Source organism: Prinia subflava, chromosome 6, assembly GCF_021018805.1.
Source record: "Prinia subflava isolate CZ2003 ecotype Zambia chromosome 6, Cam_Psub_1.2, whole genome shotgun sequence".
Taxonomy (NCBI): domain Eukaryota; kingdom Metazoa; phylum Chordata; class Aves; order Passeriformes; family Cisticolidae; genus Prinia; species Prinia subflava.
This window is the reverse complement of record NC_086252.1, coordinates 18,180,194-18,323,786: the sequence shown is the minus strand read 5'-3', so window position 1 is coordinate 18,323,786 and position 143,593 is coordinate 18,180,194. Positions and strand designations below refer to the sequence as shown.

Below are 143,593 nucleotides of genomic sequence, written 5' to 3'. Positions count from 1 at the left end.
GTTTAAACATTTTTTTAAAATCTGTATATTTCAGTATTAAAAGATACTAAAAGTACACAAATAAAAGTTGCTGCTTAGAGAAGAACTCAAGGTAAGGCAAAAATCCTTGCTAAGAATATTTTTGAGTGACCAGTGAAATATAAGCATAAAAGGAGACTAATAGTGCAAAATGATAGCCAGGCACAAGGTCTGCTATTGAAGAGAAAAGGACTCCTTTTTAGTTAATCAGCTCTCTTAATTTCAGCTGAAATTAGCAAGTGAAAAGAAGGGAACCTGAGCTTCTTGTTGGTGGCATTGAATGAGTGGTTGAAACACCAGCTGAACCTGCCCATTTAAACACTGTCCCCACAGCCAAGACACCACTGTCTCAACTCTCACAGCAGCACTGAATCTCATTACTGGAGCTACCTTATAGAAAAATAGTGCAAGTCACTAATTATAAAGTGTCACAGCATTATTTTAGTATTACAACCATAATTTCATTTTGATGTTTGATATAAAAAAAAAAAGTTATTTACTTTAGTAAGATATGTTACAACAGTCTGGATGTGCGAAGTTTGCATCCATAATTAATTACCTGTGATTACACACACGTGAGCAGCCATACTGGGCCAGAGGAAGGATTCAGTCAGATCAGGAGGTGGTCAGCAGAAGCACCTGATGAGAATAAAACCAACACAAGAACATTTATTCCTCTCCTAATACTCTCATAGTTTCTGAATATTTTCAGCTTGGGAGATTTTCTGAGTGGGTTGTGCTTTATCTACTCACAGAAGGAAGCACCCTCCCAGTTACAACTCTGGTCTCCCCTTGATTGCATGAAAACCTGTGTTCATTAAAGCCTTTGCAAAGGAGTTGCAAAGGTCCTTTAGCCACTGCATGAAATCCCTCATTTTAAACTTCTCTCTCCCATTCTTTCACTGTTCCTGCACTGTAAGAGACAGCACTGAGTCTGTACAAACCTTCTGGCTAGCAGTTGTGGTTTTGTAGATCTTTAACACAGCTGCTCACGTTGCCTTCTTTCAGTGCTATCAGGCCTCCCAGCTTCTGCACAGAAGCTGTTGGTTAAGTCATCTTTGCTGCCCTTCTCTGGACTTTTTCCAGTTCTAAAACAGGAAATTTTTGCAATGACATGTCTAGAACTGCACATAATTTTCAATGTCCTGGTACATCATGGCTTTATATAGTGGGATAATTATATTTCTGTTTGTTCTCTGTTCTCTAGTAACTTCTAACTATTCATTTAATTTTTTAACTACTGCCAAGCACTGAGATGATCTTTTCATGGGCCTATTTATCATACCCCCACATCTCACTCTTCAGTGGTAATCACCAGTTCAGAGCCCATCATCTTCTGGTATGAAAAAGGTTTTTTCCCCAGTGTACATGTACTTTACATTTATCTACTCTAAATTTCATCTGGGTAATTTTATTACCCAATCACTTTAGCAATTTTTCACAACTGATCCTCATCATTACTACCTGGAAGAACTTCACACTGTCACCAAACTTCTCATGTATTTTTAAATAGCATAGGTCTCCCTTTCAATACTGTTAATCCTTCCTCAGACCTATGCTGATATCCCACAGTCTCCTTAGAAAAAAACCAAAGTTTTCCATATGAGATTAGCTCCAGTTTTACTCACAGCAATTATCAGTGCAAAAAAAAGTGTGGCTATTTTGATATTTCATGAGCTGGTCATCATCTGTTTCTGCTGAAGTGATCAAAAAATGTTCAGGGAAAATTCTGATCCCTGAAGCTGGTTAGCCCTTAAACTCTTTTGGCTAGTTTGATTATAGTTTTATTTTATTTTTACTCTTTAGTATGCAGCCCTTCTTACTTAGTTTAGACACAAGCCTTGGTTTTCTGAATTATCTTACTTCTATTAGCTTTTTCTCCTTTGCTGATTAGCCATGCCAGGCTCTTTTCACCCTTTCTGAAGCCTTTCCCAAAGGATGGGGCATGCTCTGCTGCTGTGTCCCTATTTCAGAGATCTTCTTGCTGCCTGCAAGAATTTAATTCTTTTAGTGGCCCATTTTAGCTTCCTTGGAGTGGGCTTCCCTGTTTTCACAGAGTTGTTCTTTTGAAGTTGGGAATACTTGTGGTGATTTTTTGGCCTTTGTTGCTCCTGTGGGGACTGAATTGAAGTACATTACGGTCACTGTCACAGAGCAGCGATTCATTGTGAGAGTCCAAACCAAATCCTGCACATCACCCGGACACAAACAAGCTGTCACTCAGTGAGCTCTGGTTGTTGGGGGAGCTGATCTCAGGCCCCCTCTCTGCTTTGCTGCTCCATCAGCTCAGTCACAGGTGCGTGGCTCTCTCAGAAGATTTACACGTGGATCTGTCAGAAATGGGATGAAGGGAACTGAATTGTTGTTTCCTTTAGTAGTCCATGCATTTAATAAATACAGCACAGAAACAAGCTTTCAGAAAGGTGCGATTGTTGAGGTTATTGTTACATGCACATCCTAACAGACATATTTTGCTAATCTTTGGAATCAAACCCTAAGCACCTTCCTTGAAAATGGAAACTTGTGATCCTGAGCAGAGGTACAGGCAGTGGCAACCAGGACTTGGCCCAAGGCAAGAAAAAAATGCCATGCAACTGCCACAAACAGCTCATTTGAGCTGACAGACAAAACACAGCCAACATATCCTCCCAAAACTCTGAAACAAACTATTCACAAATCAATTTTAACATGAAATGAAGTTAATTATTAAAAAAAAAAAAAAAAAGGACTGCTCAGGCAGAGTTTTGCTTCCATCTCTTCATCTTTCATGAAAGACAGAACTCTAAAATTCACCAGATACTTCCATCTCTCTCTCTTTTTTGTGTGCTGGTTTCCATGCCCTGCCAAGAACAGTAGCACCATAAATCCTTAAGACACAAAGGAAAACACATAATCTTGCTGGTGTGTGAAGGTTTGGAGACTTCTATGTACTTTCTCACTGTACTCCTTAGAGAGTCAAGGACTTTTGAGGACACCTGGGGTGTCTTACACATGATTATTGTTTACAATACAGCACTTATTTGCTTGTGTGTGCTCCCATTGCCATGCCTTGGTTTCCCTATGTACTCTGTCCCCTCGGCACCTTTTATCTGTGCTTAAAGCTGTTCAGTTCCTTGTTTGCTCTGTGCAAGACAGAGCACCATCTGTCTGCTGTGCACTACAGTAACAAAACCTCAGGTTGTTCATTCTCCTTAAATTAAGAGCTTGAGTGTTACTGTGAGCAAAAACATTTTGTTAAAATATGGCATTTGGTGTACCTACCCAAAGATGCTGATTTACTGAAAAACTTCCAGCAGTGGGATTCATGCATGTGACACACTGACAATTGTGGATTTCTTTTAACATCAGTTTCTGTCTGTCATACCTATGTAGTTAAAAAATAACAAAGGGATAATAAAGTGCAATTGTATATTCACAGTTTGAGATTTCTATTGACAGATCTTCACACTGAATGCTTCTACAAGAAAGTGTGATTATATAGCTCTCTGTTAAAAGAGCTGAAAATCTCTCCTTTGTTACAACTCTCTTACACACCATTGCTATAATTTGGAATATTTTAAGGGATGTGTCAAAGTTGACAGGTCCAAATTTGGCCTCCTTTCTACCAAATTATATTTGTAGATTTGGAATATCTTCCATGAGGGAAAAAATTCTGGCCGTGACCTCCAAGACAAGGGCTAACTCCTCTGTCTAAATGCTGGTCAGCCAATAAGCCAGCAACAACCTCTTCTTGTCCCACAAAATGTGGTTTATGTTCTACACTATCCCTCCTCTTCTGGCCTGTGTGTTAAGCTGATACTGGGCTGAAAAATCACTCTGCTTACTTGTTTACCTATGGGAAAAGACGGTTTTATTAGTTCAGCTTGTCGCCTCTAACTTTCCACAGCACCCTTGAAAGCTCTATTTTATTACCACCACGTGAGTGCTCTGCCAGAACTTTACTTACAACTTACACAGTAATCCTCTGATTTCTCCTCTGTTCCATATCACATTGCATGGGATTAACAATGACAGGTAGTTAACTTCTTGGATCATTGTTTTCTAGCCTGCAAATTAGCTCAATAAATTTTTCTAAATATATGAGAAAGCCAGGTGTTTCTCTTTGTCTGAAGGAATCCTGAATGTGAAGAGAAGAGAGAGAAGAGAAGAGAAGAGAAGAGAAGAGAAGAGAAGAAGAGAAGAGAAGAGAAGAGAAGAGAAGAGAAGAGAAGAGAAGAGAAGAGAAGAGAAGAGAAGAGAAGAGAAGAGAAGAGAAGAGAGAAGAGAAGAGAAGAGAAGAGAAGAGAAGAGAGAGAGAGAGAGAAGAGAAGAGAAGAGAAGAGAAGAGAAGAGAAGAGAAGAGAAGAGAAGAGAAGAGAAGAAGAGAAGAGAAGAGAAGAGAAGAGAAGAGAAGAAATTTGATGCATATATAATTAAATGATATCTGTTGGATTTTGCTTTACTGAGAATCCAAAAGGATTCCAGGAATGAACATTTGCATCAGTAAAAAATTACTTAGAGATATTAAAATTTTTACTGCAATAGCATAGGACCACAAATTTGGCTGTTGGATTGTAAAAGACAATCGAAAAAATATAATTTTAGGTCAGAAAAAGGTTAATTCCTTAGATATTTTAGGAAAAAAAAAAGAAGAGAATGTAAATTCATAGAGTTGGAATGTTTGTCTTCTCTTCCTCACATTAACAATCCAGTAGAAATACAAAAAAGATTTATTTCAATACACGTGCCTAACTTAGACCATTAAATTATAATGTTCCTGGTCTAGATTTATTAGATAGCTGTATGCAGAATACTAACATTTGGATCCAAGCATCCTAAAGTATTTACTCTCAACTCCTACCCCATCTTCGCCACTTTTTCTGTGGACACATATGTGTACTTTAAAGTGAAATAACTGCAAGCAACAAAGGCCATCTTCCTTGATCCATCTCCTATCTCCCCCATCCTTTTGGAAATTTAACAGGGTACACAGTGGTGATTTGGAGCTCCTGACCATAATATGCTTCAAAGCCTTTCAAGCAAAAAGGCAACCAGTCCAGAAGCATACCTTAGTAGCCTATTTGGCTTCTGGGGAAAAAAGAACAGCAACATCTCTTTTTGCCCTTCTGTTCATCCAGCTCTAAAATATTTGCCACAACCAAAACTATAGCAAAACAATAACAACAAAATACTTTACTGCAGGTGAGCAAATAGAGCATGTATTCCCTCTAAACTGACTGGAAATACATTGCTTGATTTGACAACAGATGGTTATAGAAAATCAGGAACAATATCTGAAAATATATTTCCCATCCCAAGGCTTTGCATCCATTGCTTGCTTCTTTTGCTCGCCATGCAGTAATTTTGTGTCTTGACTGCACTAGTTATTTCCTAGCATTTCTTTGAACCTTTCAGCACATCAGGGAGGCTTTCTAAAGCAAAGCTTAAAGTACAACTTATATGTTAAAAAAATATTTTTCCCAAACTGCAGGAAGAAGTCAACATTAATCAAAATGATTGTGTTTTTAATGTCCCAATGTTTACCTAAGTTAAATTTTCTTTAGGTTTTCTTTCTTTGTCTCCAACAACTCTATTTTGTAGTGCCAAATGAAACTGTAAAATAAGATAGAACTCTTAGGAATCTACATTTCCCTCTTAGCCCATGTGTCTAGGTCTGTGCATTTAAACTCCAGTAATAGCTTTTTCCTCAGCTATGCTGGTCACTATTTGGACATTCAAGAATGCATAAACACCTCTGTAAGTGATCAGAGAACATTTCTCTAGAAGAGTTCACTTGTTTATTTTGGCAAGTACGAAGCATCTCCTTTGTACCCTTGTGGAGATTCCCCTTTTGTACATAGGTCTTCCTCTTTCAAAAGACAAGTATGAGTCAGCTTCACAGCTTTGTGACTCTGTCCACATCAGGTGGGAACTCTCCAAGGACTATGAAGAAAGACCATAATGGAAATATCCACAGGTAGCAACAGGGAAGCAATAGAAACCTTACAATACTCCAAGGTTGTATTCATTTTTCCACACATTCCTTTTATGCTGAAATTCACCAGTGAAGTTTCCTCATAAAAGAATTTTCACTGCAAATAGCAGTTGTGGAACTGGACACCTAGAGCTGGTGCACAAGCTAAAGCCCCCACAGTCTACCTCCAGCTTTAAAGGAAACAATGGCTTTTATGGTGGCTTTTCTTTAATTTCTTCTCCCATTCTGCAGTCCAGGGCAAAGACACATATCCTTCCTTTCTCTGAAATATCAAGTATTCAATCTTTCAATGAATGCTGCAGACTCATTCAAAGTTGGGTTCTTAGAGCTCTAAACATCCAAAGCAAATAACAAAAGTAGAGGCAAACACTACAATATAATCATCTTAAATAAATAGCATCAAATGAAAACTACTAAAACTTTTACCAATCTCTACAGTCAAGGCACTGCTGGATTAGAGAATGAAAGTAAATGGAAGAACAGGGAGTAATAAGATCATCAATGAAATTAATTACCTTTAACAGCTGAAAGGAGCATAATTTCTCTGTTTTCTCTTCCAAGGGCTTTTGAGAACACAGCCAACAGAGTAGATGCTTTTGTAGGAAATGTTAAAACCATACTTCACGCCTAGAAGTATCCAAGCAGGATAAGCACCAGTCCTCACAGGAGACAACCCATAGGATCTACCTGACCCAAACTTCTCCACTACCAACTGCTTCAGGGCCTAAATGGTTTGTGGGTGTGGTTTTTGTTTTGGGAGGTTTTTGTTTGTTTATTTTTTGTTTTGGTTTGGTTTTTTGGTTGGGTTTTTGTTGTTGTTGGTTTTTGTTTGTTTGTTTGTTTGTTTGTTTTAAATTAATTTTAATTGCATCTCCTCTTCCAGTTCAGGATGAATGATAAAATTACTGAAGTCATATGTGATATTACTCATTAGTCATCTCATGATTAATAATCAGAAGAGGTTATCACAGATCAAACTTAAAATACCTTTACAGATTTTAGTATATTTATAGTTTCCATTGTTTCAAACATTGAAAAAACCAAATATTCCTTTTGTATGTTTGGCACAACCTCCCTTTATTGTTTTGCCTTTAAGTGCATTTAAAGAAGAGATGCCACTACAATGCTGAAAAGGAGATCTTTTCTTTTTTTCACAGTGCTGAACTGTGCAGTACAAGAAGTAGGAGTATAAGTTTCACCATTATGATGTGGAAGCAGAGTGATTGAAAGTCTAACTCCATCCAGAAAACATCCTGTAACTTTTTGCCTTTTCTGCCACATTTGCTCTGCAGGTACTGAAGGTTCTCCAAACCTCATAAAGTTAAGAGAGTCTTCAAATCATTTCTCACTGATAACAAGGAGGATGCCAAGCCATGACTTGAAGATTCTGGGAGTTCCCTGTTTCTTTGCCACTGACAGTTGTTCTCTTTGTCCACTCCCTTTTCACTTATTTTTGGTTGATTCTTTGCTCCAGTAAATCCTATACAGGAATCCCTGAAATTCATTTTACCTGGCTCAACTAGACAGAATTGAAGGATGTACAGAAATAATAGCTCTTATTGAGGTTGTCTTCAGCATAAAGGCATCAAAAATAAACCTGTATATCACAGTATTCACTGTTCATGTCCAACAACTTGAAACTGAATAACCAGTGTGCCAAAATCCCTATAATTGCAATTATCTCTAACTTCCTCTTGAAGGGTAGGTTATAAAACTAATAGTTTATACCATAAAAATAGTCATTTAACTTTTCACATTTATGACAATGAGTGATAGCTATACTGCATTAAATAAGCATTTTGTTCCTCTAAAAAACATTTGATAGAGAATAGATAAAAAGGATGTCAAAAATTCTATCAAAATTGACAGGATTCCTATTGAAGAGTTACCATTCATCATTGATTGAGCTTATTGAGTTACTCAGAGGCTGTGCACGTGTTAATAGGGATTCTAATCCTTTCTTTGTTCCACAGTTCTACTCAAAAGAGACTTCACTGATTCTACTACAGCAGAAGTGGTGCACAAAACAGTTCTGTGAAAGAACCAGGCTCATTGAAGCACAAGGATTGTTACAGCTACAGACAGTGAAGCACAGGAGATAACAGGTAGTAACTGCAGGGTACTTGGACCACTGTATATTGTCCTGGTACTTTGATAACCTTGGCAGACAGAACAGCCCATTTCCCAACTTCAGCCTTTCTAACCAACGTAAGTGGTTTCCCTTTCTCCAGGAAGACAGTTACAAAATATTGCAATCAAGCTGTGTCAGCAATAAGAATGAAGACAGCTTATTTGCAAAGACAGGCTGTAGAAATACCTTTACACTAGCAGCAAAATTAAACTGCTAGGAGAGTTCACACACTAATATCAATCACTATACTTGTGTGTTTTTAATACACTAAGTTAATGTGATGAAGAGTCACTTAACAGACAAAATAAAAATGTGGCAATAAATAGCACTCAAAAATACACAGACTCAAAACTGATCTTAATTTTTTGGTAGTACAGAAGGATTATTAACACTGCAAAACTAAACTGCAAACAGGTAATTCAGCAGGATTACATTGTATAGCATTTGTAACTCAGTGTAGTAGAACAGTGCATTCTCCTGTCACTGAAAAGGTAGTGAAATGCAATATTAGAATTATTGTGGTATCTATATGCACATTTTCTAATATGAATTGTGTGTCACAAACATAACTCATTCTATTACAGCATGATTATGTTGAAATAATATAACATGTTCACAAATGAAGAGAAATTATGTTGAATTGCTTGGTCTATTGAAATACTCTTCAAGAAGATCGGAATTAAAATAGGGACACTTAGTAAATACTGCAGCAATGGTTTTATTCTTCTAAAAGTGTCAATTGTATGTGAAAATGAAACTGCAGATACACTTCAATATTTATCACGCCAGGTATTTCATTCACATTGTAGAAAATAGCCATATCAGTGGCAGAAATGAGGTATGATGTTAGCTTGTGTAGTGGATAAGCTGGCGAGGAAAGAAAAAAATTGCAGTCTATAAATCTCCAAATGAAAAATACAATATAGGGCTTCATAATGCCTTATCATTGAGAGGAAACTATGAACTGGAGGAGTTAGACAGAAAATGAATATGTTTAATGGGCTCTTTGTATTGAAAAACATGCTACATAATTCACACACATTACAGTTTTCTGGTTATTTATATAAAACATGTTAAGGTAAACTGTGAGTGAAATAGTTGTGGATAAGCAAGCAGAATGTCTCAAGATTAAAACAGATTCTGAAAGATGGGGTCAATTAGTTAATTTCTTTTTCTTGCCAGTAGCAGATAGTTATTTCTTGGGCAAGTCATTTAACTCGGGTTTATGTCCTTGATCTCTATAGCAGATATGCTGTTATTAGGTCTCTCACTGGGATGTTATGTGGTTTAATAGTCTTAACATTGAGGTCCTTGGGTGTAGGGTTCTGTACAAACACAACTATTTCATTTTGACAGATGGCAGCACCTTTGAGCTTAGGCTACAACTCACTTCCACCTACAAATTATTTTTCTTTATAGTTCTGGACTGGTAAATGGCATGGCTTTAAAATGGCTGCATTGTTGGGTTTTTTTTCCTGAATACATGCAACATTGCATCTTTGTTTTATTAATCTAATTGACAACGGAAGAAAAAATGAGGACAAAAGTAAGGTGCTAGAGAGCATGCTTATAACATACAACTTAGTGGGATGCAGAGATTACAGAATTAACACTACCTAAGCTCATTACAGAACTAGGACAACCCAGCTAGCCAGTATAGTTATCCAGCCTTCACAGCCTTTTCTGAAGACTCACTGGGCACTCTAAGGATTCACTGTTTCATACCAGCTTAGCTGGTACTACCTTGAGAAATTGAACTACTTACCATGGCATGGGCTTACCCAGCACAAATTCATCTGGAAAATACTAGAAGCAGACCTTTAAATAACCAGTCCACTTCTAAAGTGAAAGAAATTGGTTGGAAATTTTCTCTACCAAAAGCTACAAAACATAGACACTCACTTTCCAGATGAGACAACACAGAAATAAAAAAAGACAACTTGCCAAAGGCCCTCTTATCATGATCTTCTTTGCACACCTTATAGAGGCAAATTATCCTCTCAGATGAAGAAATCAGTCTGATATCACCAAAAATAAAGTATCTGAAAGATGCTTTAAGCTATCAGATTATTAAAATAAAGCAAGTGAAAGGTTCTAAAATATGACAATACCTCGTGCAAAACCGAAGTAGTTCAGCAGCATCAGAAGAAGAAAGAAATCCATCAATCCATCAATCTTATACAGCCAACATAATAAATATTTTTATTAAGAATTAAAAATGTTATTTACCACATGAGTTATATAGATGCTGGCCTGGTTATATAAATGCTGGCCTGGAGCCAGCTGGATCTTTCAGAGCAAAGCATTCATCCAGCAACAAGTGTATCCTATTTATCAAGTAAAGAGACAAATGTAGTGTTACAGCCCAATTTTCCATGCCAAAGAACTTCACACTCATCACACCCTGCAACACTGTCACCCTCCTTCCAGAGTGCTGTCAGGTCCAGCAGCAAGGCTGTGCAGGAGAGCTGCTTCAAGTGCAAATGAAGGGAAACAGGAGGTGGGCAACTGGAGAAGCTCATGTTATGTTTGAAAAGAAAGTGAATGAATTCTCACTTCCCCCCCTTCTCTACAGAATGTAAGAATGTGCTGCTGAGAGGCCTGCAAGGTCATTACCAAGTTCAGCATTGGTAAACATGGGCTTAGACTGTAAACTGCAAAATCTTTCAGAAACAACTCTTGGAGCTCCACCTGTTCAGGGAAAATTATTTATTGGGAAATAATAAAATGAAAGAATGAAAGAAACAGCAAGAGAGGGAAACACTGAGAAATAATAATTATAGTAAAATCAAAATAGATAAAGGCAGATAGATAAAGGGAGACATTCAGTCATGGTATTTTATTTAAAAAAACCCCAAGCATCCGATGTGAATTAATCCTTGTTAACACCACAAGTTAGCTTGCTTCTAATGTAAGCCCTTTGGTAGTAAAGATGACAATGCAACACTGCTCCTAAGAAGCACTAAAGTTTATGACCTAGCCTTAGTTGTAAAAGAGGGATCTGGATTGCAGCCTAATACCATCACGTGCCCACAGGTGAGAGCAGCAGTGCCTGGATGCCTACTGCAAGACGAAATAGATAAAATGGAGATGGTGGGGGCCTCTCTCTCCTGCCTTGAGGCTACACCAGCAGTTTTCTCATTGCAGCATAAATTTAGCAGCACAGCACAGATGCTCAGCAAGGCCTCCAAAGCTTACAGCCATTTAAGGGCATCAGACTTGATGGAAAACACCACATGTATGTGCAGTGGCACATATGCATCACACATGCTGGTGTCTGTAACATCTGTCATCTAACTCATTTGGTCCAGGGCTTTGTACACAGGATTTTGGTCTCTGGCCCCAGGTAACAGGAATTTCAGCTTTCTCTGGCAGTTTCACAGCCTCTCAGCAGAAGGAAAGTTGCCTTGGGAATGACACAAGAAGGACATGGTAAATCAATGGCAAAACCTGTAACCAGGCCACACTGGAAAGCACCCTGAGATTGATGTGTAAATAATTTGGTTGGTGATCCCTGCTCACTTCTAGGCCAAGCCTGGTGAGTCAACATGTGTCTGGGACAAGCCTGGTGAAGAAAAGCAGAGTGGAGCAGGATGCAGGAACACACACACTGCATGTGAGGGCAGCTTGCCCACACTCCTCCCCCTTCTACTTGTCACATGCATCCCTTCAAAGAATGAGCGTTTCCTGTTTGCTTTTTCATCTTCCTGGGCATGGAAGAGGAAAGAAGGAAAGGAAGCAGCCTTCCTCCAATGCTGACTGACTCTGATAATTGTTGTAGCTTGCTATTGCACTGCCCAGGAGGCAGAGAGTTTTTCCACAAAAGCACACTTTACTGACAATCTAGAAAGTGTTCAGTCTGGAAAGGGCTAAGCAGGTGGAGGAGACTGCTTTTTCCAGCAGTCAGCAAAACAGATACGAGAAAAAAGGGGGAGATTTCTCGTCTAAGGGGGATGAGAGGAAAGATTTGGAGAGTGAAGAGAAATCCAGAAGCACAAATCAAAGTCACAGAATGCCTTAGAGGCACTGATTTCCCTGGTGTGGGAACAGGCCTCCACTTGCACGTGTAAACTGTGCTGAGGCTATTGCAGATTAATGTTGGGATGACTAAAGGTCCCCTGTCACATTGTAAAAGGTATTCCTCCTGCAAGCTCTGAATTCTAGATGGTTCCTTGTGACCTTACAGGGGGATCCTGTGGCATTTTTTACATTGATGTCAACCCGAACTCACAGACAGACTTGAGGATAGTGATTATTCAACAAGAATGCAGAACAGCACCAGGACCTCTGTGCATGTTCTGGTTGTCAGAGCACTTGTCAAAACAGATCCTGCTAAAAAACCCCTCATACCTACCAGGCTAGAGCAGTCCTTAGATAGAGACTCTGCAGCAATGCCAGAGTAGGGCAGCTTAGTTTACATTTGGTAGGCTCCAAACACCAGTGGATGGCACAATGAAAACTGCACCAAAATCCAAATGCTAAATAAAGTTAATTCCCACTAGCAAACACAAATTCAAAAATATCAACATGCATTTTGAAAAACACAAGTAATTAAAGTCTAAGAAAAAGCAGACACGGTGAGAAGGAGCAGCATGGAAAGTAATTACAACAGAAAGGCCCCACAGTGGAGACAAGAAACACAAAGTCAGATTTCAGCATACGCTGCAGTTTGGAAATGTTGCTTTAGAGCCAGAACATCACTTTTCTGAAGCTTCATCTCATTATGATTCTTCCCCCAAACAAGGGCACTGCTTGGATTTCACCTTCCATTGGAGTGAATTTAGCATGGCAGCACATGGTAGAAATTAGCAAAGAACCACTAAAGAGAAAAAGGCACCCCACCTACAAGTACTCTGGCAACAATTTGAAATGTAAACAACTTAATTTTCTACCAAAGTATTTGGGGTGGTGTTGCTTTGTTGCCTTTTTTAAAATGAAAGTCAAAAATCTTGCAGAACCTTTGGATGGTTTCATCAGTCAGAAAAGAATTTTTCACCAAAAGCTGTTTCATTCTTGGCCTTAGCAGCTGACATATTTGGACGCAAAATTAAATAGGGCTTTGAGACGTGAGATTCTCAACACATTTGAGATTTTACTTAGATGTTTGTTGAACAGTTTACATTTTATTGATTCACTGGTCACTTCGCTTTCTCTTTTTAAAAACAACAGTCATAATTTTACTAACAGTGAAAAAACTGCCAATAGCACTGAGCAGAATTTTAGAAAGGAAAATACAGACAAAATACCAGAGAAAAGAGATGCATCTGACTGTGCTGTGTCATATTAAGTAAAACAGTGAAACTTACAGTTCTCTTATTTGAAACTATAAGCACTAGAAAATGTACTTATCCTACCACAAGAGTGTAACAGGGTCATCAGGAATAGCTCTTCTCTAATTAGGATTTTCTCTGACCAAAGAGATCAAATGCATTAAAGCAGAGCAGCTTAATATTTGAAAGCACCTTTCAGTCTCAGTCAGTCTGTAAAAACTGTGTAAGCCTGTGGCTCATCGACAGCACTGCAGGGGCTCACACAGTGCATGACACTGATTTCTCTGGAGAAGGAAAATGAAGTACAGCCAGGTGATGCATTATGCCTTTCTCTTGAAGAAAATATCACAAATTAAGTTATTTTCATTTGCTGAACAAATGTTTTCATATCAGCTGGGTAAGAGAATATTTAGTGAAGTACAGCATTCAAATCTGAGTTTTCATGTGCTCACTGCAATTTGTGCTTGGCTTTCTGACACTTTCAGCAAGATGTTAAGCTTGTTTCAACTGCAAAAAATGCAAATTTTCCATTTGCCTCCTCCAGTTCAGATTTTAGAAACATATAAATAACTTTGAGTATTTGGGCACAGTGCCCATTTTTCACTGCTTATTTTATTTTAAGTATATGATTGCTACAGCCTAAATAATGAAAACCAATTATATTACCTTGTAAATTACAGTAGTTAAAAAATAAAATTATTAAGAAAATGTAACTAAATAAGGAGTGGTAAAAGATAAACAACCTACTGTAAATATTTTGGCCACTGCATTCTAAACTGTATTTAAATGTAAACATGATTTTAGAGTGAAAATTTTCTTTTTGTATTGCTTTTTTATTTTATTTTGTATTGTGTCCTAAGTTGTAGAATCCTGTTTTCCAGACGTTCTGAGGTGAAAGATGTGGAGAGCAGAAGGATACACTCTTGCCCTGAGAAACGTGGCTTAGAGACTTTGGTACAGGGCTTGGATTGTTCCATGATTTGTGCCCTTTTCTTTCATCGTTTTCCCTGGCCTGAAAAGAGCTGGCAAAGCTTAGGCCAAATTTTGTCTTTAATGTGCAATTGCCCATGTGACTTTAGAGGAGATATGATTAGTCTAGAATTTTATACAGAAATGAAACTACAGCTTTGAAAATGGGAACAATGACTTAAAAGAGCAGCTGAACCTCATGCTGAGACACTTAACTAATGCATGGAAAGTCATAATAACAGCAATGAAAGATCTCCAGTATAGATATATTTCTGGGAGTGGTACTTACATTAAATTAACTGTTGTGGAAAGTTTTGCTTCAGAATGTGGAAAAATCTGGTCCACACCATTTAGAAGGGATTTCTACACCTCCTTAAGAGGAGCGACAGGTGAGAACCACCTCACTTGCATGTTGGCATGACATTTCTTAAAGTTACATATAAGTCTACTGACATTAGGCAATGAGCTCCAATTTAAGTGTCCTCAGGAGAAAATGTTCCAACTCACATTGCGAAGCAGCGACAGAACAAAGAACTTTATCGCCCTGGGAACTCTGCTGCTCTCCAGAGAAGGAAGGCATGGCAGGAACAGTGAGCTCTGCTCCACCTGTACTGAGCAGCTTGGGTCCAGCAGACGAACAACACTGGGACCTTGGGACTATGTTATAGTCACTGCTATCACTACCCATGTTCACCAGATTACCTTGCACATGTTTCACCATTGTTTAGCCATGCACTTCACATTCTTTTACAAAGCTGAAGCCTAATCCTGCTTGCTTTGTAGCAATTTACTCATGTTAAACTGTCTTTTTCTTTGCAGAACTTCTGGAACAGAATTCCTCACACAGCACCGAGAACTTTTAGGTTCTCCTACAGAATTTTAACAATTGCATCACTTCCTTTCCCTTTCTGAGGGATGGAAAAATGCAAAATGTCCAAATCCCAAAATGTTCCCCATTTAGCATGAAGAAGAGAAAGTTTTCATGCATTTACTATCTCCCATCTTCCTACCTCCAAAATAATAATTTACTTTTTTTTACCTCCACTCAGCAGCTTCACATGCTGTGTTAACAACACTGAAGTTGCTAATAAATACCTACTGCCTTCTCTGAGAAGAAGTGCACAGTATCAAGCTCAGCCTCATACATCAGTCACTACTGTGTGTAAGTGTAAAGATGCATGTATGTACAGGTGGATGTGCCATTCATGTATTCATATTCTAATTTACAGGAAGAAATTTACACAATAAAATCCTCCCCAGTTAATTGCACTTAGAAATTTATCACAAAGCTACAATGAAATATCCAGAGTTCTGCCAGCAATGCAATAATAATCACATATTTGCAAGGCTGCTGCAAAACAACAATTCATACCAGTCCAGAATGTTCAATATTGCGACAAAAAGCACAAACTGTAGTTCAAATATGTCTTCACTATGAATGCATTGGATCATTTACCTTAACAATGTGAACGTGCTCTCATTATTATGTTCAACTTGATTAGTGTGTAGTCTAACATTTAAAAGTGCACTTCAGATGAAGGAAGGTGTGAATGCATGATTGGTCCTAATAAATTGAGCAACGCCATAATGAACTGCGAGGGGCCTATAAGAAACTGATAGACACTGGACAGAGACACTCATAACTAGGAAAAAAAAATGACAATTGCAAGGGGAGGATGGAGCGTTCTCGCCTATGAAACAAAGAAATAGACCCCGTCAGCCCACCTCAAATTTGCAAAGGGCAAGCAGGAATAGATGGCATCCCCTTCAGCGTTAACAGTGATAATAAAAATAGCAAGAGTAGGTTTAGTATTGATGCTCTGCAGCAGCATCTGCTGGTTAGTACAAGGAGAGCCAGCACCTCCAAAAATTGAGATACCACTGGTATAGAGACATGATTTCCCTCATGCTGGAATGGTCCACTGGACAGGATGCAGGATTAAGCTCAAGGAAATAAGAATATTGCTTTGGGTAAATTGTGCCATGCCTCAGTCTTCTTGCCTGTAACTTGAAATTATTGAAGAACCTCAGCTGAAAGCACTTAGCATTTTATGGTACTGTTAAATCTTAACCACTGACACTGTTACAAAGAAAGGTAAAACAGAGAAGAGGGTATTTGATTCAAGGGAGAAGCCAACGTTTGCAGATGCTACTCAAACAAGGAGGAAATAGATTTGTTTGGTCAAGAAACAACAATTTTCCCTCTGGAGGAAAAATGAATAGAAACCACAAACTATCTGAATGTTCACATGGTATGTCATGGGTACACAAAGCTGGAGAATGGACAGCATGGCTACCTCTGTGTGTTGATGAACCAGCACTAGTAATTCCATCCTTATTATATTCCAAGCAGTTCACGTAGTTTCCTATATGAACAATCTCCTTCTGCCCTGAGGGGTGACCCTTTTGTTTAGTCCACTTGGAATTGGACTGCAGCAAGGAATTTAAGGGGGTGAAATAGAAGAAGAAAAGTCCATTGTGACAGTGTGGAAGAGCTATTTCAGTTTAAACCCTCTTCTCTTTCACAAAAGCTTCCTCTGCCAGGTGAAACCCCCAGTGCTGGTGGAGCCGCACAGTAGAGTGCAGCTCCTTCTGAAGAGGTTAGATTAGATACAACAAGCAGTTATGGTTAATGCCTCAGCCCTCCAAAAACCCTTGCACTGTAATATTCTGCTTCAGTATTGTCATATTGCTTTCAGTACCTGGCCCAGTCTGAGCCATTTCCTTTGGCATGTCACATTTGAAGAAAGAGGATAAAACCATCGTTCATCAGCCTGACAACAAAATCTACTCTTTATACACTGCCCATGTGTTTCTGGCTGAATATACCTGCAAACTGCCTAAATAGCTGAAAACATCCCAACTTAACAGAATATTTTTTAACAGTTGAAAGTAAGCAAGAAGTCCTCAAAAATCCTATTAGCATCCTTTCTGACACTCTTTATAAATGGGTGTGGCTTTCTCTATTGAAGAGAGGAATGCAAAAGCCCTCACAGGCACATGATGATTCTTAAGATATCCTGTGCAAGGCCAGGGGTTGGACTGGAGGATTCTGATGGGTCCCTTCCAACTGAGCATATTCTGCTCCTATGAATATGGTACAGGTCTAAAGAGATGGTGGAAAGTACTCTGCAGCAAATTTGGCATATGATATTGGAGAAAATGTTCAATGCTTCAGTCTTCTTTTCTATAAAACAAGGCTGATAATGCATTTGATAATGATAAACTAAAACAATAGTTATTGCTTCTTCCCAAATTATCGTAATATGTTGGATATGTCATCAATTCCTTGGGGAGAAAAACTCCACTATCAAACCAGACAAACGGGGACACAGGTATTCTTCCTGCCACAGAATTGGTGGAGTTTTGGGTTGAGTCAGCCTTCTGTTTTGCTATGCACAACTAGAGCTTCACACTTCCTTGTGGCCCTACATTTTTGCATAGTTGTTGGATAGAGGCAAGCTCAGGTGGTCAAGCAACCATGACTGCAGGATGTAACTATGCCTCTGTGCCCACTACACTACTGTGGCTCTTGGGATCTTTCAGCTACAATGCTCTGGGGTCTGTGGCTGCAGCTCCATTGTGTCTGCTCTTACCAAGCCCAGTTTTTATGACTCACAGAAACTCGCGTGTGTGTGTGAATTATTGGCTTTTCAATTGATGGCGAGGGAGCAAAAAATCATCTACAAAATAAAAGCTTAGCTACTTACATTATAGTCTCACACATTTTACCATGTGTTTACTGTCAGAACGTGTTGTAGTTAATATCTGAATTTCTGCCAGACTGCTGACAGACAGAATATGATCTATTTTAAGATTTTTTTTTGTGAAATTACAACTGCTAGTCTGTAAATACTGTGTGCAGTAATAGAAGCATTAATTTGACATAGCTTTATGTTTCAAAAATGTTTGTAGTTTCCTTACATTTTTCATTCTCTTTGCAATTCCAATTAGAAAATGAGTGATCACTGATGCCTGGAGTTGCTACAGCATATTTTAAGATACAAAAATTATAGGAAACGTTTAGTTCATTGCTGCTGTTCAAATGGTGCTTTGTTGTCTAGTAACTTTAGATTTACCTATAGTTCCTCTTGAAATCAAACACAAACCTGAAATCTCTACACACACCATGAGAAAGGACACCAAAGAAAAAGAGAGCAAGGGAGCACAGTGGAAACCTGATAAACTTTTCCAGCTAGTTACAGGCTTATCTCTCTATAAAGCAAACAAAAGTAAATGAAAGAACTCTAGATTCAAACCACAGTAGATATTTTTTCCCTAAGTTTCGTGGTACAATTTCTTCACCCCCCAGGTTTTACACAGCATGTTTATACTTTTAAAACTTCAAAATGATCCCTATACTGCAGGGGATTTAAATAGTGTGCACAAGGCATCCTGCACCTTATTTCTTGTTTGTATCTCCAGGAGCCAAATTCTTTAAATGACAACATTAAAATCATTACATTCTACTGCCTTTCAAAGCTGTTGCAGTTTTCTTGTATTCCCCTGTCTGTTTTAGAGCATACTGTGAGACGGCTTTGGGTTATGTAATGAACATTCTTAAACCAAAAAAACACCACTCAAAAAGGACTCTTTATCTTCATTGTCTCTGCTAGGGCACCAATCATACATCCATCCCATTTAAAAACAATGAACATTATTAATTTTTATTGTTTTTAGTAGAGCTGCATATGGAAGACTCATTTTCTGCCTTGATCCCTTTAAACTTGCATGTGCTAAAGGAGAATGCATGTACTTTTCTAGGATGGCAAAACACAGCCATGAGAAATCTTAGTCTCTAGTCAGCCCTATTCAAGCCTTTTTTCTTTTCCCCTTCACTGAGCTTTGCATAAAGCTAACCCAAACCCACATGGATTTCTATAATATCCAAAAAGAATGACAATGACTGATGTGATGTAGGTGGAAACTGCCTGAAGAAACCTAAATTGTAACAGGAAAAAAAAAATTGACATTTTAGATTTTAAATGTTACACAGTTTTTATAAAGCCTCAGTCAATTTATTTTATTTATTCTAATGAAGAGCATTACAACTGCTTTACTGCACTGAAGCAAGCATCGATCACACCATTAATCACACCTTGTGAATAGTCACAAATCAAGTTCTAACAGCAAGCACTGAATCAGGAGCAATGAAGCATAAACTCCTTCACAATTTATGATCTCTCCAATTGCATCTTTTCAACCATTAAATTGCAAGATACCATAAATTTTTATCTTCTTCACTTCAGTCACATTATTGATTCTGCCTTGTGAAATATCGAATAGCTGTAAATCTAGGCTATTGAATTAAATTTAAAGTCTTGACTTCAGAAAAGAAACCCAACACACTGCCATGGCTGTTAATTTACACTGAGGAACAAATGATAGAAACATTAAAATTTAAATGGACAACAGGGATTTCAAAGAGCCACAGTTCTGTCAATCCTAGTCCTTGTCAACCTTGAGGGTTTTCTTTTAGCCAAATTTTAGATCACAAAGTGTAATAAAATAAAAGCTCCAGGTGGATGCAGAACAGATAATTCTTGCAAACAAGTAAATTATTAAGAGGGTAAATCAAAGACACTGAATAAACATTTAGGTTTTAATAACTTCACTGAATTCAGCACAATCTACCTAATTACAAGGCTGAGGTGCTATAATACAAATAAAATTGGCATACTGGTGAGAGCACATTTTCACTTTACTTCCCTTTGCTAGTGAAAAGATCAGATCCCTTAATACGCCCGCAAGATTCTCTCTAGAACATCGTAGGCAGGTCCTGCCAAGAATGGTGCATCCATCAGAAATTAAAGGGAAGACCCACCAAAGTGGAAGCCTTTATTAATTAGTGGGGAAAATACATGCAGCTAGAAATAGAAGCTCCCAAGGGACTGGAAGGATATAAAAGTAGAGCTGGAAAATATGTTTAGGAAGAAAACTAAATTTCACCTAAATTTCTAGGGTAATGGTGGAGAAGGAGGAGTTCCATGAAGTTGTTGTGGGTTGTTCCTGTGAAAGGGATATCTAGCCAAGGACAAATGCCAGGTGCTGGCTGCTGTTGCCCTACATGCCCCAGTTTTCTGGGTGCCTGGACAAAGATCACAGTCCTCTCCCAGACTCTCAGGTATTTCTCTCTCCTGCCCCAGGGATAAAGGGTTGGTCCCCTACAGGCCCATTGCCTTCAAGGTGAAGGCCTTATGCCAGCATGAGAAAACTCTCTTCCACCATTTCCAGCCCCAGCAAAGGAGCCCCAGCGTGACAGTGGATGTGCTCCTGGGTGCCCAGCTTACTGTCCTCCAAGGCCCTCCTGCATGGGACCACAAAGCTCACCACAGCCTCAGAAACACATCATCTGTTACACAGTTTAGAGGATTCAAAACTGAAACTGGTGTTCTGGCACGGGGCTTAAGTAAATCCTCACCCCTTAGAAAAAGGACAAAAGGCATTTGCCACTGGGAGGAACAGAAGCAGAGCAGACAGAGGTCAGGTCTCATCTATGTCCAGGGCTTCCAAATCACCCTAACCAGCCATAGTCTTGGTTCCCATATGGCAGAAATGGAACAAAGGAATTTTTCCCTTCCAGGGAGCCAACAGCAGGAAGGCCCCACAGTCACCCACCACAGCTGTACTGGAGAAAGGACAAGGGACTGGGTGGTGAAGGAAACAGAACAGAGAACACAGGCAAAGTGAGAACTGGCAAAGCAGGTAGGCCTCTCCCCTCTTCAGGAGTGCAGGGTGTGCAATGGGGAACTTCATCTCTGTCCTAGGGTGACTTTGTGATGCTTGTATCCCCAGTGGTCTGCTCTGTTTGTGCTGTATATTGTGTTCTGTACCTCTAAGTACAGGCATCATAATTGTGGAGTGGGATAATCATGGGACCAGCATGTACCTACTTGGCAGGAACTTTCCTTTCTTTCCCCCATCAGCTTTTCCAGACCATGACTATAGCTATCTCCCATTATTTTCCACATAGAAAAAACTTGCCAGATATAAATTTTGTAACTGGTTTTATGATTTCATTTCAGCCCACCAACACAAGAGTCAAGAACACAATCCTTTTAAGAAGATGAAAAGTAATAATTGCATATCTGGAAAGGAGTATCCTCTTCCCTTTTAACATCTGGAACTTTTTCAGAACAAAGAGTAAACTTTGGATATTAGGTCAAGGAAGTAAACATGAAGGAAACTCTTGCTCTTTTTTTCTTTGATCAATCAGTTACAAAATTCCATAAAATAATCAATTAGCTAAAAACCAGAACAAAAGCTGAACACAAAAGACATGCTTCTATCTATAAACATTTTTGGCACATAGCCACAGAAATGACCAAATCTAAAATGGCCATAGGCTCAGACTCATATCCAGAAGTTTAAGTACTCTTTTCAGACTTACCTCAAAATTCTTTGACTTGCTTTGGTCTGATTTTTTTTTTCTTTTATATTGGAGAGAAGACATGCGTGTCAGAAGCCCCTGGGCATATTGTTTCTGCTGCTGGCAAAAACTTCCATGATCATAATTTCTTTAATTTAATTTCCTATTTCAAGTGAAAAGTGAAAAACATTAATCAACCAAAATGCCAGATTCCAACTATGAAAAAGCACAAGCCTGCAGGAACAAATAATGCTTGCTTGTAAAGTCGTTTTAGTTTTTGACTATTAATCAAAACTGAATCCAGGTCAGTAATGCTTCCTTCCCCTGCCACTATGGACAAAACTAAATAAAAAGAAAGAATTGAAGAAAATAGGAGATTGACCTTAAAATTTGGGATCCCCCAAGGAAAAGAAAGAAAAGGAAAATGAAGGGGAAAAAAGGGGGCAGGGATAGTAAGAGCTGTCTAGGAACAATGCTCCTGTTGGTTGATCATAATGTCTGCTCAGAAATCTTGGGTATCCCAGAAATAGTATGGCTTGTGGAAACCAAAAACTTATAACAATGGAGAACTGAGAGGTGGCCAGAATGTGGGTACAGTATGGGGAAATACAGTGCAAATGTGTTGTGAAAGCTGGTGTCCCTGCATGAGGAATTAACTGCAGGGCCTAAGGCACTCTGCTAAGAAAAGGCATGGCACATAGGGAAGAGTTAGCCCTTTCCAGGTTTCAAAATTTACAATATAGATACAATATTTATGGATAACTCAACTGAACTTAAACATAATAAATCAACACTCTTTCTTCTTGTGGAAAAACAGAATTGAGGAGCTTTCCTTCATACAATGTCTATTATATCATGTGTTTCCTGTTAACATGTTTAAACTCAGACACTTGCATGTGCAAATGAAATCTACTTCACAGAACTGAGACTGGCATCAGCAGGAAATCCAGCAGAGCAGAAACCCTTGAACAGGAAAACAATAACAGAGAAGCTTTAATGAAGACCTCACAAACATTTTATTAATAATAATACAATAAACGTCAAGCACTACAGTCCCATTTTTGAACTTTCACAAGTAACATATTTTACAACACTTTCTGAAGTCAGGCAAAATATTTTACTGTGTGACAATGGAAAAATGTTATGTTCCGAAACTCAGAGTTGGCTTGTGTATGCCCAAGGACTATGAGATACAGTCTTTGAATTAGTAATTTTTCCTATCAGGACTACATGCAAGCTCGCTGTAGACAAAAAGAACGGTCTTCCAGTAATTACTTCAGTAAATTCATAGCCCTGTTCCTCAGATATCCACTCTTTCTAGGTCTGGACACCAAAGCAGAATATTGTCTCTGTGCATGCTCTCTCCTTATATGCTGTGAAGAGTGTTAGTGCTGAGTACACCTGTCCATTGGTGTAAACAAAGCATCTAAAGCTTTGGTTTGCCCCACAGAACATAGGATTTTCTTATAAAATAAATAGAGAAAAAAAATCAACTGAATATTCTTCTTTCATAAAGAAATTATGCTCCTAATTAGGCCCACAAAAAACTGCTAGAACTACTTTGTGCCCCTAAACCAAAAGCCTGGATTCAAAGAGACTTTCAGGAATTCAAAAGTTGGACCCAGATCTGAATTTGAAGCTAAAGACCATTGTACACTGTTCACAAAGCTTTGGTTTTACTTCTGCCTTCTCTTTTTCACAGCTGAACCATTTGATCAAAAAAGTTTTCAGAAAACTCAGTGAGTTGCTCTGAAACTCACTACAAAGTATAATACTAGCAACTTTGCACAAAAATTTCTGATTTAAAAATGATGGCAGATTTGGTCTAATTATCAATATGTTCCAGAACCTTCTAGGTTGTATTTCCTACCATTTTCCATTAACTTTTCTGATCAGGCAGGATGTGATCAGAACTGTTACCTTCCCCACTTTTAAACAGTGCCAGCAAGTTGCTTTAAACTCCTGCAGATTATATTTTTAGTTCAATGAAAATTTAATAATCAGTAATTCTCTTTGAGAATTCACCTTTGCCCTTCCCTTTAAAATAGAAGGAGTTGGTACAGGAAGATGGTGTAGTGCTCAACATCGGGAACAAATGGCTGCTGTCCTTGAAGTGATCCAAGCTTCTAAGGAGCCAAGAGCCACCTGACAACCTAAACCATGAAATTATGTGTTAGCTGTCCTTTCCTGACTATGTTAGGAGGAAGTACTCGTATACTGGAATGAGCCCTCTAGCATGACAGAGCTCTATAGAGACAGCTCTGTCATTTGGAAGGGTGAATGCTGCAGCACCCTTTAAATGTTCTTTCTGCAGGAAACAATGGTATTTGTTTGAAGGTGTGAGAAGGAAGACTGTTAAGCAATGAAAAGGACAGACCCATTGTGCAACAAGAAAAGTACTCACTGTGCAGCAGCAGCAGGTGCCAAGGATACTACAGGGTTTCCAGTAAAGGCTGTAATTAGGCCTTTTATGGCTATGACCAGAATCAGCAGTCTGTGAAGAGCTGTGAACTGCTCTCTTCCAGAAAACATAGGATTTCCCAAAGTTTTCCTAGGTCTTCAGAAGGATTCAGCCTTGCACAAAACGGTTTAGAGAAAGATGACTGCAGTGTGGCCATATGCAGTCCTATCAGATAGTAATAAGCAACAAAAGCAGATAATTTTTTAATATATAGTTATTTTCTAAATAGTTACAAGATGCCTAAAAAAGGTTTTTCTAAAGTGACCTATAAATCAACATTTGGTAAGCAATAAATTAATTAGCAAAATTCTTTTGAGAAACTGGGTATCTTGGCACAGCAATATTTTAGTCAGAATTAGGGAGGATCTGTAGCAGTCTGCAATAAAATCCTAACAAATTAAAATATAATTTTTAAGAACTGATGTCAGTACAGAGATAATAATATTCAAGGAAGGAAAACAACACTGAATATAAAACAGAAAAATGTATGAGAATAAAGACGTAAGTTATACCAGGTCACATAACAACCATCTGTTGTATTTCTTGCTCATCAGAGAGTCAGTTTTAACCAACTATCTCTGGATATCCAGTCCATTTCCATCTCTGTAGATCTTCCAGGACAGACTTCAGACTATGACTAACATGAAAAAAAAACAGAAAAAAATTTTCCTTCCCAAAGGAAGTATCTTGGCTCAAATTAATTTGTGACTTAAGCACTGGCTACAGATGGCAGTAGAATCTTAGAGAGTGAATGTATAATAGGATATGGGCAACAGAAATGAGATGGGATTGATGTTTGCCTTAAAAGCCTATATAAGCTAAGTCTGAGGTTGATGAATGGTTTCTGCGTATATGACATTTTAGTGACTGCTGCATGTAGCAATTCTTGGCAGGGTGGTGATGGTGAAGTGATGCTGGGAGCCAGAGACAGTGCTGGAAAGCCAGAAATTATGGGATCTGCTCAGCTCTGTAATTTTGGCTGAATATACCAGTGAGCACGAGTCACACCCTTCACTTTGCATTTTTTTTCTGGTTGATCGATATGAGAACACCAAGGGACCTCATGAAGATAGATCTCAAAGTAAGATATTAAAAAATTCACCATGAATGTTCATCTTCGTAATTATAAAATGTTCACTGTCTTTGTTCTGGATTGCTTTGAATATCTATTTTGTCATTCAGTAAATGTTTTTGGGCTCAAAACAAATAGCCTTTCTCCATCATGACTAAGAGAAGATTAGAGTCATTAATTAGATAGTCTTAGACTGAACGTGTACATTGCAGGAACATTTTACTTCTCAGCAGGGGTATTTCAGAGAGTGTTAAGGAAATACAGTGCATTTAGTAATTGCTATTTGAGGAATATGTATTATCTAAAAACATTTATTGATCATTGGGTTCAATTATTGCAGTTCTGAATGATGTCAACATCGCAGTCAACTCTACCAGCTAAGCACAGATCTAGTCAGTGTAAAGGAGATAGCATGGCAAAAGCAGGTGTAAAAAACCCAGACAGTTGACTGTACAGTAAAAATGTGTAAATGCGAGTATTGAACTGGGCACTGAGCAAAATATGGAAAGAACAAACCTACCACAATCTTACTCTGTAGCATTTGGCGTGAAAGGGATATGAATGCCTGTACTTCACAGTGCAAGTAAATTAATAAATAGCAGAATCCATTTAAGATGCAATAACTCCTGCTTATTGCTTAGATTTTCTCCATAGATAACAAGAATTGCTCTCTGATTATCATTTGAGATAATATTTTATTGTGTTTCCCATTTCTCTACATTTGCTTGCCTGCCTAGACTTCAACAACTGAGTAGAGCGAAAGTATTGTTAGTCTCGGGCAGAACTGTCAAGTGAAAAAAAGAATTTTGTTATAGGGCATGTGGGAGGGCAAGGAAACTCTTCTATCACTGAAACATGCCCTCAAGCCAGGACCATGTTTGTAAACTGCCTGCCTCACACCCCCAGCACACAGCGAGGGTCCAGGCTCTGTTTAGATTTAGCCAGCAGTGAACTTTCCCATGTGCCAGAATTAGACTAGCAGTAGCTGCAGAACAGCATCTCTCTGCTGTCTTCTACATTGCAGTCGATTTAAAACTGATTCAGGAATTCTGCACAACCTTCAAACCAAAACTAACTAAATAAGCTTGAAATCAGACCTTACAATACCTACTGAAGGTTCAGAACTTAGGTTTCTCTGTAACAACCTGCATACATGTTGCAAACCCCCAAGTCTGCAGAAGGGAAGTAAGTGTATATACTTCTTGTGGTTTAACCCCAGCCAGCAGCGAAACCCCACACAACAGCAGAATTGGGGAGACAATTGGAAGGGTGAAAGATAGAGAACTCATGTATAAAGATACAGATGTTTCAATAGAGAAAGCAAAAGCCATGCATACAAGCAAAGCAAAACATGGGATTAGTTCACTGCTTCCCATGGGCAGGTAGGTGTTCAGCCACCTTCAGGAGACCAGGGCCCCACCACATATAACACTGACTTGGGAATACAGATGCTGTCACTCCAAATGCCCCCATAACTTCTTCCCCCCACTTTATATACTGAGCATGATGCTGTGTGGTCTGGAACATCCCTTTGGTCAGTTGGGGTCACCTGCCCTGGCTGTGTCTCCTCCCAGCCTCCCACGAACCCCCAACATCCTCATCACTGTGGCAGTAAAAAAGCAGAAAACACCTTGGTCCTGTGTAAACCCTGCTCAGCAACAACAAAAACCCCACTCTATTATCAACCCAATGTTCAGCACAACTCTAAAATATAACCATGTACCAGCTACTGTGATGAAAATTAACTCCACCCCAGCTGAAACAATCACAATACTTGATTAGGAATGGGTATGATCAGATGTTTAGCACACCATGATTTTTATGATTTCATACATGAAATGTGCCTGACTGCCAAAGACTGCTTTTCTATTTAACGGCATGACATGCAGATACCATGTTTTCCATAGCACTGTACATTTAGTTTCTTGGGAGCAAACTTGCAGCACTGTATAATTAGACAGTTATATTTAAATGCACCTGCTGTGTCAATGACTCTTCTCCGTGTCTTGACATGTCAAATCTGAAATTAGCCTGCACCTTCTAGAAATGTCTTTAGTAAAGGATGAGGAGATGAGGGTTAAATCCTGCAGGTGTTGCACCTGAAACAGTGAACTTGTTCTCAGATGCACTGACCCACCTACTCAGGCTTTGTGGCCTCCAGTGGGGCATGTATTGCATTCTTTTCTATGCCAGCTCAACTTCAATAACCACAGAAAGACAAAACTGTGTTGAGTTCATATTGTCAGAGCAAACAACTGCAAATCCTCCACACGCGAGCATGCTCCCTTTACCTTTCTCTTCTCTCATCCATAACTAGCATGTTTGGAAACCAGGCTGGACAGTAAGGAGCAGAATGGAAACTCTGTTCTTACTGTTACCCACACTGCGCCATCTGGGGGAATCAGTACAATGGTTTTAAAGTTGCACTATCGAAACAGAAGGAACATACATATTAGAAAGTATGATCAGATGTGCTCTTCACAAGTGTCAGTCCAGATCAACACAGAAAAGCAAAACTTTAAAAACACTGCCAATATCATCTTTGTCATAACAACAAAAGTAGTAATGACAAATAGTGGGAATTTATATTTATGCTGGCATCAATAACCCTGCTGGCAGAACCTCACCTAGCATATTTACTTACTTCATCTTTTGGTTTAACATATTTAACTACATATGGCATTCCTGAATTACATGAAGCTGAAAGTGCTGAGTGTTCCTAATTCCCTCTGACTTTCCAGTGAAATGAAAGGGATACCTAGCACCTTGCAGGGCAAGAATGCAGCATTTTCCTATGTCTACTTCTGCTCCTAACTCTCCTGTAGCAGAATCTTGTCATGTGTATTCCAGATGGCTTTTGTTTCAAGCACTATTCCCCTTAAACCCAGCTGCTTATAAACTCCCTATAGATTACAATCTGGAGGCTGGGAATTTCTGCTTCAGTCTACAGCAAGGAATAAGTAGGCACTTTAATCTGTATACTGGTAGTTGCCATGTTGTAACATAGACCCACTTAAGGCTGCACTATACTGAATAGAATTTGCAGATATTAGAAAAGCCACCGATTCAAATCAGTGTATTTATTATGGATTAGATTTCTTAAATTTCCCAGCGCCAACTATTTTATTAGCAACAAAACAAACACACCGAAAGGATACAATACAATTTTCATGTCCTATCTGCTGCAAGAACTAGTCTCAAAATCAAGTACAAATGAAACCACCTGACTGTGTTGGCTCACTTTCAACACGCCAGTCTCCCTGACTTTGCCAAAGAAATGTTCCGAGTCTCACACTGAGAATGACAGAATATATGACTCCAGTGGCCCATAAAAAGAAGCAGAGAAAATGTAAAGCTGGCAGACAATGTCATCTACTGGCAACAACTGTATGACTTTATAAATCTTTTCTGTTGTTTCTGCTCCAAAGGTGCAGCTTCAGGACGAGAAATATTTGTAACTGCACACATGCATTGTAGTTAAAATACACTCTCATACATTTTATTTTACTAATGAAAAAAATGGACAGCTAATTTCACACCTGACATACAAGCATGACTCAACAGAAATCAATGAAACTGCATCACTTGAGGCAATAATAAATTTGACCCAGAGTTCTTGTTTCATTTTAACTTATCAAGAGAAATCCAGAGCTAAAATTAGCTTACAGTAGAAGTCACATGGTAACATGAATAAATATCTTCCCACTAGTTCTGTGAAGATGCCTCTGGCTGTGAACCACAGCCATCTGTGGGCAATAATCCTGTCTATCTAATAAATATCAGGCAAAGTCTTAAATTACGTGAGACTGCACTGTACATTCGGAACAATGACAGATGGCAGAAAGCCCATGAGGTCACTGCAGGGGTGAATAGAAGTGTGCAAAATGCAGTGAAGGAACTGCTGGGAAATGTAGATACATATAGTCTTAAAAATATTTTGCAAAGAACAAACAAACTATAAGTAAACTGCTAAATATAGAATCATCCTGTCTGTGCTGCCGTTTCACAGAAATGGAAATGCAGCCTTATCTTTACACCCTTACCAGGACAACTATTAAGTCTTTGCCGCTTAATGGGAAGTGGAAAGGCATAAAGTTTGAAAGAGGTTTTGGAGAGAAATTATGTTCAGGAATTATACAATGCTCCATGTATTTTTTCTACCTGGAAACTGAAAGTGGCACAAAACAAAGCTGGATGATGCTGTAGATGGAAAATGCCTCTTAGGAATAGCTCTAAAATTCATCTGATTTTTTGGAAGATGTACTCTTCTGTGGTTACTCCCAGGCACCACAGCCATCAAACTGTAATATGTGAAATCACATTCTGAAACTATTAAAAAGCCAGACAACAGCTAATTAAACTGACAAAGAACTTTAGATATTTAAATCTGGCTTCTTACCTTAAGTCTGTCTGTAGCTTTAAAATGGAAAATACCTTAGCATCTAAAATTAAACATTTCTTTTGTGGCAAGCTAGCCTGATGCTTCAATTAATCTGGTAATTTTACTTATGAACTCCAGCCTGAGACAAATATATTCACATAGGTAGTGTGACCTCTGGATACTGCAGATAAATACCCTGCCCAAAAATGGCTCATTTCAATCCCTGGAAGTTTTACCGAAATACTTTCATTACTTCGTGCTGACAGAAATTCACCAAAAAAAGCAAGAACTCATTGTGATGGCCACCTGCATGTTGTTAAGTAGCTGCAACGTTTGTTTGAACAGGATTCACAGTGTCCAACTGAAAACAAATTTTTTTGTACAAAACACTACAATGGTTTATCAACTGAACAATTATGTTTTGTATATCTTGAAAAACACGCACTAATGAAAGCATTTTGATAATTTCTCAGGTCCACCACATATTATGAGATCAAGGAAATGGGCCACTTTCCATTTTAAGTGGCTTTTCATCTGCTCCTATCCCTTTTACTTCTTCTACTAATAAAGTTTTCTCTGCCTTTAAAGATTTTCTTTGCTAGTCTTTTGTTAGAGACATTTTCTTCCCCCACTTAAGAATGTGCAGACAAGTAGAACTTTAAAAACTACTTTTGAAAGTGGAAAAACCCTTTTAAATTGTTTGCTAAACATTAACCTCTAATCACTTGGCTTAAAAGCTTCATATTATTTCATAAACTGATTTTCAAAGAACAATGGTACATACAATAACAGAAATTTAACCTTCGTGGTGCCTTCAGGGTTTTCTATGACTGTTACAGTCACTACTGACAGATTTTGTACAACACTGACTTCCCACGTTTCCCTACAGAACAGTCCTATTTACACTACTTATTACATTAATCCAAAGACATTCGAGACTTCATAGGCACTACCTGACATGTAAATACAAGATACTTCAGCATTAATATGTTTAGCCCATGGATTCATCAAGCTCTGAGTTGATATTTATAAATCTGACAGTATTGCTCATGTACAACAGTGTTAAATGCAAGATATTTTTTGCAGGATTGGAAGATTAGATTTGAATAACTTCCAAAATTCAGGGTCTGCTTTCCAACGGCACTTACAAAAGTGTTGTAAAATATCTGATAATTGAAATCTCTCAAAATCCTTCTGGAAGATGGGTATATCAACACTGAAGACTGAAGAATGCACTATTATTATTCTCCAAAAAGGAAATAATACAAGAGAGTTTTATCAGCCTTTAAACAGTAAACAAAATGCACTGGAACATTCAAGCCAATTTCACTGGTTGGGAGAGTAATCACCACCCAGAAAATTAGGACAACATTTTCTGACTGAAACACAAATTAACTGCACCACATTACAGAACAGAGCAATTACACTTTAGATCACACTTTACAAAATCTGAGACATTCATTAAAGGACAGGTGATGGTTTAAGGCAGTTCCAAATCTCCTCCTAGGGCACAGGGATCACGTGGTACTTTTAAGTCATCCGGAGACAGTAAAGAGAAATGTCGTATCCATCTGCCCCCTATTCACACCAGCCAGCAGGCAGAAGCCAGTCCAAAGTACACACAGATATATATTAAAAGACATGGTCATGGCTGCTGCTGTGTCCTCCTACTTCTGAGGGAAAAAAGGAGGCAAAAATTTTCCAAGCAAAGCTTTGGAAACTCCCAGAGTTGAGACTTTTACATTGAACAATACATTAAGAATATCTGGGAGGGAAAATCCTGTGCTGGCAGATAGGAGGACTGGATGATCTACAATGGTCTGTTCCATTTTTAAATTCTATCATCAGATTTGTCCTCAAGTACAAACCCTCTAGGAGTTTCTTGGGGGCGGTGCATCCCTCCACAACCCCTACTGTGGGCTCTGGCTTAAAAGCCACAATAGAGTCCTTAGAATCTAACAACAAGAGCTATTCTAGGCGCTGGTTAGGAAAATGGGATTTAAAGGAAGTTTCTACTATTGTGCAAAATTAGGGCAAAAAATCTCCTTTCAGATAAGCAACAAAGTATATCAATTCCAACAGTTTGCTCTCCTGCTGTTGTATCCATCATAAAGAAAGAAGTCTTTCTGTGGTGAATAAAGGTGATCGTCTAATCAATTAAGATTTCATAGAAAATACGGAACAATTCATCTGTCTGCCCCACCCTCTTCCCAGGTTGAAACAGGACCTTTCCACTTTACTCTGCATGTCACTTTTGTTAAAATGACAGGCACCTCACAGACAACACCAAACATACATGTAGAGAGAGAAGAATTCCCATTTTGAGATCCACCATACAAGTGAAGGTTTTTGAGCTATGAATTTGATTGCTCTGTATTGGACAATTGCTTATATAGCATGAGATGTATCATTTTTGTATGTGTGGTTATTCATGTATTACAGCCTGATCATGATTACATTTATTTTGATTACACCAATATTATCAAAGACATTTCTGAAAGTGATGTAAAGTGTACACTGCACAGGAATAATAGTAATAGAGAAGTAATAGCAATAATTCACTGACCTCATTATTGTCCATGACAGTTCACTGATTCAGTTGAATATCCCCACAATCTATTTTGGGCTATCATGGACTGTGGCAGACTTAGGTTTTTTGGTACTTGATGAAAACAAGTTTGTTTGCTCTATGTTGTAAACTTTCAGCTGAACTTTCAAAGTTGATTTCCTTTAGCCATAGCTATGTAATATGTTAGTCATTCATTTATCCTATTGTACTTGAAGATATCAGAGACTTCCAACTCCTCCACTGAAGGATGAAGAAACACCAAATGTTCACAGTATTCAGAGTCTGAAGGCTAATGTTGCTTCACAATGACATTAACTTCAAGTTGTTGTACTTCTTATGCTGCAGCTTTAGCCTCTAAAAACAAGGACAATGCCAGAGCATAGCTACATTTTCTCTTTATCTGGCTATAAGTTGGAAATAAGTTCCTGGCTTCATATCATTTCATATGCAGAAAATGTAAGTAGAAAAAGAAGCATTAAAAAATTTAGAAGGTAAGCACTGAACTTGCAATACCTGAAATACTTGCAATACCTGAAATTCTAATAGAATTTCTCTGTTGCTGGTATTGTTTTAAAAGGGTTTGGCTTAACAAACAAAGGAGTAAAATAAGGAGAACAATAAATTAAACAAAGCATGGACAGCTGCCTATATGAAATGCAGAGAAAATGTATAGAAACAAGGAAGGAAAACATACCCTCTAAAATAAATTATAAGGTAAGACATTAAAATATAGATAACCTTACACCTTATCTAATCTACAAAAAAACTCCCAAAAACCAAACCAAACAACAACAATAACCAAAATACCCAAACAAAAGGATCTGCGAAGTGCAGTAATTTCACTCAGCTTACCTGGCATTCACACTAGGATTCATAAAATCTGATTTTCTACTCATTATGCTGCACAAACATTTTGAAGTATTGAACTTAAACACACAGATTATTTTACAAAAATATTTCCATTAAAATCGTAAGCAAGCAAAGCAGGTGTTTATGAAGTGTATTTGAAAATATAATTTCTTTTACCTGACTTTTCCCCATTTCAGCATTTTGGGCATAGGTGATGATTCTTGGGGATGGTCCTGTGCAGAGCTAGGAGTTGGATTCAATGATCCTTGTGGGTCTCTTCCAACTCAACATATTCTGTGATTCTGTGAAAGATGGTGTCACAGTTGGCAGTGCTTCTAGTTGTAAGAAATTAGAGTCACAAGATTTTAAAATTAAAGTTAACCTGACACAGGCACATATTTTATAAACATCTCTGTGGCACTGAAAAACCTTTAATAAATCCCCAGATACATATAAAGAGTTTCCCATTCCAAATAACTATTTTGGAATATTTATTTAAGAGAAAGAGAAGGAATAGGAAGACAAATAAGAATTATCTTCTTGGGAAATGTTTAAATTAGGTTACTTCAGAAAAAACTGATAATATAGAAGAGGAAATTCTCAAATGATAGCTTTATTACTCTAGACAAGGTTGGGCTAGTGTTATATGTCGTTTTCAGATGTTTCTAACCTCTGAAGTGTACACAGTCCCCTCAAAGAAGTTTTTGCCCAACCTTGCTCCATGCAGCAGTGCTCTTTTTGTATCCAAGAGATGAGCTAAAAAGGAATCTAGGTGTTTTAAGCACACAGAAAGACAGAACTTAACTACTCTAATACTTATATCTTCCTGACATAAGACAGACATCCCTACTGCAATTTCAATAAAACACTATGATCTTAAAACATAGCACAGGCATGCATGCTAATAGGACTCAGTATAGTAAACCTATGCACCAGAGGGGCTCTGCAATCATACTCCAAGATGTGGCTTAGAAGAACTGATGAATACCCTATGAAGATGAGCTTGGCTCAGACCTCAGTTGATCCTTAGAGCTCTTTCATCCTAGGCCAAATGAAAACCCTCAGAAACATATCCATTTTTTTCCCAGGAAGTACCTGCAAAATAAAATATACCTTAGTGTTTCTACAATTGGGAACATGAATAAGCAAGACAGGATTGCAGACAGAAGGGTGAGCTGTATGCCTGGTGGGGAGCAGGCCTCATATGCCTTTCAGATGTTAGAGTAACGAAGCAGTGGCAAAAAAAGTAAGAAAAAACAAAGAAGAGTAAGCAGTCAATAGGTCAAGGAGTATGAAACCCCTACTAAACCCTACCATGCTGCAAATTGCTATCTTCTTGTCTTTCCCCATCTGCTCTGGTACTGGATCATCAGACACTAGGAGCTGTCTAGCATGGCCTTGTTCTGCAACTTGGCCAGGTATTTTGAGAATACACTTTTGAGAATGGTGTACCAAACAGATGATTAGCTGATCTAGCTACTCAAAGCAGTGCTGGCTGCTGTTTCATTCGTATTTGTAGCCCTGGCCATCTCTCAGTACTTTTGACACTCTTCTTCTTTGATTACTTTCCATCCCATTGAGAAGCTCGGAGAGCTAAGTCCAATTTGCCAATTACTTAGGATTCTCTAAAACTGATATAAAGTAATTAGAAACATTTGCAACTCTGCTGATTATCTCTGTCATTGCAGCCACCATGTGAGACAAAGCAGCCATGTTGAGGAAGGCACAAAGGCATAACTAACCAGCACTGCAGAAAAGCGTTGAACAGAAAGGCCACTCACCAAAGCACAGATGCCTTACTATGTATTGATTTATATTTTATGTGTCTTGGTGATCGTTCCAGCAATACATATAAATCACATTAAAGTCTGTTTAGGGAGCTTAACATGTTGAAAGAGGTGAAGTGTCTTTATTTTATTGAAGAATGGGCATTTGATGCCACTATTAATGGTTCCCCGCAAAGGAAATAAATACATCAAACCTTACTTTAAGGGTGTTGTTATGAATTTCACTACATCTGTGAGGAAAATAAGAGAAGGAAAAGTATCAGTCCCAATATAGAACTTGATTATACAGAAATTAAATCAATTAATTGATGTATACAGGAAGATGTCTTGCCACCCACACTGTAAGAAGAAAAACAGAAAAAATATTAGCAACTAAAAGGAAACACAGCTCTGTGATCATGGATTATTTTGTTTTGTCAACGGCATTGTCCTTTGATCACCAAGCTACTGTCAACCTCCTCCTATTCCATCTGATCACGTAGATAAATCACTTGCATATATCTTTATATGCTCTTGTGGCTGACACAAGCCAGCATTAGTTACAAATACATGGCCAGTTTGAAAAGAATGAAGAAATATAGAAAAATAATTTTAAATTCCCCCATAGTTATTTCAAAATCTTAATGATTTGACCACTCTTTTTATCAGCAGGTACTTTATAAGCCTGGCCTGAATAATTAATTAACTGAATAATTAATTGACTAGAGAACTGTTGCAGAAATCTACAAAGCATCACACCTTCAGGGTCAAAACCCAATAACAATGTTAAATAGTGACCAGATCACTAGATTTTGTTTGCATTTTGTTAAGTGTTTCAGCCTAAATTCAGAATAATATCTTAAGCCTGTGATTAAGGTTCCAATGAATTCAAAGCATTCACAGCATGTGCCTAGAGTTCAGTAAGTCTTTTCACTTTTTTTAAAAAATATAGCTAGACTGACCAAAACAACAAAATGAAATGTTTCCCCAGGAATACATTATTTTTTAATCACAATTCCAGTTAACAATATTCCATCAAGCCAATTATAACGCAATGACAGAACAGACTAGTGGCTATGGTGATTTAGTGAATCACCTGCTGAAAAGTCAAGTATGACAAATGCTGGGGCAACGAGGTCCATCACTTTGAAGAAAGTGATGTTCAGCCTCCTTTACAAAGACTATCTCTGTCAGTACCACTAATGCTTTCTTCTTGGAACCTACATGAAAGCAAAGATATATTTGCTAATTTACTTTGGGTCTATGGCTTGGATCTGTAAGTAAGAGTAGATGAGGAGGTCAACTCAATTCCAATTGTTAAAGTAGAAATCAAATTGGGATATTAAAAATAGAAAGCCTGGTGTTGGCATTGAAATGTTATTATGTAATATTCCATTTTATTGTTATGCACATCAGATCTTAATATAGACAGTGATTTACATACATGAAGTGTATATATACACACACTTGCATATGCATGCTTATGTATTTGTGTATGCACAAACATATATATATATACACACACTATAATCTGCTTAAGAGAAAGAAGCAGAAAATTCTACAGTGCCTTTTCTTACTGTTATGGCTAGTAAAGGCATTAGCCAGATGTTGAAACTCATAGGCATCAAACAGCAGTGATCATTATAGTCTTCAATCACCCCATTTAGAATTTACAATAAGCTAAGCAGAAAACCATTATTTCCACCTTCGGTATAAAGTTTTCCTCTGGCTGAAAACAGAGTTCTGCAATGGACTGATGCACCATCTGTTCTAACTTCAGAACCCTGTTCCATGAAACTTCCAGCAAGGGGAACAAGCAACCTATGAGACCCCAGAATATAAGGACATCATTAGTGATTGTCATAATAAGATTAAAATCCCTTGAGGGCTCTCATCAAAACCTAGATTAAAAAGAAACAAAAAAGAAGAGACAATACTGACATTATAGTAACAAACCATAATACAAGGCATAAAATTAACAAACATTATGAATTAATCATACTCAGACAATTACAATCCATATGGCTAGTTAAACTCAATCTGCTACCTGTAGTGGCATAGTCTGGATACTGTACATTCAATGCCAGTGCATTTCTCCCAGGATGTAATTACTTAATTTTGTGAATGAGAAAATGATGTGTAAAAGCCAATGTTTCCATGGATTCAATGTCCCAAGTCAGATAAAATGTATGAATGCTTATCAAATCTCATGACACTTTTTAGCCCTATTTCATCGCACTCATATTACCTTTAGGTATGTAAGAACAGTGAATCACCTTCACACTCACTACTAAGGTTAATACAAGAAAAGAAACAAACTGTGTTCAAAGTCTAATTTTCTGCAAACAGAATCCCTAGTATTTAGATGATAACAAATGGCAAAAGATTGACTCAAGCAGTAGTTCTTGAGGTTTTTTGTCACTTGATGCACGTACATTTGGATTCCCAGAGCAATTGCTTTCTCCTTACCATTTCACTTATATTCAGAGAGGAGATTTCAATCTTTCAGAGGACTTGGCATTGAGATTCTGGCTCACTTTCCTGTTTTGTCATATACAGCATATCACATCTGGTGATATACAATTTGAAGATGTGGGAAGTTGCAACTGCTCAAAAAAACCCAAACCCAAACCAACAAAACACCAGACCAAGCCGACGCTAATATTTTAGTCCTTTGTAGACTCTGTAAGGAATTTCAAGCTAATGCTTGGTCCTTTCTCATACCATGCTCTGGAGCCCAACCTGTTCTTTTACAACATCTGGAAGATTGTCCTATAACAGTTTATATCCACCACAAGCAAATCAGTTGGGCAATAAAACAATATACCTCATCACTTTGCTTGTTCTCTGAACAGACCTGAATTTAAACAATATGAACATTTTAATGAATGACAGATACATTAAAAAAAGGAAGTTGTTACGTGGAAAAAGAACAATAGATACCTCAGGACTATCTCAAGATTTATTCCATTCAGTTATTCAGATCAGGCTGCTAGAAGGAGGAAGACTGTATTCTTGTATCATAGAATCACATGCCTACCAGAGGACTCATTTTGAAGGGAGGAGAAGACATCATCTTTCATCTACCTCATTAAATGGTTATTAAAAATAGGTGGGACTAGTGAACAACAACAAAAATTAAACATTTTATGAACTTGTGAGGATTTACATGCTCATAGGTCCAGAAGTTATCATTTGCACTTTCATATTTAAGTATCACAAAGTAATATCAAAACCCAACACAGGTCTACAAGCTCCAGGTTTACTTCAGTCCTTTTGTGTCAAGAACAACAATCACAAAAAAGACCCTGGCCATAGAAATCCATTCCATCTTTAAGTGAAAGTGCAAAAAAATTGTAGTGACTGTTTCAAATAAACAGACAATTGTTAACCCCAGCATTTTATTACTTTATATCTCTGATATAAAGTCTGATGCAATCAGGAACAAAGTTACATACAAAGCATTTCTGGTTCAAGATTCTTCTTTGGTTTCCAGTGGATAGATACAAAGAAATTAAAGATTTACAATGTCCCAATCTCTGACTGGCAGGCCCTATTTAGAAAATATGTACTTTCTTTGGGTCCATAATCTCATTTATCTTCATCATTTCTGACATGGGCCACCTACTACATTGTCCAATTCTAGACAGATAATTCGGCTTCCTTCATAGTCATTATGACGTGCTCCTAATCTATTCAAAAGTTACAGTGTGGTTTCATAAGCCAACTAATTCCAGAGGCAGCACAGCAGACTTTAGAACACAAATGGACCTTCCTCACTGTCCAGGAGCAGAGTCTGGATCCTGGCGACTAAGACCAGTAAACGCTTTTCTTGTTCAATAATATACACTTAATTAAAGATACCAAAGGGCACTCTAGTCAGTCTTGTGGAATCATTAATGCACATTTCGAATGGTTACAATCATTCAGCTTTCAGCCACATGCTTTATAATACCTTGTTAGGAGCACTATGCTCACCATGAAATCCTGTACTTGTCACGACTTATAGCTTAATTAAAATAATATAATCAAAAATCTCACAGAACAAATGTTGACTGAAAAAATTATGCTAATCTAACACATATCTACTATTCATATATTACTTTCAACAGAATAAGTTGACTAATGTGTTAATAAAATGAAACATACCCAACTATCTTGTCAAATGCTATTTTTATCTCAGCATTTACATACATTTGTCATGAAGGGGGTACATTCTGAGTAAAAGGAATAAACACTGTTATGATTAAACATGTCTGACATAATGTTCTCATCTGAGCATCAGGCAATGCCACATGCATAGGAAACTTGCACTCGTGCAGTCATAAAGCCAATGGCTTCGTATCAAAATCAAACTTACAGAGAGCAGGATAGCTGTATTTAGCAAGGAGATGCATCTGATTAGATTTGTTCTGAATTTGGCCCTGAGCACTCAGATTAAAAATGTGACACAAAGTTTGAACCAAGTATAGCCTGGTAGGATTGAACACTGCATTTCACTGAGATCAGCTTTCTTCTACAGAAGGAAGAAACTGAGAATAATCTTCTCACTATCCACAATTAGTTCAGGATGTTATCAATGTCAGGAAGCAAGGGAGACCCAGTCTCCTCACAGTTGAGATACATGCTTGACTCTCTGCACCAGGAAGGACTTAAAGTATTGCACTTACAAAAACAGTTGAGAAAAAAGTGAAGAGCAGAAAGACTAGTAAGGAGAGGGACTGGAGAAGTGGTGCCATTTTTCCCTTTGGAAAGGCCAGGTAAATCTATATAATTATGCACCCAAGCTGTCTCAAAAAGGACAGGTCTCTTAGTAGCCTTCTTTCCCCTACTCTCTGAAGGTACTGGAAAGAGATAATCAAGACCTGAGCTTATACAGGAGTGTACACTAATGACTTGCCTGCTTTCTCTCTTAGTGCTGCTGGCATTCAAGTACAATGCCAAGAGTATTTCACACATTTTTGGTGCTGAATATGCTGGGAATCCTCTATAGTCCATTTCTAATGAATACTGCCCTGCCCCCCAAATTCTTTAGTATGCTTGCTTAGCAGCAGCATTACCAAAAAGTTTAATTTTTTTCCTCCAGCACCCATGTAGATACAATAAAATGTGCAGAGATAGATTAATTTTCTCATGACTCTCCTTGAATTTGTGTCTCTTCTAATGTCAACACTATTTCACACAAAAGTCTGAAATCATCACTGTATAAGCTCTGCAGAGAGAAAAGAAAATATGGACATGTGAGACAGAGTTGTGCTGGCACCATCCTCTTACTATGTTGTTGATGATGAGAATTTATGCCTAATCCACAGATCGGTCAACATCAGTGGCTCAATGTCAGTGGCAAATTAATAACATATCTATAAACAAGAGAGGAATGTTTTATAGCAGTCTTTGGACTTGGACATTTTCAGACTTAAAAATGCACGGGAAACAAATTGTTAATGCTAGCAATAAACAAGATAAGATTAAGAAAACCCCATTAGTAGTTCACAGATCAATAAACATTTTCTTGCCTGAGATTAAAAAACCATAAACATTTCAGAATTTGATCAACACCAAAGACTGAGTTTATACCAAGCAATTTTCAAAATAGGAGGCCTATATGCTTTCCTAGAATGGTGATTAAATAAAATGAGAAAGGTATTGAAACTTAAATTTAGCATATACACATAGGAAATTTGGTAAATTGTGGTAAATCTCTCTTGGGATAATCAGAAAAAAACCAGCTATCTTTCACCTATATATTTCAGGTACTTTCAGGGGAAGAAAATATCCAGGGTTTTTTAAGTTAAAAAATTTGTCTCTGCCACACAGGCTCATATAGCTTAAATTCTTAATTATTTTAGCTCCCTTACAGTCTTCTGTAGCCTGTTTTGCAATGGAATACGCCATTACATCTTAAAGCTTTATATATCTTTATATCTTTAAGTTTTAATTATCTCAGATCTATCTGCCAAGCTGTCTTCATGACAGTTTCTTGACCTTCAGCTCTAGCCTTTATCCGTTTCTTATTGGGAGTACCTTAAGGTCCAGTGCTATAATCTTTTAAAAAAAATTAAAAAAAAAAGAGGGGAAAGAAGAATCGGTGTTTTTGTAGCCACCAAAACCAGTTTTGATATTTTCTGGAAGACTTTTTTTTCTTTTTCTCTCTCTTTTTTTTTTCCTTTTTTCCCCCTGGATTTACTACTATGAAAACCTTCCATTTCCAATTCAGCAGTTTCCCTCAAAAATCAAAAGAAGGTTACTGTGCCATAGGATAACACAAAAATAAGCTTGAAAAATCACTTTATTTGCTAATTTAACTTTATTCTTTGGCCAAACCCCATCCTGCAGTGTCTTAACTCAAAGTATCACAACAGAAAGCAAATCTACAGAGATGCAACTGAGCTCATAAAAGCATTCCTGTACTCCAGTTTGCTATAAACCTTTATAGATACTTCAAACTAGCAATAGTAAAAGAGAAAAAGAGCCAGCTGCAGTGCTGAGGGCCCAGAACAACGAGATAGACTTTTCCGAGGAGTGTTTTAAACATAGTTCATTTGATTCACAAAGATTTCAGGAAGTACTATAGGCACTTTTGTTGGTGCATATGTTAGAAGGACAACCCTATCAGCAGAGAAACTCCAATGGCACATCTCATCTTTTCTGATCAACAATGGACAAAGGGATGTCTTTTCATTCACTGAGGTGAAAAGTGAGAAGTCTACCTCTCTAAAGAGGGCTCTGCTGTGTCTTTCAAGGGACTTATTTACTTTAGAAACAGGCTATTCTAGAGAGATTGGAAAGTAGTCTGCCTTTGTGAGGCTAACCCCCAGAGATCCACACAAGCATAGAATCACAGAAATGTTTTGGTTGGAAAAGACCCTTCATGGCTGTTACATGTAGTATATTGAAATATCCTAGACAAGTGGACCTGATCACAGAAGAGCACACAACAGGAGAGACTAAAGGGCACAAGAGCAATGTCTTGTACAAACAAAAATAATTCAGGTACCAAAAATATTGGTAAAATTAATCACTCACCCTTCCCTAGAGAAAACATTTTGTTTTAAAAAATTATCAAAATTAAAATCAGGATGAATTATGTGAAGTGCATCACTAGCAAAAAGAGAAATATAATGTTATTGGGCCTTCTGCCCTTGCCTGTGGATTTCTCTTTATGTAATTAATTTGGGAATGTGTACTCTTAAATTACATATCCACTGTTGCTGATGAGATTTTGTATGTTGTCTTACTGTAAAAAAGGAGTTGCGTTTCTTCTGAATTTAAGACAATGCATTAAATGATTTCCCTGTTTTACTGGCCTTGATGTAAGTCATGACACTAGAACTGCTTTTTTTACTGTTTTCATTTCAAAAATTCTTTAACAAAATTAAACAACGCACTTGATGGACTATTATGTGTTTTTCTTAACCAAGGGGATTAACTGTTGTAATTTGTAAATTATGAAGTCTCGTGTCCATTAAATAAAAATGCAGAGCAAATTTAAGCAGAGAACACGTAGTCACATATAGAAGTTAGAGTGAATATTTATATGGTAAATAAATCTTATAGCACTAGAAGTATACAGAGGTATAAGACAATAGTAAATGAAGTGAGATGAAGACAGGAGGACGATGTTCTTGTTCTGAGCTCTGCAGTATAAAGAAGAGATGGAGTTATTGGATGGAGCAAATCCACTGAAGTCATAATTTAGTATTTATCTGCCTTTCCTTCTGGTGCTAATGACACCTAGCCAGCTCACACCAGGTGTACTTTCGGGTTTTTTCTTGCTGTAGAATAAAATTCTTCAGTTGATTTATGAAAGTCAAGGAATGCCAATTAATGCTCAGTTCTTGAAGAATTCATACCTGTGAGTTATTCTCCCCAGACATTTTCCTCTTTTCTCCTGCTGACCATCTCTGATCAACAAGATACTCAAGTATTTGCAGGGCCAGTCTAGTGACTCTAGAAGGTAAAAAACTGCAACTGACTTAGTAAACTCAAGTAGGGTCTGTTAATAAAACAATACATGTAAAGAAAGAAAATATCTATTATGGTCATCTTACCTTTTACTATAACAAGATTTTAAAGCACATTATAACTTGGAAGTAGAGAATCTCTTTCATGTCTGTGGAATAGCAATATTTCATCTCAAAAGAGAGGTTTATGAAGGAAAGTATACTGCTACAGTCCAATTTTATGACTTCATTATCAAAGGATACCAATCTTGTATTTCCTGAACACTGCTGTCATTGGCTTCATGTTTCTTGTTACACTGAATAAATAAAATCAAGAGAAAACAAAATTTTAAGCAGTCATTCATATATAGCACATGGATTCTGTGTGCTTCTGTCTCACTTTTCTGGTTGTTTAGCTTGAGAAAGAGAGCAAAAAAGGATAAAGGCTTTTGAGATATGTCAACCTCTACGACTCAAATATTTTTTTCTGTCACAGCCTAATCTTTTCAATAGTTTGTTATTTTAGATGATGAATTTGGAGTAACAATTATGACTGACACTGTACCAGTAGTAAGGAGTAAAATAACAAACAATGAGAAAATTCTTCTCAGTTTCTTCTTTCTATACAAAAATTCTTCTGGACTCGGTGAAATGCAGTGTTCAATCCTACCAGGTTATACTTGGTTCAAGCTTTGTGCCACATTTTTAATCTGACTGCTCAGGGCCAAATTTTCTTTGGAATTACTCTAGTAAGACTGACTTCAGCACAAGTACAGTCAACATTTCTGAGATTTCTGCAGAAAAATATTTTGATCAACTCAAAAACATTATGTCAGCCAAAATCATGTTCTACATATCCTTTGTGCCTAGGAATTACTGTGCCTATCATTTCTGCAAGTTCTACTCAAAAATTACTACTGAAAGACAAAGCAGCACTAGGGAAGGGTGAGCAGCTGACACCTTTGATCTTCTACCTCATATGCCCTGGCAGGAAACATGAAGGGTACGTGAGGAAACACTGACACACTTTGGTAGTTTGAACCCAAAGAAAGCACAGTAGCTACTCACAGAGCATGTTTCATTCCAAAACACATAGTTTCATTAAAAAAACCCCGAAAAACCAAAAAAGCAACAATAAATTACCTTGGTTGGATTTGCAAGGTTTTTGTTGATTTGGTTGGTTGTTCAGGTTTTTTTTTTTACACTAAGCTGTTATTTCCCAAAGTCAATAAAACTGAACATAGGCAATCAGAACTGTATAATTTTGATTGTGATGCTCCATGAGTAAATTCCATCATATGCCCATCTTCTTTCATTTGATGTTTCCATAATTCCATCCATAGTTCTGCTTCCCCAACTCTCCAACCACAAAACCATCTTACCCTGAAACAGTATATGCCAGCATTAGCTCAAAAATTAAGTAGTAATTTCTTCTGTTTCCTTACTGTATATAAATGCTCTTGAAGAACTCTCGCCTATTACTATCTTTTCATTTTGCCTCACCAAATTTTTCTGGCCTCAATCAAGGCAGATTTCTTCACTTCCTACCCAGTGATATTTTTCACCTGCTTGAAGAAATCCCTTCTCCGATTTATCAATCTCTCTTCTTTCATCTCCTGTGCAGCAGGCACCAGTGCTTCTCCTTGCTTGTCCTAAATCTCCCAGGCTCATTAGTCCTCTTCTCCACCCTTGATCTTCATCTTCTTCACCTTTGTGATTGTCTTCCCTGCGCTTTCTGATATCTGTGACTTTGTGAAAACCTTTTCCCTTAGCACTGCAGTACTTCTGCTTTTTTCTGTGACCATCTCTGCATGATCCTCTAACCCTGCAGTATTTCTTGTTATTGCTGTAAACTGCTCACCTTGTACTTTGCTTGCAGGTCTGCCTCCATTGGCTTCTGAGAAATCAGACTATTTCTTTTGTCCTTTCCTGATCAAGATGCTCTGTCTTTCCACCTTCCACTCCATGAGTCATCCTCTTTTTTTGTTCTTGTACATCTCTCTGACACATTGATCCCAGAGCTTTACTAATTGCTATATCCCTCTTCCCATTTGGTGAAATTGAAGTGATCAAACTTCCCTGCTTTTCTCAGCAGCTGTTTTTATCACGTGCAAGGAAATTATTGTTCTTATAACTATTTCCCAACTTTCAAAATTATATTTGGAAAGTGATAGCATTGCATTAAGCTGAAGAAACAAAAATGTTTCACAATGTCATGTTGTATTTGTTCATGCTTTTAGGGCTGCAGCTCTTTAGATACAACTGCAGAATATGATTTTATTTGGTTGTTTGTTCTGCCATTAAGAACAAGCTTTGTTGTAAGCTTTGAAGTTGGACAGTTTTGCTTTCACACAGTAGTGGTCAGCAGAAGCACTACTGAGGTGACATTGCCCAGTCTGTATCTCAAGTAGTTTCAGCGCTTAACTCAGGACTAAAATGAAGAACCAATCTCCATGTCTGCTCAATACCTTGACATCTGTCTTTAGCAAATAAAGGTTAGCAATGGGATTTCTGAAAAACCAACATTTAGGCACATCAATCCAATGGGCCCCTGATTATTATTACTTTTTTTAAATTTTGTTACAAGAAGGAGATACTTTATGGAACATAAACTCCCCTAACAAGGTACAGAAAAGATACAATAATTCCATATTTCTGGCTAAAATATTTTCAGCTGAGCTATGTGAAGAGACAAACAATAACAAGGACAAGCATTCTCAGACAACCTCTTCTACCACCAACTGATGCCAACAAGAGTCTTTGCATTGACTTGGATCAGGTCCCAATTAGTTGGAAACAGTATGTGCATGCTCCAGCACTCAGGTGATGAAATGGTTTGTTAGCAGAGCACATGGTTTTGATTAGTGGCCTAATGAACTAATGCCTTAAATCAACAGGAAATACAGCATCTGGTCAGCACTTCATGGCTTCCTTAAGCCCCAGACACATCTTACTATTGCCTCCAGCTCTCTTATGCTTCCCCAGCACACAAGAATGACAAGGAAGTAGTTCTTTTGAAGAAAAAAGTAGATATTGATATATTAATTACTACGAGCAAGACACGAGAAAGGAAGTGTTGCTGGTTCCAATATTCTATGGATTAGGTTTCTGACAACTGAGACAAAAATCTTAGGCCTACTCTAGTTTTCACAGTTCACTATTTTCTACAACACGTTCTTTGAGTAACTGACCAGAGTTAATGATGTAAAACGTATTTATTCATTCATAAACATATTTGTCTCTAGTAGATACTGAAGCACTTTATACTGATATAAACATGCTATATCATTATGAGATGTTTGTGTCTGTGGCAAATAATTTCACTTGGTTTTTAGAGTCCCCTGATCCCTACCCAAAATTCTCATTAATAGGGATTCCATATTTCCACACAGCTTGTCAGTTTGATTATTTAAGTACTTATTCAGTGTACTAAAGACCCTAATCACCCCTTCAAAGTATGCAGCTCTATATAAGGCCTCCAGTGTCTGCAATACATAAGGATCATCATCATCATAATAGCGTGGCAGCTGTGCTTCCTATAAGCCAGAAAAGTTGATCCTGTACACAACAGTCACACCTCAGCTACTGTGTGCCATCTGCCTAGTTAGTGGTTAGAGAGCCACAGCAGATAGAAACAGCTGCTCCTGACAATATGAAAAACATCAGTACTTCCTTAAAGGCTTTGGCAATGTGGATAAACAATTTCAGTGAAAAGAATATTTTAAATTGCTGCAAATTTTCGATGCAACTGCTATTATGCATCACACTACAACAAAGTGATTATGCTCAGTAGAATGGATTTTGTTCAGCAACTGTAAGAGTGTTGAGGGATTTTTTTGTTGTTCGTGTTGCTTTTGGTTTTGCTTTTTTCCCTCAGTTTTACAGAATACCAGTTTAAAAGGCTAAGAGACCATTTTGTCCTGGAAAAGGTTTCATGGCAAACTAAAATAATTTACTGTGTTTTTTTTCTATTTCATTCTTTCAAGTAAGACAATTTTTACTTTCACAAATTCACTGTGGTCTTCATCTTGAACTACTTATTTAGGCCATTTATGTAATGACTGGATTTCTGAGAAACTTAAATATTATGTCTGGTCTGCAGCAAAATTATGACCTATAATAAAGCAAAACAATAAACTACTTACCATTGTGGGGATGGGAGGGTGTTTGGAAATGCAGAGAAACAGCACAATCCTTGATCTTGGGAGCTATGTGTTGCCAAAAGGTGGATTTTACAGTGAGTAAATGCTAGAATGCAACAGATGGATAGAAAGATTACAGGCTATAGAGGATGGGTGAATAGATGTGCACTACACACACACACACTCGAGACCTACACAGTTCTTCTCTTCTTTGTTACTCCTCATGAACAAACAGAAAAGCTTTAGGTGTCTGACTCTGGAATGAAGCTGCTTAGTCAAACTGGGGACTGTGTCCCCTTTGGAGAGCAGCTGGTTGCAGGCAGGAGGAATGGAAGATAGAACTGCTCTCTCTCACCTGCCTAACCATGCATGAGGGAGCAGACACTGCATGGTGCCCCTCACCACCTCCTTCCTCTCTGAGTGCTCACAGTCTGGAGATGGAGTAGCAAATTACTATTAATAGGCACCAGCAGTGCAGAACTCAGGCATGGAAAGGGTTAACAGTACAGACTCCACCTCAGAAACTGATAGGGAAATAAAACCTATTTATAGAAAAAACCCACAAGCTATCTGGAAACATAATGCAATCGCTGTCTTATATTTTGTATATATTAAACATTCTAGCTATCTCCAATAAGTGTGAGATTTATATTCGTGGTGAAAAGATCAGTAATGGGAAGCAAATTAATGAGAAGCCTGCTGTCACATTACAGCATATATTTTTAACAAAGTTTTTAAATATTTGGACAAAATTTCTATATATTTTTAAATGTGACTTCTTTAACTGGTAAATGTAATTATCTAACTCTAAAGCAAAAAATATAAAAGGACAAAAATGGATTTAATCAAAATGTTCTGTCATTGCCATACATAAGCCACCAGAATATCTTTTCAACAAATGAAATTATTCTTTATTTTCTGCTTTTAAAAATGCATTAGTGTAATTGCTCTGCAACAAATTACCTTCTGTGCTATAAGCGTGGCTACAACATCCCTTGCATGTACATCAATTGTGCATATTGTCATGATGTTCTGATGATCACCAGGGGTGAGTTCCCCTAACAGCATGTTTATAAGGGCATTCAGTTGAGCAATCTGCAAAATAATTATATTTCAATGGAGATATTACACTGTGGAGAAAAAAACCTATTATATGTCAAGTGCTAAATGGAGCAGTTATAGAACCAAGACACATTTATTGGTGCTTTTAATCAAAGCAAATAACTTTTGCAAACTAATAATGGTGTTATTTTCTTACAATTTTAATTTTACTCCTTAATAACAAAAATACACTTTTCTGCTGGTTTCCAGAACGTAATTTCAGAACAGATAAATACTAGTCTGATACTGCACTTGGAATGCTAGTCTGTAACTGCACATGTGATAAAGCTACTTTAAAGATGTTTAAAGTATCACACAAACACTTTAAAACTCTGCTTCCAAACCAGTCACAACACACTTCATGTTTGCTACAGGAAAAGCAGGGGCTGGGGAGGGGCGGGAAACGACTCTTTGAGGCCTGATCGCCTTGATCATGGTGACTTCTTTGTGTCAGAGGAACCTGAAAAGCAGGATCCCTGAACAGCTTCCTCCATCACACTGCTGTGTAATTCCCTATCCTGATGGGAATGGTGACACAGAGGAGGTGGCACAGAGTGCCTGTCTTCGTGGCCCTGGGAGCCACTGGCAGTCACTATGAATCAGATTTATTCCCAGGAATCTGGACATCTTAATTCAAAAAGTGATGCTTCTAAACAAAACCAATAAAGTATTTTCAGATTTGGGCAGGTGGGAGGGTGAGAAGGGGATGGGGTTCCCATAACAGTCCTTCTAAATTACACTTGCTATGAAATAACAGCAAGCACATATATGCTTTTTAAATGGTTGCAAGAAAAATCTTTCTGACAGAGCCTGACAAAAGTATTAAGGAACTGATTTTAAAAAGCTGATTCATGCAAAATCCTAGCTTTGCAACAGAAATATTTGCACTGATGAAAGAAATAAGATTTTAAACACACACATCCTTAGTAGATTCAGTGGAAAGTAAATTTTTATGGAGATCACTAGATTTCGGCATTTAAATTTTATAAAACACTAAGGTTTCACAGATTGGACTTATACCATAAGACTAATACCTTTGTTTAAAATTACCATTTTTATACATTTTGTGCATAACAGGTTTGCATACCTACTCGTGATCGCGGACTTTCAGATGACTTGCAGCCATTCTTCTATATCCTTGAAGATTTCAACATCCTCAGCACACTCTCAATATCTAACAAATCCATTGTTTTAACTGATTTGGTAGTTTATTTTCACATGCTGCTGCAGCTTCAATTATTTTTTCTGCAAAAAAGTTGCAGTTCCTTCTAAATTCACTGTTATTCTAATGTAAATACTATTTCCTCTAACATCTTAGGGAAGCAATTTATATAAAAATCGTTACTAAGTGTGAATAACATCACAGACTTTGTCATGGTGGTTCTGAAGATTTCTTGCTAAACCTGTTTCCTGGCAAAATGCAAAACATGCAGACCCGAAACCTGGGCAGGCCAGGTGACTACAGCTCAGCACCCTGGAGGACAGAACAAGCTCTATCCTAACCCAGGCCCTGAGCTACACGAGTTACACTGTGAAAGGCCTCAGTCCTGTAAAAGACACTGTGATCTGCCTGCTCAGAGCACAGGTTTGTTATGAATAAAACCTTTGGTGTTCTGCTCTTTTCACCCAGTCTCCTTTGACTAAAAAGCCCTACTTCACACCTTATGTGAATTTGCAGAGACAGATGAAAATAACTCATTTTTTATGCTTGTCTTCAATTGTGCCTTTCTCCCCAAGCTCTAACAATAGGATATAAAAGCTTGTGAATCCAAGAGAGAGAATTTAATGGTGGTTTCCCTTAAATTGAACCCATAGAGTTCCCTCAAAAGAGAAAAGAGCTATAGAACAAAAAATTGGGGAAAAATCACCAAACTTCATTTTCTCCCAGTATACTGTTTATGCAGTAACATAGCTCATACACTCCACGATGTGCAGCACTGGATGAATTTTTAGCCTGCTTCCTGCCAGTATGAAGAGAATGATTTTGGTGGGCTACATCCAAAGACACAGCAGTGGTTCACTGTTCATATTACTCAGTGATTGCATATAATTTGGCATCACTGAAACAATCGAGCTCTGAAAAGGTTGAGCTCTGGGTATTACGAAGGCTAAATTAACTCTCATCACTTGAGTGAATGATCCATTCATGCCAAGGTCAAAATCACTAGTTGAGCAGCACGGGCAAGATGACACTATAGCTGACTGACCTGCAGCTGCATGTGGATAAGACTTTATTATTCTCAACCTGAATATTACTGAAAACATTAGTTACTTACTTCAGAAAAAATTAAAATCTCTGTGGAAAAAGTAAAATCCAACCTGTCTTTCCCCTGCTCATTTTGCTCCTTGGGTTCAACCAAAAGTATGAGTGCTGTGAGTAAATGACTGAATTTGCTGAGGCAGGAATGAAAGTTCAGGAGGAAAACGAGGTGAGACTTTTCTTAGTTTCCTCTTGAAAACTCTTAAACTAGCCTGTAGAGCAGGCACTTGAGTGCACTAGTAAAACGAGAGAATAGAGAAGAAAGGAGGTTAGCAGGGAAACTAGAGTCCCCCAAAGAATACAATTTTCTTATTCTCAAGGAAAAACAGTTGTCTTTTTACTAATTTTTCTTTCTTTATCCCTAATTTGAGCAGATCAAATATGAATTCTCCATGTCATAGAATAGTCTCATACTGTTTTTTTCTGAATGAAAATTAATAGTTATAATAAAAATCTTGTTCCAGAACAAAACTTTTTTTTAAAATAGTTGTCCAAAAGGACAAAATCTTTCAGTTAATATTAATCTCCAATTTTGGAGTCAATATTAATCTCTGCATCCGTCTGCACAGTCGTAAGTTAAATTCTGATCCTCCATGGCTCACGTTCTCCAGGCAGCCCATATTTCACATTGCACGTTACTGTGTGGCTGCATTACCTCCCATTATTGGCAGCAGTGGCTGAACTGCAGGAAGGCAGCATGGGGTGTCATGGGATACACAGCCCAGCAGAGACTCAAGGTCCACTGGGGAGGAGTGGGAAATAAAAATAACTGCAATTTCCAGTATAAGCCCAAGGGAATCAACAGCATGAACTGTGGAGCTGCTTGGTTACTGGGACCTCTGCCTTATGCCACATACAGTAATGACTCAGTCAAAAGCAGCTATTTTTGATTGAAAATATATGGTTTCAGTTTCTTTTCTTGACAGGAAATTCACCCAAAGCATCATTTTCCCACAGAAAATATTAATGTCTTTTGGGTTTCTTTCATTTGTTTGTTTGGGGTTTTTTTGAGGGGAAGAAAACTGACTAATTATTTTTGATTATCCAAAGATCCTGCTCCTCAGGAGCCTAGGCTGCATGTCAAGCAATTCTGTCTAAACCTCAGTACACATTTGTTCTGGCTCCTAAACCTAGGTGGCCTTAGTTATGCTGACTTCTCAAATTTACTAAATTATTTCATTTCAAGTGTGTGAGGATACTTTTAATTAGAAACATAAGTATTTGCATAAGTATTCTGAGATTTCTAATTCAGCTTCAAGAACAATCTTTCCATCACCTTTACATAAAATTATACTTCAGTGAACCTCAAAGGGAGACAAAAAAGAATACAGACAATAACCAAGCTTTGTACAAATAGCAAATGGTTCTGGGCTAACTGAACGGACAACAGAGATACCCATTTTCCCTTGAGTTCTCCTCAATGCTGTCTAACTAGCTGTGACCTCAGGATCCAGGGAGCTTCTCCTATTAGATGTAACAGATAACATGGTCTGAACAGGGAGTCTAAGGTCTATAGAATTACTTGCTTCATAGCTTCCAATTCAGCAGAACATCAGGCAAGTAAATACTACTCAATAATCTGACATGTTCTTCACAAAACACAGGGCACTGAAGAGTACATATAACCACTGTTCATATTGCCACATTCGCATTGTCACCAATTTTTAGGCAACATTGGTTCCTAACCTAACTTAAGTACTTTGCAATCTGTTGATAGATGTTGAAGACACCTAAAGTTAGAGTAATTTTCATTTGGCTAAAAGCAGTGAATAAAGAACACAGCAATCTAGGATGAAAAGTTTCCCTGCTCTGAATGGTTACTCTCAGAAATTATTTTCAGTAAAACAACTGCAGAGAGGAAGTAGCATGATGGATAAGAAATGGGACCCCCATCTTCCAGAGGGATCATAGAATCCTTCTGGTAATAGCTCTTTTTAGAACTACTATAGTAGGTGTACAGAAATATTTGTTGTGATTGAAGGAAATTAAACCAAAGAAGAACAAAATTAATGAAGCCAAGCAAAGCCAAGTTTTTCTTCTATTTTCTACACTGCAATCTTTCTACATAATCTTGCTCTCTAAACAGTAAGAGTTTGACAGCATCAGAGGAAAGATGCTGTAAAAATGAAGATATTTCCATTGTTTTAAGGTCATTGTCGTTGGTGTTTCTAAAGTAACATAAGCCTGAAGTTCTAATCTGCAAAACAGCTCTGTGTACCAGAACAATTCATGTTTTGCTGAAGTACAAGTTAAGCCATTTGAGCACATAGACACATCTGGTTACCCTTCAAAATAAGGAACAGTTGCTTCTGTTTGTTATGTGCACATCTGAAGCATACACATAACAAAATGACTGTTGATAAATGATTCACCAGTAAGGACATCTTTTCTCCAGATGCATTCATGTTATTTTAATCACGATATTTTCCAACTCGTTTATGCAAAGTATTTTTGGTCTGTCAATTTCTAAAAAGTTCCTTGAATATTACATTGTCTTTATAAGATACTAAGATTATAAACAGGATTTGAAATTAACTCACTGCACTGGTGACAGCAGACTTGTAATTAGAAATCGAGTGTTTGTTTCCAAGAAGGGCTAGATCAATATGAAGAGCTCTGGCCAGGATTTAGGAGATTTGCTTTCACAAAAGTTCTGAAGGTGTCATTTAAAGAATCACAGAACTTTGAAGTTCTCAGCTGTAAAATGGTAAGTAGCACTTTCTTATCCACAGGGGTTCATATAGGGGCAAGTAAATATACTTCTTATATTTAGAAAGATTAAGAGATATAAAGATATACAGTAGGGAAGCTTTTCCCATGGAAACCAAAACCTATAAAAAGTTTGTGTAAAATTCAGTAGACAGTTTTTGTTCGAACAGTTGGTACTCAAAGAGTTACATTCAATCAAAAGAACATGATAGGCTCCCATTCAGTTTTTCTTCCCTGAGAGATCTCAGCCATTGTCTCACAGGCCTTTAGAAGGTGCCCCAGCTGAGACATTCTTCAATTCCACTTTGATGTTACCCCATATTGTACAAACAGTTTAAATACTCAATCACCTCATCCTTCTGCCCCAAACCAAAGTGAAGTTTTCATCTACCTGGATTGGTTTGCAACATTTGGAGAACTGATCAATGGTATGTTTAAGTTCATAAAAGTCCCCAATACATGCAGAAACTTTTAAGATAGGAAAGAATGAGAATTATTACCTTCTACACTTGTTTCTTCTGAGTTAGCAGTTCCTTCACCTCCTGATCATTCATATCCTCGAAACATTGGGGGTTTATTTCATAATTCAGTTTTTAAAGTAGGGTATGAATAGAGAGACATCTAACAGATTCTGGATTGTTATGTGTCCAGAAGATATTTATTCCTATAAGTCACTCCTAGGATGTTACGTTACATTCACCATTGGGTGCATCTATCTCTTTCTACTGCCATTTCTCCTACTGCTTTAGCTACACATATCTATCTCACAGCTCCTCTGTGCCACTGAACAATGAAAAAGTCCTCCATGTGTTATCCACCTGACAAACTTTGATTTAGAAATAAGGCACAAACATTTCAGGAATAAAGTTACCCCAAATTCTGTAAATCCAGAACACAAAGACTATTGTACCCATAATTGCTGGGTTCTGAATTACAAGAAGTTTTAATTTCTTAAACTTCAGCTCTTTTCAGATGCTTAATCCTTGATTGAAAGGCACATATCCCATGTCCTTGTGCTTTGACAAGTCTTTATTTCTTAAACAACAGACCTTCGTGAGCAAAATTACAGAAGCAGTAAAGAAGCAAGCAGGGTAGTGACTGCATTTTGGAATTTGACTTCTGAATCTTGTGTGAAAGCCAGCTGGGTAATTTGCTGGTTATGGAAGAAAAAATAAACTCAGGGATATTTTCAGAAGTACTTTGAGATTTGGGAGTTCAATCCTGTAATACTTGTTTCCCCAATTTTTTAAATCCTTTGAGTTCAAAAACCCTCTAATGAAGGGAATTTAACAAGCTACAGGCTCCTACATAATGCAGACTACTCAGAACATGAGAGATTATTTCAAGTAGTGAAACACTGTTCATTAGGGAAATGATCACATTTGCAAATCTTCTGAGCTCCATCTCCATGTGCTCATCATTTTTTTGTTTCCATGGGGTTTTCATCCAATCTTTAATACTTGTCTATAACATTTTAAAAATAAACAAACAGCTCCTACTACATTCTAAGCAGTGCCCATGGTTTCCAACTCATCAGCAGGTGAATATTTATGAATATGTATGGTATAAAAATGCAAAAATGTAAGTTTCAACATTTAAAACCTACTGATGCTGAAAAGTAATCTAAGAGGATTTTTATCCTTTGTGCTAGAATTCTATTTGTTATAGAATCAGCTTTATGGCTTGATTTTTTTTTTCGCCTGATTTCAAAGTTAAAACACATTTCTAAAGCATTAGAATACCACAACTAGGAATCAGTTCACTTCTTATTCAATGTCTTTTTGGTAGCATTAATTGATGAGAGGTGTGCAAGTAACAAAAAAAGAAAAAACTAAATTTCAAACCTGAGATAAGCAGGTACCTCTCTTACAGTCATAATGCATTGGCTGAATTTGTCTCAAGATTCTCAAAGAAAATTCACTTAGGTAAATGTTTGATACTCAATGAAACTTAAAGAAAAGTATACATTATTTACCTGCTTTAGTATAAGCAAGGACTCCAAATAAAACTGGATCTTTTAATGGAAATAATATTAGTGGAAAAAAGAAATCCCGAAAGTTCTCTCTTGAACTTCTCCAGAAAAAATCACCTGGAATATGTATTCAGTAAACAAGGTTGCATTACAGCTACTCTCAGCAACCCAGTGTCTGGGTGCTCTACACTGGTATGAAGTGACTATTCCTGAGAAATTACTCCACAATGCAAACAGCTCTAGGAGATACTCAAAGATTATCTATAACCAGAATTGTAAGTATCTTCCACAGGTAAGTCAGTGGACTAGAATGTAAAAAAAAAAAGTCCCCCTAACATGCAGAAACATGTTCTTGCCTTGGGACTAGTGATTCAATTCATTGAATTGAATGAGTATTAAAATTTCTCATCAACAAAAACCAGTTAGCTGCAACACTCCCATTTACAGTAACTGCAATTCCATTGCAGTGGCAAAATCACTATGGTACAAGATACTAAAACAAATAGAAGATATTTAGAAATAAGCTTTACAAAAGATTTGGGTTCCGTAAAATAGGTTCAAGCTTAAATCAACTTCTTTTTAAAAACTGAACAATGTTTTCCTCATGTAAAAATAAATCAATAAATAAACCAGGAAGATCTGTTGCTTCCTAATCTTGTCAGGCACTCTGTTTCATCAGAGCAGAAGGAGCTTTTCCTATTCTTCCACAACAATAACTTCATCTCTGAGGTAACTGTGCACTCATGGACATTAAAATAAATTTTGTCTTCTTTTGGAGACTGAATGGCTTGTGTACTGCTGCAATTACCTCTGAGGAAAAGCTGATGAAAGGAGAAATCTGTGATGACCACTGAAAGGAACTCCTGTCATTCTGAACAAATGCAAGTAAAGCTGGATGCCAGATTAGTGACTTAATCATAAAATATAAGTCAATAGACAGGATTCTGTTATAATCCATCCAAGGCCAGGTTTTCATAGTTCTTATGTTATAAAATAGGACTGCTGCAAAGGTTATTCTTCTAGAGGATTATTAAATGGCCATTTTGAAACCTCCTTTCTTTAGGCTAAAGAAATATAGAAGAAAACGAAAGACAGTTGTGTAATTTCCTGAAAGACACTATGACAAACTTATCCCCACCAGGAACCATCTTATACATCTGAATCCATAATAACGTGCATTTAGGTTTGGAACTCCTCCAGCTTCAAATTGATTTGCCAAATTTCATAAAAAGTAGTGAAAAACCACTTTGTTTCCTCCTTGACGACCTCTGAAACACATTTCAGCCTTTGGCACTTTTTAAAGCCATGCACAACAATTCAGAATAGAAAAAAAATGACAGACCCCATACTCCAGCAGTGCCAGTAAATACCGTTGCAATAATGTTATCATTCACTGTCAGATACTGAAAAGGTACAAATTGAGGCAGACACTGAAGGTTCACATGGTACTGTGTGAGGCTTTTTCTTCTCACTACTCTTCATTCCTTATTTGTCCAGACACCACTAATGCATTTCCATCCAAAGGAGGGTTATGATAATAAACTACTAGTGCTTTTTTATGCAAGTGAGTTAAACTAAGTCAGAAGTCTAAGACTTCAGTTTGTAATGTTCAGTTCACAGACAAAATAATTTCAGATTCTTTCTTAGACCACTTGAGGAAAGTTCATAGGTTCAGACAACTTGAGCAAAAACCCAAACAGCCTTATTTCAAAGTTCCTTCCTCAAATATTCATTCTGCATATGTGCTAAGCATGATGCATACCCACAGCCTGTTTTGTTTATGCCATATCCCCATAACTCTGTGGTGTTTCCTGATTCTGACCATTCAAGAACTGAGCTGGGGAATCAAGCCATACACTTGCAGCAACACATGACAGTAGCATGCCCTGGAAAATGAAATACTCTGCAGTCACTTCAAGCCTGCTACACAATACTGTATCTACACTATTTTGCTTTATTTTTTTTTTAATCACAGCTTATGTCTGTATTACTTCGTTGCTGATAAGCCATGGTTATGTGGCTTTAGTGCCATAAACAAATAAGAGCTCATCTAAAGCTTGCTTAACTAGGTTCATGCAGTCATACAAGCATGGATTCTATTTATTTCTTTGAAATAAAAGATGAAGAGCACAGAGTCAGACCATTAACTTGATTTCCTCATTTTGTCCAAGAAAAAATGGCAATTCTGCTCTGAAAATTTAATTTTAAAGATTTGTCTGTGTGTTGCCCCATGAAGATTTTTATGCTCTCAATCAGTATTAGTGTAAATGAGCTACAGTTCTAATAACATATTTACAAACTTGTGGGAATCTTTCAACAGCCAGGCCACGTCTTCAGGGTTCCACTGTATAAAAAGGTGTCTCTGGGCAGTGCTACAGCCTGTTACCAAACAGAATTGATGCCCAGTGTCCACGGTCATGGTAAGCTGGATTCTACACCTGATGGCCCCCGGTCACCATGAAACCATCCTTAACATACAAAAAAATTTAAAATTTAGAAATCAGCATAATTGCTGTTAGAGAAGTATCAAGAAATTCACTAAGACTCTAGACCTGTTCTATTTTTTTAAATTACCTAGCCAATAGATTTATATTTTAAGATAATCAAAGAATTTTAAACATTAAAAAATTCTCTGGATGCCTATTCAAACTCAAACATTCCCCTCTGCTTCAAGGATTTCCTGTAGTTCCTGTAGTCTAAATCTGGATGTTAAGAAGATATTGACTCCCTTCACTTTACTTTTAGAGGTGTTAATAGATAAGGAAGAGCCTTTTTGTATTCAACACATAAACACACATGCATGAACGAGTATCACACCACTTGTATTAATTATTAATAAATTCTATGCAAACAGGAACTAAGCATATTAAATCCAGCTGTTGGAATGAGACAGGAAGGGGTTCTACTCACATTTCATCACATCTCCAAATCTCGGTTTCATATACACAGACAAACTTGGCATGAACCAATGAGGAAGAATAATGCACACAATTGTGTGTTGATCTGGATGCAGTGGCACCCAGAGAACTCTGACATGATCACAGCTTCACTTGAATTTGAAGTATAGTGTGACATGGACCCAGTGGAACTTGACAGTGCTCTTTACCACTGACCCTTAGATTGAAATAAGAAAAAAATTCTTATGGACCAATAATTTTACCAGAAACAACAGCCAACCCTTATAAGCAAAAATGGTGTAAGACAATGATGAAATACACAGTACTTGCCTGCAAAAGCAGTAACACTTCTGTACCGACCTGCGTCTCTCCCTGCTGTGTTTTCCCCTGCAATGCCTGTGGAGGTCAGTAATGCACAAAGCTAATAGGGGACTGTGAGTGCCAGGCCTCTGCAATGTACTGATGACGGGATTTTTTTCTGTGCAAACAAAGGTCTGCTCACTGTCAACGCTTCACAGAAAATTGCTGGACTTGTCAATTATGCCACTATCAACAAATGTATAAGCATATATGTATTTAGACATATACCTGTAGTCTCACACACACACTTTTAAAATCACGAAGCCTGCAAATTAATATAAAAGTAAGGCAAAGCAGATAATCGCTCATCTGGACAGCTTGTTCTGCAGTCTAACAACAGAAGTGGCAGACAAGTGAGAATATTTCAAATGCATTAAGGAATAAGAGGAGGACATCTTGAGAGAATTATAAACATTAAGCAACTTGTTTGAAACAATTCTGCATTTGGGGGTCCCAAGTGGGCTTTTTATTAGTTCATTTGTTTAATTAGAGGTTAATAGTTCCATTTAGCCCTGTGGAAATGAACTTCTTGGACCTACTTGAATTACACAAGATATTAGGATAAAATTTGAGAAAGTTATTCTTCTTTTGAATTTTTTTCATTTCTATCCACACAGCAAATTGCTAGCCTCAGTATGTCACAGTTAGGTATCCACTTTGCTGTTTAACACTGCAATGAATGAGACCATTGCTGAGCAAACCAGCCAAAATAGCTTTTCCCAGGTAAATAAAGGAGCAAACCAATTTGTATTGTTAGCACTGGAGGACAGATGTAAGGCAGCAACACAAAAAGAGAACTACAGCCATAATATAAATTAATATAATTTTATGCTGTTTTATTATAAATAAAATGCTAAAAACTACCTTTGTTCTCCAAGAATACATATATAATTTTATAACCTGAGTTTGTCATTCAAAAGCACCCAGATTAGGCTGCAAAAGTTATCTATGCACAAATTTGAACAAGCAACTCCTGTTCTCAGTTATTTTTGTTCATGATTGGATCCTCATTAGGTATGCAAATGCATGAATCTTTTGCATAAGTAAAGGGATAAAAGTAAGTTTACAGCAGATAGAGTCTATTATATGACTGTTAATAAATACAGTCAAAAATCAGAGGAAATATCTGACAGCTAAGGAGTCAGGCTCCTGGATTACCAGCTACTGGTATCCTCGTGGCATTTATTTTTCTTATTCAGCATTGCTGTTTTCCACATAAAAGTGTAAAGTCATTCAGAATAATTTGACATTTTCTCATACCATTGCTTTTCAAGGCCAAGTGGTAGTAGTCTTCCTCAAGTGGGATTTAGGATTATTTTTTGGAAATCACAAGAATGATGCTGAAATCGAGATTCTTTCTATAAAGAGTTCCCTTCCATACTTGTGTCCATTACAGCTTTTGTAAGCCTAAGCAAGGTGAAAATTACAATAAAACAACAGGTACAAGACAAGTTGATGATCTGAGACAGCCAGCACGGCTTCAGTAAGGACAAACTGTGCCTGAGCAATATGGCGGCCTTCTCTGAGGGAAGACAAAATGTCACCTACCAACACACAGTCTCACAGCACATCCTCATCTCCTAACTGGAAATGGACGTGGAAGGGAAGGGTGGGCTACTCAGTGGGTAAGGAACGGGCTGCATCGGCACAGCGGGTTATGGTCACTCTACAGCCATGTGGAGGCTGGGGGTGAGGGGTGTCCCTCAGGGCCCTGTCTGGGGACGGGCGGTTTTAGTGTCTTTATCAGTGGCACAGACAGCGAGATTGAGTGCAGCCTCAGCAAGTTAGCAGAGTACACAAAACTGAATGATTGAATGATTGTACCAACTCAAACCTACCTAAAAACCCAAAATAAGTAAGCAAAAAGGGGGATCACACCACACGCATCACCATCTTGCCCCATATTTTTATCAGTTTGGCAGTCACTGAGCCCCACATGCCCAAACAACACTCCATTGACAAATCAAAGGACGAGGAGAAAGCCCAAATAAAGAAATGACTTCTAACTTGAGACCAAAGTTCATAATCAGTCTGCAATCAGAATATATTCTAGAATCATTTCAATGTTTCATCAACTGAATTTTCAAAGAATACAGGTGGATTCTTAATTTAGTTCTTGATCATGGAAGAGAAAAAAATCCTCTTTTACATAATTTATCAGCTGTTTTATTTCAGAGTTGTGAATATTCCTCAGTGTAGAGATCATGAAAAAGGACATTCAAAATGCAATGTTCTCAGATTAGCTACACTTTCTCCAAAATGTATGTCTAGTTGGGAAAGCTCTTTTTGTTACATTTTTTGTTATCACAGTGTGGAATACTTGAGAATATACCTTGATAAATAATGTTGATGCAGTTTTTATTTTGACTGTAAATTCTGATTGGTACTCCAAGATATTGACAGTGACAGCTATATCATAACAGTTCATAAAATCATGGTTATTCCTAACTTACCCATATCCTGGAAAATACTTGAGTAGCAAGCTTAAAGGGCACTTTTGTTTTTATACCTTTTTCTAAACCCATGCTGTTTCACCTGAAAGATACAACTTACTTATTGAATTAGGGTACCTTAGAGATTAAGCAGGTAATCCATGGAGACTGTTCCCTAACTTTTCCTCAGCTGCCATTTATTAAATATGTTCCATCTCATGAACTATGAGACATTTCACTTTTAAGCACTGTTATTTCCTTTAAATTTACCTAAAACTTATATTAGACTCAGTCAGTACTGCCCACATACATTTAAAAGCCCACATAAATCTAAAACATTCCCAATGGAGAGGAATAAAACATTTAAAATCTATATTTGATCTGATAACAGCATTATCATGTTTAAATTAGAAACAGATTAGACATAATTGAAGGTAAAGACGACACAAGCATCACTCCCATTTTGGTGGAGTGGTCTTTAAATTATCAGATTAATTCAGAATACATTATGCAGAAACATTGAATTGTTATCTTTAGACAGCCTTTTCTAGGAGTTTACAATTTCTCAGTTCAGTGAAGCTTGCCACCACCTTGTTGTCAGAACAAAAAATGAAAAATCATTTGGTTCAGAGCACAGAACCGATCTCACCTCCAAAAGTAAACATTTTCTCCTGATAACCAACACTTCCTTGGACTGTAGAGGTACCGCTTCATGCTTTACAGTGAAGTCAATCTTTTTAAGATTCTTCCACGTTTCAGGTAATTCCTAACCACAAACAAAATTTTACAAGCAAATATTGTTTGTCAGTTTGCAGAGCCAACAACCCTCACACACAAACATACATACTTTAATTCTCCTCAATTTTCCCTGCTTTTTCCCTTTTTTTGAAAAATAATAGTTGAGTTTGTGTCACTCCTTTCCTAGTGTTCTTAGTTAGTGACAAAGACGGACTCTTTATGCAGAGTAACTTCTAAGTGCAGTTCATGGGAAAGATTAAAATTCTTTACAACATCCTGCATTTTCTAGTTAGAACATGTTTACGTATATTAAATTTTGAAATAATCCTCAGCAACATAAAAAAATAGCTAATGCAACACATGATAAAATACTTTGAGAAACAGATTATTTTGGCCCACTCATTAGAAAGGCACAAAAATACACATAGTGACAACTGAATGTCTTAGTAAGCCCCAAACATGTCAAGCTGTTTTGCTTAACCTGCTTAGCACTTAACAAGGGTGTACTTGAACCCAGTCTAGTCCAAAAAACAGAGTCATATTCCTTACATTCCTGTTAGACATCCCAAAGGCTCATCTGCTCTACAGGTTATACCTGTTGCTGACAAAAAGTCAGCCACAAGTCTAGTTGAATATGGACATGGACTCACTCACAGCAGTGTAATTAGACACAATAATTTAAAGGCAAAGATACACAAGGATAAATATTTTTTCCCTTGATGTTGTTTAGACAAAAGTTAGATGGGGATTTTGCAAACATCTGTGTTTACTATGAAACTCATTCAGCTAAATTTCACAATCCCGTGACACAGCTGAACCTCATTACCTCCTTGCAAGTTATATTGCTCAGAAAGGTTTCCCATCACTATTTGAAGAAAGTGGCTAGAAGTTTAATAAACACTAGCAATCCTCTGACAATGTGTAAATAAGAACACAATGAAATACCTGTCTATAAATTGTACTTTAAAGTGGATAGTTCCATGCAGGTGAAGTTTATTTTTCAGCTGCATTAAGAGACATGACAGATAAGAAATGAATAGTAAAGAAATTATTGGGAAAGATTCCCCATTTTCATATGCTGTGAAAGCATTTACATTTCCTGCAAATGATGCTAGGGAAAAAGTAACTACTGAAACACATTTAGTCACTTGGAAAAATCAGATGGATAGCAAAACTCTGATTCATAAAGAATCAATATTTTACATGCTGAAAAAAATCAAACATTTATAATGGTGCTGTTGTTACTGCTTCAATTTTTGGTCTGTCAACACTTCTCTAATTAAAGTTACACTAAAGAGCATGGTTCAAGTTTCCAAGAGCATTACCTCCAATTCACATGACCATCTCTGCACCATTTCTGTCCCTCTGTGTGCAAGCAGGCACATACTCATCATGGAGCAGCAAGGGCTAGCTGCTTCCCAAGGGAAGGTGTGTCAGGTGGAGAAAGTTACCCCAGCAGACAACACCCTCATCAAGCAAGGGCCCAGTCCCAGAGGGCCTTTAGCACAGCAGCAGTGCCAGGTGTTTGTAACTGGGGGCATCCATAGCCCCAGACACAGGCAGCAGTGGAACAGACCCTGGGTTCCACCAGCAGGTACAGCCAGGAGTGGTGAGAGAGACACAGAGAAGGGCAAGCAAGAGGACACAGCCATGGGGTCCATCCCATGACACAGCCCCACACCTGGAGCACGGCTCCAGAGCCAGCTCCGAGCACCCAAAGGGGCAGGGCTGAGGAGAGGCCGCAAGGCAGGAACACTCTGTACCTCAGAGAAAGTGAGGCCACAGGGAGGAGCTCCTGTGGAGTCCCCTGCGAGTGCAGAGGAGCAGGCTGGCCATTGTTAGTGCACTCAGGACACTGATAGTTGGCATACCTGCAAAGTGATTAAGTTGCTAGTTACCTGACCTATCTGCACAGAAAAAGGGGATGCCCTAATCCTGCAAGGTTAAGATTACTCTGTAGATTCTTACAGTAAAGGAATTTAAGGAATTAAAGGAATTTACGGGTTATGCACAGAAAAACCTTTTAATTTTGGGCAGAGGTGAATTGAGAAATTTTCAGTACTTGTTTGCCAAATCAAAATCACATGCTACCCATGAGTTTTTTAGCTCAGATCATCTGGAAAAAGAACATTCATTTAACCAGAAATGTTCATGTCTCAAAAATTATTTTTGTCCCAGCAGGGCAGTAGACAGAACCAACCTTTCAACAGGTTTTATATAAAACTTGTTTATATCAAAATGCAACAGTGGATTTCACCATGTTCCATGCATTCATCTGGAATGTGAGTGAGCAGCAAGACCAAGGTTGTGCTGTAAATCAGACAGAGGATTAAGTCCACTATATCTCACATGCTGTGCTGAACCCCCGACCAAGAGTCTTCGGCTGTTTGAGCCATGTGATCCCTCTGTATCCCTCAGCTCTGCTCTTAGCCCCAAGGGTTGGAGAGGAGCAAACGTTACATTTTTGACTGCATTTCATGATTGACTGAAATGAAAGAACAAACATAAAAATAATAGTAAAAACTTTTAGGTGGGCATTCTAGGGCATATTTGTGCAATATGCAAGTCCTATTCTGTGAAAGGCAGGCCATGTAAACTAATGGTCCTGTCTGGCCTTGAAATCTATGTTCCATTAATAAAGGAGATCCATAGTTAAAATCTCACATCAAAAATGCCTTTAGTACATGACTATTTAGGTGAAAACACTGCCTTCCACCAAAAAACAAGTTTTTGCTCTAAACATTTTAATTGATTTCTAGGAGGACAATGCTGGTACAACATTGATAAACACTTCTTATTAAGTCTCTTGAATGAAACTTGAGAACACTAAGAAAAATGTACAATGCTCTTATTTTGGACACAACTAAGTAAACAGAACATTTTCCTTTGAACTGGGAACAGACAGCAAACATCATTATATTTTTAAAAATACATTCAGTCAAAGTGTCCAGGGTAAAGTGTTCTAAAAAACCCCAAAACCAAATGTACTTAAGTTTTTTATACATGTTCTTATATTAAGTATGAACCAAAGTTTTAGAGCTGTTATGTTGAATCCTTACCTGTAGTTTTCCATGGGATTCTCAGCCCCAGTTCTCCCAGCTGCTATCCACAAGTTCTCAAGAGGTCAGTTTTAAGACTTTGAAAATGCAATCCATGGATTCTCTGTCCTGCATAGACATTGGATCACTGAAGGAGTGGCTAAGCATTGAAACAGACTCCCCAGGGAAGTAGTAGAGTCACCATCCCTGAAAATGTTCAAAAAACAAGTAGACATGCACTTCACCATAAGATTTAATGAGCATGGAGGTATTGGGTCAAGGTTGGACTTCATGATCTTGGGGGACTTTCCCAACCTTTACCATTCTATGGGTGTCTCACTTCCCCCAGAGCTGTGTACTCTCCTCCTCACCCTTTCTTAACCAGCCTGTCTCTTGTTTCATAAGTGAGTTTCTCTATTCAGCAACATGTAATGTAAAAAAATGCTGAGGTAGTTATCACAGAACACCCGAAAACTTAAAGCAAACCAAACACAAAAAAATGAACAAGTAAATTCAATCAAATAAAACACAGAACCATGGTGTTAAGGGGGTTAGTTGGTGGGCTCCTTTTCCCCCCTCTTTTTCAGCAAGAGAGAAATGCATTTCACATGAGTGACAAGTTATTCTTGAGAAGTATCATGGAGTCATTTACTCTTGACCATCTCTTCCCTTTCTGCACCCACTGCATGTGGTTCAAGTAATAATCCTATTGAGGTTCTCAGTGCTGCAGATTCAGGGCCAGGGACTTGCTGTCTGACAGCAAGAAATAGTTTGGATGGGGATTTGAGGGGATGGGTACAGCACTGTGACCCACATACGTCTTTTAAAAGAGTCCAGGATTGCTACTAATTTCAAAGAGTTCTTCTCCCAGAGAATGGGTCAAAAATATCCAGAAAACATCTGCAAAATATCTCTGTTGTCTCATGGCTTAAAGGGATGGAAGGGACTTAAAGAGATCATTCCTTGTCATATATATACACATATGTAAAGAGGGGGATTACATATTATGCTTATATATGTTTACTTGTGCTTATGGATGTATAGATAAAATGTATCTATTAACCAGAAACTAGAGAAGCTTGACTAAACCTGAGATGTTTTCCTTAAAGTTTGAGTCCCCTTTTCAATTAAATTCACCAATTAAATTTAAAAAGCTTATGGTCAACTTGATCTGAAACAACTATTAAAAATTCTTCTGATTTGAAGAGTCATTAACTTATGTAGCATATTGGTCCTAAAAAGAAGGCAAAAAGAAGAAAGAAACATGATGAACAATAGATTTTAGACAAGACAACAAAATAGTAGAATTATTTATATTTCATTAATAGGCACAGGAAATGAAAGCAAAGAGACCTCTGCAAGAATGGAAATACCTGTTCTGTAGAATACAGTAAGTCTCATGAACATTTTGGACTCTCAGAACTTTAAGAAAACTCCAGCTTCACTTTACTAAGAAATTATCCACTGATCAGAAACTGCTTCACACATCCAATTTTATCATCAATCCATTGAGTGCCACTTTTTGTGTAAGTGTTGTTCCAGAACATAGACAGTGACCAAGTCCCTCTTCCTCATAGTTACTTGACTTTTTTCTTTCAGGTTATCCATCTGGTATATATCATGCTAAAGGAACATCCTAAAGAGAAAAAGTAGTAGGAGCAAAGATTAAATTCAAGAAAGAAAAGACATCCTTAAAGTTAAGTCACATGCCAAGACCCAATATATTGCACTGATGGCAATGACAATTATAACTTTTCAGTTAGCAGCAGGTTTTCTGTCTGTTCCCTGAAACACCTTAATAGGAAATGACTGCTTGGATACATGTTTCTCAAGTATTATAATTTCTGTTTCATGCCTCACACTAATATCAAAAATCCAGGTACCTACTGTCATCAGCTAGAGGCAAAACAGTGCACTTGTTGTTACTCACATCCTCCAACATGCAGATTTAACTTACAGCACTTGCCAGTGAGATGAACTGGGATTTAGATCCTTATGACCATCAGTGTCACTTTTCAGTAGGGTTCCAAAAATTGCAATACTGTGTCCAACTTTGTCCTTTGTTTCCTTTTGACTATTGGACAGTGTAACCAATTTATATTTAATCTATTTTTGCCTGTGTAAACTGTGGTCCTGTCTAAATATATTTATTGATATTTGTTTCAATCACATATTAAAAAAAATTGCAAAAGAAAGAAATTACACAAACACTTTTGCATGTCCTGCTAGTTTGGCAAAAATACTCTTGCACAAAATCTTGCATTTACATTAAATTTCTAGCAAAATTATTTCACTGTAATTCACTAAGAACTTTTGTCAGCTACCTGTGGACATAACCTCACATCATATACAGAAGAAAATTATTGCAGATACATACCTCAGCTATACTTGCAGATCTGGGAGCAGAAACAGTATCAGGTGTCCTGATGAGAAGTAGTAACTAAGAAAGCAAACATTCAACCTATAGTCACAAAGCAACCAGCATTTCTTGAGAAAAGCCCGGCCTGAAATATGTGGAAGTCATTTGGCACCAAATGCTCAGTACAACAGGCACTGAAAAGCCAGTGACTGCCTGTGCACAATGCACAAGTGAAAGTAAAAGGCCAATCCATGAACCAGCTTTGAAGAGAGTCCATCCAGCTGCAGATTTCAGTATTAGAAAGGCACTCTCAATTGGGCAAGTGAACCAGCAGAAGTTAAAAATAAGTTCACCAATATAATTTTAAAAAGATGTGGAAATGACTGGATACATCCATAAAACAAGAGAAGCAGAGGTTAAGGAGAGTAGAATATGACAGCTCACCAGGAACAGATGGGAAAAGTCCTCACAGCCTCTCTTGAGATATTAGCCTTCCTGGAATAAGCCATTAGATAGAGGTGAGTCAGCTGGGAAAACTGCTACATTCAAATGCCTAGAGGAAAGGTAAATTGTGACATTAAAAAAGAAAAAAAGAAAAAAAAGGAAAAGCGTCAATAGTAAGAATAACTAAAAAGGGTCTTTTCCAAAGTATTTGACAATCTGTCTACAGATGATGCAGCATCATAGCTGGTTTTGATTAGTCTCTCCCATAATATCACAGAAATTGCCATTGACATTAAGTCCAAAGAAGGTTTAAAAGTTATTTCACTGCTATTAAGAAAAAGCTGCACTTCAAATAGAGGAGTGGATTTAAATGTTGCCTCAGTGTTTTCATTCAGATACTGAAGAAAACACTTGATAGCTTTGAACAGCCCATCTACAATCATGTGTTCTATGTATTCAGTGTAGAGTTTCCATTCATCAGAAAGAGGATCTGTCTGAAGCAAATACTGATTGTCCTGGAAAGAGTAATTTAGGGAATCACTAACAGGGGTTTAGAATTGCTCTTCCCAGTGTGTATTTCTCATTCCAGCTAACTGAGTCCAGGAATAAAGAAACTCTCACTTTGATGAAGAAAAGCATTCCCACTATTTACAACATAATTACCTTTTCATTGTAACTTTTACAAGTACATCTGGATCTAGTTACAGAAAACTATTTCCCTTTGGAGTTAGATTTCCATCAGCAAGTGTAAATGTTTAAACTCAGTTCTAGCTTTTACTTAATCCTGGCTTTCCTAGAAGTATTTACACCTATTTAGTGACAACAGCTACTCCCAGAACAAAATATGTACTGCATCTAGTATAATGTAGACTATCTGGCAAATCTTTTCCACTGTTTCTCGACTTGTAATTCATAGGATTTTGGGTTTTTTAATCAATGGATAGAAGAAAGGATTTCTGCCATCTTTTCTTGACAAACAAAGTGTTTATTTCACTCTATACAAGATCCAGTTGCACATTATGCTTGAATATTCTGATCCTCTCATTCATATTTTAAGCAAGTTCTCCCTGCCTGTTCATTATGGTCAGAAAGATCTGCATTCTGCCAAGTCAGAGGCAGATATCAGTTTTTTGTCAAAACTCTCCAAATCATGTATTCATTTTGCTTTGCAGCATGGTCTTCCACAGCCTCTGGCACAGATTTCAAATGCAGTTAAATTTGCAGTATGAGAAGAGTAAGAAAAACTCTTATTCTTTCTAAGGTTATCAGAAATATCTTTAAACAGATTCCTTCCTTCTTTGTTCATAAAAGGAAACCAGGTTTGATAAGTACGATTTTCCCCTCATGAAGCTGTGCTGGCTGTGACCAATGACTGCATTGTCTTTCAGGTGTTTTTCAGTACCTCCCAGAAGAATCTTCTCCATAACTTTACCAGGCACTGAAGTGACACCAACAGGCCTGTAGCTTCCAGGGTCCTATTTCTTGCCCTTCTTGAAAACTGGGACAATATTTGCCAGCTTCCAATCAGCTGGGACCTCTCCAGATTCCCAAGATTGCTCAAAAATCATTGAGAGGGGTTTTGCAATGACATCAGCAAGCTCCTTGAGGATTATTGGATGAATGACATCAGGCCCCATAGATTTGTAAGGATCCAGCTGGAGCATTGTATCCCACAGTTTCAGGGTTTAGTGGGAGTTAGTTGATTCTTCTTGCAGTCATGGTCCTCCAGATCAGGACACTGAGACCCCCTTAGTCCATCATCTGTGTTAAAGACAAAAGCAAACAATACATAAAATACCTCTGCCTTGTCCATGTCCCTGTTTGTGAGGTGACCATCCTCATCCTGTAATGGGCTGATGTTATTTCCACACTGTATTTTGTCATTAATATATTTTTAAAAACTCTTTTTATTGTCCCCCACATTTCTGGCCAGCTTCAATTCCAATTAAACTTTGGCCACACAAATATTGAGCAATACTTACAGATGACTGATGTGCTAAAAATGTGTTCTATGCTTGAGAAGCCTCTTGTAACTCATAAGACCATTTTAAACTGCTTGTCGTTGGCGTGTTTTCATAAGATGTATTACATCCACTTCTTACCTTAAACAAACAAAAATATTTATGGTAAGAGATTTCCATTTTATGATCATATAAATTGCACATAAAATGCGAAGTCCACTCTCAGTGCTACTTCTAAAGAAGTAGCAGCTTCAGATTCAAAATCTCTGTCTCTGGGCAAAACTCCAAAGGCTTTCTGAAACAAGTTACATTGGGTGACAGAGGAGTTTCAGGTGCTGCACAGAGATGCTTTCGTTCCCACCTTTGTGAAACAGCCTAGGAAGCATGGGGCTTATGTGGCTGCAGACAAGTCTAGCTACTGTTTAGGAATCCCAGTGGCTTTTCTGGCAGTACAGAACGGTTCCTTTGGCAAAACACCAGCAGCAAACATGGATGACACTAGAAGAGGTATAAACTGTTATAAACTGGGCTATAAACACAAATGAAGACGTTGTTGTATAGTCATGAGGTTCACGAAGAGGAGAGATTTATCAGACCTCAGTGTGGTTTGTCCCCATGCAGATCTGGACACTAAGAGCATTGTGAAATCTGATTTCTGCTGCAGCTGCCAAGATAGCTGTATGCTCTTTCTTTATATTTTTCTTAAAGAGAAAAAGTTTCTTCAAACTTTGTCCCAGAAATTTTTCTCTTCTTCCTCATGATCCCTGCAGAAATTAGGAGGAAAAAAATTCAATGAGGAGTACACTTACAAGTATGATTCAATGCTCATTGAATTATAAAATCAAAAAGCATCCTATGAGAACTTTATGAGTACATTTCCATATTTTTCACGCACGTCAAAGTATACCTTTAATTGCTTATATAAAGATGTGCAGATCTGAGCTTTTAGAGACAGGAAATAGAACCAAAATGTCACGGGCTACGTCAGCTTTCTTGTACATCTATGCAATCTCTGCTGTAATTATTTTCTATTGGGATTCTAAAGAACTGGATAAAGCCTGTCAACTTTTTGTCTAAAGTTTAAGTGTTTTGCTTTCACTGAATTTCATCAGAAGGTAATTTAGTTGCAAAGGAAAAAAAAAGACTTCTAAGCATCTGCATGTTCATTTTAAAGTGGAAGTTTAATATAATTTGAATTTCAATGAAATGAAAAAGTGTTCAGATTTCAAGTATTTTTACACTTCTCATGAACATTTCAGAGTCTCCAGAAGTTGTGTTTTGGTTCACAAGAGCATCTGCTTTTTAAAAATCTCCCAGTTTCCTGCTACTATTACTGCACTGTCAAGTTCCTTTTTATAGTATCTCCTTTTAAAAATCCTAATTCAGGGAGAAGTGATCTTCCATACTCATGAGTGTCTCATTTCCATACAAGCAATTGATATCATTACAAACTTGATCAGTAAAGAGAGAATTCAGAAATTTCCATGGCCTACATTTTGGCTAGAAGGATTGGCAAAATACAACAAATTCTCTGAATGGTACAGTGAATCTCAGAATGAAATAAATCATTAAATTCCCACGAAATCTGCTTGCAATCAGGCTAAAAATACTGTGGAAAACCTGCTTGTCTCATGGTTTCTTCAATAATTCTAATTTTGGTTTTGTTTGAAAGCAAGAAGTGCCTAACCTGAAAATGTATGGAAATGTTTCAAAAGCCATGGCAGCATTTTGAGAAGATCAGCAAAAACCAGCTGCAGATTTATTTTGATTTCAGTTCAGCTTTCTCCTAAATCGTTTGACTAATTTCAGTTGCATGGAAATATGTTTTCTTACTTTCTGATTACTTTAGAAACACTTATTACTTTAAAAACAGAGAACAGAAAATTTCATCTCTTATATCCTAGCAATTGCAGGCGTAAAAACGAAGACACTGCTCCAAGCATCTTAATATTTCTTTGAAGAAGATATTTACTTTCTATCAAAGAGGTGTGAAAATGAACAGAAAAAATTTGCTCTTCTTGTTATCATATAATACGTAAGTATGTACGTGTAGAACAGTAAGATTACTAAAAACGCTGCACAGCAGAAGAAAAAAAGAGGCCCTTGGAACTAAGTTCCTAGGAAAATACAGCATCTGTCCAATGGGAAGAGAGAACTTATGGTATAATCCAGAAAACAGACAAAGAAAATGACTGTGTTCCTGAGACTGCATATAAAGCTGTAAAGAATATAGAAAACAATTGAAAATTCCTAGCTAATTACTTAAAACTTATTTCAAACCCCAGTTGAAATAAAACATATCTCTTTAGAGAAAAACACATTAAACTGTACTAATTAAGAAATATTAGATTAATTAGTTTAATAAATAATAAAATGTAAGCAAATTAATAATTTAAAAATTAATAATTAAATTAGAAAGACGTTGGAAATTTTTCCTACTCACCGTCAATGATTCTCAAACATGTCTTTGTAGCAGGTAATTTCCTCATCAAACATTGACAGAACAACAGAAAAATTGGGATAAAAGCTAGAACTGGTGTCAGGCTTTTCCAGTAGATTACTAAACATCAGCAAATTTACAGAAAATTCACTGAACAATAAATAAAGAACCGTATATTTATTCTAAAACATTTTACTCTAAGACCTGTATTTTCCTCAGGCATTATTCTGTTAAAATAACAGAATAATCTGCTAACTAATTGTAGGGGGGGTTTGTTTGTTTGTGGGGGCTTTTGTGGTGGTGGTGGTTCAGTTTGGGGTTTTTTTCTTGGAAAGTAAATTAGGAATGGCATTAGGAAATATACATAGAGTCCTGGTTTACAGTTGTCTTTATCGCCTCCTCAAATGCAAGACTAACATTTTGTGTGAATAGTAATGGTGTTGAGGAAGAGATTATTAAGCACTGAATGATGGGAATTAATTTAATAAAGTTATGAAAAATTAAATATAGAAAAATAAAATAATAGAAAAGTCTATGTACTTTAGAATTAATAGAGAACATTATCATAAAAGAAATGCAACTTTATATAAATATATAAATAGATAAGAAAATAATATCTGCCTTATTTCTGTAACTAATTATTAGAATAAATGTTACCTTTGCTCAGTTTATAGGAGGGCGTCTGAGGGGCAGTTGAGAATGGTGACTGGTACAGCTGCTGGAACACCCATATCTTGTGCCACTGGATATCAGACCAGACAACATGCCTAAAAAATACCACTTAAGAAGGCATGAAGTACTTGCATTATCCATTTCCTAAACAACACAAGACACTGGAATAGCAATCATTAGATGTGAGGAATACCCTGGCACAGCACTGTGAGACAGCACTGCAGCCTTGCAAGTGGCACTGGCTGGGAATTGATGTTTCTTTGACATTACTCTCTGTAGCTCTTAAGCTGCAACAATGGACCAAGAAGCCAGGGGTACAAAGCTCTAAGGAAACCATTCTGGCAGAATGTATGAAAACAGCTGTCCTGAAGCACTGGACAGACATCTGTCATAGTTTCTCCACAAACCCAGATAATAGACTGAGATGAGAAAAATATTTGTTTCTCTGATCTGGTTGTACTTTCAGTTAACATCACTTGGGAAAAAAACCCCATGCTATAGGAGGCATTTCTGGAACTATTGTGAACTACCTTGAATCTGAGACAGTCTGGCTTGTCTGTGTCCAAAATAAGTCTTCTTACTATCACAGAATCATAGAATGGCCTGGGGTGAAAGGAACCTTACTAATTATCTAGTTCCAACCCTTGCCATGGATAGGGATACACGGTGTAAACACAGTCATATTTATTTCCATGATACTGGGGGAAATGGCACTGAAGCTACTGCTTCTGCAGATGCCAAGTCTGCAAAAGGCAAACTGTAGATGCTTAGTGGACAAATTCAAGAAATACAACCAAAAAGTTTATTGTGTGATTTTGTATAATTTTTCCCAATAACATATTTGCTGCATTTGAATATGTATTACCAGCAGCAGTCTCAGTTTATGGCAGTTTGTGGTTAAATACACCATAAAAGCTAACTCACTTGTTCTATTTTGAACTCACTACACTCACGCTGACAGCCCATATTACAGTACTTTATTATTTTGCATATGTGTATTTTATTTGTCTCTGTTACACCTTCTAGCGTTTGGCATCTATTCAAAACCTTTACCTGTGTTGTCCTGCTGTTCTGAGGGGGTTTGCAGCTTTTTTTGCTTTGTACTCAGAGCATTATCCTTTACTTTCACACACTACAAAGTTCATTAGTTTGGGGAGTTTATGCAATCCCTCAATGACACCAAATCCCATTTGCTCATCTGATTTGCCACACAGCTGCAAAGATTGCCCATGTATTAAATCACCAATTGTGACCACCTGTAAAGCACTGCTTGTAAATATGCTCTTCAAGGCATAAAGCCAGCTTAATGTAGCAGTTAAATTTTTAAATGAAATGTGTCAAGAAAGGTGTATGTTACCTATAATCAATTCACAATTCAACTGGTTTGCATACAGCCCATTTACTGTTAGAATTCATGTCTTGATTTTTTATGTCTCTTCATATGTTCTTCTATGAGCATCCATAAAAATTGGAACTTTTCATGGGGCTTTTAAATCTAATCCCTGCTGCAGCAGCTACATTGACTTCATTTTTTCTGAATTTCTTTGAAAGAAGATGATTTTCTTGTATCTAAAAAGTTCTGAGTGCCTTCATTTGGCAATACAATCTACAGTGTAGCTCTGCAGAGTAAGTACTTTGTCTTCAATTACTTTGGTTTTCCTCTAGTCTGAAATTATGGCCCAAACTCACCATATGCATAAAGTTACATTCTTCTATTCAACAGTTGCATGGGTATGAACAGTCATTGAGTTTTGTTTAGTGATATTTAACTTTATCATTCTTCCATATCCATTGTAAATCCATTGTAAAACCTTGCCCTCTCCTGAATGCTTCAAAGATGGTTTTTATCAACAACTTTTCATTTATTCCCCTATCTCTGTGGAAGATCATTTTTAAATAGTAGCTTTTGAGGAGAAAGGTTTTCTACGTTTTTATTTGGGTGAGATTTTATAAGGGTCTTAAGCACTTGGATCTCATAGAACTAAAAGGAATATATGTAGTAATGGCCCACTCTTTCTTTTGAAACTTGCTAACATGTTTGAAATCTTAATGAATTAGAGAATCTACAACATTTATATAAGAGTAAGTCGTATGTAATACCGAACACTTTTTACAGAACTAGTGAATTATTTTGTTGAACATAAATGCTGGATAAAAAATCCATACTGTGACGACTTAGTTTCTCCTTGTGCTAATTATTTTGATCAGCATCACCCTCTTCAGCAGAGAGAGAAGATGCTTCCCATGTTTCTCAGGCAGCCATATCCTATCAGCTGTCTGCTTTCTTCCTCCACCACAGTACAATGTCTGTTTTCTCCCTTACTTTCCTTTTCCCCCCACAGTCCTCCCTTTATTCTGTCTCTTCTCCATTACATGTGGTATGTTTGTATGCTTACATAAACTCCTTCTCCTTGTTCTTGGTTTTATGATGCATCTATTTTTGTTTGTTGTACTTGTTGGGATGCATTTGTACAGTGCTGAAAGTAAACCTCTTCTATCTCAGCAGGAAGCTGTTCCTCACAGCAATTCTGCCTGATGGCTTACTTTCATTTTCCCTTAGCTTCACAAGAAATTCTATTTCCCAACACCTTACGAATTCTCCTTTACAGTCTTACATAACTCAATGTATTCAACCATCTCTTTTTCATCCAGCTTCTCTTTTCCATCATGTTTTTCATTTTGCTGGATATTTGGCTCATTTACTCATATATTATCTACTCTGATACTTTATATTTTCCACCACTACTTCGATTGCTATTTCCTTAGAAATTTACTGAGTTTACATGCAGTCATAGCACACAACTCCCACTGACTTTAATGTGAGTTTTGTGGCCAACTCCCTGGCAACTCAGAAAATACAGGGTCTAGTGGGTATAATCTGAGTTTAGAATCACTTATTTAGAAGAATAAGCTTTTAAAAGCTTTTTCTGGTTTTGTGGTCTTGCATTATTACAACTTTTAATAGCTGAGGGACCAAAGAAGACATTTTCACATAAATTAGAGTATTTAAGGTCTGCATGTCAAGATTCAGAACAAATTAGGAAAGATTAGTCATTTCCCCCTGAGTCACAGTCAAATTTTGCCCTTGCTTTTATCATTGCAGTCTATGGTGGTCTTCTCTCGTCTTTTGCAGATGAAAACGCAACTTGAATAATGAATGAGTGTATGATCAAAAATATGCAAATCTTGTTCTTCATTTCAGTATTTGGACATATCAACTTCAATTTCCTAAATCCTCTCTTCTAACTCAAGCTATTAATGATGCTAAGACAATTATCTAACTCTACCAGACTGCCTATTGTTCATTCAGCAGAAACCTCTATTTTCACAATTTCTGTAATATTTCATATATCATTTCCTTTTTCTTTCCCAGTCTTTCTGTGTCATAAGTAGCAGCCAGGGTGGCTACAGCTACAAGACAAGGACTCTGTCTAAAAAAGCAACATGTTTTTATAGACCATCTGATATATAACTAAGAAAAACAAGTGAGCTTTTAGATTCACAGCTCCTTCATCTATATCTTAATCTAAAGGATTAAAGGACTAAATTCTGCTGTTACTCTTTGGTCATCTAAAAGATATGTCCCTTTTTTCCTCCTTCTTCCTGTAACTCCAAAGGCAGGTTGTCCAAACCTGGGTATTTGTGTACCAATTTTTCATTCCTAACATCAAGCCAATTCTCACATAGCTACAATCTCTAGTACAATTGATAGCAGCAGGTTTTCACTGTTTGTTATATTTACTTTTAAAGTAAATCCAGCAGTTTACAAAGCAAAAACCTGAACATTAGAAATACCTACTGTAAATCAGAACATGAAGTCTTTATTCAAGTCCAAGCTGTGATTACCCTTTATGTAATTTCAAGGGAAAAAAAATGGAATTATTTTATTTCATATATATATTGTCAGCCAACTGCTGCTGTGATCTGGAACACTTCCAGTGATCAGGGAACTGGCAGAGTCCTGAGTCACCTTCTCAGACCAGTAAGGAAGCTAGCTATGGAGCAGATATTTCAGATTCCAAAATGTCCAGAGTACCTTAAAGCAAGAATCTTCTTGCATCCTGTGTTTCAGAGAGATAGTTCCTGCAGTATCACTTACTGTGAGCAAACAACAGGACTACATTCACTGTCTACTGTTGCCTCTCTGTCAAATAAGCTGTGATTGGAGTCAGGGTCACTGCATGTCCCTGCATACAAAAAAAACCAGTGTGATCTACATCTATCTGGTATTCAAACTATTGCAAGTTTTTTATTTTCCCACTTTTTTTTTTTACTGAGGAGACATTTGTTCTATGTAAAAAAAAAGTTTTATATAAAAGTGGATAGTATTTATCCAGCAATAAAAGTCTTGGACATTGAAAAAAGAATACTTGCCAAAATTATTCATTTCCCAACATCTGCTGTTTAATTACATGAAGGCTAAAAGTTGCACATGAACCAAATTTAAATAAATCTTTTAAAATCATGCTGTGTAAGCAAAAAAAATTAAAAGGGGGGAGGAGAAAAGAAAAAAAAAAAATAGAGAGCAAACCCCCCAAACCTGTAGCTGTGAAAAACAGGCTAGCTGCAGCATGATTTATTTTCATCCTGCCACCCATTCACACTATATCAAATTTTATCTCTGAGTCCTGCAAATTGCTCAAAGCAGCTAAATTTTCATTGGAGGTTTGCCTGGAGTCTTTTTCAGGATCAAGGTCTGCCTCATCAGGTGTCCTACCAACATGAATTACTCTACTTCAAAGTATAATTCCAATACAAATTAATCACAGCACGTACTCAAATATTTATCAAAATGTTTCTCAACCTAGTAATTTCACACCATAGAATTTTGAGATATGAAACAGATTAAATATTTTACCCTAGAAGCAGCTTCCAGTCCTTTTGACTCTTGAAATGCAGGATTTAATATTGTTACTAAGTGATGACCATTCATCTGCCAAGTGAATCTCACATGATGAGAGAGGTTTCTGCATTACAAATATATGGAAAGTTCTATCTCAGAATTCAATTACAAATACCAATACTTGCTATTCAGAGCAACAGCTCCAAAATAAAGCTCTTTATTTTCAGATTATAATTGAAAAAGTAACCAAATTACTGTATATTCTATTGCTTTTGACACCACTGACAAATACAGGAACTAAGCCTGTACCTGCTACTCACATTATCACTAATACAAGTAATCCCATTCAAATTAAGAACATGTAAACAAAAAATATTCATGTCAGTAAAAATTACAAGACAGGGTGGATAAATCCCCTGAAATTGAATGATACAATCCATTTATTTAGTTTCATTCACTAAGGTACGTGTTTTCACATGCCCAGTCGCAGCCAGAAGTACAACTGAGACTACAAAAGCTTCAATAAGAGATACTGCACAAGGTGCAAGCAGCAGAGCTGATACAGCTGTTATCTCTTGCAGAGAGCAGCTCCCAGGATCTCCCTGCATTCCTCAGTTCATGTTCTCCCACACGCTCACAGTGTAGCAGGCTCCTGACGCAGGCACAGGGCTCAGCCTCATGAGCTACTACACAAACAGGCACAGCCCACTGCCATGGCAGACCCCTTAGAGGAGTGAGACAGAAACAAACACTGACAGGAGTACACTTAGAATTGTTTTCTGTATTTTCCTGCCTCAGCTTTAGATCCTCAGCCCACCACTACTCAGTCACAGTACAGATGACTTACCAAGAAATGGCATTATAACTAAAATAATATCAGAGGAACATTTGAGTAAGAAAAAGTTTTAAAACTTTTTCTTTTAATATTTTTTTAAAAGTCAACAACATTCTTATTTAAAAGGGTTGACTAAAACTGCTGTAGATAAAATCAGTTAGATTTAGACTACAGTTGTTCAAGCTATCTGATACCTTCAAATATGAAAATCTTCTGATACAGAAGTCCACAACCAGACTATTCTAACTGTACTTCTGCCACATAGCTGAGCCAATGGAGACAGGAATACACTTCTCAGTGAATTTTCCACTGTTTCCAGCACCCTGAACCATCAGTCATGCTTCAGTCTGCCTCTCTTCCAGCTGGACTTCTTGCCAGCTGTTATTAACAGTCCAGTACATGAAATTGTCAGTCCTTCAAATGACAAGGTAAAGGCAATTAGTTTGTAAGGTTAAAAGCAAAGCAGAGAGACATCCTATTTTTATACAATTTGTGTGGATACTTTGTGGAGGGACATCCTATTTTTATACAATTTGTGTGGCCATTTTGTGGTGGGACGTCCTATTTTTATACAATTTCCTTTAAAATAAGCAAGCCATATCTAGATGGAGCATGTGTCTTCTGTGCAGGAGTAATAATCACATTTCACCAAAAATTGAATAAGTCTATTTTGTAAATGAAGGACTCCCTAAGCACACATTAACAAGAGAGACGATAGAAATCAATCATCTCAACGATCCCTGAACAACAGGATCTGTGAGTAATTTTGATAGAACAGATTGTGACATCTTCAAAGGAATTACTGCAAGTTGAACAGGCAAAAATCCACAGAATAAGAGGAATAGAAATAGGATGTAGGATGTTCTGTCAATTCACATATGATCAAGCATTGAAAGTAGCCTTGCTAAAATAAGTATTTTTCTCACTAGAATAAGAAGACAAGGATAGTAAAGGAGTGCTTGAAGTGTCACAAGAGCTAACCATAATGAGAAAATCAAATAAATATTGTGTTGCTAAAAGAAAATATGAATGAATCAAAACTGTTTCTTTTCATGTTTCAGTTAAGGCAAAATGTAGCACCATGTATTTCGCATGATATATAAAAACATTAGACATCTATCTATCTATCTATCTATCTATCTATCTATCTATCTATCTATCTATCTATCTATCTATCTATCTATCTATCTCTTAGCTTGACTGGCCTCCCAGTCAACCTATCAGGCCTGTGAGTAAACGGTAAGAACAGAAAAATCTGGATCTATTTCTTACAAGAAGTTAAGGCTGAATTATTAATGCATGACAGAGTTTGGTACAGGTAGAAGCAAGTGTGCTGGCATTATTTCAGTTATAAATATTTCACCTCACCTCCTTCATTTGTCCTTGTACATCATCTTATATAGAGATAGTCACAGGAAATTTGGCAGGTAGGGCAATGCTTGAAAACTGCACTATCCTTTTCTTTGAGGAACAATTCTGGTTTTCTTCATCTTACGGAACTCTCAAACAACACTTACAGTGAAATGCTTCAAAGACAGTGAGAGTATATGACAAAATAGAACCCTCTAATCTCAACTTCTCTGCAAAAGAACTAAAGTTGCTGTCTATGAATGATTAGAATTTATCTGTGAGCCCAGAGGTGTGAACAGTCAGAAAAGAGATTTTAGAACAGTTCAGAAATGCTTGTCCACTTTAGATTAGCCTTTCATGCCAACACTTTTACTACTGACATAAGTGTATCTTGTCAATAGGGAAGGGTTTACAATTTGACAATTTTGCATGAATAAAAAGGAACAACAGAAAGTTTTAAAAGACAAGCTGACAGGAACAAAAGGTGATATGTCAATGCCCTAGCAAAAGGCCAAAAATGCCACCTAAAATTTAGCACCTTGATGTTAAATAAATACTTCATTTATATTCTCTCTCCATTGCTCCATGTGTAATGAACAAAAGCAATTCAGATTAATAGAGATCATTTCATCAGTACCTCATTGCACTTCCCAAAAGCCACTAATGACCCTTCCTCTCCCTTCTATAAAGCTCAGTGGGAGTTTTGCCACAACACTCACGGGAGTTAGAGGTATCTCAATTCTCAGCTCTGTTGTGAGAGGTATGAAAATGGTTCACAACTGCAACACATTGCTGGAAGCTTAGGCCACAAGATGGTGTTCTGAATGCACATTAGAATCCAAACCAGCAGATCCCAAAACACCTTAATAATGACTGATTCATCTAAACTTTAACACCTCTTTTCCACATTTTTCTGAAACTTTGATGTCTCTCAGTGTTATTATTCACTAACTTCAAACAACTTTTGTAAGTAAAGCACACTAAAAATGGAAAAAGGCATAGAACTTAGAAAAATGGGATCATAATAAAATAACAAAATTGCACATAACAGTTGCCTCTACAGAAAGAGCTCCATGGGAATGTCACAGCATTTGTATTTACTAACCTGTTGTAATCCAGTGGGCTGTGTTTACTTTTCTGTGTTTGCCTTCCAACACCAATGAAACTCTTCCCTCATGAATAAACTTCTTCACTGAACACTTGCTCTCTGACTCCCAAGTGCTGTTTTCTCCAGCTGAGATGAGTAGCTGGTGTGAAAAGCTTTAAGGAACAGCAAGAGTTTGAGACATCAAAGCTGCTGCTATCCTCTTTCACCAATAAAATATTTAATTTTGGCTACTTCAGCAAAAGTGCCTTCAGTAACTATCAGTGGCTTCATTCATTCATGTGTTACTAACACTGAAAGACATTTCTGGGTTTTTTACCCAAGAAACAGGTGTGCTATAAAATGCAGATTGAGACAACCAAAAACTAACTACTCTGAAAACAGTTTAGGTTAGCTAAAACTTTTTTACTTCTGTAAATCCTGTTTCTAAAAGAGCACTAGTGTTGGCAACTTCTCATATCTTCTATCATATAAAAAATAGAACACTCAGTCAGGATTTTGAGGGTATTTGAAATCACACATTTTGTCCCCTATTTCCCCCTTCAGAGTGCCATCTCTGAGAATTTGCCCCCCTTTCTCCCATCCCTGGGGTTTCAGGTTGGAAATTTCAATAAATCAGTTGTCCTTCACTTCCTTTTCTTCCATTAAGCCATCAAAACTCATTTTCCTAATTCAGGCAACCCCCAACACGTTTAAAACATGTAAATCTAATTGTAATAAATACAAAAAGCAAAAAAGGTGAATGCTATAGAATACAAACCTGACAGGGTAATTACTTTATCCTGAAGAGAGGATTACTTGGCACCAGGTCACAAACTCAGTGCAGACACCAAAGTGAGACTGCAACAGTTGGGGACAGACTCAAGAACTTAAGTCTTCACTGTAACACCTTCACTGAAAATCCAAGTTCATTTCATTTCAAGGTTCAAGTTCTTCTGCTCCCTGTTTCAGGGCAGTCAAAGGCAATTCAGCTTTGATCCAAAAACCTTATGCTGTCACAGAATATACAAGCTGAGGAGAAAAAGGACTAAAACAGCTGTAGAGCTTTTGGTCTGAAGCATTCTGTGCAGAGCTCAGAACCTGAGGCTATTAAAATCAGTCTGCACAGGAAGAGACAGCTTGACTCACATGCTTATACTTAAATGTTCTTTCCAGGTAACTTTGAAACGAATTCCGCTGTACGAAAGCCACTTTTTCCAAACAGCCACAATATGATAATGGGATAATTTTCATTAATCAAATTTCAACTACTGCAAACAAACTGTTTTGAAAAGCAGAATCTTTCTCCTCAATAACTGCTAATTACAGCCAGAACATCCTAGCTTTCCTTGGCTCAAGTGAACATACACATTGCTTTTCTGACAATCAATGCATCATAGACTGCACTATGTTCCTAAGTCCACTACTTTTTTAAAAATACAAGACATAAAATTGTATTTAATTGTGTATACAGCTTAAATATATTATCCCAGTACACAGCAACATTTCAGAAATTTTATTAAACAGAATATATTAGTGCAGAAGAAAAGTTCCACTGGGTAACAGCTGCCGCCTTTTCTAGGGTTCCAAGAAATTGTTGTCTTTTAAATATAAAAAATGTTCTTAAAAATTCTGAATGCATAGACTTTGCTGGACATTTTCTGTTCCTTCTTCTAGGTCTATTTTGAAAATCTCTGCATAAGCTCATTTCAATTTCTAAAAATACATATAATTATACTCACAAGTCTGAAATCTTGGCACTTCTCTATTTCTAAACATAAGCTTCCAGTTAATCACATAACTGTACAATATCAGCCTGAGATAGTAAAGATGCCCCTGTAAGAAAAAAAAAAGAGTAAAAACGGTTTTGCTTTTCAGTGCTTGATGCATGATAATTAATACCCATTTTGTTCTAGAAATGCACGAAATACAGAAAAACCTGTAAGTTTATACAGACAAACTGAGCAGAGATGCATGTGCCTTGGTATAACAAGGCACATACTTGCTGGTATCAAGATGATCTGTGGTGGAGTAAGCTGAATGAAAGAAACAAACTTCAGAGCAGAAAGGGAGGCAGAAGTAGCAGCTTTTGGGGGTTTAAAGAGAATCCTTTGTATGAATAAAATCCCATGGATTGGCATCAATCTGCAAGTATTTTCCATCATTCTGAAGATTTTTATCCTTCTTCTTTTTCCAAATAAATGAAAAATGCCAAAAAATACCAAAGAAATTACCCTAAACACAGCTAACCAAAAAAACCCACAACAAACCCCAAAAAAACCAACAAACCTACCACCAAAAAAAAAAGAAAAAGAAGAAATCTTTTTAAGAAAATAAAATTTAAAAAAACCCAGAACAAATACTCAATATCAGACGTTCTGAGTTTTTTTTCTTTTCATTTTCTTTTATTCCTTCCCACACAAAATCCTTTGCCACTGTTGATCAAAAGTTAGGAAAGGTTTGAATTTTTTAAGGGTTCTTTTTATGATGAGTACACTATGAACAGTAAAAAACATCATCCTACCCTTAGAGCTATCTTTTCCTTAACATTGTGCGAGATGTAGTAAATATTTACATCCTCATGCTTCACTCTACTCCCCTGTATAATGATATGCTGCCATACCTACACTGTCTTTATCTAACGTCTGATTCATTAATGATTGTAAGGAACACTGAGAAGCTCACTTAAAAGCATAATATCAGAAACAGCTTTTGCAAGTAGCATCATAAATGAAGTGTCATTATAATAAAATTCAACTTTTCTATAAGAAAGGGTACAATTACATTCATATGTATTTCCTACACACTAGAAAGAATGATATTGAAGTTTCTAATCAACAAAAATGCACTGATATCCATGTTTAGGTACAAAAGGGATCATTCAGTAATGATTCTATTTTTAACATCTCATATTTATGAACTGGAAGCCAAATACAAGAACAGGTTTAAGCTGATCCTTAGCAGACACCAGGCCACTAAGGGTTACAATCTGCATCTCTGCTTTGTTCCTGCTCTCCTATGCCAAGGTGCAACAGAGAGGCCTAGCTCCAGGTGATTCCATGTGCCATATGTGCTGCATTTCCTGCACACTCTAGGAGATGGGAACAGTATTTCCAGCTTTACAGCTAGTCTGTTTTTCTTGCTTTTTTGCCATTTTAAGCCTGCTGTCTCCTGTTATTTATACATTTTATTTAATATGTGCTTTTTCTCTTTTTTTTTTCCCCCAAATACCAAGGACAACTAAAAACATACAACAGACAGGCACAGCAGGGAGAATGGAAGTTTGAGCTCAAAGACACGCAGCCAAATTCAGCCCTTTGGAGAATCTGCTCACAGAAGCATGAAATTTTCACAGATGTCTGAGTAGTGCAAGGATAGCATGACTGACATGTTCTGCTGTCTTTGCTATCCAGAATATTTCTGTGGATGGCTCTAGATGTGGGAGGGGCTTCCCTTTCATGGCTTTTGAAAAAAGAAATCCACATAGCCATTTCCAAAGGAAGAAGACATACTAAACTTGCTGACCCACATGCCAAGCTTTAGCCTCTCTGAGTGGTCCTACTGGCTTTGAAGGGGCCATTCATATGGAAAGTTACATTATTTAGCACAGGCTCAGTTGTGTGGCTGGATTTTAGGATGGATGCCAGCTTTGCTGAGGCACCTCAGACTGATCAACAGCTCTGCCGTGGAGGGGCAACAATGGACACAGAAGGCAGAGACACTGTGGGTCACACTGCAGCTGTGCTCCAGAGAGCTCCAAGAGCAGTGATGCTGGCATGGGAAGAAAAGAGCAGGGAGACAGGACCATTCAGACAACAGGTTTGGGGCTATTAGAGCTGCCATGCAGCACATCTCTACTGCAAGAACACCCCAGTGCAAGGGGGAGCTCCTCATACATAGACTCCTCATGGAGCAAGCCTACTCACCCAGGTTTGCAGAGGCACTAAGATGGCAATCACTGGCAGTAAAAAAAGACATTTTTACATTTTACAGTAATTGTCCTCCTTCCAATTGGCATTTGGAGTGATGATGGTTTAAACACTGCCAGGAACAATAGAAAAATAGGATAAATCCAATGCTACACATTAATCAGTTCTCAGATTAATGTGGAAATTAAAAGTCTACTAAAGCAACAAGCGTTAGTATTTTTCATTTGTTTCAAGTACTGTGATCCAGATTTTGCCCTCTCCAAATGTCTCTATCGCTTAAAAAAAAACAATCCCAAAACACTTTAAAATAGATTCCATGCAGAAGTGTATTTTTAGCAACAGTCAACAACAACAGGGCTCAGGGTCAACAGTTTTAATTCAAAAAACACTACTTGCAACAAAACAGTATACTTAACATCACAACTATTTCTATGTTCTGGTCTGAAAGACTGTCTTCTGACAACATTCATATAATAAAATAATAGTGAATCATTAAACACAAGGGCTGATTCTCATCTCACAAGAATTGATGGCAAATTTGGTGGCTGAAGTTTGAGAACAATCACATTCCATTTATATCTAACATATATAACATGGGTATGGAGAGGGTCAGTGTGTTTGTTGTCGTTTTGTGTTCTTTTCTCCCCCACAGGAAAAAGATCTGGCAGCCTACATCTGTTTCACAGTAAAAATGAGGTATTAATACTATCCAGTAATTCAGCTGCTTCCTAGCCTTTGGGCAAACTTTGGTGAAGAGAGCAGATTCCCTGTTTTCATACTTGTTAATCTGTCAGCTTCCTCTTCTGGAATTTACATGAGAATATATTCGTTTTCATGCAAGTTAAAGTCTAGTCAGGTTTTTTTTTTTTTTTCAAATAGCTTACTGGAGTAATAATTATCATCTGGCTGTAAAGCTACACCCTGCACTATGAATTAGGTGCTGTCTCCTTAGTAAAGAAAATATGGTAAACCAATATCATAATTGCACAAACTGGAATCCAGGTACAATTCCAGATGCTTACACTGAATGCTGATCACTGGGGGGAAAATGAAATCTTTCAAATAATGTAGTAAAAACTCACAGCAACACTAGAAAAATTATAAAAACTTATAAATAAACTAAAAACCAACTGATTTATGTTCTGAACTCAGTTGCCCCCAAAAGATGAGAAAGAGCTATCTTGTTGTAGCAACCTACACTGAGACAGAAAATATGCTTTCTGAAATGCCAGATGAAACCCAGAAAATGATTTTTTCTATTTCTCCTGGGAGACTTTTTGAATTATCAAGGAAGAAACCCAGTAGGAAGCTTTTTAACATGCCATTTTTACCAATTTTATCTGCTTTTGGAGTGAAACTGCTGTCCTTGGCTGCCTTGATTTCAACCACTCCTGACTCTCCTTTTGCCAGGTACCCATCATTCTTTCAGTGCATCAGCACAGGTCAAAAGATGAAGACATGCTTACATTCACTGCTCCCACACTCACAGTTCAGAGCAGGCTAAGGGAATGCAACATTTGTACTGCCAGGGTGCTGGAAAAGGGCCTTTATGTGAATGAAATGCAAGTCTTCAAGCCTAGGGGAGACTTCAATAGTGGCGACACCTTTCAGCTACCCTTCATGTGTCTTCTCAACCCATGGACTGAACTCCCAAGGTCTTGTCCCAGCACGCACAGGGCTCAGTGTAACCCTGGAGCTCGCTGCCTGAGGACAGCTGTTTCAAGATGCGAGTCAGGAGATGCAAGTGACTCTGACACAGCAATAGATCCTGAAAGCCAAAGGTTCACTCTTTCAGTTGAATGGATGAAAAACTCTTCTTGAAACCAGGACTACGGGTAACCTAAGACATTTCTTAAAGAAAAAGTAGAGCTTGTGAAATATATTCTGGGATACCCACAGTTAATTGTTCAACAAGAGGTTCTAACACTGTTCAGAGATGATCTACATGGTTCAGAATAAAACGTAATATGCTCCTCCTAAAAGATGTTGTCAGCATATGGTACATTTTTATTACAATTGCTCATGATAAAACACACTATTTAATTACTAACATGAAAGTGATTCTAGCGCAAAGGAAGAAGGTGAAACGAGACCTCTCTGCCTTTTCAACAGTTAATACACTTGTGCACGTAAAAATACAATACTTTCTCAAATGCATTTTTCATAGTGCATTGCATTTCCTTGGATCTGTGGATGTAATTTCTCTGTTGATGTCCCTGGATATGATGCAATACCTAAAGCAATATATGACCACAATGTACAATTTTTAAAAATCTAGACTTCTTAGGATGTTGGTCAAGAGGAGAAGACCTGTGATTTTGTGCCCAACTTGACACTCCATTAAATGGCACATGCCTAAGTGCTCAACTTCTAAAACATACTATCTTTCCTAAGACATTTCATGTTGAACTTCTAAGATAAGACAACTATTTCCAAAATGCTGAATTAACATTTCTACAAAGTTGTGTATAATATGGAACTTTATATTTTTAACCAGACAACCAAACTTCAAATCATCCATTCTTCAGGTACTGTAACAAAGTAATTGTCAAAATAAGCAAACTTAAACAGAACGTAATGACAGAAAACCAAATATTTTTTGATGCTGCCAGGTTTTTAATAAAATAGAGCACAAGTCAGAATTTGTGACAAACGTATTTTTAGCACGCACCTTAGAATTGACAAACTATAAGTGAATATGGCCATTCAATATTTATATGCACTATCAAAGAAGCAATTGAACATAATGTGAATTTTCCTTACCCTGACTGAAAACTCTTGTATCAGGACAAACATATCCACTGGGAAAGCGGCATTATTTGGAAAGAGGCCAGATCAGACAGATGGCAGAGAAAAGGGAATCAGTGAAATGCTCAGTGTTGAAAAGTTTCAGTAGCAATGTAACATGTGAAATGACAAAGAAATTGGTCAGTCTCTTAGTCTTCTGATATTACTAAAACCAAAAAATGGTATAGCGTAAGCAAAACATTTTTCTAAATTAAATGTAAATGTTAATATAACTATAAATATGAATATACAAACAAATAAATATAAACATCTGTGGTTTTGAAAAAATTATCCAAAATATTCAGTGAAATAAGATATCAAACAGTAAATCTTTCTCTATACATGTAATCTAAAATATATCCCTGTGTTTTCCAAATAGTATGCAGTGTACAAAAAATGCATGTCACTTAGTTACCTTAACTTTTAACATTAGTTTTTGAAACTAGGGTAATTTGATTCTTATCATTTTTACGAACTGCATGACCACCAGTAAGTTTCAAATTGATAGCTTTGATAAAAACATGACAGATTTAGTTCAGGTGCATGATCAATAGGCTATGCCCATCAAGCTATTGCTCTTTCTTTGATGTAGTGCTGCTCACAAAAACCACACACAAAAAAAGACAGACACGATCTACTTTCATGTTCCATGCACTGAGCTTAGGGATGTCCAGTGCAACCCCCAAAGTAAAGATTTAACCAGATCTAATTAAGCTATTCAACAAATATTCAAGCAGATCTGCTTCTGTTTCAAACACACAAAATGTTGACTTGGCACCATCATCCAGCCACTTTTACTCCTCACTTGAATAGCTCTGGAAGACTGATAATTTGGGAATGAAGCTCTACTACATCTGCATCCATAGTGATCGTGGAGATAGGTGGCAGTGAAGAGTGCAACAAGCACTTGCTGACACACTGGGAGCAATCCTGGTGAACTACAGCAAAACCAGTTATCATTTACAGACCCTCTGAGCAGTTCAAGGAAAGTATTTCAGATAGCCACACGATTAGGGGTTCTGTAAACATTTTTGTATTAAACACAAGACATGTACCTGTACATACTCTCTGTATCTGCTCCTATCCTGCTCAAAGACATGGACAACATGGATCCCACTGTGCCAGTCATCATGCTATACAACTATTTTCATTTGTGCTGCCACAAATAAAGAATTAAATATAAAAGTGGTACCTCTGGCATGAAATCTAGCTTTTGTTGTCAAGATTATTTCCTTGCCCAGTGACATAAAAGTGATCAGTATGCCATTATGTGGATAAAACAATTAAAAAGTTTCTCAGAACTAACTCTGTCATCTTGGACAGCAAAATTACTGCTGCAAGGAGCCACCAGCACATTTGTTTTCATTATAATCAAATGCACCATCCTCATCAAAATGATAATTTGACAGGGATTTTTTTGTTCAACTCATGACAATTTCTCCATGTCAGTATTTATTATCTTACTGTCATGAAAGCTCCTATGCAGACTGCCACTTCATTATCCATACATGAGTTTAAAGCAGTAGTTTGCCTGATCAGAAGTGCCAAGCAGTTTATCATTTTGTATTTTCCAAAATTATTGGGTTTTTCTCTTAGAAAGCAATCTGTACTGAATGTTTCCTTAAAATATTAGATAGCCAATGCTTCTACTGGATTAGTACAGTTCATTGGAGTACAGTGCTATTGTTTCAATTAAACATATCTGGGAATAAAAATTTTGACTAGTTGTAATGAAAACAACTATTAATTCTCAACCATATTTTCTATTTAATACCTCTGTAAATTCTCAGATGTAATCGTTTTTGTCCACTAATAAAATATAACCTGGAAAATAGTGGATTCATTATTAACAAAACACCAAAGTTAATAAGTGCTGAGTCTTGGCAAAAATCTGAACATTTTACATGTTACTCTGGAAAAATAACAAAGGCACAACAAAATTTACCAACAAGGGTATAGCCATGCAACGATATACAGAAGACTATTTTAGTGATGAGTATTAAATTTATGAGGGAATTGGATTTCTGGCTGCAGTTTGTTTCTTAAAATGTTAAGATATTCTGTCTGTAAAAAGCCTTCTTATATTCTCTGTAGAACATTTTCCTAACCATCATCAACCCTCAATATGTTCACCTTTGTATGATGCTGGTATGTATTTTGTAAACTTGTTTGTATATCTTCTGTCTGAATTTTGTCTGAGCTACACCATCTGAGTTGACCTCAGGAGTCAGCAACACTCTTTTTGAAAGACTCTGGTCTTTCTTGACTGGGATTTACCACTTTTGTTTATTTCTAATATCTGCCTGCCTTTGCAGGAACTCTGCAGATAAATTCCTGTGACTATGCCCTCCAGTTTGCCAGCTTTCTGTCAGTTGTTTTGTTTCCTTGTGTTCCTCTGCATGTGAAGTCTCTAACCTTACACCTGCATTGTATTTTCTTTTGGGTTCTGTCTTTGGTTAGTGTTTCCTCCAGCCCCAGATATCACCTCTTTTGACTTCAAAAATGAATCCCTCTAGTGCACACATGCCAACACAAAATACTTCAGTTCCCTAACACCTGTATCTTTCAGTACACACATTCTCATCCTTTCTCTGACAGCTCTCTCTGGATCACTAGCTGAATACCATTGTGGCTGAAACAGAGCTGTTACTTTCCTCACCCTTCTGTCTCTCCAAGCTAAATCTGCACAAGGTCTCCTGTCAACACAGCCATCCAGCCAATTCCTCAAACACACAATTCAGATATCTTCAACTTAAACTTCTCTATAAGTCCTCTCCTAATAGCTATATGCAATAATTATAAAGCCTTGCTGCTTAGTGCATGCGGTAAAGTCCAACCATCCACATAGATAAAAGTCTCCTCCAAGCTCTTACCATCTTGGTTTGATCCAGTTCTGCCAAATGCCATCCTGTTGCATGGTCAAATAGTGAAATATATATCTTAGCTACACTTCTCTTCATGCTGAGGAGGAGATTTTCAGAAATAATTGTGCAGGATCATGTTATCTCCAAATCTTTCCTTCAAACTTCCTTTGTGGTTGGTGGTTGTTGTGGGGTTTTTTATTTGTTTTGGTTTTTTTCACCACTGTGTCAATTAAATGCTGAGAAAACTGCTGTGCTATGCTCCCAGACCTGCACTTCCATTGGGTCTTCTGCTTCCTGGTTACACCTGCACTGCAAGGTCTCTGGAGCAGAGCCAGCTTCTTGTGTTTGTGCAGTGCCACCCACAGCAAAGCCCATTTTATGACTAGGACTTCTGGAGGACATCGACCAGTTCTGCAAACCACAGCAAAGTATCACTGTGGTAAGAGCAGCTGTCTCTGTCAGCATAACTTTCCTTGCTGCAGAAGGGAGAGAAACCCCAGCAGACCCTTCTTCCCACACTTGTCTGCTGCAGCTTCTCTTAACAAAACCGTCCCTGCTTGACTTGGAGGCAGTTTCTCCAAGGGACACATCAGTGTCTCACCTTTGAAGCCTGTCTAGCAACCAGCCAGCTCTTTCCTCCTCATCTGAGAAAGAACAAGGTAAAGCTTTAAGGGACAGAGCAAACAAAAACTGTCAAAGCAAGCAGGGTTAGATCTAGAACCTACTATATTTAAAGGGAATGCTAAATTTACTGTAATGGGCTTTGACAAAAGTCCCCTGTAACAAAGAAAAACAGAAATTGGCCGAGGCACCTCAGTAAGGGGCAGAGCTCTTTTCCAGTCCCACCACTGCGTTCTCCAGCCGTTCCCAGCCACCTGCTGGCAGTTCACACTCCCTCTCCAGGCCGACTTCCTGCAAAACTAACATATTCCAGCTGTCCTGCAGTCCCAGACCTTAACCCTTGCTTCCCCTTATTGAATACTCACTGTCTCCCTCTGCATCCTCCTTTTCCAAAGGAATGGCGTGTCATGGTCTTTATGTAACTCTGTGATGAGGCCTAAGAGGAAAGGTGAACTGTTTAGATTGCAGAGTAAAATAAACAAATAAATAAGCCCCAAACTGGGATCTTCTTCCTTAGAATTCAAGGATGGGAATTCTGGATCGGTGAATAAGATAAAAATAACGATCTCTTCTGGATGTGAATATTTTGCAATCACTCGGTATTTTAATTCTAATGAGAACATAAAAATAAATTATAAACAGGCCTTAAGAATTTCCCTTTCAAATTTATATCTCAGGAAAAAATTATTCATTGCCAACCAAGTTTTATATATATATTCTATCCATACTTTTCATATATGTATGGATATAAGTGTCCTTATTCTAGTTCTGTAGGAAAACTGCTTCTTTGATAAATGTACAAAAAGCCTCAGTACCGTTGCCATGTGTTACTGGTCATCACGAGAACAAAGTCATGGAAAAACCCCTACAGTTCCTTTTTAAAAACAAAAGAAAGCCTTACTTTGACTTCAGTAAAATAAACAAAGAATATTATGAGAATTTCATATGTGTCTTCTTGTCGTACTCATAACCAGACACAGTATCAAGGATGAGTACTTGTTCTTCCGCTCCATCTGTGGTTCCCTCCTATTAGGGGAAGGGTAAATAAGTTCTTGCTACCATTAATTCTTCAAGACAATTGCTTTACTTTGCTCCTTTTCAAAAGGTGTTTTCACACTCTCAAGTACTGTGTGTGGCCAGCCATTGTACCTGTTTCAGTTCAAGTGGAATCTGTCAGTAAGTCAGAGCAGGGACATAATTTAGGTTCTAAAACGTGAATCTGGGAGACGATGGGGGTGAAATACATTTCTGAAAGAAACCTCTCAGCAGCAGGAGGTCTACAATGATGCACAGACATGAGGCTAACACGGTAGAATGCACTCAAACCCACCTTGCACTCCAGCTGTTCACATATAAGAATGAACTCAGTCTGCATGTTGTGTCTGTTTTGTGACAGGACAAAGTCATCAGGTGATATACCTTATTGCAGGACCAAGGTCCTCTCAAACCCTCACACATGGAAAGAAGCCCTTGGGGCTGAGGTGAAAATATCCATGAGGGATAGCTTTGGACCTTATTGGGGGTATTTACATAAGGCAAGCCAGCTGTTAAAACAAGAAAGCTGATGCAGCGCTCTCTTATGAGGACTGAGTTTGAGAAACAGCTTCATTTATTAGGAACAGCAAGGTTTTGTTAATCATCACACATCCTAACAGGAGGCTAAAGTGCACCAGGCCTACACCTGATCTTTCACGTAGTTGAGAGTCCTTATCAACCAATAACATAAAAATGATTGGAATAACAGTTTTTATCACAGAGAATAAAGTGACAAAATTCATTCCAATTCTAACTTTTTTACTTGTATACAGCAATAGATATGTACATTCTCAATGTTTAAAAATATTTTTTACTTATTTGTAAGGGAATCAGAAACTGTACAGCATGAAAAGCAATTAGAGCATTGTATATCCATAGGAAGTACTTCAACAGATAGATATAGAAAAGAAGAATAAAATGAATTATCCTAAAGCATGCAGAAATTGGTTCAGAAATGTTTCAAAATTTTTCAATTGATTTCTAAAGGCAAATATGTGAAATCCTATGCAAACAACAAAAAAATCCTGTGGATGAGGACTAATCTTCTCTACTGAACCTCTATCCAGAGGTTTTTCTCTGCTCTTAAGAAAGCTAAACAATGAGATATAGAATATAATTTGGATATTTATTTCTAGAACACGTATAAATCCTTGGTTCCTTTTGCCTTTTATAATTTGTGGAGTTTAGATCTTGCCTCTTAAGTTGTCTAAATTAAGAGTCCATCTGAAACTTTTCACTGTGATACAAGCACCCTGTGAAACAAGAGAGCCAATAGTGTCTATCAACCTAGAATACAACTGACTTTTGAGGCAGCTAAGATGGCAGACACAAGAAGTTTGGTATGTGCTTCATTTGAAGATGGTAAAATTATACGTCTGAAGAGTGGAAGTTTGAGAAGTATTGATTTTAATTCTGAGTTACAAATCTCTCCAATTTATTTTTGTATTTGACTCTTTAGGGAGACTTACAGGGAAAATGAAAATATGAATTAAAGTCTACTTTAACTTGTTTTTATGTAAAGTGGTATGCTGGTGAAATAGCCTTCAATTGCCACACCTTTAAATGACTGCCAGAGGTCCAAGATATGGGAACACAGGGCAAGAGACATAACTTTGCCTATTTTTTTGAGTAACTATTGACCTTACTCTAATCTGTGTCTATGTCATTAGAAGGATTATATCCTTCTAATATAATGTACAACAATGACGTTTAACAGAGATGCTTTAGCCAGCTCTTGCTAAGCAATGTATCAACTACCAAAAGCACAAGCCAAATAGTCTTTACAAGCTGCTAAGTAAGATGTTTAAATGTATTTAAAATGTCTAGGCTAGCTGGCAATTTTCTGAAGATATTTTTTTATCTTTTTCTTACTCAGCTTCAAATGGTGATTTGGGCAGCTGGAACCTGGGGGCATATTTGCTTCATTACATAGAATATTTTGTCAGCTGGAGCTGATTTTTTGTTAACATACAGATGGACACAGAAAACCTTCAAAGACCTTACAAATATATTTTGTTTTAAATGTAAATACCGCTCTGGTATCATTAATAGCCAAGCTAGCTTGTTTCTCTTAGCATTCTACACCTTACATGACAATAATCTCAGGGCTTTATTTTGCCTGATATAAATTTGCATTAAGCTTGCGGAGGGCTCTTTCTGTCTTTCCTGACTGATTCAGGTTTAATTGGCCTCTAAGGATAGTAAGCTGTTTGAGGGCTCCTTCAGAATCTGTGTTGCTCTGCTTCTTTGCCAAATATTTCTTATTTCATCTAGCAATTTGTTTCTATCAGCCTCTTTTCTCCAGTTTTGCTGCCAAAGCTGCTCCATTTTTTCTCTCATAATGTAAGCATTCCCCTCCCTCACTGTTCTTGGAAGAAACACCATTTTTTAAGCAGCTCCACCTTTTCTTTCAAAGTCTATTACGTTATGTCCTAAAAAAAGATTCAGTAAGAAGATTTTTTTCTGTATGCCTCTACTCCAGCCTAAGTGAATCTGTAATAGATGCGTGGGCTGACCATGCAATTTAACTTCTTTCCAGCAAGGCCAAAATGAGTATGAGGAAGCTGGAACATAATTGAATCTAAATAGAGACAGGATGAAAAAAATAGAAAACCAAAAAACCCTATTATATAAGAAATCAAAAATTATAGACAAAAGTACTCTCTTTCTCTTTCATAATAATCACATATACATCTTGAAACTTTTTTTCCTTCTTTCTAGCAGGGAAGCCTAGGACTCTTGTATGATTTCCTTCAAACTGAGCTAAGAGTTTTGGTATCTTTCTGCATTTTCCTGATTTTTCATTCTGTTCTGTGTGGAAATAAAAGCCTCCATTTCAGCAATATCCTATTTCAATAAAGAGTACGGAATCTATTATTTTCTACCATAATACCTCTAATTGTGCTTTTATAGTTTCAGAAACAGTCCCATTCTGGAACAGTAATTAGCAGATCTCCAATCTGGTAGCTCAGAGTTTTTGGGATGTCTTTGTAGCCCTGCTCCTCTATGCAGCTTTATTTATTAAACAGATTTCCAGCCATAAGGTTTGTAGCAAAGTCATCTCTTTTTTTCATAGGTGGGCACAACTTTCAAATTAATGGTCATTTTATATAGGTGAATACTCAGAGAGCCAAGCTTGGAGTGAGATGGATTCTGATTTTTCACAGATGACACTTGGTTTTTCAGTAGAGCAAACCCCAAATTTTGAACCATGACATCCTCAAATATGGTCACATGTTCATGTCATATTCTGATGTTAAAAGGTCTTTTAAAATGGAAGAGACAACTGCTCCAGAATTTGGTGAAATTCTGCATAGTAACAGCAGAAATTTTATCAAAAGGAATCTAGCAAAAGTCAATAATGCACTGTACAATGTTTTTTATATGTAAGAGCTAAAAATTGCTCTGAAAGGCTAAAACAATATCCTCTTTATACTTTCTACAACAGGAAGAGAGAAAAGACACGACTGTAGAGAGATAAAAGGTGAAATAAATAGAAGGGAAGAGAGGGAAATAAAATGTTAAGACAGAGAGATGACTGTCAGAAACAATGGGCTTCTGATCTAAATGTGGTGGATGCTTCCATTAAAGCAGCTGTCTCAAATTAATAAACACCTTGAATGAAATTCTGCATCTCCTAAATATCCAGCTGGACAAGAATCCACCACAATCCTTGAGATGAAATGAACTTTACAGATGTTTAAGAGTGCCATTAGCACGCCTTCTGTAGTCCTTCTTGAAATGAAAAGAATCAGAGAGACTAGAACTAAAAAGTTTAACAATTCAGTGCAAGTATTTATGCTTACCTGGCTGAAGAGAATCAGAAAAATATACACTCCTAGCTCAGGTACTTGTTTATAGCTTGTCTTGGACCTTTCAGTTTTTCTTCCTTAGCACATACAAAACTTCCATGCTTCAAGAAATAGGGATCTAAGTTAACAAGCAATGATAAACAACGAAGTCCCACATTACCTCACAATCTTCAAACACAGTCCCTGTTTCTCAACCTGCTTTTGGAGTCTTGGGATTGTAAATTCATATTTCACTTGCCTGCTATGCACAAGTCATGTCCACACACTAAATGGACATACCAAAAAGTGTGCCACCAAACAGAAACAAAATGAGAAAAGAGAAAACTTTTGGCCTCTGTAGCATTTTCCAGTTATGCTACTTCAAGTGTTCCTCAGATTAAGCACAGGTTGAAATATGCTCAAAGAGAAATGTCAGTTTAAATTGCAGGGATCACTAACATGTACTGAACACTGCATTTGAAAAACAAATCACATTTTGCATGCACACACCAGTCTTTAAACATTCGGATTGCAAACTGTTTATATTTGACATGCCAAGTGTTGGGGGGAGGGTTGGTGTTAATTTTTTAATAACTTAGATAACTATTAATTTTTTAAAAAAATTTTGTAATCCTTAACAGCTGTTTACATGCTCTGGTTCTGAAATCTATCATCTTCTTGCAGTATTTGGTACTCAATTTTAAAACTAGTCTGTTTCTAAAGAATGAGAAAAGTAATGAACATTGAGAGAAAATTTAGAGCCATTACTCAAAATAATAAGTTTTTCACCTGACTTACTTTTTGTGGCAGAATGCTGAATTGAGCTTTAATGTGGCAATGCCTTTACAACTTTTGTCACAAAACTTACCAAAACAAAATACTATAACTTGAGTGTAAGCAATAAATTATTTATGAATTTGTAAATCTCATTATATATTTTTATAGAAGTGACACTTTTCTCTACTTGTATAGGCTCTATTGCGTGAAATTATATAGATGGGATAATGCAGTCTTGAATAAATTTTGACACCTATGCAAGGACTGGACAAGAGATATTCAAAAATAGCTTTTTTTACCTTAACATTCCCATATGTAAAGATCCCTTGAAGTGACATCAGGCCAGCTAATTCTGCCCCCTTTTCAGGTGTTCAGCATTCAAGAACAGGGTCCTCGGTTTGTTTTTTCACACACTATCTCACTCATAAGCAGAACAGAACAAAGTTTTGACAATTTCTACCCCAAAGCTCTCTGCCTTCCAGAAACAGACAGGAAACATCTGCTGCTCTTGCTTGAAGAGGCAGGAGGAACAAAGAGCCTTCTAAGAAATTTGGAGAGCTGCAGGAGAGACAAGTATTAAGGGAGGCTGAAAACAAGGGCAGTGAAGGGATTTACACTGGAAAGTGACAGTTCACCTCCCTTACTCTGCTCCTGAAGTTTGAGCTCTCCATGATTATTCCCACTCACCAGTGTTCAGTATTGTACATGTACTGAACAGGAAAACTGTAAAATTTGCCACATCCTTCAATCTTCCTGCATTTGAAATACTTTTTTATAGCTACTTCTTCCTCTGAGGGCTGTTGAGACTTTCGGGGAATTTGGAAAACACCCCTCACTCCAAATCTCAGATGAGCAAATACAAAATTGGTCACATAAAAAGCTAATTAGCACAACTGAAAATTGAACTATTTTAATTCTTCAGGTAAATACTGACTGGGAAGGTAATTTTTTAAGGAAATGTAAGAAAAGACCTCAAATGACATTATGAATTAATCTAGTTTTAAAAGATGGGTTATTTGCAGAAAGGACTTGAGTAACACATTCAAAAGTATTTCAAGCTGTCAAATAATTATGTGTTTGGGACACATTACATGTAGTAAAAACAGCTACAAATGTACACAGAAAAATTCTGATTAAATCCCACTATCTCAGATGGCAGCTTTGACACAGATAACCCCAGCCAGAACTGATGAAAGTCAGGAGCACAAGGCTGTGACTGCCTACGACACTGCCTCACGTCTCACTGGCACGGCAGCACGCTGGCCAACCATCGTCAAAAACAAAGGCTGCCAATGGCACACGGTTGTACCCCTGCCCATGCCTGCTCCCTGCTTGCCCTCTTCCTTCTCAGCAGGTCCTGGGCAGCCCTCGGGGATGGCCCCTAAAGCAATAATGTCACCCAAACTGTGCCCAGGCCTGTGGAGATGGGGCTCTGTGGGGCCTGGACCGTCCTGGGGAGGCTGCACGGAGACCTCCACATGGAGACCAGCCCTCAGCACAGCAGGGAAACCAGGCCTGTGGGCTGGGCAACAGAAATAACCTTGGCCTCACACCATAAATACAACCAACATGGAAAAGAGGTGCAGAAGTGAAGATGTGAGCAAACCTGATGCTGCCACAGGACCAATCCATTCTACTGTAATTAGTTCCTAAGACAGACACAACATCCTTGTTCTTCAAATGAAAGGCTTCAGCCAAAACATGGCTCAAGCTTCAATGCATATCTGTTTTTCTCCATCATAAAACACCTACAGTAGAGCTCATTTCCAGACACAAGTTTCATTAGTCCTCAAGCAACAGTGCATATTATGGCAAATCTCAGTCTAGCATGTGGGCTTCTACTAGGATTACAGTATGCATGACCCAGCAGGAAAATTACAAGATAGAGAGGTGCACAGGTCAGTGAAGAACCAAAAGGCAGTAAGCACTGCTATGAAAGCATCATGGATGTCAAAAAGGTCTATGCATCTCTCAATTGTTTTTTTAATCCCCTTTCATTGTTTTATTGCATCTTGTCTCATGCCTCAACAGCCCCCCCCAAATGGCTGCAATCACACTTGTCTGGAACCCATACTCCAGGTTTCACTGGAACACCACGGATTAGGATCCATAAACTATATTAACTCTTACTATTGTGTGTCTCCACAGCATTCTGCAACCCTACTCCAAGTCACTTTTCCAACCCACCTGCTCCTACCCCTTTCCCACCATCCTCACTTTGTCCTCATGTTCACAAGTCTTCCTCCCAGCCTACAAGAGCACTCTTTTCTTACCTGCTTGTTCTGTGTCTGCTACAAGCTGCTTTTTACCAGGTCACGTACCTCAGGTCTTCTTACCCACTCCCCCATGCTGCTCTTGAAAAGTATGGCAAAGTGCTGCCAATACAGCCCTGTGTCTGTTTTAACCACATTTGAACATTACATGTTTCTTTAGGCAAGGCTATAGCTGAGGTCCCAACAGGGAGCCAATGTTTACATGCTAAGGGATACAGCTGTGCCAGATCAGCTTGTGCTCAACACCTCTGAAACAGGCAAAGAATACCATCAGAAGTAGCAGGAGCTCAGAAAAGTAGAAGGTCCCAGTGCAGGTTGCAGCCAAGCTAATGTAAGACATAGCTACTGTCCTTTCAGGAGCCATCATTTTCACCACTAAACCTTCCAGCAAGTACTTCTGTAATACTAGAATCTGAGTCTAGTACCTTCTTCTAGGGTGAAGAATGGCTGACAGAATAAAAGAAAAATCTCCAAAACCACAATGGCAGAAACAGTAAGACTGTTTTATGTTCTACAGTTTTCTCAATGTACTGATAATGATTCATGCAGTAGCCTAGACAGAGGACAAAAATCACGAATCAATTTAAGCAGTAAATGCAGAACAGTCCCAGCTAATATCATCACGATGTCACCACCACAGGGTAATCACATGCACAGAATCCCATTGATTTTCCCTGCAAACCCGATGTCTTTTCTTCAGATAGCAGCAACATAATGGAGCAGACTGTTACATTCTCCAGTGTTTGTCTGACAAATCAAAACATGTCCTGATGGAAGAAAAACATCCAGTTAGGAAGCAACTGTCATGACGTAGCCATTTGTGGTGTTTGTGCACAAATGATAAAATTCTGTGAATACCTTATACAAAGGAGTAGGTTCCATAGAAACAGGAGGGGGAACTTAAAAATATGGGTAGGTGGGTTATTTGGCACATGTGAAAGTTTGGGACTCGTTTAGATAATGTAAAATTTCAGTGATATTTTGTCCATGCCTGGTACCCAACTCAACCATCTCTGATGGTTCTTTCCTTGTCAGGGGTCACAAGATTCTTACCTGAAAAGCCATTACAGAGAAAGGTGTGCTTGATTATGTGATACCACTTACCAATTAATTTTTGCTGTTTGAAAATTATTTGCTATGGTGATCTGTCAGCCGGTAATACTTGCAAAAGTAATGTTCTTCAACATGTTTTGTGGAAAATGCAGCTATGTTGCAAGATATATACAGAAGTCAATTTTGTTGTATCTGTAGACATGCCAGGAGCATGGTCAAGATTTGAACTTTTGGAGGCCGTAAGAAAAGCAGTGCTCAAACAACAAATAGTTCTAAATCTTGCTTTGGAATCTTTTCCTAGTGGTGTCCATTTCACAGTGAGCTCAAAATCTGTGTAACTGAGTCTTCTGACAGAACAGAATGCACAGCTGGGGAAGAAAGGTTATTTCCTTGCAGGTAATTTTCAGAGCATTCTTCTGCCAACTCAGCATTAATAAGGCTTGAGAAGGGCACCAACTTGTCCAAACAGAGGCTTGTACAGTGTCAAGATGCCAAAGTGAGCTCTGGAATTACAGAGACTCTGTTTTGAGTCAGAAATGGCTTTTTTTCCTTAGTTCCAATATGAAAGAAGGAATTGTATGTAAAATGGTTTGTAAATAACGCTTCCTTTTGATACATTCTTTTAGAAACTAGAGCACAGAACAACCTGATGCCAACCACTAGCACCACACTGTTGTGCAAAATAGCTACTATTCCTGTCCAGTTAAGTCAGCCATGTCATCTTCTGCCCTTTTTTTACAGTCCATGCTCTACAAACCTGGTGTTAATGGTAGTGGTAAAAATCTGGAGGAAAGACAGCCAGCTGCTCATTAGTTCTTCACCTGAAGAAGCCAAGAACCACTCTTGACAGGTGGCTATTAGCTCCATTCCTTCATTCCCCAGCATCCAGAACAACTTGTGAGAGAACACATCAGAACTTTCCTGAGGCCATTGGCAAGGCTTATCTTACTGATTCCAGCTGCTCAAAATGCCTAAAACCAACGCCTGATACTTCTTTTTCAGACAAGCCCCAAAAAGTGCTCTGCAGAGTCCCTTGCCAGAGGAAAATCTGCATCATCAGACCAGAAATCCAGCTCCTCACAAGTCTTTCAGTGATGATGATACTGTCCTTAGTCATATTGCTCCTTGACCTGGTAAGTAACAATGATTAAAAGCTCTTGTTCTCTGTGAGAATCAGTGTTAGTTTTCAACTGGCAAGGATCAAACCATCAGTTCATTCAGGCAGGAACACAATACTGAGATTATAGCAAGTGTATGTACAATCCTTGTAATTAATGAAAGCTGAACCACTGAAATTGGTAACACAGGATGCTCTCAAACTCATGCTCTCTTCCAGACCCAGTTTTAAGGTCCTCTTAATTAGTCATTACTAATGCAAGAGAGAAAAAACAACCAAGGATCTAATGGCTACCATACCAAGAAACCACATAAGCCTGACATGAAAATAAGTATGAAAAATGATACAGACTGTACCAGTAAGAAGCAAGAACCACATCAAGCAACCATTGTCAGGAACCCATGAAGAACTGGAAAGCATTCTACAAAATGCACACTTTTGTCTTGGTATCACATGGATGCCTAGAGAACCAGAAAAGCAGCCATGAAGTAGCAACAATCCTAGATACAACCAAAGATCCTTGGGCTCATGAACCTTCACCCTGGAATTGAGCAGGGAGCTTTCAGAAATTACTATCCCATAACATAAACACTGTGGCGTGAGCCATTAGGTAGACAGCCCTTAGGCCCCAGGCTTTCCACGAGACTTCCAGAATTCCCTTCTTCCAAAACATCTACCTTCTGAAGCTTAACAACGTATCTTTTTATAAAATGTGCTACCTAAACACTAATTGAAGTAACCACTTGATGTAGAGAGCATAAAAGCTCTGATATAATGCAATCTTATCTTCAGCAATGAGACATCAAAACCCATGACACCAAAACACCTTCATCCCCAGATGAACATCAGTGAAAGCATCATTCCATAAAACTTGTGAAAAGCAGTTCGAATAAGGAAATAGCCCTCTTCTCTCCCACTTAAAATAATGCACTACTACAGCTACTGATTGCTAAGAGATGAGAAACAGAACCTAAGTATTAGAAATACACTAATATGCTCTATATACTAAAAAAGGCTTTTGAAAACCAAGCCCATTCACCTGCCTAAAGGAAGAGGATTCAGAGTATGCTAACACATTGACAACATCCATGGAACACTGCAAGTCTGAGCAGAACTGTCTTCCCTCAAGCTGCTGTTCTCATCCCAACCAATTTCATCCTCTCCTTTTATTAAACAGATAATTAAACTGATGGTGAATTAACTTCCTTTTCTCTGTACCTGTCAATTCCTGTTGCTCTGAATCTCTAAAAGATTTGCATTAATTTTTTTTCCACCTAACTGCAAATTCAGAAAATCTTTCCTACATGACTTCCAGTTCTCATTTTCTAGGCTGAACTTTGCCTGGTTTATCCCAAATGGTCTGTCCTCTGTCATTTGATACTCCAAAACTTTAGACTTCACAAATAAAAGCTTTTCCCTTCCATTAGAGCATTATATACAGCCATTACTCTCTTTAACCTCACAGTTCTCACTTGGTCATAGCTCCTTATCAATACTCCATGTATTGTACATGTGTCAGAGGACTTAAACCTATGGGATGGGGCCTACATACTCTTCATGTCCTGCTCAGCATGGGAGCAAAATAATCCCCCTACACCAACACAGCACATTGTATCCACTCACATACAGATGGGGGATTGTGAGCAAGGAGGTGGAAAATTACCATCTCTGTGGCCACAGGGAAAGAAAACACCGTTCCTGCTTCCCACCACCTACTGCAAAATAATGAAACATCTCAGGCTATCAAGACATAATTATGAAATTACACCTTGTTAGTTAACAAGAAGCACAGTAAACTCAAGTCAAAAGAAAAAAAAAATAGTGTTTTATTAACTACCACACTGTTATAATACACTTTAAACGTACAATAAGGTAGCCTTTAAATTTGAGGTGGTTTTAAGAATAACAAATGAACAGATTTCCAAATGTTTGTAAATAGGTGAACTGCAGTAATTATTGTTGTACATTTTTTGAAAATGGTATAGCACTTACAGACTGGCTATATAACTTCATTTTGTACATTTTCTATAATTGAAAATATAAACAGTAATTAAAAAATAAAAAGAAAATTCAGCATAATAAAAAACATATATGTTTATCAGTTAAATGTACTGGATACATACAATTTTTAAGGGAAGAAGCAAAAAAGGAAAGATGGCTGATATTTAAATGCAGATTGACTAACCAAAAACTAAACAACAAACAAATAAAAACCTCATAACCCCCCTAGTTCACTATGACTATATCCATATGTTTGGGAGTACTGTCAATATGGAAGTGATTTTTCTTTTGTATTTGCATATGTTATATTTTACTGGTAATTTACATGATGGCTTTTAAGGCCCTGGCATACAGATGTTTTTTTGGAAAAAGGTTTGATAAAAATCACTGCTGAGACGCAATACACCTTATTTTTGGTCCTCCAATGTTCAAAAGAAGGGATATACTTCACTATAACATCTGCCTTACCACCCAAATGCTTCAACCTATACATATTTATTTTTCTTAACATTTTAAGCTTTTTAAACATTGGTTATATTGCCCACCTTGGTTATTGAAAGAATATTAACAAGACATCATTTTGGCAAATTAAATCTTAAACATGGCTTTTCAATAGGATTTAAAAGGTGACTATCCCTAGAGTTCCATGTTAAAATGTAGTTTGCAAAATCTTACAAGAGTAATGCTTAAAATATTGTACATAGTTAACCTAATTAAAATAATTAGCTTCAAAATGACAAGTTGATGAGCTAAGTAAAGCCTACACTATGTAACATTTGCTTGGAAACTTGATTTGTCAGTTATGCATAATAAAAATTCCAGTCATCAAGAAAATTACAAAATTTCTTTTATCATAATGTGATTTCTTTTCACCCATCAACTTCTTTTATCTTACAATAGATAAATACCAACATGTTCTCATTTTTTTTACACTAAACCACACAGGATTGATGCATTTGGTTAGACTACCATTTCCATCGTTAAATTCTTTTTTTTTTTTTTTTAATATAACTTGGTAAAATTTCTTCTCTTCTAGATTCCAAAAGTACCTACAAAACCCATGCAATTTTACCATTTTAATATACTATGGAATATCATACAAAGTAAGGCATTTCAGTGTCATGTATAACCAAGTTACTGTCAATCCAAAAATTTTTGCACATCAATAAAAAGATATCTAAGAACTTAGGAACAATATTCTTCTCACTACTGTATAAAAATAACCACAATTAATAGGTATCTTGTGTAATATTTACTCCATTGTCTCGTTTCCCGAAACTGTGACAAGCTGTAAAGGTATTTCAGTGTTGGTAAGAATATCCTGATTGCTGGTGCCAGATGTATTAACAGTTCCTATTCCTGAAACAGAACCTTGTTGAATATTTGCAAGGATAAGTGTTGTTCCTCCTGCAGTAATCAAAGTATCATCAGATGTTGCTTCTACTGATGCCAGCACTGTACTGCTAGAGTGAATACCTTTTTTATTCTGGTGTGTTTTAATGTGTTTGGCAAGATGGTCACTTCTCATAAAGCGTTTTGAACATTCCGGACAGACAAATTTCTTCTCACCTGTCAAAGAAGAACAAAAATGTTCACGAACACTAAAAATTAAAATTAAACTTACTGCTTTTTGGAGTCAGAATTCTAACAAGAATTATACTGAGGAAGAATGCGATCCAACATGATAAACTTGTGTGTTACATTTCTTGACACCCTTACAAATCCTTCAGGTAGGAACTGATTTAATTTTCTGTGTCACTGAGTTTGGAGACATCTTTCAGGCATGCTAGAGAATATGGCCATCTCATATCCCCAGGCCGCTAGGTTTCACTGCATTTACTACCAATAAATAACTTCTAAGAGGAGAACAAAGCCTACCAAATGGTGGACAGGGAAGACTGTGTGACCTGGAGCAGAATCACACTTGAGACTGACACACAAGATCATGGGGTAATTCAGATTTGAAAGGACCTCTGAATGTCTGTGTTCTGATCTCTTTCTAAGCAGTCACCTATGAGGTCAGATCTGGTTACTGAGGAATTTATCAGGTTTTCTGGAAAACCTTTAAGGACGGAGACTGCAGGAACTCCATGGGCATCCTCTTCCAGTGCCTGGCTATTCCCACAATTAAAAAGGTTTTATTTATAGCTGTTCTGAACCCTTCTTATGTCAACATACAACTGCTGTCTATTATCCTTCAAACAATACACCATCAGGGAAAGTAACTGCATTCTTAAGGGTGACCTTTGCAGGTAACTACAGAACTACTACTAAGCTCCCCCCTGCCATTACTGTTCTCTTTGTGCATCTGTGTCCTACAGCCTTTCCTTGTAATGCAAATTTTCCAGCTTCCCAATCACCTTGGTCACTCATTATGAACTCAACCCTGTCATCAATGTCTTTCTTATATTAGGTGCTGAAAACTAGTTGCCATATTCTATATGCAGTGTAACCAGAAGAGGGGAATAATTCCTGTGACCAGGGTCTTTGCTCCCATTGATACAGCTCTGGGCATCGCTGCTGCTGGCCCTTGATCATGCTCCATGTGTCTATCAAGACTCCTGGGTACTTTTCAGTAGAGCTGTTTCCAACCTCTCCATGCTTAGCCTGAGTTACTGTAAGTGTTAATTCCATGCCAAGTGCAGAAGTTTGTGACTACTCTTACTGAATTTCCTGGGATTCCTGTTAACTCATTCCTTCAGCCTCTGTCCCTCAGAACAGCAGCCTTGCCATCAAGTGCCCTGACTGGTCACCCCAGTTTGGGGTCATCCACAAACCTAAGAAGGTTAACAGAAGAACTCTGTTGATTCCTCCAGGTCAATGATAAAGATTTTAAAAGAGGTCAAAGGACAGATCCCTGCAGTTCTCTACTTTTTACTGGTAGGCAGTTCCACTAGGAGCTATTAACCATACCCTCTGAACTGGACCATTCAACTCGCCTTTTTTTAAAAACCATCAGCCTGTCCACCCAGAAAAACTGTAACATCCCAGCTTGGATTTAGCATCCAAAATGCCTACACAAAAGCACACCATTAGGGGCAACACAGCGTATTTTTCACAGACATCCAAAGACATTTTTCTAAGCAATGTAAGTGCTGATACGCACAAAAATTATTTATCTGTGGGTTTTTCAAATACTATGATTTTAAAAGGTAAACACTCTATTGAATGCAAATATGGATTTAGTTTGTAAGAAAACAGATAAAATAGACAACAGATTTTAAACTATCTGCTCCTTGATAAGGTGGAATATCTACATTAATTTCTTTTCTTTTTTATAGACAGAAGGAGAAATGTGAACCTGATTGGTGGTCTAATCATGAAACTAGAAGATGTAGAATGATGCACCATCACATGCTCTTCTTTGATTTAAGGAATGATATCTAATCCCCAGGCCATCCAGTCCTCTTTTTTTCTTATTGAAGTTTTAAGCTAGCAAAACAGTTATAATCTGGTTCAAACAAATGAAATGTTAGCCTGAATCAAAGTATTCTGATTAAGCTACATTAAACATTCGCTTAAATGTCAGTTTTGAATCAAGAGGTGGCTGTTTTATCTCCTCAGACCTACCAAAGATCCCAAAGTGTGTAAGTATCAATAAGATTTAGGTGATTTTAGAAAAATCACACTGCATTAAAATCAATCCAGTTCACAGATCTGTTCTCCTCTTAAAAGCTACTTATCCAAGCTCAGTCCACAGCACTGCTTTAGTCAAATACACCAGAATCAAAGACTGGAAACCTGTGTGCGTTCTTCGGTGCCGCTGGAGCTCATCGCTGCGAGTGAACCTTTTGCCACAGAACATCCAGTTACAAACAAATGGACGCTCTCCAGAATGCCAGCGGAGATGAGCTCGCAAGTGTGAAGTTTTCCCATATACTTTGCCACATCCTGGTATGTGACAAATGTGTTGCTTCTTTTTTCCCAAGTTGGAGCCTCTGTTAAAAAAAAAAAAAGAAGGAAAGAAGTTATTCATTCTAATCCATTTCCTCCTAAATATTGGTCATATACATACACGGGGCTACACATACCACAATGGATCTGCAAACTAACCCAAGCAGCTTCATGTTTTTGTCTCAAATACAACTGGATTCCAGTACACTCCATAAAAAGCTGGAAATAAATTCTATCATGCTGTCCCAACTCCACAGAAAATTATACATTCAGCCTTGTGTGAAATGTATGTGATAGAAGCATAATCTTTAAGCATGTATATGAAGTTGGAAATACAGTTATTACTGCAGTTTGTACCACTTTGATGGGGAAGTGCCCATTTTACATTTCTCCAAGTTTCAGGTTTTTACAGTATCAAAGGTAGTTTTGGCAAAGAAAAACACAAATTACTGCAACTGCCAAAAGGGACACTGGAGATTTTGGCAACTGGGTAGAGAACAGATGGGGCTTCTGGCATCTTGGGGAAACCTGAGAATCAGTTTTTTTGAAGACAAGCATACTAACCTGAATGCTTTCACTAAAAGAGGTGGAAGCTGATCTTGCTGACATTTAAATCAATTCCTTGGTTTTTCAGTTAAAAAAAGAAATCCATCACAATGAACACAGAATTCACAGAGAGTATAATCCAGACTAAGCTTGATGCATATTTTAAGATGCTGTCTCACTGAAATGGCAGGTGATCAGGGGAAGCACGTGATACAACAGCCTATTTTTTTTTAAATCAAATCACAAGAGATAGCTAAGAGAAGACCCAGAGAAAGATCAGTCTGGCCAGTGCAGGGTATCATGATTGATTTTAGCCAATTTAAGTGTTTGCTGCTGCTGAAAAGGGCACTTGAGGGAATAGGTCTGGCTGACAACACAGCTATATGAATGGCAAATGCTGGTACAAGGGTGGAGATTGGGAAGTGCAGCCAGGCATCAGGCCACCTTATTCATCAGCAGTGGATTAAGTGGATTCTGAAATCACAGTCTTGGGTGCTCCATCCTCCATGATTGATTATATCATTTTCAGCTGCGTCCCCAGGACAATTTTTTTCTTTGAACTGGGTGATTTACCTTCTGGTTTACATTTAATGAAGGTTCAGGCTAAAGTGCATACAGGCTTCAAGGAGCTGGCAATTGCCACAAGCATTTCTGAACGTGCACAAATATGAACTCACTCTAAAACCTCACAGAATCTAAAGGGGATTCCATCCTAATCACAGATGTACCTAAAACATTACAGATAGTCCAAAAAAGCAAGGAGACAAAATCCCATTAAGTCTAGGAAATGTTTCTACAAATTCTCAACATAGAGCAATCTTCATAGTGCTTCATTAGTCATTTTGTCTCAGAAGATAAAAACATCACTTGTACCTACTAATTATTTGTCATGATAAATACAAGTTTTTATTTCAGAACAAAATCAATGGCAGTAGAAGCAGAGTCCAGAAGGCTTTGGATCCTGACTTCATCCTCACATCTCTCCAAATAAACTTTAGTGTCTTTCCTTCCACAGTAGTAAGTACAAATTTTTTATAACTTGGCATGATATAGTACACAAATTGGATGAAATCAATTCAAAATTCCCTCAGAATAATGTTAATATTCCTCAGTCAATAATTTGAAATTGCTTCGTTGCACCTTTAGTCCAGACTGAAGGAAACCAAGGTTCAACTTGTGGTCATTACTGTGCACAGATGGTATAAAACACGTAATTCTAAGCACCTCCCCTAACTGGTGACAGAACTCCTCAGCAGCTTCCGAAGTTCCAAGTGAGGGGGAAGTTAAGGATGCACAGAATGAAACCCACAAGACTATTGGGAATTAGCAACTAAGTGTATTTATTCTGTACAATTTCCTATGGGCATCTGCATGTTTACTTCATGTGTGCTCTAAACTGACAGGATACAAGCCAAATTCTATCTGGACACTTTGCAGCTGTGACAGTTTGGCACTGTGGCCTAACACACCATGCTAAGAGGCTGCACTGGCCAACAGTGATCATCACTGAATACATGGATATGACTCCAGCCTACTCCTTGAGTGGAGTATTAAAAACAATTAATATTAAAGTATTTCCGTAGTACATTTTAGCTTTACAAAGATTGGAAATGACATTTCTCAATAACCAGACTGCACAGGAAACACCTTCATCCACTGCAAAACTGGACTTTATATTCAGCAGTATTTCCAGCAATAACTTTAAGTATTTAAAGGGTAAAACACACACTTATTAATTACTTTAAGAATGTGTTTTTTAGAGTTACGTACCTGCAGTGGTACTCAGAAGTACAGCTCCTCTATATATCAGACAACAGTAGTCACATCTCAATGTAATTCCAGATGTAATTATTAGGACAGTGAAATCTCTAGATGTAACTGAGATTAAACTTTCTACTTAACTTCAGACACCTTTACTTGAAGCCTAATACACTCTGTTTGAAAACAGTCATCCTTTGAGGTATGTGTGTCTCTCTCTCCATTTGCTTATTCCCTATTTATTTTCTAAGCTTGGGGCTAAAAGGTGTTAATTTACAAATCTAATACATCATCTTCTTCCTTTCCTACTTTCCCTCCCACCAAGTAAGGTAAAGAGAATAGTGGCTTCACAAAACTGATACAAATCTGAAGAATGCAATGTAGTTCAATTCCAAAAGATAACAAAAAACAGAAAGAACTTCTCAACTTGCATCTGAATCCAGAAAACAGAAAATGCAAGAAATACTAAAACCAATGCTATATGATAGATGAAATTATGATGAAGTCTGCCTATGTGAAGCCATTTTTCTTTTCCTTCTCCATTCAGAGGATAGGAGGAATAGTATTAATTGAGTGAAACACTCTTCAGTTTTTTCACACCGATTTAAAGAACTATTCTTGTTTTACTAGTTACATATTATTTCTGTACTACATTAAATACAGAATTATTCATTTCTCCAGGGCTTTTTTTCCCTCATGGGTACTGACAACACTCACAGTCTCTAAGCAATTCACAAACATTAATGGCTTTATCATCTTAATGTTTTGGTATGGTGAACCTGAACTAGTACAATCACTTTGTACATCCAACTATGAGGTACAAAGAGATTAAAGCCAAAATTTTCAAACACCCACCAGCTTGAGGTGTCAAGGTTAATGCAGTAGAAGCATATTTTCTCAGAGTACTGTAGAACTTCACAGGCTGCTCAATCAATTTCTTCACAGGAATGAACTCAGTACTTTGGCAGTGGAAAAGGTGGGGTATACAGATCTATACCTCCCAAATTTCAGTGCCCTGCTGCTGCAGTCCTGTGTCTCATTCCCCAAACACCTCCCAATTTCTTCAATAAGTGAAGCAGGTGACAATCATGACAGCCCTGATTCATTCCCTGTGTATCAGCCATCCTATCCACCGAATGGCACTGACACCAGATGAAAAAAACACTACACAGTCAAGTAATGAGAAACCAAGTGATAATGTATATATGCACAAGGAATTAAGTTAAAGTTGCCCAGGATATCTTAACTAAGCATTTTCCCAATTTTAAATTTTGCAACTTTAACATCCTTTTACGAATTATGAATGCTATCTGAAACAATTTACAAAAGCAAATGTCTTACTATCTGAAACTGCAAACCATCAGCAGAGTTGAAAGACAAATCAAAATCTGGAATTCTAGCACTAGGGATAAACAGGTAACTCTAGCAGCTATGGAACATTATCTCAAGCACTCAAATATGCTTTCAAGGGGCCTTACTCCTTTCTCCTAAATTCTGAAGGAATTTTACATTCTGGTGGGAAAGTTGCTCTAGCAACTGTAAGCACTTTCACTCTTTTTTGTTTCCCCACCATTGTCTCTTTCATTATCCTGTTTCTCTTCCAGTTCTAATTCTTCTCACATGCTGACTTCTTGTCCTACTTTTCCTAGTTACTTTGTACATTTGATGTGTCCAGGCCTTCCTTTGCAGTGGATTTCAGATTCTCATCTATCTGAACTCTGTCGTAGGTTTAGCTCAACTCTTTCCCAAAAATCACATTATCTGAGTTTTCAGACTACACCCTCCTCCAGACTTCCCAAACCATCTCTCAAAAAGATTCTCTCTTGAGCTGAAACTTCAAAATACCATTTTATAGCAACCCCAGTCAGAAGGAAGAGGATTTTACAATACAGATTTCTAAATTAAATCCGCTGTAGTTTGGAATAGAGCACGAGGAAGATCAAACACCTGAAATCTCCGTTTCCTAAGAATCACAATCACATTTTCAGAGTTTTCTCCTGAAATAAAACAAATCCCAACCCAGGGTGTACTTTGGGCAGATTTTCATAGCAGAGCCAGAGTTCACCAAGAACTTAGAAATGCCTGTGCCATGTTGCAGTGAACTACACATAGAAATTTAACAAGAGGAATCTGATGGACGAAGATGCTGCACAAGCCACAGACATTATCACTAGCTTTGCTTGTGATGTAAATGCATCAGTCTTTTTCTCTTAAACACACTTAAGACTTACTCAGCATGGCTGCCTGAGATATTACCTCCCTGGGCTTGCAAGGCAGGTATCTAGAATATGCAGCAGGAACTGAAAGGAGACTTGACAAGAGATGCAACTTAGCCAGTGCTATTAGAATTCTTATTGCCACTGGACAATGACAGATTCTTTAAGACATTTTACTGATTTACACTGTAGATCCCAAACAAAGACTTCCATTTTAGTGAAGAAACTATTATCAAAATGGACAAGTTTTAGTGTACTGGAAAGAAGTCCCTGCACAACTCTCTCAAGCACAAACACAACCAAATATTTTCACTTGTAAAAGGCAACTTATTACTCTTCCCCTTTCATATCCACAATCAAGACATTTAAAATTAAGTGTTTGGAAGTAGAATAAATCTTCAGAATAAAAAAAAATTAGTAATGTTTTAATGAGATGCACAATGATAAAGCATAGGTTCCAATGCAACACTTGAGTTTAATGAATTGGAACTTAGTACCTCTTTGTTAGTCAAATCTCACTAACTTTGACTGAAAACAGTTTCAAATTTGTTATACAGTTACTATACAAACTTTGTTACACTATACAAACCTTGTTTCTCCTAGGAAACCAGCAAATAAGAAAACTAGGAAAACCATATTTTTGTAACACTCTAAAGCAATTAAACTGTGGAAAAATGCTCAGTCACTGAGGGAATGCAGGAACACAGGATTTAATCAAGTTCTTGACATATGAGAGGAAGCCAATCACATCACAGATGTGAATATTCCAAAATATTTTATTTTCATATTTTTAGGGCAATGTTCTATCCCCCTCACTTGTACTAGTGACATCTAACTCCACATTTTTTCAACTAATCTCAAAGGAGTAACTCAGAAAGGATGGAATAATCTGCTTTTTCATCTGCAAACCCCAAAATGAAAGTGGTAGTCCTTTACTGCATAAAGTCTTTTGCATAAACCTCTAGTCTCCTCTCACTGCAGACAACTGCTGTTAACAAAAGCTCACTATTTCTTGCTTATTATTAATTTTTCATCACTATATGTGTGGTATGACACTGAACCTTACATACCTGCCACCACCTTCTTTGCAGTTGGGACAAGTACACGCTACTCGTCGCAGTCTTTTTCCCTCCTGATGTGGTTGGTCCCCTTCCTCATCCACGACCTGGACTCTCAAATGTGTTAGATCATTAGTATTCAGTGTGGAATCACCACTCAGCTGCCACTCTTCTGGATCAGGATCCTCTTCCTTAATCCTGATATCTGAGAAAAAGAACAAACACAGATCCGTAAGTAGCCCATTAGATAGACAGAAAGGAAACCATCATGATCAAATCTTTTTATTCTTGACAGCACTATATCAGTCAAAAGTCAACATCCTTAAGTGCATTCTGACATTGCTTCTGTGCCCTTGTAACCTGTATTTAAAAGGTTTATCTTACTATATATTTCTAAGTTGAAGATAAGCTACAACAAAGCACTATAGTTTAAGTTTGAACTGCTCTTGGTGAGGAATGCTGTCACCAGGAGAATATTGCTTGCTTGAAACTTGGGAAAAACTGAGGAACAAGAGGTTGGACAGAGGTTGAAGAAAATGAAAACACATGTTTCAAATGATCCTGAGTAGCCATTTCTGTTTTCACAGCATTTCTGAATTAGTGTCACATGTAGTAGCAACAGCCTTCCTAAATGGTCTTCAGAAGTTTTTAGTATGCACAGACATATACAAAGCACTGTGAGAAATCAATCTAATAAAAGGTTTTCACCTAAGAAAGACCAAGATACCTAAGGAAAACAAATAAATTAATGCTTTTGTTCCATTTCCCCTTTTCACCTGCAATATGTCTTCTGCACAATGGATAGAAAAGAAAACATTTAGGGAAGAATGTTATTCAGCATTAGGCAGAGATAAGCAACACATGAGCCACTTCAGTGTTTTGATACACCAGTAGTCAAGAGAGGTCTTAACAGTTTCCTGGATGCAAAAAGGCCTCCTAATTATTCCTTATAGGGTGGATATTTGCAAGTATGTGTACCCTCTCCCTACAGAGCATTCAATCTAATCCAAGAATTAATTACAGCTGGGTAACAACAACTGTTTAAACAAATTTACATTTTAATAGGAACATCTTCCTCTCAAACACTACGCTGTATTCCCAGTGGACCTAAAGTCTGGATTCCAAAAAAACGCAGTTTGTATGTATCATTTTAGAAAGCTGAACCCCAGCCCCTGGGGGGAGGTTCAGCTTTCTAAAGCTAAACCCCAAGCCCCTCTGCTTTGGTTCAGCAGTGTAGTTTACTTTGCACTTTTCTGTGAAAATGATTAGCCACTAGCACAAACTAATAAGCAAACAAACATAATTTAGAGTGTTTTTTTAATTTATTTTTATTCCCACAAAGTTCTTTCTGGGAGTCAGTGCATCAGCCATTGTATATTTGTAATGAAGACAAAGCTGCACAGACTGCATAATAAACCATAAGAAAAACTGTGCTGGGTCATATGATAAAGAGCATTCTGTCCCAGCAGAAATCACAAAAGAAACCAAGGACAAAATATGTAAAGAGTAATAGTTACCTGGTCTACCTCCAAAATCATCTCCAGCATTCATATGTTTAGAGACAGAGGATATTGCTACACAGAAGTTTTCTTGATGCTAATAAAGTCTCAGTCCAGTCATCCCCAACACCACAGTCAACATTTCTTTTGCACACATATAACCGTATGCAGGACTGTCCTGTATCCTACACCACTGATGTAACCACAGTTAAAGTACTTCTCTAGGAAATCACTGCACTGGGAAGAGAATTCCAGGTCAAAACCAGGGAAGTCTAGAACGTTTATCTGGTTTGGCTGCAAAAGTCAGTGTTAGAAATTAGTTTTGCAAGAATATGACAGGTTCTGAGCTATGGGAATCCAGGAGCAAGAACATTCACATCTGCTGATTTTTTACAGACGTGGTACTACTGTGATAAGCTTGCCCAAAGTCATGTGCACACTGAGATTCACTGTTACCATCACAAGTTCATAATTCCAGACAGCACCATAATAACTATATGTCATGTGAAGACCTAGAAAACCTGTGGCAACTTCAGGTCTTCTGCATGAGCCACCAAACTACCTTTCTTACCAAATTAAGCTATTTTCTGAGACTCGGTTAAAAATAATTTTATTATCTGTACGTTATTACAAACTTTGTTTTATAGTGGTTTAATGTTTGCCTATATAAAACTAAGTTTTTAGAATTATCTTTCAAATAACTATTAAGTGTACTAATACATTCACTGAGAGCAACTTTAGAAAAAAGCAAAAGCCTGATTCACTCTTGCATAAAAGGCACATTATCAGAATTTAAATACAGCAAGGCAGCAAGGCTGCCAAGCACAGGCTAGTGCAAGTCTCCAACCAGTTCTTTAGGACTGCGTGTTACACACTATACTCAAAATTGTTACCAATAAAATGTAGCACAAAATGTACACTGTATAAATTCTGGGGTTTTTAAAATAAGAATTAAAGTACTGTTAATAAAATAACACTCTGTTTTAAGAAGGTAATTTCAGTATGATCTCACCAACATTAGCCAGTGGCATGCATATAGTGTGCCTGCAAAGTCAGTAGCTGAATCCAGTTAAGACTGCATACATACACTTAAAAAGAGATATGCAAAGAAGAATGGAACAAATTAGGATATGGATCTGCGCTCCCAAGACCCAACTCCACTACTGAAGTCAAACATTCCATATGATTTCTCCTATTACACTGACCTCCCAAAGTCACACTCTAATGATAGAGATATATCTAAGAGCAGAAGCATGTCCAAAAAGACTGTAACTGCACGCCAGTATCTATGACTTTCTACCTTCTACGTAATGTCTGTTTCCACTCTAAATACATTTGTCATGAGTTCCTTCCACTTTTTCCTTAGTATCTCTCTATTTCCAGTTTCTCCTATTCACCACCATTACTGCAGCATCACAGAGACTTAGTTTTATAATGATAGATGCATAATTGGGAAACTTATTTGGACAAAAAAAAAAAAGGCAGGACAGACAAAACATTCCTAACAATGTTTAGGAGAAGACAACAATTTGCATAGATATACAATAGTTTATAGCATTATTCTAAAGAATCCAAAACTGAAATGAAGACAACATAGTACTGTGTTTTTCATTTTGTGCTGTGCTTTCTGGTTATCTTGGTAGGGCAGAAAGTGTAGCCATTGCTTTAGTTATTCATCAGAAGGACTATCTTCTACTCCTGGCACACAGCAAAGTACAACATGAAGTGGCAGTTTACAGACAGGACTTTTTAATACTTATCTATGTAGACCATACTTTAAACAAAAGACAATTAAAAGAAATATCAATAGATAAAGTGTTTCTATAGCCTCTCCAGGATGTAGTGTAGCAGAGAGTGGACTGCACCAAAACCCACAGTGAACGTGACTGCCATAAAGGACATCCTCAGAACCAAGGAGTCTGTTGCCCTCCGAGTGCGTTTTACATTATTGCAAGAAATAAGGTTAAAATTCCACTCATATTTTTTGGAAGGAGGAGGGGTGCCACTTGTAAAGATGTTGAAAGGGCAAAACATGGAGAAGAGCTACAGATTACATGCTCTCCAATGCAATGGAATTTGAGGTGATGAAAATTCATGTAGATACCAGAGACTATGTTTCTCCCTGGTGTTCTTCCACATGTGCTCCATTCTAATTCAGCCTCAACTGAGAGAATTTACATAAACACTGTAAAAAAAGAGGCCTAAAAGAATTTATATAATCCCTAAAGTCATGACAAGCTGATGCAAACACTAGCAAATTTGAGGCAACTTTTGTCTTCTTCCAATTAAACATAGGCTAAAAAAAAGGTTACATTTTCTTCACTACTCTTATTTTCACACTTTCAAATTTCTATATGCCCTTAAAGTTCAAGATTTAGTTCTAGGTAAGTACGCAGAGTAATTTTAGACAAAGAGATTGTTTCAAGCTGCCAACAGATTCTGAAAAACATAGACTATGTTCAAGTTCTGCTTCCTGTCGAGTGTGCTAGATTTGGTTTAGGTTTGGCTTTTCTGAGATGGAAATTGGGATCTTGGTGAACAATTTTGTTCCAAAGGTAGTATTTCATAGTCACAGAAAGGCCAGAGCTGGCTACAATATGGAACAAGATTGAGTGTATTTGGCAAATAAAAGCAGTTAAGTAAGAAATTTGTTTAAAGTGTTTCAGAGAAGAGTAACTAAACTGACAGGATGAAACAATGCAGATGGAAATGCAGTTTAAACTGCATTTATTCTTGAGCACATGTGAACTATAATCTAGTGTGGAGAGAAATACTGCTGCCCACTGATATACCCAGGTCATTTACCTACTTCTCCAGGTATCAGATGAATGCACCAATTAAGCTTCACAAAATGTCTTGGTCTGTTTCAACCCGGACTCAGGAACATGTTATTTTCTTCATTTATGAAAAAAGTTATTAGTTTGCTCAAGAGCCACAGAAACAGGGGTGAACTGAGAAGGGAAAAGGATGCAAATGTTTTTAATATACCTGCCTTTGCAGAATGTCACAAAGGCACACTCAGTATTACATTATAACAGTCTGAAAACAGCCAGCTTCTAGTTTAGCTGCTTTTCCTAGATGCTGAGAGCCTCCCTGCCCTTTTACTCAGCCAACCTTTACAAGTTCCTGATCTGAGAAGCAGAAATATGGTCTTTGAACTGAAAACAGATCTGCAGCAGCACTGCACACACCTTCCCAGCTCTTTCCTCACAGAATCACAATTTGACTGCCATTTCAATTGTTTCTAATAGGGCTTTTTTCCAAATAGAGGCTTCCCTTCCTACCTTTCCCAAGAGAAGAGATGTTAATTCCCACTTCCTTTCCATCTTCTCCTGTTGTTTTCTGTTTTCTCTGCAGTTCAACCCACATTCCCTTGGAATCTTGATTCATCTTGCCTTAATCTCTAGATGTAAGGACATTTAACTTTCTTAAGACACTGTTCTTGTTCTTTCCCATCTAAACTGAACTATCTAAAATTAAACTCTCTCTACTAGTTGACCAGCTGTTTGAGTCTTTCAGAGAGGAACCTCAACAGAATTAATGATTTTTACTCTGATTTGCCCTCAAATCCTAAGTGTGAATTTAGACATTTTTATTACATAATAATTACCAGGCAACATAAGGTACACTGCAAAGCGTCATCTCAAAATGCTTGTGAACCTCAACTCCTAAGAAAGACTCACCTAGATTCAATAGCTCTAAATCAGATTTGATGTTTCTGAGGAAAAACAACTGTTGTGTACAAGTCTAGGACGTTACAGTACTCAAGCGGTACCAGCAAAATGATTAAAAATACAGCAAGAGATTTGTTTCCTTGCAAGAAATACCACATAGTGTATCTCCAAGTGATCCTATACATTATTTGAAAGAAAATAATTAAGTATTTAAATCATGGAAGTACTTTAGCCAGTGCTACCACAAGGAACACACTATGCATCAAGAAACAGCTACTTGCCCTACAGTACCTGTACTCCCTTGAGATGTGCTGTCTACAGACTCAAGATTCTGGATTCTTACAGACAGTAATGCCTGCTGCAGCATGCACTTACTTCTCCTGTTCTTCTCACAGCTGAAAATCCATGAAGGTGTAACTAAATAGGGGAGGAAGAGTCAATCATGCTTAACACTGAAGAAGTCACAAACTCCAGAAATACGTAAGGAAAGCAAGAAGACACAGAGCATTCTCTGACCAGCAGGGCTAAGTATTTCTGCATAGAAGAATATCAGACTACTACTAGGGTCAACAGACTTGTCAGCAGTCATTCAGGAAGGCAGAACTGTTCAGTAAGTGTTTCTGTCTTGTATTTAGGTAAAAGCCAAATAATTTTCTTATTACTAGATGACAATGAAAAGCTTCCCACTAACAGTAAGTCAGGAAGATGTAAAAACAGCTATTTAAGCAAACACTTAATAAATCAACAGATTAGGATAATTTTCATTTGGCACTTTTTAAGAGAAGGCTGAAGAGCTCTCTGCAGTTTTAATGCTGCAAGCCTTTAGCCATGTGAATGCTCCAGTGGGTTAGAAAAAAGCTAATACTGTGATAATACTGAAAAAGAGTAAACAAAGACTCAAAGAAGTAGGGACAGAATTAGTGCACTCAAAATGAGATTATGTGAATAATTACATTAAAAACTAATTTTTTATTTAAATCAATGATGGCACTGTTGTTGATATAATATACTTGAGAGTTCTGCACAGCAAGTGTCTTACTAGGATACAGGAAAACACTTTGATTAAATGAAGTACAAAACATACTTGGAATGCATGAATTAAATACTGGCATGAATTTTAGATGCAGGTTGAAAACTATCATTTCTCTATGATAAATTATGACAATGTCATTGACAATGTGTACTTTTATCTCCTTTTGTTCTTGAAATTACTGCCTTTTGAAAAGTATCAGTCTTCTACAAGCACTAAAAGACAATCCACCCACAACCCAGCCTGATCTTCAAGAGGGCAATCACAACTAGGGTCCTGGTGAGTATTCCTGGCACTACAAAAAGTGGTCTTTGGTAGAAACTTCAGATACTTTCTGTGAGCCAGATGCACTGACAAGTTTTGTTCTGATCTCAGAGATCAGAACCAAAGTATGTGATCCTGCCAGGAGATTCAAAAGGCAAGAAAACGGCACAGAACCTGAAACAATGGCCCTAAAGTGCTGAGAGTGCAAAAAGACAGAAGACAAGTTTCCAGCCTTCTTCTTAAGTTGTAGTACTGGAAATAAAATCCCTTCCCTCTTTCACTCCATGGATACTTGCCATACATCCCCACCGGTGTATGCGAGCTTTCATTTTGTGACAAGAGTATCTTGTTAAAAGGGTATTTGAGAAATGCAAAAGGAATGCCTACCTGAAACTGGGTACACCTTCCTTTGTGAATATCCTCAGATACCTGAGCCTGAGGTAACTCAAGCTAACCTCCTTATCTCTGAGAATCTATATTGCATCCCCAGACAAGCAGCACACCCAACATATATTTACTTAGGAGTAACATACATCCAACAAACTTTCACCTCACCACCACCAGCTGTAAGCAAATTCATGAATGAGCTGTTTTGGAACAAAGAGGAGAACAGCCCATGAAGTACTAACACAGAGGAAGGCTGCAACAATTCAGTATTTTCAAGAATTTGAAGAAAAAATGTGATTCTATTCTAATATAGAAAAAAATTCTATTCTATAAACAACAATAGATATTACACAAAAAAATTAACCAGACTAACTGAAGTTCTGCAAACTTAAAGTGAGATAATTTACTATGTGCTAGGCATGACTGTGAAACACATACAAGCATGATCATCTAATTCTACCACAATTTATTAATTTCCTTGAAAATGATGCTAAAATAAGGAATGTAATTTAAGCATGCTGACAGCAAAAAACTATTTACACAAGACTGGTACACAAATAGCTCTAATTCCTGCACTAACTTAAATTCATCAGTTTTCAATTTAATTTTCATATTAAAAAACCAGTGGGAGAATTGTTTTTAACTGTTTTGATTTTATAACATGCAAACTAAATGCCTCAAATGAAAATTGGATAGCCGTAGACAGATGTTGTGAGATGAAAATATTTACTTAACATCATTGCTTCAGTTTACTCCATGCATGTCAAAAGACTATTTTAATTTTTAAATCAGATCCTGTTTCATAACGATACCATGGCCTTGTCTCAAAGTCTTCTTATAAAGAATGCTTTAGAAGGAAAAATTGCATAATTGAAATTAAAATTAATAAGGTTAAAAAGTGAAACTTAAAGAGAAAAAACTAAGTTGTGCAACACTGAAAACCAGCCAAAACTTTTTTAAAAGTTCTAGGTGCCAGAAGAAGGCTATGCTTTAAGTAGCATTCAGCACTACTTCATCAGAAGCACTAAAACATTGAAACAACCACCCCAGCAAGTAAAACTATGAAAACTTCATTTTTAATTTTGTTTGTTCCAGCATTTAGACTGTTTTAGGAAACAGATATTAGACCAAAGCCTCACAAGATACCAGCAGATGAAAGATAAATTGTCACTTGGGCAACTGTTTACCTTGAAAATTGTCAGCCAATTTTGGGGTCAAATTTAGAGTAGCTAAATTACTCCGGCATGACAAAGACATCGGATTCCGGCAGCAATGGAATGAAGCTGCCACCACAAACAGCCAACCACTGCCACTCACTACAACCGGGTGTAAGTTAGCAAAGGGCCTGAGTCTAAGGTCAATGGCAGCAGGCAGGTGAGTCCTTCAGCAGCTGTGTACGCTCCTGCCGAAGAGGAGCTGGGAAGAAAGATGTAGAAATGAAAACCTCAGTGCTGGAGTGACACGTCAGTCAACTCTTGAAAGGAATCCCTTTGACTTGATTCCAGCTGTAGACCAACCTGGAAAACTGTTTGTAGGGCAGGGGTTTTTCTCTATTTAAATAAATGAATCCTCCAGCTGAGTGTGTCTGAGTTGATAAGCAGCAAAGTCCATTCTCAAGCCAATGCTACTTTCTTTCAGGTCATTTGCTAGTGTCTTCAGGTGCTACTGCAATGGTCAAAAGAAGTATATAAAAAGAATTATCCAGCATCCTGTAACAAGTTATGCAACCTATATAAGACTTGCTAAAATTGCCTTTTTTTTTCCCAGGAAATAACCAATCCCAAACTGATTCAGTACATTCGTAAATTAGCTGAGACACTATTACTATTATTATTATTATCAGAAATTGATTAACATCATTAAGTTTCCTTCAGCTGGACAATGGCTTGGGGACGGGGAAAAATCCAGTAACTTAAAAATTCTTCCAAGGTCACAAAATTTACAGGATCAGAAACATGAAGGCCAAGTTGATACATTTGAGTTCCTGATAGTTTTCCAAAATAAACACTGTTATATGAAACATTTGAAGAAGAAATCTATATAAGCATGCTAATAAAAACCTCCACCTTTCTTGACCAGGCAAGACACCAAAGAGTAATGTGAACTGTGCATGCAATGGCTCCTTTTGTTATACACAACGCAGTATTTTATAACAAACTGCCAACAAAAGAAGTACACTGCTAGAGAGCTTTCTCATGTTTAATTTCCTCTCAAGACCAGAAGACTGAAGCCAAAACACAGGTGAGAAAGGTATCTCTCTGCCAGTGCTTAATATATAGATAGTATTTGATACAGCTTTTTGCTAGAACAGCAATGCTGAAGAGTTTCAGCTGGGACTAACCAATCCCCTTCCCTTGGTCACCCCAACACGAAGCACGAGGAGGAATATGAGCTCTAATAAACACCCTAAGACAAAACAAGCTCGGCCAAGGCTTTTCAGAACAAATTCACTGCAATGCAGGTCTATGCATATGTATGCATGGTAGAATGGGCATTTTGGTACAAGCATAATTACTGGACTTCTTTCAAAGAAAACTGTACATTTACTGGACAAAGCTACTAGCTTTGTATTAGGGTTTCAATGACTTTTCATTATGTAAATAAAATGTAGGACCTAGTTAAAGACATTTTTTCCTCACACACTCACGCACAGTAGTGATGTCCTCTGCTGCCTACCTGGTGAGTAAACCTTGGTGAACATCTCTCACACAATGGGCTGTAACAATGAAAATCTAAAACATAACTGTTCTTGCTGCTACACTGCTAACAAAACGAAGTACATTATTTGGATTTCAGATAACTACCAGCCATCTCTGACACAAAACTAGGAATATGTTCTTTTTATTTTTGCCTCAGGTAGACAAATTTTCTTAAATGAAAACAGAAAATACAGCCTGACTACTTGATATGAAAGGAGTGCATTATCCAGCTTGGAAGAAAAAAAATTAAGGGAAACCCTTCTTATCTTGCTTCAAAGCTCATTGGTAGTTGGCAAAAAAAAAGGAATCAAGTAGTTTCACACCCTTTAGTTTCTCTCATTCTGCTGTCTCTTCCACTTACCTTCTTTCAGTTTAAAATGGAACTGTTCTTCCTTATTTGCAAAACAATATACTTTTGACTGAAAAAAAACCCCTATGATTTCATGATCTTCTAACTGCATAGTTATTCTCCAACCTGAAGAAAGGCTGTCAGAGGTTATAAATAAGAAGGGGAGGAACACCTCTGAAGAAGATTCTCTCAGCCAAAATACCAGATGCATATGGAAAAGACACTGAAATTCAATCGAGATAATTCAATCTGATTCTGTCAGGAGCAGTGTCATATTAATCATTACTGTAGAAAAGTGAGTTTCTGCTAACATAAAGAAAGGACCAATTACATTCTTCCCAAATTTAGGGAATGGCAGTTTTAATACCTTCCAATCCATTTATTATTCCTAGACAAGTATGAAAAATGTCACCATAAATCTCCATCTTATCTTTAATATAACCAGGTGTTTATAGCTATGCAGTTCAGGCAATAGTTTCTACTATTCATCTAGTACTTCTGCCTATTTAATCACATTTCATATATCCCACTTCATCTCTTGCCTTCCCATGTGAAATTCCTTTTCACATGGAGGAGAACACAGTTAAAAGAATGCTTGATGGAACTCCCTTGCATTTTATTATAAAGTACCATTGAAACACTCTCAAGAACAATCAATAGACAAAATGATGCACAGTACAGATCAGACTCAACTTCCTTCTCATGTGTCTAGCTGGTTTGGGGTGGTTTTTTTTTGGTTTTTGGGGGTTTTTTTGCTTTCTTTCTCCTTTTCCTCTCTATCCTTCTCAAATTTCTCCTACATTACTCCACAAGCAATACCATTAGCTACATGATCCTATACAAAATATAAACCTCAGAAATAATCCTCCTAGTATTAGTCAGAGAGCTAATAATCACTAGTGAAGGCCTCATTTTCCGAGACTTAGATTCTGACATTTGAATTTGGCTGTATTAACATGCAGAATATATGCTTTTTTACTGATGTCTATATCCACATCAACAGTGCGTGATGGAGACAAACCAAGACTTCCTGTGGTCACTGGAAACAGAAAATTTAAGAATCAAGATCAGAGAGAAGAGCAAATGCTGTGAGCACAGCACATCCCTTTGGTGCTGTGGCCTACAGGGCAATGAAGAGTAGGCTTATCTAGATCTGAATAACTTTACTTGATGGTAAGTTCATAATACAGAAGTCAATTCCAAAACAAAATTAATTAAAAAACATCCCAGCATATTATTTTCAATTAAAATTTTAGCTTTCAAATGGGAAAGCAAGCTTCTTGACATACAATATGGCAGTATCAGTAACTATATAGGTGTTATCATCAGTAGCCTTTCGAAACAAAACTCAGCAAGTCTTCTAGGCATGCTTCACCTAACATTGCATTCTTCTCACAACCTTAAACAGACATACAATACAAATCCTGCATGTTTTATTTAAATATTTATTCTTCAGTATTGTCATGAACCAAAGGGCTGGATCATATGATTACAGCAAAACAGTGATTCCCAAGCTACTTTGGGCAACAGTTCCCTCCCTACTGCTCACTCTGCCCCTCCTAACTTGCCTGGGCACAACCCAGTAAAGCGTTTAAATGGCTTCTGGTATAGCAAAATCTCCTGAACCACAATCATCTCTTGTTCTTTTTGTTTAGGTAGTGATGCCCTGAAATTTGGAATGCACTGTATCAAATTTACCAAAACTAAACAGGCACGTTTATTTTTTCTCACATTAAGAAACACCTATTTTAAGAAAATAATATTTCTTCTCCACCGAGATAAAACCCTGTGATACTCATAATTAATGATTGCACTTTAAAACATAATGCAAGTAAGCAGTACCGAAAATTCACATATATTCTCAAGCATAGCCTCCATTTTGATACTTGCATGCTTGTTTCACTGCTGCTTACACGAGTTTCCTACATCATAGTAACACTGATAGTAAATCAGTAGGAAATTAATTTAACAAAAAGCAGATGAATAACAGCACCTCAGGAGGTCTGAAAATTTTAAGGGGAAAAAAGTTGCATAAACAGAAATATTTGGATTTTCCACAGAAACCTCATCTATTCAGGACTAGGAAGAATGAGTATGTTAATGATATTGAGGCTTAGAATAAGTGGCAGCTGATAGCCAGATTTCCCCCTTTTCAATTTAGTATACAGATCTTCTCCAGGGTAAGACCTTTAAGCACAAACACTGAAGTGCTGTTAACTAATATGACTACTTGAGAGTTACATGAGCTCATACTAAAAGGAGTGAGGTAAGACTATATTCTACAATTACAGTTTCTAATGGAACAGCAGTTTCAGATAAAATCTATCATCAGCATGTTTAACCCACTGTGTTCCATTGGCTTCAATAGCAAGACAGTGATTTTCTGATTATCATCATTTAAACCAATAACATGCAGTAATAAAAAACAATCTTTTGCAAAAAGAGTAAAATAAATACCTGCAGGACTGCCAGCATTTTCTCCTTGATGCAGCTGAATACCAGCAGAATCTATAGAGTTTACTGTAACTGTCTGTAGATTTGGCAATTGAGCAGTGCTCAGACTAACTGGAGTTGACGTCAACGCGCCACCTGCTGCAACTTGACCAAGAGTGAGAGTCTGCACAGGGGTCAGAGTTATTTGTTGACCGGGTGCATTCTGAATTTGCAAGTTCTGCAAGTTCTGAACTCCTTGCACTTGAAATGTCTGCCAGGTTATCTGCCCGGAAGGGGTCACTGTTTGTGCCTGAATTAAGAAAGTTCCAGGATTCAGCTGCAGTTGAAGATTTTGAAGAGCCTGTTGAGATATACTTTGACTTGCTTGAACACCATGGATTGTCTGTTGCGCAATACCTTGTACAATCTGGGCTTGACTGGTTGGCTGCTGCGACTCTTGTAGCTGTATGTGTTGTACAATTGGCTGTGCTGTGGAGACCTGAATATTCTGAGCCTGCGTGTCATCAGAGACTGACGTCTGGATGTAATTTCCCTGAAGATCAGAACCATGAACTTGACCACTGGTTGTGGTCAAGTCATTTGCATTTTGTTCCAATATACTTGAACTGTCTATGGTAACGGGCAATTGTGATGAAGATGATGTTGGCACAAATAAGTCATTATCAGTGGCAGTTTCTGTAATTTCAGGAGAAACTTGCTCACCAGTCCTTTCAGAAGTATCTGAACTATCCATGGCCTGTCCAGTATTTATCAAGTGCCCATCTGCATTAATGCCTGCTGTCATGGTTTGAGAACCACTGCCAAGTCCCAGAGAATCAAGATCAACACTATTAATGGGTACAAAAGTAATATTTCCTGGCAGTCCAAGAGGGACGTTAGCAACCACTTGTGCTTGGCCAGGGTAAGATGAACCACCAATTGCGACTCCCTGAACCTGGACTTGACCAGACTGACCAGATAAGATATTCTGAATATTAGCTGAAGATGTTCCAGAGGCAATGATGGTTTGATTTGAGCCAGGAATGATCTGAATTTGACCAGTTTCTTGATTTATACTGCTATTATCAGAAGAGGCTGCAAAGCCAAGTTGAACTTGCTGACCATCCGCAGTCTGGATCTGGGGTATTACTTGGTATTGTACGTTAGACACTGTACCATTCGACGAATCTGATCCTGGTGCAACAGAAAAGATTTGTTGATTTTGCAAACTCTGAATAGGAAGGACATACTGCCCACTTGAAGTTACTGTGGCAGCACCTGGAATCTGTACTATATTACCAGCTTCGTCCTTTATAGTGGTAGGAGCTGCAGACAAGACCTCCCATCTGTTTGGACCTCCAGCTAATTGCACAGAAGCCAAATCCCCTGTCTGAATAAAAAGAAAAAAGAAAACAAAAAAATTAAACAAATGTCATACATACTATGTGTTAGACCAGTCATGCAATTCAACACTAGATATTGATACACTACAGGAAAACATGCAGTACAGCTCATATTGCCATCAGCAACTGTATCAAAACTATGAAGTACAGGTTTTATAAGTGATCTAATGCCTAAGCCAGGTAGCCAGCCTGTGCATCATGAGCTGCACGTTGCTCACGAACATGTCCAATGCAGCTCCTGTGTCATGGCTATGTCAGGTGACCAGCAGCAGGGTTATTCTGGTGGCAGGGCTGCTGGGTAATCCAAGCCCTGGCTGTGGGAAGGAGGGAGCTGGCAGGCGATGCGCGAGCTCTCATCACCAGTTCACCCTGGGACTCAGAACCACTCTTTGCCCAGCTGGGCACCTCTTGCCAAGAAGTGGAGGAATTGCCGTGAAACCAATGTTGCCTAGATCTCCTGGAGCTCCACTGCCTTTCAACTCTGTTTTATATCTGTGCATGTTTTGACTCCCAGCAGTACAGAGAACATTAGGAAGTGATGTAGTCACACAGTTGGAAAGATAGGACAACCTCAGTTTGTTACACATAACACAAAGCTCTAGTATTTATAAGCTTGTAGGAGTTAGTTTCACTAAGGAAGAAGATTTCTAGACTAAGAACTTTTACACTCAAATCATGTTTGGATTAGTCATATGCATCAGTTAGGAGGGGGGAAAAAATCTATCTTCATTAAGCTGGGACAATAGAAAAGGCCAGTGTTTCAGAGTAGACCCCAGATGCTTAAAGAGTCTATTATGCATTTGGTTTTTATTCAGTAAAGAAAAGGTAAATTGCACTTACCTTTCTTTACCAAAGCAAGCTTTTTCAGAATAGAGTATTAAGAATTAGATTTAACAACCTGCAATGCTTAGCACAGATTTGCATAGTCAATCAGCTTGGTATTGTAAGTAACCACCAATCTAAAAAATACAAAGTAAAGTTCCTCCTTATCTGTTTTACCATACTACAGTAAACCACTGGAATAACTTAATATTAGCAACATGTAACTAACTTGACTTACAACCAGTTCAGCTCTGTGAAACAAATCTAGTCTCTCTGGCAGAGTCCAGAGGACATAGAAAAAGCTCTGGTTTTTCCTTCTGCACTCATCCTGTGATCGCTCCTGGTAGGGAAGTTACCAGAGCATATCGGAACTTTTTTCTGATGCTGCATTCTGACTTCCTTTAGAACAAAACCAGCACATGCAAAATACAACATACATCTAATTCTTTCCTAACATAGCACTGAGACCTAGCCAGTCTGAAAGAATCCTGCAGTGTGCACCTGAATGAATTTAGTCCACAATGTTAGATGGGACTTTGCTAGTTTCACATTCTTAGCCTATTCCACCCCATAACACTACAATGTTTACATGTAAAGGCAAAATACTGTATTTAAGTCTGAGTAATTATTAGAAGAAGTTTTACTGTGCTTACCAAGCTTCATTTTCAATAAAGAAACACATATCATGGTCCTAAATTCGTCTCAAGAACTCTAAAAATAATTATTGTGCAAAAAACACCAGAGTGCTAGCCTTCCTCAGCCCTCAAATACACAGACCATTGACTCTTATTAAGAGTTGGACTCAGTGACCCTGGGGGATCCTTTCCAGCTCAAAATATCCTGTGGTTCTTAAGTGTGATTCATAATTTTTCAGATACTATATTAGTAAACAAATTCAGCATCACCAGAACAAACGTAATTTTATGGCATTAATGCTTCAAGGAAAAGAAAAGAACAATAATTCTCTATTATTTTCTTTTCCTCTTATACTGATCAACCTTTCACTTAAAAACATATTTGAATTTTTTAGTCTTTCAGACTCATAACTTATGATGCTAGAAGAAAAAACATGTAATATTCCATATCACATATCTTACCTAGAAGAAAGCAACAAGATCTGTTTTCCTCTGCTACCACATTAGCTTTATACACTTGTGTTTAATATTGTTTACACATAGATATCAGTTGCTGAAACGCTGCTAAGAAAGGTCATAACTACTCAATTCACAAGCATATAAATATCTATTAACTGAAGCTTTCATAAAATATCAAAAGACCCACTGAAGTCATAGGTAAACATCAGTCAGAAAATACTAAAAGCAAAAATATGATTGTTATATGTTTAAAGTGTATCAGTATAAAATAAATGTATAATATAACGTGTTGATAGCTGTTACAATAAAAGAGAAAGAAAAGGTAATATAAGCCATTACAAGTCTGATATAATTTATCACTGATTGAAAACGATGTACAAACAAATGTTGAAAGCTTAGGTTAAACTGGACTGTTCTGATACACAGTAACATGTCTGTGACTATTCATATGTAATATCCTCCACAGAAATACTTCAAAGGGAACCTGTCTCCTTCATGATATGGAAATTACTTTATTCTTCTCCCAAAGCATATGTTGATTTCCATATTGGCATTTTCATGTTGGGCACACATCTCACGTTTTCATGATCTGGTGAAATCTTCCCTGAAATCCTGCTCTGTAATGATTTTAGCACAACAGAGCTACTCTTTTAGTAGATGCACTTGTCAGTCCATGGAGAACTCCAGGGCAGCCATGCATGAGGATATGAAGCTATGCTACACATAACATAAAATGCCTGTTATTCATGTTGCTCTTACAGCTGCCTATATCAGACACCACCAGCTGAATCATGTGAAGGGAGAAGCAAAAAGAGGGTGAGGCTTTCAAGAAACTATCTGGCAGCTATCAAAATTAGTAGCATTAAAGCATGAAAAAAACCCCGTAAGGAAAAGAGTATTTGGGGATGCTCTCTAATCTCAAATGGTCATCATCAGCCTGTCATAACAAGATCGACTGTTATGCTCTTCCACAAAGTCTGTTGAGACAAGACATTTCTTGGACTTCTTTTCCTACTAACTCAAGAGTAATAACATTTCTTTATGTTCTCAGGCAATTAAGCACTTTTGTAATAACTCCCAAGTTCTGCCACTGATACATGAGCAGCAACATCTGCAGCCCAGTCACTTACTGAGCTTTACATTCAAGATACACTGGTTTGTTTGCTGTCTCAGCCATCCATGAAAATTATTTAGGGGGTAGGGATAAAGCAACAGTTTCCTTATCAGCTGATACTCAGGCAGCAGTTATTTGGCAGCTGTTCCTTTAAGAGAAGGCTGGACTGCTTCAATCCAAAGGCTCTGTTTTAAGAGGAAGGGACAAAGATCTGAGGAAAGTTCAGTACTACTCAGCCAAGGAGGAGAGAACAGGAAGCAACAGGGAATTCACTGGAAGCAGCATCAGGAAACAAGAAAAAGAGGCAGGAACAGAGCAAAGAGAGTAGCTGATGCAAGGCATAGGATGAATTAAAATCAAATGATATGTCCACCTGAAGAAAGGTCAAGTGCCAACAAAGAGTGAAAGCAACAACCACTGTTCAGCCTGTCTTTTGATTCTTTAACAGTCCTTGTATAATTTCCAGTAGGTAAAATAAAGAGATGTCTCAGAGAAAAGTCTCATCCCTGAACAATCACAATCCACGGTAAATAAAAATCTAGTAATTGTCTTGTTCAATATATGTAGATAAAAATTACAGCAACATTGAGTCAAATGTGGAAGGAGATAAGAGAAAGAAGATAAAATGCCTTCAGAAGTGATCTAAAGCATACTGAATGATAGGACTTTATAAAAAAATAAAATATGCTTCACCAAAGTAAAATAGAGAGGAGGAAAGAGGAGAAACACCCCTGTAAGAACTGGTATCTATTGTGGATACCTGCATCTCAACACATCAAATGGGCACATGTCATTAACCATCAGTATTTTATTACTAAAGTCTACAAAACAACATTTATCTGTGCTGGTGGACTGCTTTTTACTGCACTTTTCAGAAAGTCACTTTTGTTCCATTTAGTCCTGGAGCAAAAGCATGAGCCAAACAACCAGAGGTGGACAGATAATGAGTCATGAGGTCTCAAACATTTAAAAATCACACACCTAATGAAGAAGATTGGACACTGCCTCATCCAAATTGTTGTTTTATGAAAGAGTTAGGGTTCTAATGCATGGGTTTAATAACACCATGTGTTTACCAAGCTACAGTAAACTACCTGTGCATTCTTAGGTCATTACAAATACAAGATAAAATGCACTTGCTTCAACTCTTTCATTAAAGTATGAGCTAATACATTCTATCTTGTATTTGCCATAGGTTAAAAACATGTTCAAAATCAGTCACTGTGGTTCAGCTGACACAAAGCTGTTTGTTAAGGCAGATTAATTCTGTTGCATGTTTGAACCCTCTGCAAATGAAGCCACTCGATTTAGAGAAATACTTCTGCCCAAATCAAATGTTTGGAAAAACAATGAGCATTTCAGGAAAAAAAAAGTATTATCTGGGGCTACTTAAAATCTTATTTTAAAAGAAACTCCAATCTGGTAAAATATATCTAACTGTGTCTCAGTTAAGGAATATCTATATCTTTTTGCTTAACATGGACAACTGGAGCCAAAACTTCAAGAGTTTGTTATCAATCAGCAGAAGTTCAGAACTTGTCCAAATTAAGACAATACAATATCCCTGACCTTAATCAAAACAAGGAAGTTGAAGTACTAAGAAATGAGACATGGCGACAAGGAGGCATTTTTAACTAGATCACAGGTAACTTCTTTGTTTATTAATTATTAAATCTATATATGTATATGAATCTCAGTATAATTACATGCCAATCTAGCATTCTGTGAAATGGTTTGTTTTCTTCCTGCTTTCAGCTCAGGTGCTGAACAGTCTATCAAATCATCAGGAGAACAAGAAAGAGGACCTGGGATCAGTCACTCACAACCTGATCTTTGAGAAGGCAATGGAGGAAATAACCTTGAAAATAACCTTGAAAAATTAACCTTCAAATAACCTTGAGAGGGAAGAAAGTAGTGTTCAGAAGTAGTCAGCCTACATTTAGGAAGGGGAAATAATGCTGAAATAACTAACCTCACAATGCCCCATGTATGAGGAGAAGACTAGCTTGGTCGATGGGGTTAGCTAAGGCATATTGTTCATCACTGCATTAGTCAGGCTTTTGACTCTATCCATAACATAAGAAAAAGCCCTTTTTTATATCATATGGGTTATCAAACACTGGAACTTACTGCCCAGAGAGACACTGGAGTCTCTGTCCTTGGAGGTATTCAAACCCACTGGACACAGCTCTGAACAACTTCCTCTCACTGACTCTACTTTGAGCAAGGAGGGGCAGATCAGACGTTCTCCAGACATCCTTAGCAGCCTCAACTTTCTGTGAAATCTTAGACTTCTTACTAATGTTTAATATTAGATAACTTCTTTGTCTATGCTGTTTTTAAATATGGAAATGCTTAAAACCATTTACTTTCTCCAAAACTATTAGCAGAAATAAACCAAAAATTTTTAAGAACATCCCTGAAGCATCTTCTTCTAAAAGACCTTCAACACTTGGTTCTGATACAGCATTAGAAAAACATAATTGGAATACAAACACCAAAGAACATTTTAAAAGGCGAGCTTCTGGACAGCAGCAGGACAAATATACTGTTAGCCATCATATTCTAGTCCAACTTCTTTGTTTTGCAAAAGTAAAGAACAGAGAGAAGCAAGACAATTCCAGGTAGACTTTTCGTAGTTGCTGAACACATTCTGGTGCACCTGTTCACATGCAGAAACCTAGCATCAGGAACCTATCTTATCACCCACAAAGGCCAAAATGCATGTCAGAATAATTCTGAACTTCCTCAAAATGATCATATAGGCCAGAAAACCAAGTAGTATGGTTAACTCTGACACATGGCATTCATGCATATTTTTGCCTAGTGGAAAACATGAAATTTAAAACGCCTTCCTCTTTCTCCTTCCTGTCAGCACTGCTACTATTTCCCCCAAAACTGAGTTTAAACTAGGTGCATCTCAGGTGGTTAATCTTCTGAGGCATAAGCCAACTAGAATTCCAGACTTTCATTAAGTTCTGTGAGGCACTGATACTCAATCATAAACCTCAAGACATGCTAAAGCAGTCTTCAAATACTCCAACCTTTACTTGTAAAAGATACACATAAATCCTTTGTCTACAGCAGAGAAATGATACTCATCTTCCCCACATATGCTAATTATTAACATGTCCAAACATATTCCACATCTTGTTGGTAAGCAACATCACAAATAAATCATATAAATCATTCCTCCCAACCTTTTTTTTTTAAGACTAGCGATGCAGCTCACTTCACACAAGATGCATCCACACACCTCAGCTAGGGCAGTCACCCCTGACAGCTCCCATTCTTTGGCAGCTGTCAGAGCCAACAGTTTCCTCAGGCAGCCTGCCACTCTTCCCAATTCATCCACCTTCCAGACCTCCCATGAAACCTCCCACCAGTCTCGCACCGGATCCTCACCTATCCAGTCCCACCCTGCACTACCATAAGGATGGCCCTTGGGAACAGGAGAGTTCCCCCACAGCCTTTAGCTTTGCATTACAAAGAAGTAAGAGAACATAAACAACTGGTTATCATCTCAGCTTTGTAGCTTCTTAAACAATCATCTGATCATGCTACAACCATACAGCTGACCATCATCAAGGCTCTCTTTGACCTAAATCTGTCTGCTCTTTTGTTTCCTCCCTTATGCACAGCTTTACCAACTTCTTCTTTGCGTTTCATTTTCATCTAGTGCTAAAATCTTCGCACATGTTTTAACTGGAATGAAACTAAAGTATTTATAACTAAATGAAAAAGAATCCTAAACATGAAAGTTTGAAATAGAATTATTAGTCACAGGTAAATAGTGAAAAAGCAAGACCCAAACTGAAACTTCTCAGATTTTAAACTCCCAAGAAAGAGAATGACATCCTGAGAGGCCAAAACGTGAGCTGTTGTTCTAGGTCAGGCAGTAGCACATACCATCCCAGCAAGGCTCTCACACAAACCAGCAATACTCAAGGCAAAGTTCCCATGGTGAGTGAACCAACAATGATGCAGCAGTATGGCAACCAGGGAAAAGACTCTCAGGTAAGCAAGCCACAAACTCAAGGCCATCTACATTAATATCAAACACCATCAGGAAACATATTGGTGTTGGCTGACCATTAGGCAGAGTAAATCACGGTGTCAAAACTGATAGACTGCAGTCTTTATCAATGCACAAAGACAAGATCAGCAATAATGCCTGCTAGTGCCGCTCATCCAAAAGGAAATTCAGTTCCAACCAGAACCATCGGCCAAGCTGAAAACCTTGTTGTCTAAAGACAGCCTGCCAGGTCATTGACAGGATGGAAAGGAGAAGAGGGTTGGGTTTAGTTCTGTCAACTGTTTTCTTCATTTGCCTTTTATTACATAGTCTTTTTACTTCCTCACTAATCCTTTCAGCAGTGTATCAGCAACGTCCATTCAAACAGCAGGCCAGGACTCAGATACCAATACAGAATCACCGGATAATTTCAGCTGGAAAGGACCTCTGAAGGTCACCTGGTCCAACCCCCGAGCTCAAAGCAGGGCTAACTAGATCATTACAAACGCAATGACAATTGCTTCAGCTCTTCCCCAAATCCCAGACACACAGTATTCCCTGCATTCCTATGGGAGTTTTGCTGTTGCTTTTAAATCATACTGCTGGTCTCTTGGGGAGCAGCTGCAGCATACCATTTCAGCCAGGAAAGCAGTATGCTAGCCCAGCATGCTGGCTCCAGCCCTGCCAGCTTCTACCAAGCAAATGTCAGTGAAACAGTAACACAACAACCCCGAAACAGCATCGCTCTCCCTTTAGGTGCAGGCTCTTCACGCACTTCTAAGAGGAAATACCTAGTTTGACTTCTGCTATCCATTTGTGTGGATTGAGAGTTCTACAGATGTTCTACAGTCAGAACTGCAGTCCAGGTATAGAATGTAGCAGGAAAGAGCTGCCCTCCCAGTGCTATATTAGGTATCATCACCCATGCACAGGTCTTAAACTGACTGAGCTATACTCCTGGGAAAGGGATGAGCATCACAAACTGCAGGAATTATGTTTGTCTGTGCATAGAGATTTAATTTTCCATATGACTTATGAAGTACCTACAAATTAAGCCTTTTTAGCTTCTTCCTCCTTCTTCCACCCTCCAATACGATAAACACAAGGGACCCGAAAAAAAGAATCTTTATTGCACTAAATCTCTTTTGTTCTGTTTGTCACAAGGAATGTATTTCAGGGCCTTTAGTCCCTCCCCTCTCTTTATTAAGGTCATCTTAATTAACTCCAGTGTCTAGTTCAGCTACTGTTACGTATCTCCTTCAATTTATATTTAGTTTCCACTCAAAATATTCTGCATCATTCAAGAGCTATGTTGTAGGAGTGTAAAAATTACCAGAATGCTGTAACCTAACTCACAGAAGATATGTAGGAAGGGCCTATCTGTATGTATGGAAAGAAGTGAATAAGCTTATATTCACTTAGTTTTTAACTAAGATCTTGGTTTCTCCTGAAATGCATTTGCCTTCTCCTGAAAAGCCTCTTAGACATTAACACAACAACTTATTAATAGGAGTAAAGAAGTACCACATCAAAACTGCTTTGCCCATTTTGAACTGCCAGGAACCATTTGTCCTGCACCAGCATTCTACTATCCTGTCAGACCTACTGCTCATCCTAATCAATCAATCCACCCCGAAGATGCACAATTACAGCTGTACAAGAACAACCTTTGAGGTGGATATGGAAAAGCAAGCAATCATTTAAACGTCATTTATTTTTCAGTATGTTTATGCTCTTTAGCACTGTATGCATCCAGTATTATGAAAGAAATCTTAGATGTATCAGACACTTTACAACATTTAGAAAGATTTTTAAAAACATACTGCTTGAGCAAATAAATAGGTTTGGCAGAAAGGATGCTTGAAAGGGGTTGGAATCTTAATAGATTTTCGAGCTCTGTCATTAGTCTACAACCTGCTGTATGACCTCAGACAGCTATTTTGCTTCAGCTTCCCTTTATGTAAAGTAAGCTGTAATGCACAGATGAAAAGTATTTTAAAGTTTAGCAAGTATTTAGAAACTTCTACCACTAACACTTTGACATTTGTTAAAAGCTTGCCAAAACCACTTCATCCATCAGTACAATGCTTTGCAGTTCTTTTTTCCTATTCACAAAAATCCTAACACTACACAAGGCTGTTGTACAGCAAGTTTAAAACAGACTTGGTTTAAAAGAAGAAAAAGGCGTAGGTTTTTTTGCTAATTTTAAAGATGTCTTTATAAAAAAAAAATGGAGGTAATATATGCAATTTTTCCAAGGGCTAAGGCCAAAAAATTACATCTTGTCATTTTAGAAGGTATTTTGGAACTCTCTTTTAATATATCAATATTTTTACGTATTGGTTATTTAGAAATGCATAGCCTCTCTGAATTTTATGAGGATATGTCAACATAGAGATAGCTAGACCAATTAAGGAACATGAGTTTTCATTAGGCTTTTGTTATGGGGATTGTTAAGCTAGCTTCAACACGAATACGTTTCTAGTCTACAAGATCCATCTCATCACACCAGGTCCCGAGGTCATCACGGCTCCTTTCAGAGGCGACGGCGCATGAGAGATAAGGACAGAAAACGCCAAGAGGAACCGCACGATAACTCAGCCTAGAAAAACAGCGCGCTACAGGAAGCAGCCTTCCACCACCGCGTTCGCTTCTAAACAGCCATTTTACTTCACTACATCCTTCCCTACAGCCAGCCTTCATTTTGTGCTCCTGCCTGGCTGCGCGGTTCCAGGCTGGCAGCCTGGCGAGGATGCCGGGGCCGCGCTCAGGTGGAGGTGAGATGCCTCCCAGCCTCTCCGGGTTCCGAGCGAGCCGTTCCGGTGCCAAGGTCGGGGGAGGGAGGCTTCCCGCCTCCCCCCGTTTTTGAAAGTAAATGAAGGCGCTGCTCCCAATGGCGGGGGAGGGGGGAGCCTGGCTCCCTCCTCCTCCCGGGAGCCCGGCTCCTCCTGGAGAGGCAGGGGAGCCCGGGGACCCCTCTCCTGGCAGGTCGGCCTTGCTATCGTCCCTCCCCCCGGGCGGGCAGTGCCGTGTGTCCCGTCCCTCCCCCCGGGCGGGCGGGCTGGCTGTGCTGTCTCTCCCCCCGGCAGGCCGTGCGAGAGCGGCGGGGCGGGCACTCACCGCTCCGGCAGAGTGAGAGGCAGCGGCGGCGGCGGCGGCCTCATCCTCCTCCGGCGACGGCGGGCCGATCTTGCTGCAGGTGGCCGCCAGCAGAGCGAGCGGTGACGGCTGCGCGTCCTACCCACAATGGGCGGGTTCAGGGAGAGAAGGGGGGTGGCGGTTAGTGCGGGACAGCGACCGGGCTCCTCGCAGACGCGCACACAGGAAGCGGCGGCGGCGGCACCGGCTCCGCACCCGCTCACAACGTGTCACCCGGGGGAGGGGGGGAAGGGGCCCAGCCGGGCCTGCGCTCACCTGGGGGGCGGCCGCCCCGGCGGAGGCCGAGGCGGCGCCGTTGCCGTGCTGGAGATATTCGCTGTGGCTGCTGCTGTCCACGTCTAAGGCAGCCATTTCCTCTTGTTTCACGGGCTTCTCGGGAGCTGCGGGCACAGCGGGGAGGGGGAGGGGAGAGTCACTGACGGGAGCGATCACCCCCCTCCCTCTCCCTCCCTCCCTTCCTCCCTCCCTCTCCCCCCCCCTAACCCCAGCGCTCCCCCCGCCCTCCCGCACGGAGCCCTCCTCCTCCTCCTCCTCCTCCTCCCCGTGCTGCTGCCCCTGCCCCTCTTCTCCCTCCTCCCCCTGCTCCTCCTGCTGCTGCTCTCAGTGCCGCTCTCGCCTCGCTCGCACACGGACGCTCCGGGGCCGGAGCGGGGACGCGCAGGGCCGGAGCAGGAGCGGGGAGCCCCCGGGGCGGCTCGGTCGGTGCGTACGTACCGGTCATGGTGTGAGTGCGAGCGGCCGGCTGGCTGGCTGGCTGGGCGGGAGGCAGGCAGGCAGGCTGGCTGGCTCGCACACAGGCCCTGCTGGCTAGGGCTAGGCGGCTGCCGCCGGGGACATGCTTATTGTGCTCACGGCGGGCTGAAGCGGCGGCGGCGGCCCGAGCCTACTCCGGGTTTTTTTTCCTATTTTGATTGACGGTGCGGGAAAGCCGAAAGGTGGGGCTTGCCGCGGGAGAGGGGGCCCGGCCGACACCGCCGCCCGCCCGCCCGCCTGCCAGCCCGGAACTCCCGCCCACGCTCGCGCGCGCGCGCTCTCATTGGCTGCGCCGCGCCGCCGCCGCCGCTCGCACGGGCCGCCCGGGCTGCCAGTCACCGCCGGGGGCCGGGGGGGGCGCCCCATGCCGGGGCGGCTTCCTGTTTGCCAGGGCTAGTGCGGGGAACAATGAGCGGGACCCGCCGGGAGCCCGCGGCCCGCGCCGGCCCGGGGCCCGCCGCCGCGCTCCGCTGACACCGCGGGGCCCGCCCGCCCGCAGGGGCCAGCGCATAGGCACAGCTGCGCGGCGGTGGCGCTGTCCCTCCAGCCCCCACCCCCCGCGCCCCCGTTGCTGTAGTGCCCGGGGGGCGCCGGGCCAGGGCTGAGTTCTTTCGAAGTCTCCCCGCCGGGGCTGTCACTCACGGCTGGTGACAGCCGCGGCTCCGGGGCGGACGGCTCCTGGCAGACAGCGCCGCCGCGCTTTGTCCCTCCGGCGCTAAGATGTCGGCGCGCGGTCCCCAGGGGAGCCGGTGCGCCCGGGCGGGCGCTGCCCGGAGGCTCTCGCTGGCCGCCCCCTGCGGGACCGGGCACCCGCTCAGCGCCGGCCGCCGCCCGGGAGCAGCGCCCGCCTCAGCGGGGCCACCCCGCCGCGCCGTCGTTGCATAAGCGCTGTGGCGGGCTCGCAGCTGCCAGACCCGGGCGGCGGAACCTAAAACCTCCGCTGGCTCCAAGGCAGAACAAAACCCGTTCAGGATAGGGCCGCGAGTGTGATTTTTAACGCGACACGACCTCCCAGCGGGAGTACCTGCCCTGAGCTGGGCACCCGAGCCTTGGCACGGATCGAGCGTTTGCGCCAGCGCGCTTTATTTTCATCATGTTAAGGAGAATTAATAAGATTCCCCTCAACGTCAGTTTGCTGGTCTGTGTCTCATGTTACGCAACACAAAGGAAACTGGGAGCTCTCGGATTGTTAAACTAAGGCAGGAAATATGTTTAAAACGTTACATAAGTACATGATGATACGGGAATGATTATTAGTGGGGCCTGTTTCTCTGTAACACCACTTAGCTTGTGAAGGGTTCCTGTAAAGGGGAGCAATTTGGGCTTGGCCTTCTGGCACATCTGAGTGCGTGAGCAGGATCACAGGACAGTGTGTAGGGTGAGGCACTGATTTTGACCCTTAGCTTGCAAACTCTCCGGAAGAATGACTTTTTCATGGTTACTCTTACTGTGGTGTTCCAAGGAGTCTGAATGAGGCCAAAAAACCTCAACCCTACTTTCCTGGTGCAATCTTTAATGTAATTACCTAGGAGATAACACTGAGCACAGTCTCATGTGTATGGCTGAGTGTGTGGAGTCCCAGGCTCCTGAGATAAACTCGTGGCAAAATTAGTAACTAGGAAACGCAGAAGTATGGTCAGGATTTTCATTAGCCTCTCCGAGCAGAGAATAAACAGTGCTTTTTAATCAGTCCCAGCACTATGACCTTGCAGTAACTGCCCAAGCTTAACTTAGAAACTATTACAGAACAGGAAAAAACACACTCAGAAAATGTGAATTTAATATCAGGAAGTTGATGGATGAAGATTGCAGTATTTCACTGTCAGTGGAAGATTGTTCTTACTGTGTGACGTTTAGTCTTACTTCTAACCGATACACTTTTGCTGGTATGTTGAGGATACCTCCGGGTGACTTAAGTTGTAAATTATTCTCCAATCTTTTTGTCACAATTCATTTTTCCAAGGTAGTTAAAAAAAAAAAACAACCCAAAAACAACCAACCAAACCCTTCTGTTTGTTAAATGTCTGTATTTGTTTACATAGTCTCTTGTAATTCTACTTTAGAATCGGTTGTTGGCAAGGTAGATAACACAGCCATAAAGAAGGTTCTTTTGCAATTTGTATTTTTTATTTTAATAAGCAAATGTTGTAACTAGGAACAGAAGTCAGGGGTTTTTTAAACAGTGTCAGAAATCATGTTTAGCCAGTGAAAGCTAATATACACAACCTTTAAAAATGCATCAATATACATACATAAGGACATTTCAGGAAAAAAATGAAAATGCAAAATTACCTTACTATTGCAATATTTAAAAAAAAAGACTTCTACAACTAGTACAGAACTTGAAGTTTGTTTGGCAATATCAGAAGTTGCTAGTGAAACATATGAGAGTCTGTCATCCTGGAACCAGAACTATTACTGATTATTTTAGACTTTCAGTAACCGAGCTATTCAGTTAAAGACTGATGTATAAGACAAATAATCCCTGTTAAGATGCTGTGACAGAGAAAATTATGTTGAAAAACGGGCCCTTGCTATTTAGTAGGGTATTGCCTAATACTGTCAACGGCATTTTTCTTCAGAAAGATCATGTCTACAACTTAATCTAAATACGAAAGTTGTTCTCTCTTCTACAGCTGGGTGGGTCCATGCTGAGAGCTGTCTAACTTAAGGGGGATGTTGTCAAAAGAGTGATTTACCTACATGGATCTGATTGCATGGCGTAGAGCTGCAGTGCTTTAAGTCAGAAAGATTTGGAATACCAATAATGGGATTGAGCTTATATATAAAAGAGTTTTTCAGTGCGATAAAACTCAGATGTAGTCAAGTTTAACACTAGCAGAGGACCATCTTTTTCTAGTCAAGTATCTAAAATTAGGGGAACACTGTTATAATATATTAAATTCAGATAAAGAATTAAACCAGAATATTAATAGACTATTTTAAAAGTAGACAAAAAAATCAAGATAAATTAAAAGAAAGTTGCAAAAAAAGATGTGCTCATATGAAAAAGAGTTGTAAAGAGACTCAGAATTCTTAAATAGAAACTGCTTGGTAATAGAAATCACATGCATCTGTTTACCACTTCCCAGCAGAGATTAAGAACATATGAGGGAAAAAAAATAAAATTAGAAAATACGTTATTAGTAGGGTTTTTTTTTTGCTAATCAACATACTAGCATTAAGACACTAATTAGAAAAACCCGGGATCCATGAGGGAGATACTGTATCAGAACTGGACATCTGAGTTCTTGCATAGGTGCTGGTTTTCTTGTGGAGTGAGCACTGTGGCAGAATCCCCAGAGACTGAGCTCCATGCCCAACTAGAGGAGCTGTTGTTTTCCCTTTCTGGAGCTTGCCCACCAGATGTACCATATCTGTATGTGATCTGAATACATGAACCATCACCAGTTTATTCTTGAAGAGCCTTGCCTCCTTCAGACCTTGTGTCCTGTTTCTAGGCAGTTCCTGGTTAACTGCAGGTCCTGGGATGAATTCTCAATCAGTTTGCTGAAAATGGTGTGTTGTAATTCGAGCTGTGTAGATGCAAAGAAAGCAATACTGCTGTATAAATAATAAGAATACCCTTACCAGATACCAAAGTGCAGCAGTTTTAGAACTGAGATGCAGCCTTTGAGGTAAGCAGCAAAATTATATGGGAGAGGAAACAATGTCTACCAGCTTCTGATGAAACTTGAGCTAAGGTTTTGACATATGAAACAAGATGCAACTTGGAAAAAATGCTAAAAGTTAATACCTAGCCTTTATTTCAGTGATAAGCTCAATGCTGTATTTGTCCACTGTAACTTACATCTCATATCTGAATGGTCTAAATCTTGGAGCTCCTTCTCAGTTCAGTACAAATTCAGAAGGAAGTGCACTGTCTTAACACAACTTCTGTCCAGCACAGTATCTGCTATACTTGGAAATAGCTTTTCTGTCTCTCTAGTCCTTTGAAACTTCTGAGCTTATGACATGTTATTTCTGTCTTTAGTGGTCCCTGCTATGGGTAGCCCTGCATTTCTTTAAAGGATTATATTATTGAAGGCTTGTTGGTCTGTGGTCCAGTTCAGTTTTCCCGGCTGTGGTACCCCATTCCTCTGTGGAGTATGGTTTTGCCATGCTGAAGCCTAGAATGCAGCTGGACAAGGTGGACAAGAATGTATTCTGCCATGACGTAATGTAACACCAGGGAAACTCAGGCCCGGGTCACTTCTGTTTGAAAGGCTGGGTCTGAAATGCCTGTGAGGATTCAGTAGGGATTCCATTCAACAATCTGCCTTAAAACGTGTCCTTTACTGGAGGGACAACGAGCAGGATTATCTGTAAATCTCATACCTCAGAATATAACTAGAACACCAGAAAACCTGACCATTCAGGAGGGGTGTCTTTTTGAATTTGAGATACTTTCTTCTGTTTTAATAATCTGTTTAAAATTTCAGTAGAATCTGGAAAGCCATATGTTTTCTAAGTGCTAAACATTTTCATTTTACATTTACAAAACCCAAGCTAATGACAGGGTTTTTAATCAGACCCTCAAACTTAGTAGAATTCAACTTCATTCTGAATTTCAGCCTGCTTTTGTAATTTGTCTCAGTGATAGGAACAAGAGTGCAGTACCAGTCCTGGATACTGCACTCTAAATTTCCACATCCTATATGGGTCCATTTGCTTAAGAATATGAGGTCATCTTTATATAGGGCCACAGGCAGGAGTGACAGGAAGTTGACCTGTGAGGTTTCTTGAGTCAGCACATAGTAGTTGAGATAGTTGCATGACTCGAGTTCATCAAATAGAGAAATGAGCCCTTGCCTGGTATGCCTGCTATAAAATCAGCAGTGGTTAGACAAGAGTCTAGGCTGGCATTGTGTCATCCTTCAGAAAGCACCTCCCTTCTCTTCTGGCTACAAGAACACAAATTTTGCCGGGGGGAAGCAGGCTTTACCCATAGGTGTGGTGTACCCAGAAGCTGAGCCAACCTGACAACTCATGGACATCACTACAAGAAAATACTGCAAAGGTATGCTTCTGAAATGGCAAGCTAAATTGAGTCAAACTAGACACAGGGAGCAACGGAGCTCCATGGGTGGGAGTAGATGAGGAGATGTAAGACTCCTTTCAGCAGCTGCAAGCAGATTATTTCAGGGTGTCAGATTTGCTGGACAACACAGGAACTTGCTTTTGGCTATGTTTTGTGTAAAGTGTCTTGTCAGTAGCCCAGGATTTCAAGCCTTTTAGAGGAGCACAAATGGTACCTGAGGGCATGCTGAAATACCAAGGCATTTGTATAGTCTGCTGCAGAAGTGTGATGGTATCCAAGTGTAACTGTATGAAATGAAGGACAGATAATATTTAGTGAAATAGGATTTTAGGAGAGCATTTTTTCTGTTTTGAATGGGGAAGCAATTCTGAAAAAAATGGTCTCTGCTTGAAACAACTCCATTAAAGAAAGGTCAAAGAGAAATCTGTGGTACCTGGATCCAGCTGTTAGCACTCAGTGTTTGAGACATTTGATTGCACTGGTCTGCTCACATCCAGTAGAAGCTGCTGATGGGATGAAGGCAGGCCTTGCAAACTCACGGGCAGCCACAGCAGAAACGTGCCAGCTCCAGGCTCTTTGTGCACTTCACTGGAGGTCTGAAACGCGCTGCCTGGTAAGAGGAAGAACCTCTGAATAAGCAGCCTAACAACCCAACGCACAAATCTAAAGGCTGTGACTCTTCACCAACACAGATGACTGATCTTCAAGGAATGGGGCCAACAGAAAGTCTGTCACAGCTCTACACGCACCAATATGTGAGGACAGACCTCTGGAACATTGCTTTCAACCTAGTCATGGTATTTAGGAAATTTTTTGAGCAATCGGGACAAAAAAAGTCATGTTCCTTTTTGATCAGAAATTCTTCTTTCTTTGTTACAGCTCTCCCCAGGTGATACATTTTTGTATATTTTGCACATTTTCAAATTTACTAGAGACATCTAGTATTTGACCAGTTCTTAATAACGTTAGAGAAAACTCTTATGTGTTAAACTGTTACTACAATAGGGAACAAAGTTCAATATAATTGCCCAAGGGTTCTGGTTTGGTTTTTTTTTTCCCATTAATTTCATTATTTTGGTTTTAGTTGTGTAAAGAAATAAATAAAGAGTATATTAGTTAAATCTTCCTTGTAAAAATATGTGTGGTTTTTATTCAACTGGCAGCACAGTCCATTTAAGTAAGAATATTTTTCATTAACAAAATTTCTTTCTTCTGAAGATAAAACAAAGTCATCTAATCTCCCACTAGAGAAGAGGCAATAGAAAAAAGCACGTCAGTACATAGCTGAAAACTTGCCATTTAGCTAGTTAATCATTCTTCCATTTCACCTCTCTTAAATGAGAAATAGATGTCTTTCCAAGCTTCCTAAAAGTTACTGTCTTTGGGCCCCATCATTATCCTGTTTGTTTATGCTTAATTCTTGCCCTTCAAGGTCATCACAACAGATAAAATCTAATCAAGAAATAGTTGGGGAAAAAATTGTAGATCCATTAGGTAAGGTTAGAGAAATTGTTCAGAGGAAGAGGCCACAACTGTGACTTGCAGAATCAGTAATACAGCATCTAAGGATCTTCCTCCATAATGCATCAGAAAATTGGAATGGAAGTAATTAGATACATAGATAAAGTATAAAGTCACCTGAATGGAAAAAAATCTTGTGTATTTCTTGTCTAGTGTAATTCTTTCTCACAATTTGGCATTTTATTTTTAATAGTACTGATAGAAAAG

The 143,593-nt window shown here is 38.2% G+C and overlaps 1 protein-coding gene and 4 long non-coding RNA genes across 6 annotated transcripts; 1 reads left to right on the top strand and 4 right to left on the bottom strand.

The window, feature by feature from the left end:
- Positions 1–46,921: 46,921 nt before the first annotated feature.
- Positions 46,922–49,244, bottom strand: LOC134552432 (uncharacterized). Its single transcript, XR_010080863.1, has 3 exons — positions 49,103–49,244; positions 47,878–48,009; positions 46,922–47,020 (listed from the first exon to the last, which is right to left on the bottom strand). It is a non-coding gene; the product is annotated as an uncharacterized LOC134552432 (long non-coding RNA).
- Positions 49,245–63,018: 13,774 nt separating this feature from the next.
- LOC134551832 (uncharacterized) lies at positions 63,019–68,002 on the bottom strand. Its single transcript, XR_010080705.1, has 4 exons — positions 66,799–68,002; positions 65,795–66,057; positions 64,443–64,628; positions 63,019–63,868 (listed from the first exon to the last, which is right to left on the bottom strand). It is a non-coding gene; the product is annotated as an uncharacterized LOC134551832 (long non-coding RNA).
- Positions 68,003–81,197: 13,195 nt separating this feature from the next.
- On the bottom strand, positions 81,198–90,860 carry LOC134552139 (uncharacterized). The gene is made up of 3 exons (XR_010080775.1): positions 90,802–90,860; positions 82,152–82,245; positions 81,198–81,372 (listed from the first exon to the last, which is right to left on the bottom strand). It is a non-coding gene; the product is annotated as an uncharacterized LOC134552139 (long non-coding RNA).
- Positions 89,965–106,388, top strand: LOC134552138 (uncharacterized). The gene is made up of 3 exons (XR_010080774.1): positions 89,965–90,428; positions 100,542–100,672; positions 105,939–106,388. It is a non-coding gene; the product is annotated as an uncharacterized LOC134552138 (long non-coding RNA).
- SP3 (Sp3 transcription factor) lies at positions 102,459–142,992 on the bottom strand. Of its 2 annotated transcripts, XM_063400498.1 has the most exons (8): positions 136,786–142,992; positions 136,327–136,451; positions 136,033–136,149; positions 125,764–125,854; positions 124,489–125,658; positions 112,142–112,334; positions 106,399–106,595; positions 102,459–104,226 (listed from the first exon to the last, which is right to left on the bottom strand). In XM_063400498.1, the coding sequence occupies exons 1-8, from the start codon at positions 136,790–136,792 to the stop codon at positions 103,910–103,912; spliced, it is 2,217 nt and encodes a 738-aa protein (XP_063256568.1). In that variant the 5' UTR covers positions 136,793–142,992; the 3' UTR covers positions 102,459–103,909. The 2 variants fall into 2 exon arrangements, with proteins under 2 accessions (XP_063256568.1, XP_063256567.1); XM_063400497.1 differs by having other exon boundaries at positions 124,489–125,854; positions 136,786–142,991.
- Between the last annotated feature and the right edge of the window lie 601 nt (positions 142,993–143,593).

Excerpts from the sequence above, each read along its gene's own strand:
- SP3 (XM_063400497.1), bottom strand. Across the intron at positions 136,150-136,326 it reads CCGGGGCGGCCGCCCCCCAG|GACGCGCAGCCGTCACCGCT; the intron begins GTGAGCGCAGGC and ends CATTGTGGGTAG. Across the intron at positions 106,596-112,141 it reads TGCAAAGAAGGTGGTGGCAG|AGGCTCCAACTTGGGAAAAA; the intron begins GTATGTAAGGTT and ends TTTTTTTAACAG.